Source organism: Coregonus lavaretus, assembly GCF_964263955.1.
Source record: "Coregonus lavaretus genome assembly, chromosome: 11".
NCBI classification, from domain to species: Eukaryota; Metazoa; Chordata; class Actinopteri; order Salmoniformes; family Salmonidae; genus Coregonus; species Coregonus lavaretus.
In genome coordinates, this window is record NC_139998.1 from 43,637,863 (window position 1) to 43,770,323 (window position 132,461).

At 43.7% G+C, this 132,461-nt stretch overlaps 1 protein-coding gene across 1 annotated transcript; it reads right to left on the minus strand.

The window, feature by feature from the left end:
• Positions 1–31,396: 31,396 nt before the first annotated feature.
• LOC311137652 (disintegrin and metalloproteinase domain-containing protein 10) lies at positions 31,397–105,164 on the minus strand. Its single transcript, XM_084172167.1, has 15 exons — positions 105,024–105,164; positions 103,473–103,620; positions 103,231–103,349; positions 102,947–103,102; positions 85,985–86,070; positions 82,603–82,725; positions 72,516–72,608; positions 72,142–72,310; positions 45,155–45,318; positions 37,767–37,938; positions 35,818–35,962; positions 35,323–35,506; positions 33,645–33,744; positions 33,111–33,340; positions 31,397–32,499 (listed from the first exon to the last, which is right to left on the minus strand). The coding sequence occupies exons 1-15, from the start codon at positions 105,082–105,084 to the stop codon at positions 32,395–32,397; spliced, it is 2,055 nt and encodes a 684-aa protein (XP_084028293.1). The 5' UTR covers positions 105,085–105,164; the 3' UTR covers positions 31,397–32,394.
• Between the last annotated feature and the right edge of the window lie 27,297 nt (positions 105,165–132,461).

Sequence of the window (132,461 nt, forward strand, 5' to 3'; positions counted from 1 at the left end):
GGTGGACTTTATTTAATTCATTATGTGACTTCTGAAGGTAGTAATTGGTTGCACCAGATCTTATTTAGGGGCTTCATAGCAAAGGTGGTGAATACATATGCACGCACCACTTTTCCGTTATTAATTTTTTAGAATTTTTTGAAACAAGTTCTTTTTTTCATTTCACTTCACAAATTTGGACTATTTTGTATATGTCCATTCCATGAAATCCAAATAAAAATCCATTTAAATTACAGGTTGTAATGCAACAAAATAGGAAAAACGCCAAGGGGGATGAATAATTTTGCAATGGCGCTGTACATTACCACCTTGTATATAGTGTACAGAAATGTGTTATTACAAATGTGTAAATATTTTAAGTGTTTTTTCTTGAGCACTGCTTTTGTGCCACATCAACTATGATGTGGTGCTAAAGGATAGTGAATGCCATCATCTTTGCTGATTTTCTGGCAACCCCAAAGAGATGGTTCTTATACAAAGTCGTTGGTGCATCTGATTGACGGCGACCCATAGACAGAATGAGAAGAGGCCTCGAGGTACCTGCAGTTAAAACCTAGTGTTTCCTATGTTATGCTTAAACTGACAGAGCATTCACAAATGTCATCCTCAATACTATGTGATTGTAGGATCGGACTCAGTGTGCCTTAAAATAACTTATTGTCAATGAACTTATCTTAACCTACTGCATGTATTTGTTGATACTGTAATTTTTTTTAAATATACATAGCGAGTTGTATCTTTTACATGGTCTTTGAGACAGTAATATTTTGAGGTCCGAAATGCACATAACTTTGTGATTTTAGTCAAGCACTTGAGCAATAATGCAATGACTGCTATTTTTATACAATTATATTAATTTGAGGCCAGTAATTGTGGGGCCTTTGCAGCCGAATACACTACATATCAGTGGGATAACCATTATTTCTTAGTTATTACAATGTTATAAATGTTATTCAATATTATAAACAAATACATTTTTACAACGATTTATACAGAAAGTTACCTCTGTTTCATTGCAAGTGCTTATGTGATGTATTTTGACTGACATATCCATGGTTGCTGCTGAACTATAACCCAATAATGTTCATTTAGCTGTGGATGCCATGTTATAACTGTGAACAGGTAGCTTCACTGAAAGAAGTCAATGAGTTGTTCTTGTAAAGTGAGTCGACATCAACAATAGAAACATGACAGCCTTCCTCAGTAGACTGCACAGTTGACTTTGCATTATAGTTTAAGTAATAATTGCCTGGTAATGAGGATATTAGAAACAATATTATTGTGATATCTAAATGTCAGACTATTTTCAACAGCACTGAGTAGTCTATTTTATAACAAATATGATAATTCTGAGATCAGTATTGTGACTCATTCCATTTCTGCCTGTTCTATTGAGCCTGTATAAAGGGGGGAGATGGAAAACTTTTGCACTGAAAACAGAGAAAATGTTACTAAAGCGGTTACTTGCCAAGTGCACCATGTGTAAATACCATGTTGGCATATACTTCTATGGTACAGAATATTACTATATATTTTTTTGACCTTTTACCTTTGAAAGTATATCTGCACTCTATTTATAACCTGTAAATACTGAATGTGACTATATACACACTTTAATAAATTGTAACTGCTATTTTGAAGTTGAATGAGTGCTTTAATGGAAAGATAGTAAACATGAAAAATTTTCCAGGATCATGCTTAGAAATACTATAAAGTATAGACCCATCCACACATCCATGCAGAGAAAACAGACTATCATTTCAATAATACACAATCTACATTAAATTTAGAACATATAAAAAAGCTTCCAGTCACGTCCCGCTCCTTAATTTTATTCAAGAAGGGGGTGGCAGGTAGCCTAGTGGTAAAGAGCATTGGGCCAGTAACCTGAAAGGTTGCTGATTCGAAATCCCCCCCCCGAGCCAACTAGATGAAAAATCTGTCAATGTGCCCTTGACCAAGGCAATTAACCCTAATTGCTCCTGAAAGTCACTCTGGATAAGAGCGTCTGCTAAATGACTAAATTGTAAAAAGGGGTCATCGCATCTTTTTAGTGGAACTTTCAACAATAGAAACACCGCCCATCCAATGTTCAGAAGGGGGCTTTTTGACGATTTACAGACAAACCAACCATTTCAGGTGGATTGACAATGGAACCCTGTTTAAAGTATCCTCCTTTTTAAATGAAGCCATACAGAGTTGGTTACAATTCCAATTTCATCCTCCAGAAGAGGCAGAACAAATATTACAGCAAATAATATGGCTAAACTCCAAATTGTAAAATGTTTCAATTTAACTTAAGCTCGAGAGATTTGACAACTATGCCGCATAAAATTTAAGATAGTTGGGAAAATATTTTTTATGTCCCAATGCCATAGAATCGGGTTTATGAACTGATATACAAAACAACAATTGACGCATCAATCCGTTCTTTTCAATTTAAACTATTATATGCAATTCTTGCCACAAAAAGAATGCTCAATATATGGGGCATTGAACAGTCAGCCCTGTGCAGACTCTGCCACAAGGAAACAGAATCAATAGATCATCTATTTTGGTGCTGTCCTTCTGTGGCTCGCTTTTGGAGTCAGGTCCAGAAGTGGTTGCTATGTCATAATATCTGTGTTCAGATGGACATACAAACAGTACTGTTAGGAGATCTGAAAAACCATGATCAATCAATGGAAAATATGATTATACTCTTAGGTAAAGTGTTTATTTTTAGCGCAATCTTGGTAGAAATTGTACAAATAGAGAGGTTCAAGACCCTCATAAGACATCACAGTAAAATAGAATGATGTATTGCAAAAGGAAAGAGTAAAATGGTATTGTACTGGGAAAGATCAGTTACTCTAGGGACATCTGCGGGTTGGAATTAAGATTATTGATTGATTGGCCAATACACTTGGAATCGAGTATATATATACACTGAGTGTACAAAACATTAGGAACACCTGCTCTTTCCATGACATAGCCTGACCAGGTGAATCCGGGTGAAAGGTATGATCCTGTCACGATCGTCGTGAGAAACGGACCAAGGCGCAGCGTGATATGCGTACATCTTTTAATGAGTACTTTATACAAACTAACAAAACAACAAATGATACGTGAAGTCTACAGGTTCACCAACACAAACCTATACAGAACAAGATCCCACAAATAACTGTGCAAAACAGGCTGCCTATGTATGGTTCCCAATCAGAGACAACGAGCAACAGCTGCCTCTGATCGGGAACCACCCTGGCCAACATAGATCTAAACGATCTAGAATAAACACATAGAAACTACAACATAGAAACTAACACCCTGGCTCAACATAAAATAGTCCCCAGAGCCAGGGCGTGACAGTAACCCCCCCCAAAGGCGCGGACTGCGACCGCGCCAACTAAACCCAACAGGGGAGGGGCCGGGTGGGCATTCCGCCTCGGAGGCGGATCCGGCTCCGGGCGTGACCACCACTCTCTCTCTCGCCCTCGTGGTCTGGCCCTGCTGGCCGGAGCTGGACTGAACACCGGTGGAGCAGATTGCTCTGGCTCTGGCGTGGAGCAGCTGACCGGTGCCGGACCAGGCACAGGTGGAACAGGCACGGACCGTGCCGGACTGACGACGCGAACCACTGGCTTGGTGCAGGGATCGGGAACGGGCCGGACCGGGCTGACGACGCGCACCACTGGCTTGGTGCGGGGAGCAGGAACGGGCCGGACCGGGCTGACGACGCGCACCACTGGCTTGGTGCAGGGAGCAGGAACAGGCCGAACCGGGTTGGCGCCACTGGTTGGCACCACTGGCTTGGTGCGGGGAGCAGAAACGGGCCGGACCGGGCTGACGACGCGCACCACTGGCTTGGTGCGGGGAGCAGGAACGGGCCGGGCCGGGCTGGCGACGCGCACCACAGGCTTGGTGCGGGGAGCAGGAACAGGCCGAACCGGGCTGGCGACGCGCACCACTGGCTTGGTGCGGGGAGCAGGAATGTGCCGGGCCGGGCTGGCGACGCGCACCACAGACTTGGTGCGAGCGCCAGGAACAGGCCGGGCCGGGCTGGCGACGCGCACCACAGGCTTGGTGCGGGGAGCAGGAACAGGCCGGACCGGGCTGGCGACGCGCACCACAGGCTTGGTGCGAGGGCAGGAACAGGTTGGGCCGGGCTGGCGACACGCACCACAGGCTTGGTGCGAGGGTCAGGAACAGGCCGGGCCGGGCTGGCGACGCTCACCAAAGGCTTGGTGCGGGGAGCAGAAACGGGCCGGACCGGGCTGACGACGCGCACCACTGGCTTGGTGCGGGGAGCAGGAACGGGCCGGGCCGGGCTGGCGACGCGCACCACAGGCTTGGTGCGGGGAGCAGGAACAGGCCGAACCGGGCTGGCGACGCGCACCACTGGCTTGGTGCGGGGAGCAGGAATGTGCCGGGCCGGGCTGGCGACGCGCACCACAGACTTGGTGCGAGCGCCAGGAACAGGCCGGGCCGGGCTGGCGACGCGCACCACAGGCTTGGTGCGGGGAGCAGGAACAGGCCGGACCGGGCTGGCGACGCGCACCACAGGCTTGGTGCGAGGGCAGGAACAGGTTGGGCCGGGCTGGCGACACGCACCACAGGCTTGGTGCGAGGGTCAGGAACAGGCCGGGCCGGGCTGGCGACGCTCACCAAAGGCTTGGTGCGGGGAGCAGGAACAGGCCGGACCGGGCTGGCGACGCGCACCACAGGCTTGGTGCGGGGAGCCGGAACAGGCCGGACCGGGCTGTCGACGCGCACCATTGGCTTGGTGCGGGGAATAGGAACAGGCCGGACCGGGCTGATGACGCGCACCACAGGCTTGGTGCGGGGAGCAGGAACAGGCCGGATCGGGCTGGCGACGCGCACCACAGGCTTGGTGCGGGGAGCAGGAACAGGCCGGACCGGGCTGGCGACGCGCACCACAGGCTTGGTGCGGGGAGCAGGAACAGGCCAGACCGGGCTGGCGACGCGCACCACAGGCTTGGTGCGGGGAGCCGGAACAGGCCGGACCGGGCTGGCGACGCGCACCATTGGCTTGGTGCGGGGAGCAGGAACAGGCCGGACCGGGCTGATGACGCGCACCACAGACTTGGTGCGGGGAGCAGGAACAGGCCGGACCGGGCTGGCGACGCGCACCACAGGCTTGGTGCGAGGGACAGGAACAGGCCGGACCGTACTGGGAACACACACCACAGGCTTGGTGCGGGGAGCAGGAACAGGCCGGACCGGGCTGGCGACGCGCACCACAGGCTTGGTGCGAGGGGCAGGAACAGGCCGGACCGGGCTGGCGACGCGCACCACAGGCTTGGTGCGGGGAGCAGGAACAGGCCGGACCGGGCTGGCGACGCGCACCATTGGCTTGGTGCGGGGAGCAGGAACAGGCCGGACCGGGCTGATGACGCGCACCACAGGCTTGGTGCGGGGAGCAGGAACAGGCCGGACCGGGCTGGCGACGCGCACCACAGGCTTGGTGCGAGGGACAGGAACAGGCCGGACCGTACTGGGAACACACACCACTGGCCTTGTGCGGGGATCAGGAACGGACCGGACCGGACTGGTAACACACCCCAGTACCTCTCGCCGTGCCTCTACACTCTCCTTCCCCCTCATGACCAATGGCCCCCGTAACCTGGTGGCCTCCTCTCCTAGTCCACAAACTCGCCCTGTTGCTGCCTCCAGCAGCCCCGTCTTCCATGCCGTGTGCCCCCCCAAATAAATGTATTGGGGTTGCCTCTCGCCTGTCCGACGACGGCACGGTTGACGCCGTACCTCCTCTCTCGCCAGGGCTTTAACTTTTGCCCATGGCCCTTTGCCCGCGAACACGTCCTCCCAAGACCACCATTCGCCCACCTGGGACATCGCCAACTTCTCCAGTTCCTTTCCCGGTGTCTGCTCCTGAACACGCTGCTTGGTCCTTCTTTGGTGGGATCTTCTGTCACGATCGTCGTGAGAAACGGACCAAGGCGCAGCGTGATATGCGTACATCTTTTAATGAGTACTTTATACAAACTAACAAAACAACAAACGATACGTGAAGTCTACAGGTTCACCAACACAAACCTATACAGAACAAGATCCCACAAATAACTGTGCAAAACAGGCTGCCTAAGTATGGTTCCCAATCAGAGACAACGAGCAACAGCTGCCTCTGATCGGGAACCACCCTGGCCAACATAGATCTAAACGATCTAGAATAAACACATAGAAACTACAACATAGAAACTAACACCCTGGCTCAACATAAAAGAGTCCCCAGAGCCAGGGCGTGAGAGATCCCTTATTGATGTCACCAATCAGTGTAGAGGAAGAGGATGAGACAAGTTAAAGAAAGATTTGTAAGCCTTGAGACAATTGAGACATGGATTGTGTATGTGTGCCATTCAGAGTGTGAATGGGCAAGACAAAATATTTAAGACACAACGTTTTGAGTGTGTCAAGAACTGCAACGCTGCAGAGTTTTTCACGCTAAACAGTTTCCAGTGTGTATCAAGAATGGTCAACCATCCAAATGACATCCAGCCAACTAGGCACAACAGTGGGATGCATTGGAGTCAACATGGGCCAGCATCCCTGTGGAATGCATTCAACACCTTGCTCCGACGAATTGAGGCTGTTCTGACAGCAAAAGGGGGTGCAACTCAATATTAGGAAGGTGTTCCTAATGTTTTGTACACTCACTGTATATTGTGTATATAGATACACTACCGTTCAAAAGTTTGGACAAACCTACTCATTCAAGGGTTTTTCTTTATTTAAAAAAAAAAGTACATTGTAAAATAATAGTGAAGACATCAAAACTATGAAATAACACATACTGAATCATGTAGTAACCAAAAAAGTGTTAAACAAATCAAAATATATTTTATATTTGAGATTCTTCAAATAGCCACCCTTTGAATTGATGACAGCTTTGCACACTCTTGGCATTCTCTCAACCAGGTTCATGAGGTAGTCACCGGGAATGCATTTCAATTAACAGGTGTGCCTTCTTAAAAGTTAATTTTTGGAAATTCTTTCCTTCTTAATGCGTTTGAGCCAATCAGTTGTGTTGTTTTTTTATTTAATTTTTTATTTCACCTTTATTTAACCAGGTAAGCCAGCTGAGAACAAGTTCTCATTTACAACTGTGACCTGGCCAAGATAAAGCAAAGCAGTGCGATAAAAACAACAACACAGAGTTGTGACATGGTAGGTGGGGTATACAGAAGATAGCCCTATTTGGTAAAAGACCAAGTCCATATTATGGCAAGAACAGCTCAAATAAGCAAAGAGAAATGACAGTCCATCATTACTTCAAGACATGAAGGTCAGTCAATCCGGAAAATTGCAGTCGCAAAAACCATCAAGCGCTATGATGAAACTGGCTCTCATGAGGACCGCCACAGGAATGGAAGACCCAGAGTTACCTCTGCTGCAGAGGATAGGTTCATTAGTGTTACCAGCCTCAGAAATCAACTGTTCAGAGGGGACTGTGTGAATCAGGCCTTCATGGTCGAATTGCTGCAAAGAAACCACTACTAAAGGACACCAATAAGAATAAGAGACCTGCTTTGGCCAAGAAACACGAGCAATGGACATTAGACCGATGGAAATGTGTCCTTTGGTGTGGAGTCTAAATTTGAGATTTTTGGTTCCAACCGCCATGTCTTTGTGAGACGCGGTGTGGGTGAACGGATGATCTCCGCATGTGTAGTTCCCACCGTAAAGCATGGAGGAGGAGGTGTTATGGTGTGGGGGTGCTTTACTGGTGACACTGTCTGTGATTTATTTAGAATTCAAGGCACACTTAACCAGCATTGCCACCACAGCATTCTGCAGCGATACGCCATCCCATCTGGTTTGGGCTTAGTGGGACTATCATTTGTTTTTCAACAGGACAATGACCCAACACACCTCCAGGCTGTGTAAGGGCTATTTTACCAAGAAGGAGAGTGATGGAGTGCTGCATCAGATGACCTGGCCTCCACAATCCCCCGACCTCAACCCAATTGAGATGGTTTGGGATGAGTCGGACCGCAGAGTGAAGGAAAAGCAGCCAACAAGTGCTCAGCATATGTGGGAACTCCTTCAAGACTGTTGGAAAAGCATTCCAGGTGAAGCTGGTTGAGAGAATGCCTAGAGTGTGCAAAGCTGTCATCAAGGAAAAGGGTGGCTATTTGAAGAATCTCAAATATAAAATATATATTTGTTTAACACTTTTGTCGTTACTACATGATTCCATATGTGTTATTTCATAGTTTTGATGTCTTCGCTATTATCCTACAATGTAGAAAATAGTAAAAATAAAGAAAAACCCTTGAATGAGTAGGTGTCCAAACTTTTGACTGGTACTGTATATATATACTGTATATATATAAAGGGATTAGAAATGATGCAAGTAATGTTATTTGATCGTCTTAAATTCTATCTACAAATGTTATAACCCCCCCCCCCCCCCCCATAATAAAAATAAACACCCATTGTGTTTTTGATACAAGTTCTAATCCTTCTGCTGCACCCAAATAAACCTGACTGATTCCATTGTTTCCCTGAGTTTCTGACCCCATTCCACTAGGCTGCCCAAGTCAGGGTGACCCCATTGTTTTACGTCAGAGAGCGCACCGATTGCGCCTGCACTGATCAACTGTCGGTTGAGGGATAATCTCCTGTGGGCAGATTCTGCAGTAGACGGAGAGAATCTGCCAGGACTGAATGGGATTTGTGAGATCCCAGTAGCATTAGTTCCAGTTTGGGGGGTATCGTCAAATACTGCAAATACTGCGTCCAAAATAACACCATTTTTTTTCCCCGCAGTAATCTTTTTTTGTAAGGGGACGCAGTTGAACTGCAGTTATACTGCACTCTAAATGCAGTTACACTGCAAAATTACTGCAGGAAAAAAAACTGTGGTTATTTTGGACGCTGTATTTGCCGCATACTGCAGTTATACAGCACTCGACTGCAATCTTTTTTCGTAAACGGATTGGGCGAAGGCGGTGTTTAAACTGCTTAATCTCGAGTGCTTTGCCTGTGTACCCACACAGATCGGAAGGGAAGGACTTTTGAACACTTACTTCATTCCACTGCCTGTTTATTGATTAACTGGTGACTGAAAAAGTTGCCAAGAAAAATGCCCCTCCTAATTTCACTGCAAATAGACTATTAGGCTGGTTGGGTATCATTTGGCTGATGTGCATATTTACATGAGTGGTTAATTAGCCTGGTTAGCCAAGTTACTGACTGACTAGGATTATTGTTATTCATGTTTGTGTTGTTATTGCATTTCAGGTGGAGAGGTCAGTACACAGTAAGTAATACCGTCTGTGTTATTTTATTTTTTTAAATAACCAGGGGGTTACATATTCACGTCACCAAATAACTGATTAAAACATACTGTTTTGCAATGAAGGTCTACAGTATCCTCAACAGCACCCTATAGGGTAGCACCATGGTGTAGCCAGAGGACAGCTATTTTTTTGTCCTCATGGTACATTGACTTCAATTCAAAACTTAGGAGGCTCATGGTTCTCACACCCTTCCATAGACTTACTCAGTAATTATGACGACCTCTGGAGGATGTCCTCCAGAGGTGTGGAGTTGAGTCACATTACTTTTTCTCGAGTCTGACTCGAATTTGATGACTTAAGACTTGACTTGATAGAAAATAAAATGACTTGACTTGGACTTGGAGCCTCAAGACTCGGGACTCGACTTTGACTTGAGACTGATGACTTGAAATTATCCGGCCAGGTTTTGTAACATTTTCTCACTCATTTTGTGGCACGGATGTCTCCATGGATTACTCTCCATGCAGCCAGAGACAGTAGCTGCAGCATGCACTTGTAAAAATAAAACTGCAACAGATTAGCTAGTGAAACGCACTCTGCCCTCTGATTGGACCAGAAAACTGCCAATCAACACAGGTAGGGTGAGCTAGCGCAGTAGTTCTCAAAGTGGGGAGAAGGTTTTGGGGTCACAACTTGTGAATGTTAAACTGAATGTGAAAAATACACTATATATACATAAGTATGTGGACACCCTTTCAAATTAGTGTATTCGGCTATTTCAGCCATACCCGTTGCTGACAGGTGTATAAAATCGAGCACACAGTCATGCAATCTCCATAGACAAATATTGGCAGTAGAATGGCCTTACTGAAGAGCTCAGTGACTTTCAACGTGGCACCGTCATAGGATGCCACCTTTCCAACTAGTCAGTTCGTCAAATTTCTGCCCTGCTAGAGCTGCCCTGGTCAACTGTAAGTGCTGTTATTGTGAAGTGGAAATGTCTAGGAGCAACAACGCTCAGCCACAAAGTGTTAGGCCACACAAGCTCACAGAACGGGACCACCGAGTGCTGAAGAGTGTAGCGCACAAAAATCGTCTGTCCTCAGTTGCAACACTCACTACTGAGTTCCAAACTGCCTCTGGAAGCAACGTCATCACATTAACTGTTTGTCGGAAGCTTCATGAAATGGGTTTCCATGTGCGAGCAGCCGCACACAAGCCTAAGATCACCATGCGCAATGCCAAGCGTTGACTGGAGTGGTGTAAAGCTCACCGCTATTGGACTTTGGAGCAGTGGAAATGCGTTCTCTGGAGTAATTAATCACGCTTCACCATCTGGCAGTCCGACGGACGAATCTGGGTTTGGCGGATGCCAGGAGAACGCTACCTGCCCCAATGCATAGTGCCAACTGTAAAATTTGTTGGAGGACGAATAATGGTCTGGGGCTGTTTTTCATGGTTCGGGCTAGACCCCTTAGTTCCAGTGAAAGGAAATCTTAACACTACAGCATACAATTACTGGGCTCCCGAGTGGCGCAGCGGTCTAAGGCACTGCATCTCAGTGCTTGAAGCGTCACTACAGACCCCCTGGTTCGATTCCAGGCTGTATCACAACCGGCCGTGATTGGGAGTCCCATAGGGCGGCGCACAATTGGCCCAGCGTCGTCCGGGTTTGGCCGGTGTAGGCCGTCATTGTAAATAAGAATTTGTTCTTAACTGACTTGCCTAGTTAAATCAAAAATAAAATACAATTACATTCTAGACAATTCTGTGCTTCCAACTTTGTGGCAACAGTTTGGGGAAGGCCCTTTCCTGTTTCAGCATGACAATGTCCCTGTGCACAAAGCGAGGTCCATACAGAAATGATTTGCCGAGATTGGTGTGGAAGAACTTGACTGGCCTGCACAGAGCCCTGACCTTAGCCCTGACCTGGGATGAATTGGAACGCTGACTGCGAGCCAGGCCTAATCGCCCAACATCAGTGCCAGACTCTTGTGGCTGAATGGAAGCAAGTCCCCACAGCAATGTCTAGTGGAAAGCCTTCCCAGAAGAGTAGAGGCTGTTATAGCAGCAAAGGGGGGATCAATTCCATATTAATGCCCATGATTTTGGAATGAGATGTTCGACGTGCACATACTTTTGGTCATGTAGTTTAGCTGTAACATCGCACTGCCTTCAATATTATGGGATGAAGATTCACATTCTGGCAAATTATTTACAGTACTTGTGAGGAAGAAAGGTGCTACGCAGTTGGCAACGAGCATTCTGCGGGCAGGCAGCCCTCCAAAGTGACAGCATGCGGGTGCAGACAGACCATGCTTTCCATCCGATCCTGAAACCTCCGCTGCATAGGTAGGTAGGTTGTATGATTCTGCTTGCTCTGGACTCCATAGAAGTGACATTACATCCCTACTTGATATATTGGCTGCTAACATGAATGACTTTCAACAAAAAATGCAGTTGTAAAACGCAGTTTATTTCTGTACCTTAAATTTGAAAATGCATTGCTGTTTATGGCTGTAATGACAGGCTACATTTGCCCAGCCATTGTGCATGTGTGTTCGCGTGTATGTGCCTGCGTGTGGGGCCGCAAGCTTTGAAACACTGCTTTTTGGGGGTCGCGGGTCAAAAAGTTTGAGAACCACTGAGCTAGCGAACAGATTGGATTTTCTGTACAGCTATAGGATTGGGTGCAGTGCAAACGTCAAATGGTAGGGAGAGAGGATTTCCATAAATAAATAAATATCTAGCTCCCAAAACATTTTGGTGATCGAGAGTATTAACGGTTTACTTTGCAAGCTCACCAGTAATGGGGCATCAAGCAACAATTACTAGCATAGGCCTACTTGTCTTTTGGTATGTCAAAATTGCTTGAAAGTGATCATTTAAGAATGAAGCTTGCATTTGGAATTTGTTTTTAAAATAAATTATTACATAATCAAAATATGTTGTAGACAAAATAATGAAAAGTGCAGTCTGGTAGCCTCAATAAATAGAAAAAGATTTGTAGTTGAACAAGTCCTTGCATTTATAGATTATTTATTTACTTGACTTGAAAAAAACATGTGACTTTTCTCGACTTGACTTACTTTTAGAACGCACGACTTGGACTCGACTTGAGACTCGAATAATAGTGTCTTGATCCCACCTCTGACGTCCTCCAACCTATCAGAGCTCTTGCAGTATGAACTAACATCTTGTCCATCCAATCAAAGGATCAGAGAATGAATCTAGTACTGGAAGCATGGTGTGCTGAGTAGTTGACTTAAAGAGAAAGACAATAGTTGAACAGTTTTGAATAAATTAATTTATTCAAAAATTAAGAAGAAGCAGCAGAGAGAGAGAGCGAGAGAGAGAGAGAGATTTAGTTGTATTTTTTTTTATTCTTAATTTACACCTTTCACTTACTTAGTTAATGCAGCTGATTTAGCCTACTCAACAACCTGACTCAAACAGAGAAGAATGCTATTTATGTTAGCTAGCTGGCTAAGGCTATCTAACACTGCAACTCTTCCAAGTCAAGGTAAGCTTTGGTTTTATAAATGTATTGCCACCCGGGCCCGCCGGTGTAACTACTAAACTGCTTGCTGTACACTTTACTGTGTAATTGTACACTTGGCTTGGATTGTGGGTTTACTAACGCGTTAGTTCTAGTTTGATGACTATAACGTTAATATGGTGACAACGATGTAGGCTGTGTAGCGGTTAGCAGGTACGAAGGTTTGGCTTGGAGAGATTTTTTGCTCCTGGTCACGGACAGCTGTTGAGTTGTAAGCTGAAGTCCACAAGTGAGGGGAAAAGGTGAGAGGAGGAGAGCGCGTAGATGCGAGAATTAATTACACTACCAGTCAAAGGTTTAGACACACCTACTCATTCAAGGGTTTTTCTTTATTTTCACAATTTTTTACATTGTAGAATAATAGTGAAGACATCAAAACTATGAAATAACACATATGGAATCATGGAGTAACCAAAAAAGTGTTAAACAAATCAAAATAGCCACCCTTTGCCTTGATGACAGCTTTGCACACTCTTGGCATTCTCTCAACCAACTTCATGAGGTAGTCACCTGGAATGCATTTCAATTAACAGGTGTGTCTTCTTAAAAGCTAATTTGTGGAAATTCTTTCCTTCTTAATGCGTTTGAGCCAATCAGATGTGTTGTGACAAGGTAGGGGACAGAAGATAGCCCTATTTGGTAAAAGACCAAGTCCATATTATGGCAAGAACAGCTCAAATAAGCAAAGAGAAACGACATTACTTGAAGACATGAAGGTCAGGCAATATGGAACATTTCAAGAACTTTGAAGTGCAGTCGCAAAAACCATCAAACGCTATGATGAAACTGGCTCTCATGAGGACTGCCACAGGAATGGAAGACCCAGAGTTACCTCTGCTGCAGAGGATAGGTTCATTAGAGTTACCAGCCTCAGAAATTGCAGCCCAAATAAATGCTTCACAGAGTTCAATTCACAGACACATCTCAACATCAACTGTTCAGAGGGGACTGTGTGAATCAGGCCGAATTGCTGCAAAGAAACCACTACTAAAGGACACCAATAAGAAGAAGAGACTGGCTTGGGCCAAGAAACACGAGCAATGGACATTAGACAGGTGGAAATTCTTCCTTTGGTCTGGAGTCCAAATTGGAGATTTTTGGTTCCAACTGCCGTGTCTTTGTGAGATGCGGTGTGGGTGAACGGAGGATCTCCGCATGTGTAGTTCCCACAGTGATGCATGGAGGAGGAGGTGTTATGGTGTGGGAATTCAAGGCACACTTAACCAGCATGGCTACCACAGCATTCTGCAGCGATACACCATCCCATCTGGTTTGGGCTTAGTGGGGCTATAATTTGTTTTTCAATAGGACAATGACCCAACACACCTCCAGGCTGTGTAAGGGCTATTTTACCAAGAAGGAGAGTGATGGAGTGCTGCATCAGATGACCTGGCCTCCACAATCCCCCGACCTCAACGCAATTGAGATGGTTTGGGATGAGTCGGACGGCAGAGTGAAGGAAAAGCAGCCAACAAGTGCTCAGCATATTTGGGAACTCCTTGAAGACTGTTGGAAAAGCATTCCAGGTGAAGCTGGTTGAGAGAATGCCAAGAGTGTGCAAAGCTGTCATAAAGGCAAAGGGTGGCTATTTGAAGAATCTCAAATATAAAATATATATTTGTTTAACACATATGTGTTGTTTCATAGTTTTGATGTCTTCACTATTATTCTACAATGTAGAAAATAGTAAAAATAAAGAAAACCCTTGAATGAGTAGGTGTGTCCAAACTTTTGACTGGTACTGTATACAACGAGCAAAGTGATGATGCTGTATGTTGCTGCTATGAAAGTGAACTATGTGTGCAGGTGATCAGGGGTGTATTCATTCCGCCGGTTCTGTTACAAAACGTTTCTTAAATGGAAGCGAACGGAATGAAATGGGGAGAGACCTACCTGAATTTGTCCAATAGAAACTGTAGTTTTAGTTGCAAAACAAGAGTGTGCAAGGCGGAATTGAATGTGCCACTGTCTGTCACCCTGATTACGTTATAAACTTTAATTTGTTGGCTAGGTTGTAGCAACCTCATGATGGGTATAGGGCAAATTCGAGTACTATGTAGTAGCCTAAGCCTATCGATGTTACTGTAGTGTATTAAGATTATGACTTTGATAATGTTTTCAAGTAGAACAGAGGGAATGGTTTTTAGGGTGACGCCCCATACAAGACAGGGGATTGGACAGTAGAGGGAGCAGCCCATATTTTGGGGAAGATTATATATACTGGATGGAGACAAAGAGGACCAGAGCAGACATTGCAATTTGGGAACCACTGCTCTCCGGATGATATATACATCTGTACACTTATGCTGAAATCTTGTGATATGAATAAAACTTATGATCAGAGCTCAGTATAAGCGGACTCCTTTGTTACAGCATAACTAGCAACATTTGACTCGACGCTACAAAATGGCGTCACGAAAAGGGACGGTCTGCGTCTCTCCTTTGTTCCATTCATGGGCGCCGAGCTGTCTCTCGTTCCGAAGTCATGGCCAGATAAGGGTGAGTTTCCTCACCGCTTTGGGCATTTGTTAGTTCGGGGGCTATTTGGGTGTGCGCTGGAGAGATGTACCGTTGGGGACCGATGTGTGCTTTGTGTTGCTTTTATTGCTGTTGACTATAAGGGGTCTGGCCTAACCATTCTAAACTTGTTTGCACTGGTAGACAGCGCAAAAGGGGGGAGAGAGCCTATAGAGTGTCTATAGAGATATTTGGCTTGAATGAGAGTTCAAGAACAATCGATTAAGTGGAATAAGGAATGCCTAGGCAGATGTGTATGTAACTTAGAGCCGCTGTGGATCATGGACAAGCCCTGGTAGACAGGCGACCTCTATGGTGGGCCAAAAATCCTGATAACGCGTTAGATGTGTTTTAGGTGAGTCCTGAGGACTGGAGACCGTGGTATATTGATAATGTATATTACCGCTCAGCTGGCGGTTGACGAATTGTTTGTTTGATGTGATCTCTCGTATCGATTCCACAGATCTCGTGGTAGCACAAATTTAGCTAACAAATGGAATTTTACGGCACGGCGGAGGGAGAAATGCTAACGTGGCCTGCTAATTATGCTTCATGCTAATGCTAAATGCTAAATGTTAATGCTAATGCTAATTCATGCTATATGCCAATTTTTTATGCAGGGTTATGATTAATATTTCTTCCTTGGTGGTCCATTGGAATGGGACGAGCCACCAGAAATGTGTTTAGTTAGCTTGGGCTTGGTGCCTGGTGTCTTGTGAACTGTTAAGTGTTATTGTTTGTCTATAAAGGGTAAAAGAGAGGAGCTATAGCAGAATGCTAACGTTCTGTTGTCTGGAGCTGCTTCCACGGTGAAATCGTGGTGATGAATGTACTGCGCATGCGTGTGATTTTACGACACTAGATTACGACACGTGTGATTTTACGACACTAGAGTGACGTAGGGGTAAATAGGTCAATCCTCTGTTACACTGTGCAAGAGGGGAGACACAGACGGAGGAACAAAGAATTAGACATTTAGAGTCTAATGGTGTATTCTGGTTGTTACATCGGCTGTTGTTTGAAGATGAAACTGTTTTCTTGAGACTTATTGAATTGATAAATGAGAGAGAGATGTTGACGGATTAAAAATAAAAATAATTAAGTAAATAAATAAAATAAAAATGTTATTGAGCTATTTATGCGATTCCTGAGTTAATTCTTAGAGCGAATGTGAACGGAGGAATATTGAATGGTTGAAGTGGCTCAGTGATTGCATAAACTGCTAAATTCTTGTCTGTTTCTGTGTTCTTTTGTCATATGAGAGACGATAGGACGAGAGGAGAGAGAGAGAAAGAGAGGAGGTGCTGACATGTACATCACGTGACAGATTGTGACGCGACAAGAGTCTGCTGCAACGGATCGAGTCAATATCAGGCTAGTGCTGTTCTGTTTACAAAAAAACCTTCCCCTACAGGATATTTGATGTTATGACAATTTCACAAAGACTTGGCAAAAGATTGATTAAAATAAAATTGCGTATTGGAGTTTCTGTGCATGAGTTGGTTTGATTAGAGTTGTGTTGGGAATCGAGTACTGACATTATTCTGTAAAATTAAGATAATTGGATGCTTATTAAGCAATGGGATTTATGAGTACTGTAGTGTTGCTGGATTATAGGTATTTTCTTTTTGGATTGCTCTGAAGTTGTCTACTTTCCTGTACTTATCCTGATTGAATGTCACGATCGTCTAACAGAGAGGAGGACCAAGGCGCAGCGTGATGAACGAACATACTTTAATTAGTTAAAGTGTAAACACAATACAAAACAAGAAACGACTCGTGAAGTCCACGGTATCAATGACCGAACACGGAACAAAAACCCACAAACACAAAGGGAAAACAGACAGTTTAAATATGGCTCCCAATCAGAGACAACCAGCCAACAGCTGACACTCGTTGCCTCTGATTGGGAGTCACTCAGGCAAACATATAATACAACAAACTAGAATGAACACCACAGAATGAGCACACCCTGGCTCAACATATAGAGTCCCAGAGCCAGGGTGTGACATTGAAGGGGGTAAGATAGCCACTAATTGATAAATTAGTAAAATAGGAAATATTAAAAAAAAAATATTTTTGATTATTCATAAATTTATTGATTAATTGTTTAATTGGGGGGGGGGGGAAATAAAAAATAAAAAATATTTATTTTTGAATATTCATATTTTTTATTGATACATTTTTGTTATTTAGGGTTTATATTTTGGTTTATATTAAAAATTAAAGGGAGGAAGCCATAGGCTATATAGTCTAAAATAAAATAATTCACATTAAAGGAATATAAAAGAGTTGTTACAATGGGGAAAAAGGATATCAGGACTATGAAGGTAATTACACCTGTTGATATAGTACAAAATAGTAATCCTTTAACTAAAGTATTGCGAGGTTATCCAGCAAATGGAACAAACGTTGGCCTGACATTGAACAACCATAGCCAGTGGAAGGGACTCTTAACCCTGACGTCATCAACATGATGAAAGTGGTTGAATAATAGAGAGAGGACAAGCAGAAACGACCATAAAAATGAATCCAAACTCCAGAAGTAAGAAAAAACCGAGATGTCTGGAAACTAAGAGAAGAATGAGGTTTGGAAAGATGAAGACAAAGATGAAGACTTGGAGATTAAAGGTGCTTCATATCCAAGAGGATTTTATCCTACAATGATTAGCAAAGAAGAAATAGAAGAGATATAGACCGATGCGTATCATGCCTGGATAAAGCGAGTAGTTTAGAAGAAGTAACACAACTGGAGGAACAACTCAAGAAGCTGAAGATACAGAAGAAACTGCTGAGAAAAGGATCCCAATAATTGGAGGAGAAGAATACATTGAGGCCAAGGAAAGAGAGAAAAGTAAGAAGATGATGGAAGATGATATTTCGAGGACAGAACTTAGAATATAACCTTTTGAAGAATACTGATATGTCAACAACAAGAAAGAACAGGACCAAGAAACTCTCAGAAAACTCAATCAAATACAGCTGGGGGAGAATAAGAAGGAGAAGAAGCAAGCTTTGGTTATGAAGAATCAGAGTGAACCAAATCAACAATCACTGCTACAGCTTCAACTGAACAAGGTCAAATGCAATTGTATCAGCCACCAATAGCGGTACCAGTTGTTCCATATCCACAGCCAGTTTCTGGACAGACACAGAATTGGAGAGGAAGAGGACGAGAAGGCTTAGAAGGAGGAGGAAGGTTTCAGCCACACTTCCAGCAACTTTCAGAAGAGTGTTATAATTGTGGACAGGTTGGTTACTTTGCCTGTGAGTGCAATGCGCCAGGAGGAAACAACAGAGGAAATTTCTGAGGAAGATAAAGGAGCAAGTGAAGATCACCTGTTCTCCAGGTGAACCCTTAAAGGAGCAAGGATTCTAGAGTGCCTAGAAGATCCGAAGGGGGGTGTCAGATGATAGCACCGATTTAGGGAGAAGAAGAAAAATATCCAACAATTGAAGTGAAAACAAAGGACTATGAGAAGTGATGGTGAATAGAGGAAAAGCTTTTATCTGTGTTGAGCCTAAAGAGGTTAAACATCTCACTATGTAAAATTAACTAATTAGGATAGGGATTTGAGGGAGTAAAACAGCTGATTACTCTTAAGGAACCAATTGAGCTCTGCTATAAAAAAATCAAAGAGAAATTAAAATACACATACTGGTATCAGAACATATACCTATTGCATTGTTGGGAAGAGATGCATTGTGTAAATTGAACTGTACAATAAGATGTACACTAGACGGCTGTCTGGTAGAAGATTTTAAAAGAGTAGGGATTTTGGGAATCATATTTATTTATTTTTATTTTTTTTATTTTTTTGGGGGGGGGGAATGGATCAGCTTAATATTGCAGATAGATTGTATCTTCTATCAATGTAATTGTCTGCATCACTTCCAATCCCGCATGTTTATTTTTATTTTTTATATATATATTCCCCTTTATTACTTTTCAACCCCACCATCCTTTCCCTACTTGGAGTAAATTAGTGAACAACAATGCCCAGGCCTCTACTTCCGGTCTATACTTACTATCTACACCTGAGTTAATTTTACAATAATTATATATATATATATATATATATATATATATATATATATATATTTATTAATTTTTTTGCTCCTGAACTTCTTCTACTCTCAACCTCTCCGATCATTTTCATGATGTCCATCCGGTTTGCTTCTAAATGCCATATCTTTCTAACTGTGCTCTTTCCCAAAAGCTCCCAACATACAACCTACAGTGGGGGAAAAAAGTATTTAGTCAGCCACCAATTGTGCAAGTTCTCCCACTTAAAAAGATGAGAGAGGCCTGTAATTTTCATCATAGGTACACGTCAACTATGACAGACAAATTGAGAAAAGAAAATCTAGAAAATGACATTGTAGGATTTTTTATGAATTTATTTGCAAATTATGGTGGAAAATAAGTATTTGGTTACCTACAAACAAGCAAGATTTCTGGCTTTCACAGACCTGTAACTTCTTCTTTAAGAGGCTCCTCTGTCCTCCACTCGATACCTGTATTAATGGCACCTGTTTGAACTTGTTATCAGTATAAAATACACCTGTCCACAGCCTCAAACAGTCACACTCCAAACTCCACTATGGCCAAGACCAAAGAGCTGTCAAAGGACACCAGAAACAAAATTGTAGACCTGCACCAGGCTGGGAAGACTGAATCTGCAATAGGTAAGCAGCTTGGTTTGAAGAAATCAACTGTGGGAGCAATTATTAGGAAATGGAAGACATACAAGACCACTGATAATCTCCCTCGTTCTGGGGCTCAATGCAATATCTCACCCCGTGGGGTCAAAATGATCACAAGAACGGTGAGCAAAAATCCCAGAACCACACGGGGGGACCTAGTGAATGACCTGCAGAGAGCTGGGACCAAAGTAACAAAGCCTACCATCAGTAACACACTACGCCGCCAGGGACTCAAATCCTGCAGTGCCAGACGTGTCCCCCTGCTTAAGCCAGTACATATCCAGGCCCGTCTGAAGTTTGCTAGAGTGCATTTGGATGATCCAGAAGAGGATTGGGAGAATGTCATATGGTCAGATGAAACCAAAATATAACTTTTTGGTAAAACCTCAACTCGTCGTGTTTGGAGGACAAAGAATGCTGAGTTGCATCCAAAGAACACCATACCTACTGTGAAGCATGGGGATGGAAACATCATGCTTTGGGGCTGTTTTTCTGCAAAGGGACCAGGACGACTGATCCGTGTAAAGGAAAGAATGAATGGGGCCATGAATCGTGAGATTTTGAGTGAAAACCTCCTTCCATCAGCAAGGGCATTGAAGATGAAACGTGGCTGGGTCTTTCAGCATGACAATGATCCCAAACACACCGCCTGGGCAACGAAGGAGTGGCTTCGTAAGAAGCATTTCAAGGTCCTGGAGTGGCCTAGCCAGTCTCCAGATCTCAACCCCATAGAAAATCTTTGGAGGGAGTTGAAAGTCTGTGTTGCCCAGCGACAGCCCAAAACATCACTGCTCTAGAGCAGATCTGCATGGAGGAATGGGCCAAAATACCAGCAACAGTGTGTGAAAACCTTGTGAAGACTTACAGAAAACGTTTGACCTGTGTCATTGCCAACAAAGGGTATATAACAAAGTATTGAGAAACTTTTGTTATTGACCAAATACTTATTTTCCACCATAATTTGCAAATAAATTCATTAAAAATCCTACAATGTGATTTTCGGGATTTTTTTTCTCATTTTGTCTGTCATAGTTGACGTGTACCTATGATGAAAATTACAGGCCTCTCTCATCTTTTTAAGTGGGAGAACTTGCACAATTGGTGGCTGACTAAATACTTTTTTTCCCCACTGTATATACTTATTATGGACACAGTATGCTTACATTATTAGCTATCTTTGTTATTATTTGTTGTTATTTGTTATTAGTCCCATCCTTTTTACGCTGCTGCTACTCTGTTAAGTATTTATGCATAGTCACTTTAACTCTACCCACATGTACATATTACCTCAACTACCTCAACTAGCCGGTGCCCCCGCACATTGACTCTGCAACGGTACCCCCCTGTATATATAGCCTCCCTACTGTCACTTTATTTTACTTCTGCTCTTTTTTTCTCAACACTTTTTTTGTTGTTGTTTTATTCTTACTTTTTTTGTTTAAAATAAATGCAATGTTGGTTAAGGGCTGTAAGTAAGCATTTCACTGTAATCTGCACCTGTTGTATTCGGCGCATGTGACCAATAAAATTTGATTTGATTTGATTTGATATTCAATACCTCCCATCTATCTCTTAACACCATCCATATAGGATTTCTATTTGCCATATATATTTCAACCGTACTGTGATGTTTTACAAAAGTTCTGAACCTTTCTATTCTCATTGCTTCTACAGATTGTGAATTAAAAATAAACATTTTTGCTAAAAGTATTATTATATTATTGATTGATTGACCAGGACTTTTCAGATCACCCAGTAATGCTATCTGCAAGGTTAGTTCCAGGTAAATATTGCAATCCTTTAGCCATTCCTGGACCTGTGTCCAAAAACAAGCTACAAATGGACAGAACCAAAACAAATGATCTAATGATTCTATCTCTTCACAGCAAAATCTGCAGAGCTGGGAAGATTGTATCCCCCATATAAATAACATTCTATTGGTAGCAAGAATTTTATATAATAATTTAAATTGAAAGATTCTAATTTTTGAATCCGGTGTCGTTTTGCGTGTCAGTTCATAAACACTATGCCATGGGATCGGTACGTCAAAGATCTCTTCCCGGGGGGATTGGAGGGACGCCATGTGCGACTGACGTGTTTTCCGTTTGCTCCCGTGGTATTTTTAAAGTTTATGTGAATTTTGCAGCAAAACCGTATTTATTTTCATATATTATTTTGGTGATCCCTTCCCGTAAAAACCAAGACTACTTTACTTCCAAATATCAGCATGTCGACGAAACATAAGGCCAAAAGCATGACTTTGAGAAAACCCGGCCTACAAGACACACTCTCATCACCGCCCTCCCCTGAGCCTGACGACCCGGGGACTGATACTCTACCCGGGGGGGCGGCTTGGCCTGGCGGCGCTGAAGTGAACATTCTCGAGGCCATCAAACTACTACGCTCTGAGATAGTTGAAATGAAAACGGAGGTGGTTGCTACGATTGAGGCCCGAATAAAGGAGGTTTCTGATACTTTAAAAGCAGATCTAACCATCCTGCGGAACGAGACAGTGCCGGCAATCGCATCACTCAAAACAACAATGGAGTCGCACACTACAACGATTGCAGCACTGGAGACCTTCGCTACAAATGTCTCCGACTTAACTACATCCCTGGAGGCTGACGTGAAACGCCTAGCTGCGGACTTGAAAAAGGTGAAGGAGAGCTGTGTAAGTTTGGAGGGATTCTCTCGCCGCAATAACCTGAGACTTGTATCAGTCCCAGAGTCAGCGGAAATGCCTCGCGCCACGGATTTCGTTTCTGGGCTGCTGAAGGATGTTCTAGCCTTGGATGAAAAGCCCCTGATTGATCGTGCCCACCGGTCGCTGCGCCCAAAGCCCAGGGATGGGGAGAGGCCCCGTGACATAATTCTTCGAGTGCACTTTTTCCATGAGAAGATGGAGATTCTCCGACGAGCCCGCAATACCACTCTGAGCTTTCAAGGACAGAACTTCTCCATCTACCAGGACTACTCCCCCACTGTTTCCAGGCAGCGCGCAGCTTTCGGACAGGCCAAACGACTACTTCGGGACCATCCAGGTGTGAAGTACGGACTGCGATTCCCGGCCCGTTTATGGCTATCTCATGATGGTAAAGACTACACATTTGAATCTCCGGATGAGGCTCTCTCTCACATTCAACGTCACATCAAGAAGTCTTGAACTTGCTCATAGCTCAGCAACTGTTGCTAGCGAACGGTGGATAGTAAGTAACCCACCTGTGGTACAACTATGTTTAGCTACAACTAATTTTAAGGCTCAGAGCGTCATTTATGCCCAGCAAGCGTTAAACGTTGCGCACACGTAGTTTTTTGGTCTTGGTTGTAAGCTGTCTCAGCATTCAACTAGACAACTATTATAATAATAATAATTATTATCATTTTTGATTGTCTTACTACGATTTCCTTACTTCAAATTAGGTTTTCGGCTAAGAGCCATTACACATTCTATTTAGTTTCTTTATTTTCTCTCTCAAATGCCTGTTATAAGACTGGGAATATAATTATATACATCTACAAGTGGTGCTTTTGTAATTTCGTCTGCACAAGGGATTCACCTTAATTTCTTTTATTTAAAAAATGATTATCTCTTTTTGCTGTCTGATCCACTAACAAAACACGACTTTAAAGAGCGGGACTGTGGGTTTAGGTTTAAGACCGCACTCTCACAGACATACTGTGCGAAGAGAACATGCTCTATTTAGGCTTGTACCTCGTTTGGGGAGGTACTGTCTGGGATGGGGGGAGGGGGTGGGGGGAGGGGTTGAATTGTTCAGTTCTAATGTTGTCATTCTGTCTTTTTTGTCTTTTTTGTTTTTTTTTCGGTACTTTTTCTCAACATCTACCACCGTACATTATTACTCTGAGACAAGTTATTCTGGGGTTTCTGGGCGCTCATTGCTTTTCCATTCTATGCTCTAATGACGGGGTTGTATAACGGGAATGCCCAGAGGGGCCGAAACAATGCGATCAAATACATTTCGTGGAACACCAAAGGGGTTAATAACCCAGTGAAACGTAAGAGGGTGTTGACACACTTAAAGGGTTTGAATGCAAATGTTGCATTTCTACAAGAGACTCACTTGAGGACTGGTGAGCACGGTAAACTGTTTTCTACCCCTCTTGTTTTGGCTAGTGTTTATGCTCCCAATTGGGATGACACAAGTTTCATTTCTTCCTTTTTGTCTGCTATACCCAATTTAGATTCTCATTTATTGATTTTAGGGGGGGATTTCAACTGCAAAATGTCCCCAGTTCTTGACAAGTCCTCACGAACAACTACAGGCCCATCTAAATGTGCCCTACTTATTCAAGCCTTTCTTCAGAAATATGCCATGTTTGAGGCCTGGCGTTTCCTACATCCTACAGATAGACAGTATTCCTTTTATTCTCATGTTCATCAAACATACTCCCGGATTGATTACTTCTTTTTGGACAAAAAACTTTTGCCTAACCTTCGGCAGTGTACTTACAAGAGTATTGTTATTTCGGACCATTCACCATTAGTGCTTGAACTAGAGTTTCCCCAGCGACCTCCTATGTGTTATCAATGGCGTCTTAACCCCATTTTACTCTCAGATAAGGAGTTTGTCAATTTCATTTCTTCTGAAATCACCTTATTCCTAGAAACTAATTCAACACCAGGTATGTCCTGCTCTACCATATGGGAGTCTCTCAAAGCATACCTACGTGGCCAAATTATTTCTTATACAGCCAACCAAAACAGAGTTCGTTCTCAGCGACTTCGGGACCTGAGCGAATCCATAGCCACATTGGATGAGAAGTATGCCACGGTTCCTTCCTCTGATCTGCATAAAGAGCGCCAACTGCTCCAATCTGAATTTGATGAGCTTTCTACCAGGCAAGCTGAACAGCTACTCTTGCGAGCTCGGTACAGAGTGTATGAACAAGGCGACAAGGCCAGTAAACTCCTTGCACATCAGATCCGTAAATCTGAGGCCTCACGTTTAATCCCACAAATAAGGACCCCGTCTGGTGCCACCACAGTTATACATAAAGAGATCAATGATCAATTCAAACAATTGTATTCTGCGCTATACACCTCTGAATCCCCTCAAGACCCTTTGCTGATTGATTCCTTCTTTAATGGCCTGAATATGCCTTCAATTGATACAGACACCCATGACTATCTAGAAGAAGAATTTACACCTGAGGAGATTGCAACAGCAGTGTCCGCAATGAAAAGCGGTAAATCACCGGGTCCGGATGGTTTTCCAACCGAATTTTACAGGACGTTTTCTGGTCTGCTTTGCCCATTCTTGTCTCGACTATTTGCAGAGTGCCTTAATGCCTCAAAGCTACCGCCTAGTCTTTATCAAGCTTCAATTTCATTACTATTAAAGAAAAACAAAGACCCTCTGGAATGTGGATCCTTTCGCCCAATCTCGCTTTTAAACTGTGATTACAAAATCCTAGCCAAGCTTTTAGCCATCCGTATGGAAGGCTCGCTGCATCAAGTAATACACTCTGACCAGACTGGCTTTATGAGAAATAGGCATTTATTTTTCAATATCAGGCGCCTTATGAATATACTGTACTCCCCTGCGTCGGAGGACCCAGAGGTGGTGGTCTCACTTGATGCAGAAAAAGCGTTTGACCGCGTTGAGTGGGATTACCTAACAGCCACCCTTTATAGATTTGGCTTTGGCCCCAAATTCATTGCGTGGATAAAGATTCTTTATTTTTCCCCCATGGCTTCGGTACGGACTAACAACTTGTCCTCTGACTATTTTCCCTTGCACCGCGGATCCAGACAGGGCTGTCCACTCTCCCCCTTGTTGTTTGCTTTGGCAATCGAACCTCTCGCCATTGCATTACGCTCTAATGATGCCATTCAAGGAATAATCCGGACGGGCTCAGAGCAGAAAGTCTCGCTATATGCGGATGACCTCCTTTTGTTTATCTCTAACCCTGATACCTCATTGCCACGTGCCTTATCTGTTCTTAAAAGGTTTGGATCAATCTCAGGGTACAAGCTGAATCTAGGCAAGAGTGAGCTTTTTCCTGTAAACAAGGCTGCTTTAAAGTGCTCTTTTACAAGCTCTCAGTTTAGGATTGTCCGGGATCAATTCACCTACTTGGGAGTCAAAGTGACAAGGAAATATTCAAATCTGTTTCAGGAAAACTTGGTTGCTCTAGCAGACAGTTTGAAACAATCTTTTGCTTTTTGGAATGCGCTACCTCTTTCTCTTATCGGAAGGATTAATGTCATTAAAATGAGTGTGTTGCCCAAATTTCTATATTTATTTCAATGTCTACCCATTTTTATTCCAAAATCTTTTTTTATTTCACTGGATCAAACATTCATGCATTTTATTTGGGATGGCAAGGTACCACGGATTGGTAGAAAACATTTACAGAAGCCTAAGTCATTGGGGGGTTTAGCTCTACCAAATTTTCAGACATACTATTGGGCTGCAAATTTCAGAGCCCTTCTGTACTGGCTGCAGACTGATCCTACTGGCCCTAGACCAATCTGGGTCCAGATGGAGTCTGAATCGTGTAAACCTGCTGCACTTTCTTCTGTGTTGTGCTCGTCTCTCCCAGTGTCCCTAGGCAAAAGGTGTGTCAACCCAATTGTAAAGCAGTCTCTTAAAATTTGGAATCAGTTCCGCTCAGCCTTTGGCCTCCGAGGCTTTTCTCTATCAGGCCCAATCAATCAGAACATTTTATTTCCTCCATCTTTGAATGATGGGGCTTTTGACATCTGGCACTCACTAGGCCTCTCCTCACTAGCCCAATTATTCTTTGATGATACATTTGCCTCTTTTGCTCAGCTACAGGAAAGGTTCAACCTCCCCCAATCCCACTTTTTCCGCTATCTCCAGACTAGGAACTTTGTCAGAGCTAACACACCTGAATTTCCCCATAGGCCTGTGAATACAGCTATAGAGAGCATCCTGGAGCTGAACAAGCTTCCTAGGGGCGCAATTTCAGATGTATATGCAATCATTCATGACTTACAGAACCCTTCTTTGGTGCCTTTAAAGACTCGATGGGAAAAGGATTTGGGGGAGGAACTTGGGGAAGACACCTGGGAATCTGTGCTGCGCAGGGTGCATTCGTCCTCTTTTAGCACTAGACACAGCCTCATTCAATTCAAGGTGGTTCACCGTATCCACTGGTCTGGGGCCAGACTTGGAAGAATATTCTCTGATTTTGATCCTACCTGTGTCAGATGTAAAATTGAACCGGCCACACTGTTGCATATGTTCTGGGGCTGTCATAAACTGTCAGGTTTCTGGGAATTAATATTTAAATGTTTCTCTGATATATATAACACTGTTATAGATCCCTCTCCTCTTACAGCCCTTTTTGGGGTACTGCCAATAAGCACCCCCCTGTCAAGAATCCAGTCGGACACTGTTGCTTATACAACTCTTTTAGCTAGACGGCTAATACTACAGAACTGGAAGATGGCAGCTCCCCCATCTTATAAATATTGGGTGAGAGATGTGTTGTGCTCTCTGAAACTAGAAAAAATTAAATTCAATTCACGTGGGAACCCCAAACTGTTTAATGAGGCTTGGGCTCCATTCCGGTCTTACTTTAAACAGTCCATCCTCTGATAGCATTCCTATTAAAACCAAAATAAGTCTGTATTTGACCCCCCTGTGACTTAGGGGTTGGATGAGCATTTCTCTGTGTTTTTTTTCTGGGGTGGGGGTGGGGGGCATTAAGGCTGATGTGCTTACTGATTGTGACCTGCGGATGCCCTGTTCATCTCGCCCGGGCAGAGACTAAGGTGTGAGCTTGTTTTTCCCAGATATTTTTATTTTTTTAATTCTGTTCACGCCTACATAAAATTATCAATATTCATTTTTTATTTTAAAGCATTGTAACTTTTTATTTTTGGTCCAGTGGATCATTGGTCTGTGGCCTTGACTGTCTGTGAGTGGTTGCATTTCTCCACCCCATCCCTTAACTGTTTACAGGAACAATGGTGAGGTATTTGCTCTGTCCCTATATTATAGATTGCCCTTTAACCTTTTGTAGCCTTCTGCCTGGTGTGTTTAACTTGTCCAAAGTATGGTATCTTTAAAGTAATTTTTTTTTTTTTAATTCTTTTTTTTTTTTTTTAATATGTATTATTTGTATTTTTGTCTAGTTGAGTATATTATTTATATTGCTTTGTCTTGTCTGTGTGTGTGTAAAACTTAATAAACAGAGTTTTCAAAAAGATCTCTTCCCAACTATTTTGCAATCTATATGGGACGGCTGTCAATCCTTTGGTCCTTAAGTGAAACTGATATACTTTTTTATTTATCACAGTTTTCCTTAACCAATTATGTTCTTTAATGCAAGGCCGACAGACAAGTTCCTTACTTTCTCCCCCTTCAACTTTCCTCTTCCACTTTTGCGGTAAGGCTGCAATTATTTGGTTGTAATTTTGGGTAGAGCAGACATTTCCATATGTTTTTGTTAGCTGCATGTGCGACATAACTCCACCAGTCCTACCGATGATATCATTTACGAAGATTATACCTTTTTTAAACATTCTGTCAAAAAATAAAGGTTTTTTGTCAATTAGTATATTTGAATTTAACCACAATATTTGTTGCATTATTTGTTCTGTCGTTTCTGGAGGATTAAATTGAAATTGCAACCAACTTTCTATGGCTTGTTTTAGAAATAGTGACATTTGGGAGATTATTTCCTTTTCAAATAACTGAAAGTGAGAGGTTGTAATCTGAATAAAGGGAAAAAGGCCTTTCTTGAACAGTGGGTGAGACAATCTTACTAATTTGCTTGAGAACCAGTTCGGATTTAAGTATAACTTTTGGATGACTGAAGATTTTAGTGATAGGTCTAATGCTTTAATATTTAATAATTTCTGTCCTCCGAATTCATATTCATTATATAAATATGCTCTTTTAATTTTGTCTGGCTTGCCGTTCCAAATAAAATTGAATATTTTTTTCTCATATAATTTAAAAAACTGTTTGCTAGGCGTAGGCAAGACCATAAGCAAATAGGTAAACTGGGATAATACTAAAGAGTTAATCAGGGTGATTTTTCCACAAATTGACAGGTATTTTCCTTTCCATGGTAGTAAGATCTTATCTATTTTTGCTAACTTTCTATTAAAATGTATTGAAGTGAGATCATTTATTTCCTTTGGGATATGTATTCCGAGTATATCCACATCACCATCAGACCATTTTATTGGTAAACTACATGGTAATGTAAAAATTGTATTTTTTAGTGATCCAATACGTAATATAGTACATTTGTCATAATTTGGTTTTAATCCAGAGAGGTTAGAAAATGTATCTAGATCCTCTATGAGGCTGTGGAGGGATTCTAGTTGTGGATCTAAAAGAAAACATGAATCATCTGCGTACAATGACACCTTTGTTTTTAAGCCCTGTATTTCTAATCCTCTGATATTATTATTGGATCTGATTTTAATAGCTAACATCTCGATGGCCACAATAAATAGATATGCCGATAGTGGACAACCTTGTTTCACTCCTCTTGACAGTTTAAAACTTTCTGAGAAATAGCCATGATTTACTATTTTACACCTAGGGTTACTATACATGATTTTGACCCATTTTATAAGAGATTCTCCAAAATTGAAATGCTCCAGGCATTTATATATAAATTCCAGTCGAACTTTATCAAATGCCTTTTCGAAGTCTGCTATGAATAGCAGGCCTGGTTTCCCATATTTTTCATAGTGTTCTATTGTTTCTATTGGGAATCATATTTGCTTGAAAAGATAATGTCCTCCTTCCTATGACAATCTATTAGACTGCCTATTAGACAATCTGTCTGAAAAATAAAGTTAAAAGGGGTGACTGTTATTCTTGGTTACATTCCTACACCAAGAGGGGAAAGAGATTTCAAACTAGGCTAAAAGATGTTCGATCGTTTGCCAAGTCTGTGTGTAAAGAAGTCAGAAGCAGGATGGGACTTCCCAATCACATATTCTAAAAAAATGGGTGGTAAAAGGATTTTGTGAATAAATCAGTGGAAACGGTTTTTAAAGGTTAGGAGAAAAGATTAGATTAAAAAAGTTAGGAAAACTAGGGTTGAAGGAACTCTAGGACAGTAAGCTAAGTTTCAATGTTAGTAGGAAGAGAGAGTGAATGTAGTGACACTAGTGGTGATAGATGGAAATACAAGTAAGGAGTTAAAAGTCTTAGGGAGAATGGATGAAGTAACAACAAGGACATCAACACTTCAGTCTATTATAACAACAGTGGGAAGCAATTTAACTCTTTCAACATTGATAGTTATTAAAGCCATAAATATATTGCATTTGATTACAAGGGAGCAGATAGCTCCAGCATCAATTTTAGAGGAATTTCATAGTCAGGGAAGCCTATCATTGGAGGATAAGTCTAAGAGAGAAGTGGGGGATTGTTCCATGGTATGGTGTAAAATTTGGGAAGATCATATTGATAATATTAGCTATACTTTGATTCCAGATAGTTCAGATAATATCACTAGTCTTATAGATGCATTGAAGAATATAAGGGATGCATTTGGTAGATCTGAAGGAGCTGGATGGTCAGTGAAGTCTTGGTTGCAAGATCAGTTAGGCCCAGTGGGAGCAGTGATGGTTCAGATTTAATAGCAGCTTTGATGGCACTGTGTGTGATGTTTTTCTTTTGTAATTTGTTACTGACCTTTGCGAAAGCTATGATATTGAGAGGGGTTGGAGTAGTGATGCCTGGAGACAACACTCAAATGCCGTTGTTGACTGTTCCTGATCTGGATGAAGAGGGACAAGTGGGACTGGATGGAGTAGTGATGGATAAATATCATTTTTGATTATTTGATCATTTTTCAAATGTTTTTCAATATTAGTGTGATTTTAGTATGTTGTTATGAATCAAAGGGGGGAAATGTATGAATGAATCACATTATTCTATCATTTATCTATTGATTCATATATCATTTATATATCATTTTTATATTCTTAGTTGATATTGATGTTTTAATTTGAAAATGTTGTTTTGCAAAAGATACTGTTTGGTCTTTTCTTTTCTTCCAGAAGCATTTGGGGGAATATGTAGAGATTGAAATACTCAAACAAGGACAATATGAAGGGACAATATGAAAGGAGAATATGAAGGGACTGGAGGAGATGGAACAAGGAAGGTGTGGAAATGTTCCAATTCCATCATCGAAGATGCATTGGAAGTCGAGACTACGGAGGGGATGAAGTGTAGTGGACTACATTCCAGTGTCTGCAATGAAATATAGACATATTTGCATATGTAATACATAATTTGTGTCATATTCTTTCTGTATTAATTTTGTAGAATGATATTTGATGTTATTGAATACATGTGGGGATCTTAGATGTTTTTGTTTATTTCGTGGAAGCTTAGGGACATGGAGTCTAGGCAGGGATAGAGATAATCCACCGTAGGGTCCGATGGGTCGACCAGCCTTAGTGTGGATATTTTTGGATAGTATTTTGTTTGCAGGGGATTTCATGTGTATTTAATTGCATCATAGTTTCAAATGCATTGATAAAGATTCATGAATTGATCTGGAGTACCTAGGTGGTTGCCTGGGGCAGAGGGGCCGTGAGAGAATTTTACTGTCTTGATTGATGGATGGATATTTGGAAAGAAGGCTGCCAGACAGGTTTTTCGCTCTCACACTCCATAAAGATGTGTTCATATTTCATAGTAATGTATTCACACTCCATAAAGATTTGTTCATATTTCATAGTAATGTATTCACACTTCATAAAGATTTGTTCATATTTCATAGAAAGGTATTTACACTCCAGAGAAAAGTGTTTTGGGTTTATTGTTATAGATACTCAATAAGAGAAATTGTTACTTGTCATAATCCTATTCTTTTTGTTTTCGAGACTTTTGGTTAGTCTCGAAGGGGGGAAATATGTAGTGTATTAAGATTATGACTTTGATAATGTTTTCAAGTAGAACAGAGGGAATGGTTTTTAGGGTGACGCCCTATACAAGACAGGGGATTGGACAGTAGAGGGAGCAGCCCATATTTTGGGGAAGATTATATATACTGGATGGAGACAAAGAGGACCAGAGCAGACATTGCAATTTGGGAACCACTGCTCTCCGGATGATATATACATCTGTACACTTATGCTGAAATCTTGTGATATGAATAAAACTTATGATCAGAGCTCAGTATAAGCGGACTCCTTTGTTACAGCATAACTAGCAACATTTGACTCGACACTACATTACATTGATCTGAGTGAATGCAATATGAATGACAATCATCCAAGATGCTGTAATAGAAATAAGGCCATGCTCATAAAAAAATAAATAGTTCTCCCTAATCTTGAACGGCACCAACCACCACTGTTGGAGATACAGGTGGTTACTCTGGGTCACCCATGTCCAGGGTACGTCCACACAGGCACACGGTACTGACCATCACGGCAGACAGAGTCATGATGGCCAGGAGAATGGCCCACCAGTGAGTCTGCGGACAACAAGAGCACAACAAGTCAAACACTCACACACTTTAGTTCCAATCTGCTATAGTCAGCTGTTAAATAGTCAAAACACCACTGCAATTTACTTCAATTCACATTGACTTGAGGTGACATGAAGCCATTTGCTACAGGATGTTAGTCAGCTAGCATTCCAAATGTGTCACACTCATTTGGATGGAACCAATGGCATGCATTAGCCGATTCATCTGTGGTATGGAAACACTACTATTGCCATATCACAGCCTAATAAACTTTAGCTGGCATGGCTCCCAAACCAATTGTAGGAGTGTTAAATTTAAGCACTAGTATGTGTCACCGTCTCGCTAACTCAACATGACACACCTGAGCAGCTCTTTTAAATCCCTGTGGGCATTCCTGATTCGTCGCGCTTTCTAGTGAGACCAAAGCTCAAAGCCAACTGAGGCTGGAACATCTGAACGAAGAACATCAAAAGAGGAAGCTTTCCATACACACTCTGAGCTCAATACGCATCTCAACACACCACATCTGCTAGGATCCTCTGGCCTGTTGTAAAATAAATACGTCATAGTGTAGATAGATAGCCAACCCCCTAAAGCACAACAAACATAAAACAAACCTTTATCCACTCAGCCAGGTCGTCAAACTCATCCAGGTCTACCAGGTGGAGGAAGGAGTTCTTCAGCCTGGCGATGGGCCCATCAGCGTCCAGGATGCGACACACCTGGAACATGTCGCAGTAGCCCTGCTTGGCTGAACACGGCGCCCCGGCAACCAAGGCTACACGCTTTCCCTGGAAATGCCTGGTCAAGACAGAGGATGTGGTGCTGGCACAGGTTGCAGGCTTGTCTGAGGTGAATAAATACATGGAGAAATACAGTGAACATTTTGTTATAGGTGAAATGATTGAGTTTACTGAGTGGAAAAACACATGCACACATTTGTAACTAAGCTCCTTATCCTTGTTAAATTGTACTTTTACACAGCACTGCACATCAGATGTGGGTATTCAAACAGAAGAATGTATTATGATGGGAATCTCAAAGTAAATGTACACAGCCTTGTTTGTCCCCCAGTCATAAACACTTTCCCCAGATCTAAGCACAGCTGAGGAAATGAGGGTGAGGGAGGAGAAGAGGGGAATTGTGGTTACCCGGCTGTCGGCAGCACATGTGGCACTTTTCTTTCTTGGACTCTCCCAGACAGTCACACTGCTCCAGGCCGTACCTCACACACAGTGACTTAGCACAATTCTGAGAAATAGAGGGAGAAATGGAGAGAGAAGGATAGGGGAGAGTGAAGGACGGAGCGAGAGAGAGAGATGGAGAAAGGGAAAAGGATAGGGGAGAGTGAAGGACGGAGCGAGAGAGAGAGATGGAGAAAGGGAAAAGGATAGGGGAGAGTGAAGGACGGAGCGAGAGAGAGAGATGGAGAAAGGGAAAAGGATAGGCGAGATTGAAGGACGAAGCGAGAGAGAGAGATGGAGAAAGGGAAAAGGATAGGGGAGAGTGAAGGATGGAGCAAGAGAGAGAGATGGAGAAAGGGAAAAGGATACGGGAGAGTGAAGAACGGAGCGAGAGAGAGAGATGGAGAAAGGGAAAAGGATAGGGGAGAGTGAAGAACGGAGCGAGAGAGAGAGATGGAGAAAGGGAAAAGGATAGGGGAGAGTGAAGGACGGAGCGAGAGAGAGAGATGGAGAAAGGGAAAAGGATAGGGGAGAGTGAAGGATGGAGCGAGAGAGAGAGATGGAGAAAGGGAAAAGGATAGGGGAGAGTGAAGGACAGAGCGAGAGAGGGAGATGGAGAAAGGGAAAAGGATAGGGGAGAGTGAAGGACGGAGCGAGAGAGAGAGAGAGATGGAGAAAGGGAAAAGGATAGGGGAGAGTGAAGGATGAAGCGAGAGAGAGAGATGGAGAAAGGGAAAAGGATAGGGGAGAGTGAAGGACGGAGCGAGAGAGAGAGATGGAGAAAGGGAAAAGGATAGGGGAGAGTGAAGGACGAAGCGAGAGAGAGAGATGGAGAAAGGGAAAAGGATAGGGGAGAGTGAAGGACGGAGCGAGAGAGAGAGATGGAGAAAGGGAAAAGGATAGGAGAGAGTGAAGAACGGAGCGAGAGAGATGGAGAAAGGGAGAAGGATAGGGGAAGAGGAAGGGAAGGATAGAGGGAAAGAGGGAGGGTGAAATAGAGGAGAGAGGGGAGAGGATAGGGGAGAGTGAAAGACGGAGCGAGAGAGAGAGATGGAGAAAGGGAAAAGGATAGGGGAGAGTGAAGAACGGAGCGAGAGAGAGAGATGAAGAAAGGGAAAAGGATAGGGGAAGAGGAAGGGAAGGATAGAGGGAAAGAGGGAGGGTGAAATAGAGGAGAGAGGGGAGAGGGCATAGAGAGAATGAAAGGAGAATAAGAGAGAGGAGAACACTGAAGCCTGGATGAGCACAAGTACATTATGGCCCACAGTGAAGTCTCACAGAAAAACATGCCGGACAGGCCTGCTCATTCCCACAAATCCTTATCATCCGTGTTCAGTTAACTTGTTCCCTGCTCCAGGTTGCGTCACAAATGGGTTCTGGCCCAAATCTTATATTTCAGGATTTATGCCCCCATAGAGAGCCATACATATAGAATTTACATTGAAAAAGTTGAGCAATCTTCACATGCAGAACGACTCTCCAAACTCAGAACCCCATTTATCATCTGAATGGGTGAAAGAATGGAGTAAATGTCCTCAAGTTGGCAACCAAGGACAACAGATCCTGTGAAAGTGGATACTGTTGAGACAGTGGGTGCAATGGGTGAAAATGTTGAGTCATTGTCTGGCCCTCCTGCGGTGCTCACCCCGTTGAGACACACCCGGGTGCCCAGACTGCATTCGGTCATGTTGGCCTTGGCTGCAGGCTTGGGGCAGATGGGGGAGAGGCCAGAGCACACACTCTCCAGCTGACAGTCTGACTCCTCCTCACAGCTGACCCCTAACGGCTTCAAGACACACGCTGGCCCACAGCACAGACCCTGACTGGAACTGAGGGGACAGACAGAAAGACAAACAGATAGACAGACAGACAGACAGAGACAGGTGGGCGGACAGACAAAGAGAGACAATTTCATAATATAGGTGTTGTGGTTTACTGTTTTGTTTTTGAATGGTAAGACAATAGGTAATTATCCTCACAGCCACAACCACAACTCTGCTTTGCCAAAAGTGATGGGTGATGTTCTGTAAACTTTGGATTGAAATTACCCATAGAAACAGATCTAGGATCAGCAAATAGCAAAGGGACAATTTTAATCCTACTACTGATTTTATTTGCTAAACTTTTGAACAGAAATTACCTGCACTTCTTGTCTGGTTTCAGGTGACACTGGATGCCCACAGATTCCTTGGCGCTGTGGCAACAGAGGTCTGTCTCGTTGTGGCCCACGTCACACTCCTCCCCCTCCTCTACAATCTGATTCCCACAGATGGGCTGATCACTGACTGACAGGACAGAACACATATAGCCACACACATCAGCTCATCTCAACACTGCTGACTCGTGTAGATGGAGTATCTTCTTAAATGATTGGAATTAATCAGATTAGAGAAAGAGAGAGAGAGAGAGAGAGAGAGAGAGAGACCCAGAGAGAGACACAGAGACACAGAGAGATAGTGCCTTCAGAAATTATTCATACCACTTGACGTATTCCATATTTTGTTGTGTTACAGCCTGAATTCAAAATGGATTATTATTATTTTTTTAAATATCTCACCCATCTACACACAATACCCCATAATGACAAAGTAAAACATGTTTTTTGACATTTTTGCAAATGTATTGAAAATGAAAATGAAATATCTCATTTACATAAGTATTCACACCCCTGAGTCAATACTTTGTAGTAGTACCTTTGGCAGTGATTACAGCTGTGAGTCTTTCTGGGTAAGTCTCTAAGAGCTTTCCACACCAGGATTGTGCAACATTTGTCCATTTATTATTTTCAAAATTCTTCAAGCTCTGTCAAATTGGTTGTTGATCATTGCTAGACAACCATTTTCAGGTCTTGTAATAGATTTTCAAGTAGATTTAAGTCAAAACTGTAACTCGGCCACTCAGTAACATTCACTGTCTTCTTGGTAAGCAACTTCAGTGTAGATTTGGCCTTGTGTTTTAGGTTATTGTCCTGCTGAAAGGTGAATTCATCTCCCAGTGTCTGGTGGAAAGCAAACTGGACCAGGTTTTCTTCTAGGGTTTTGCCTGTGCTTAGCTACATTCCATTTATTTTTTATTTTAAAAAACTCCCCAGTCCTTAACAATTACAAGCGTAACATCATGCGTTGTATTGGATTTGCCCCAAACATAACACTTTGTATTTAGGACAAAAAGTTAATTGCTTTGCCACATTTTTGCAGTATTACTTTAGTGACTTGTTGCAAACAGGATGCATGTTTTGGAATACTTTTATTCTGTACAGGCTTCCCTCTTTTCAATCTGTCAATTAGGTTAGTATTGTGGGGTAACTACAATGTTGTTGATCCATCCTCAGTTTTCTCCTATCACAGCCATTAAGCTCTGTAACTGTTTTAAAGTCACCACTGGCCTCATGGTGAAATCGCTGAGTGGTTTTCTTCCTCTCCGGCAACTGAGTTAGGAAGGATTCCTGTATCTTTGTAGTGACTGGGTGTATCGATACACCATCCAAAGTGTAATTAATAACTTCACCATGCTCAAAGGGATGTTAAATGTCTGTTTTTTTGTGTTTACTATGTACCAATAGGGGCCCTTATTTGTTAGGCATTGGAAAACCTCCCTTGTCTTTGTGGTTGAATCTGTTTAAAAAGTCACTGCTCGACTGAGGGAGATTACAGATAATTGTATTTGTGGGGTAAAGAGATGAAGTAGTTATTCAAAAATCACTTTAAACACTATTATTGCACACAGTGAGTCCATGCAATTTATTATGTGATTATGTGATCTTTACTACTGAATTTATTTAGGCATGCCATAACAAAGTGCTTGAATACTTATTGCTCAAGACATTTCAGATTTTCATTTTTAATTAATTTGTAAACATTTTGAAAAACATAATTCCACTTTGACATTATCAGGTATTGTGTGTAGGGAAGTGACAAAAAAATCTAAATTTAATCCATTTTAAATTCAGGCTTTAACACAACAAAATGTGGAAAAAGTCAAAGGGTGTGAATACTTTCTGAAGGCATTGTAGAGAGACAGAACACTACATGCTATTGATGTCCTCTTTTCCACAGAGGAGGTCTCGTTTGTTTAGACCTAGCTCCTCACCCACAAAGCAGTCATCCTTCTTGACTTTCAGGACTCGGCTGATATGCTTGATGCTGCAGGGAGAGAATTTATCGTTGTTCTCCCGGACCTCGTTGGTAGCGTGAGGGAACATCAGGAACCTGCCTTTCCCTCCAGAAGAACCCAGGTTCCCACAATCAAAACCTTCATCGTGCTGAGAAGCAAATACAACACAGAACATAAAGGTTCTACTTCACAGTAGAATGACCTCAATAAGTTTTGTCTCCTTCTAGTACAAGATTATGGACATTGGGGCCCTCATATTCAGACATATTTATGTCAAATTCAATCATTTCCACCAGATGAAAATGAAGTTATTACTGAATATCCTTTTTCATTAAAAGTAAGACTATTGGAGAGATTTGTATGGGGTGATTCTGGGAAAGCAACTACTGAAGTCATGGTAAACATTTTTAAAATAAAGAGTTCATTCCCCTCAAGATCCCAGGCTTAAGACTAAAACCAAGTCTCTTTATTGCAAATGCTTGTTAACTTAAATGAAGGTAATTTTAGGTGAGAGACAAAAGTGCTGATGGCCATGATTCTGGAAGAGGAATACAATGTGTTCATAACAAACAACACACCCAGTTCTCTGCTGCCAATGACTGGAACGAACTGCAAAAATCTCTGAAGCTGGAGACTCTTATCTCCCTCACTAACTTTAGGAGTCAGTTGTCAGAGCAGCTTACCGATCACTGCACCTGTACACAGCCCATCTGTAATTAGCCCATCCAACTACCTCATCCCCATATTGTTATTTATTTTGCTAATTTGCACCCCAGTATCTCTATTTGCACATCATCTTTTGCACATCTATCATTCCAGTGTTAATACTAAATTCTAATTATTTTGCACTATGGCCTATTTATTTATTGCCTTACCTCCACCATTTACTACATTTGCACACACTGTATATATATTTTCTGTTGTATTTTTGACTTTATGTTTTGTTTACCCCATATGTAACTCTGTTGTTGTTTTTATCGCACTGCTTTGCTTTATCTTGGCCAGGTCGCAGTTGTAAATGAGAACTTGTTCTCAACTGGCTTACCTGGTTAAATAAAGGTTAAATTAAAATAAATTAAAAAAACACCCAGGACAGCACAGATAGATACAGCCCTGAGGCCTTCTTCTCTGGATCTCTCCAAGACGCACTTTCTCTGATTATCTACCAGAAAAAATTATGTGGTCCAATCGTTCATTTGTTTTAATCCGCTGTTGAGATGTTAATATGGGCTGGTTAATGTAATCACTTAGAACAGTTTAAGTCACTTAGAACAGTTTAAGGGGGAAATAAACTATGTTGAGACAAATGACTGAGACCCCTTTGTTAGGTTCAGGATTATTTTTTTTCCTTCACTGATTCTTCTCTCTGTCTTCTCTCACTTTTCCCTCTCTCTTCCCTCTTTCTCTCAGAGGGCCATGCTGTCACTGAGGATAGCAAGAGGGTTTCCAGACGCTATGGGACTATGTGAGAGAATATCATTACCAAAATAGGCCAAAGGTCAGGGCCCCTCTCTCCCCTCAGACCCCCTACCTCCCCCTTCCCCCTCATCATAAATCTCAGGTGAAGCAGGCCCTCTGATCTCTCTGTGTCCTATCCCATCCTCCATCTGGAAACAATGAGGCATGCCTGTCAGTGGACGCACCACTCAGCCAAGAACCTGCTGGATTTATAAAAGGGTCACAGACCGACATGCTGTAGCAGAACTAATCTGTGCAGGAACGCTTGGGAAGAATCCATTGCTGCCTATGGAAGTGTGAATAACATCTCTGGGGGAGCAGTGTATGGGGGAGGGGTGGTGGTGGAGTGGGGTGGGGTGGGGTGTTGGCATTCTAGGCAGTTGGAGAAAGGTCGTAGATGGTGCTGGTGGTGGATCTAAAAATGTATTGTTCTGCGAAAAACACCTGTGGTGAGGAAAATTGAAAGCCTCCCATTTATGGCAGCCTTTTAAAATAAGTGTGAGCATGTGCCAAGACTCCATAACATACAGTGCCTTCGGAAAGTATTTAGACCCCTTGACTTTTTCCATAGTTTGTTACGTTACAGCCTTATTCTGAAATTGATTAAATTGTTTTCCCCCTCATCAATCTAAACACAATACCCATCATGACAAAGCAAAAACAGGTTTTTAAACATTTTTGCAATGAAAAATAAAAAATGGAAATATCACATTTACATAAGTATTCAGACCCTTTACTCAGTACATTGTTGAAGCACCTTTGGCAGCAATTACAGCCTCGAGTCTTCTTGGGTATGACGCTACAAGCTTGGCGCACCTGTTTTTGGGGAGTTTCTCCCATTCTTCTCTGCAGATCCTCTCAAGCTCTGTCAGGTTGGATGGGGAGCATCGCTGCACAGCTATTTTCAGGTTTCTCCAGAGATGCTCAATCGGGTTCAAGTCCGGGCTCTGGCTGGGCCACTCAAGGACATTCAGAGACTTGTCCCGAAGCCACTCCTGCGTTGTCTTGGCTGTGTGCTTAGGGTCATTGTACTGTTGGAAGGTGAACCTTGGCCCCAGTCTGAGGTCCTGAGCGCTCTGGAGCAGGTTTTCATCAAGGATCTCTCTGTACTTTGCTCCGTTCAGCTTTCCCTCGGTCCTGACTAGTCTCCCAATCCCTGCCGCTGAAAAACATCTTCACAGCATGATGCTGCCACCACCATGCTTCACCGTAGGGATGGGGCCAGGTTCCCGCCAGACATGACGCTTGGCATTCAGGCTAAGGAGTTCAATCTTGGTTTCATCAGACCAGAAAATCTTGTTTCTCATGGTCTGAGAGTCTTTTAGGTGCCTTTTGGCAAACTCCAAGCGGGCTGGCATGTGCCTTTTGCTGAGGAGTGGCTTCCATCTGGCCAATCTACCATAAAGGCCTGATTGGTGGAGTGCTGCAGAGATGGTTGTCCTTCTGGAAGGTTCTCCCATCTCCTCCATCGGGTTTTTGGTCACCTCCCTGACCAAGGTCCTTCTCCCCCGATTGCTCAGTTTGGCCAGGCGGCCAGCTCTAGGAATAGTCTTGGTGGTTCCAAACTTCTTCCATTGAAGAATGATGGAGGCCACTGTGTTCTTGGGGACCTTCAATGCTGCAGACATTTTTTGTACCCTTCCCCAGATCTGTGCGTCGACACAATCCTGTCTCGGAGCTCTACGGACAATTCCTTCGACCTCATGGCTTGGTTTTTGACATGTACTGTGAACTGTGGGACCTTATAAAGACAGGTGTGTGCCTTTCCAAATCATGTCCAATCAATTTAATTTACTACAGGTGGACTCCAATCAAGTTGTAGAAACATCTCAAGGATGATCAATGGAAACAGGATGCTCCTGAGCTCAATTTCGAGTCTCATAGCAAAGGGTCTGAATACTTATGTAAATAAGGTATTTCTGTTTTCTAAAAACCTGTTTTCGCTTCGTCATTATGGGGTATTTTGTGTAGATTGATGAGGGAAAAATTATTTAATCCATTTTAGAATAAGACTGTAATGTAACAAAAATACTGTACATTCGTAGTGCTGAGCAATTAGGGCTTTTTGAGGTAGTTTTTGAGGTAGTTTCTTCGATTAATAAAAACAATCACGGTTTTCGGTTTCGATTGTTTTTTAAAACATTAAATTCACTATGCATTATGTGGGTTGAATGCTGTAACAACACAGAATAAAACAATTAATAAAAGTCCCATGATGGTAGTGACTGCCCATTAATGCTTATCACTTATTACCCATAATTGAATCACATTACTTGTGTATATTACATTTGTTTTATTTGATGACTTTATTATTTAATTCCAAGTCATAATCTCATCTCTATAGAGTTGCTTCCTATGCTGTCTGACAAAATCACAATTTTTGTAGTTCTTCAAAGTAAATAAGGCATTTTATGACTGCTGAATACCAACTATCAATCACTTAAGTCATTTATTTTCAGGTAGAGATACAGTACCTTGGGAAGCAACTGCTCTCTGTCAATCTATCCCTCTACATCGCACATTCTTCTGTCTCTTTTATGTAGCAGGCTGAAAGAATCACAGACTGGACAAGTAGGTATGCAATTGATTATGGTCATTGTAGTTAATTACAACGTTTTCTGCCCTAAACTATGTCGAATATTTGCCTGTTGGAAATTACAACTCCCTACTGCATTGCACAGTAAGGGCTTGAGCTGATTTATCTCTACAGAAACTGTGCAATGTGCGCATATACAGTGGGGGAAAAAAGTATTTAGTCAGCCACCAATTGTGCAAGTTCTCCCACTTAAAGAGATGAGAGAGGCCTGTAATTTTCATCATAGGTACACGTCAACTATGACAGACAAATTGAGAAAAAAGATTCTAGAAAATCACATTGTAGGATTTTTAATGAATTTATTTGCAAATTATGGTGGAAAATAAGTATTTGGTCACCTACAAACAAGCAAGATTTCTGGCTCTCAGACCTGTAGCTTCTTCTTTAAGAGGCTCCTCTGTCCTCCACTCGTTACCTGTATTAATGGCACCTGTTTGAACTTGTTATCAGTATAAAAGACACCTGTCCACAACCTCAAACAGTCACACTCCAAACTCCACTATGGCCAAGACCAAAGAGCTGTCAAAGGACACCAGAAACAAAATTGTAGACCTGCACCAGGCTGGGAAGACTGAATCTGCAATAGGTAAGCAGCTTGGTTTGAAGAAATCATCTGTGGGAGCAATTATTAGGAAATGGAAGACATACAAGACCACTGATAATCTCCCTCGATCTGGGCTCCACACAAGATCTCACCCCGTGGGGTCAAAATGATCACAAGAACGGTGAGCAAAAATCCCAGAACCACACGGGGGGACCTAGTGAATGACCTGCAGAGAGCTGGGACCAAAGTAACAAAGCCTACCATCAGTAACACACTACGCCGCCAGGGTCTCAAATCCTGCAGTGCCAGACGTGTCCCCCTGCTTAAGCCAGTACATGTCCAGGCCCGTCTGAAGTTTGCTAGAGTGCATTTGGATGATCCAGAAGAGGATTGGGAGAATGTCATATGGTCAGATGAAACCAAAATATAACTTTTTGGTAAAAACTCAACTCGTCGTGTTTGGAGGACAAAGAATGCTGAGTTGCATCCAAAGAACACCATACCTACTGTGAAGCATGGGGGTGGAAACATCATGCTTTGGGGCTGTTTTTCTGCAAAGGGACCAGGACGACTGATCCGTGTAAAGGAAAGAATGAATGGGGCCATGTATCGTGAGATCTTGAGTGAAAACCTCCTTCCATCAGCAAGGGCATTGAAGATTAAACGTGGCTGGGTCTTTCAGCATGACAATGATCCCAAACACACCGCCCGGGCAACGAAGGAGTGGCTTCGTAAGAAGCATTTCAAGGTCCTGGAGTGGCCTAGCCAGTCTCCAGATCTCAACCCCATAGAAAATCTTTGGAGGAAGTTGAAAGTCCGTGTTGCCCAGCGACAGCCCCAAAACATCACTGCTCTAGCGGAGATCTGCATGGAGGAATGGGCCAAAATACCAGCAACAGTGTGTGAAAACCTTGTGAAGACTTACAGAAAACGTTTGACCTGTGTCATTGCCAACAAAGGGTATATAACAAAGTATTGAGAAACTTTTGTTATTGACCAAATACTTATTTTCCACCATAATTTGCAAATAAATTCATTAAAAATCTTACAATGTGATTTTCTGGATTTTTTTTCCTCATTTTGTCTGTCATAGTTGACGTGTACCTATGATGAAAATTACAGGCCTCTCTCATCTTTTTAAGTGGGAGAACTTGCACAATTGGTGGCTGACTAAATACTTTTTTTCCCCACTGTAGCTAAAAAATAAAATAATTGAAGTGACATAGGTCAATTACATAGGTAAATTAGTGATTTAAAAACAGAAAAATAACCCAAGTTTCGGTGAATCGCTCTGCATTAGTCAATAAAGATAAACTTTTATAACATCGGCAGCAGTGAAGTGGAACATTTGCAGATTGTTTTGTTCTGGAACAATGCAAACAGACTTGGAGCTTTAAGTGTGCTCAATACGTGGGAAATTAAGAACTGGCGGATCATTGGGATTGGTCATACTACATATACACACTCAAAACAAATCCTGTTTGACCAAAGGCCAGGGAAGGAAGGTCTTCCTCACAAAAACAAAACATGAAAAAATCACGTGAAAAAAAACACTTGGTTTTCGGACACGTGTGAACAAATCACATTTGAAAAATTTCAACAGTGACATTTTCACATGGCTCAGACGGGGCTTTCGGACAAGTGTGAAGTTTCACACGTAAATTTTTTCCCCACACGTTTATTTTCACCACTTCCAGCATGGTCTGCTTTCCTATCCAGGAACTGACCAGGACCTACCCTGCTTAGCTTCAGAGGCAAACCAGCAGTGGGATGTAGGGTGCTATGTTGCTGGAATTAATACACTAAAACTTGCAAATAAAAAAAGGCCAGGGTAACATAACCAAAGATAGGGAAAATTGCAGGAAAGAAGGAGCCGTTTTATTTAATTGCATTATCATAAATTTAAAAAATCACGAACTATTTTTGGCTATCCATTTACAATTCATTTGCTCTCGCATTTAAAAATTATTTTGATGTTCTCAACATCAAAAGTAACTCACTCACTAGAGGATTGCATCATATAATAACACTGTTACTCTAGTAAAGGTGTTTAAAGTTGAGGGATGGGGCTGGAGAAATGCAACCACTCTCAAATCCATAGACTACGCTATCGATGCAAGGAGACTATGCTATGGATGCAAGGACTGACCATCCCTGATATAAAAATTATAGTTTCAACCATGGTTTGTCTACATTTACTTTGTTTACAAACACTGGCGTAAATGTGGAGTTTTTTTGCAAGTTCATATGTGAAAAACAATCACATGTAAAAATCTAATCTGCAGTTTAATACGTGAAAAACTTTCAAGTGACAATGCAACTTACATGTGAACCTACAATTCCACATGTGAAAGTGATATTTTCTTAACGTGAAACAGCATATCCGATTCTCAGATGTAAACGTTTTTAACATGTGAAACTGCAAAAACATGAAGACATATGATTCTCCTCACATGTGAAAAGGTGGTGTTAACATGTGAACTCTACATTTAATACATGTAAAATTTAAGCTCAACATGTGCAAACAGCTATTTCACATACTGTCTGAATTCCAAGAAATAAGAACGCCTTTGCGCACAGGGTTCAATTCCTGCAACAAATTAATTTAGAGAGCTGCAGCATGACCAGTACAACACAATAGGTAATGTAATGAAGTGACATGTCAAACACCAAATATCATTAAGATAACAAGTAAAGGAAAGTGCTAGGACTCCAATGGGGGTAAAACATTAAGGATAGGCAAGTGTGATACTGTCCAGAACTCACAGGGGCACCCAGGCTGTGGCCCAGTTCGTGGGCCAGGGTGAGTTGAACATGTCGGGGGGGCAGGTACTGGCCGTAGTTCTGCAGCGTGATCAGGCCTGTGTTCAGACTGGCGTTGCTACCATCCCGCATGAGCGTGTGTCGTGAACAAATCCCTCCCCAGTTCCCTGAAATATAAGGGAAAGGTAAGGAGAGTAAAGATAAGGTATAAATAGAGACTTGATACTATCATTTAGGTGAAAGGGCAATTTGCTTGGCAGAATGTGTACAGTAGACAATATGTTCAGTGCAGTATAAATAAAGCGTGAGAAACCTCAGATGCACTGGGTTGCTTAACGTCATGAACGCGTTAGTTGTTACTAATGTGCCATTTCTTCTTTAATAGCTGTGTTATGGCTGTCCAGCTGTCCAACAGACATCCCCAGGGACGTTTTTCCACCCTTCACTATATTGTTTGCATTATATTAGGTTGCATACGTGACCTTGACCCTTCTCTTTAACACAACACGGCCGTATTTTTCAGTGTTTTATCAAGGTTGTCCCCAGGCCCCTAAACATCAAAGGAGGTGTGGACAGGCCAGAAGGCAGGCTAAGTTCTCACTGGGGCAGATGAAAGCCTCACGGCCAGTTGGGTCTGTGTATCGGTGACTTGCCTTAACTTGTTGGCTTATATAACGCTCCTGTACTGCAGGCGATCCCACCGCCACCAATTACAAACAGCTGGCCTTTTTCTCACAGAATGCAGTACTGTGACATCATCCTTCAGCTAGCCCACCACTCATTTCAGAGAGGCCCGTTTTGTTACAGTATGTGGATCATAGAAAAACTTTGGTCATGGGCTTTAGGAGTTGGGGGTTTACCTTGGCTCAAGAAAGGGGGGCACCGCCATCCTTTGCCAAGGGGCACAGCCACTAATTGATCAGATGAAGAATGTTTTGAATTCAGGGGTTTTAGGGGGCGGCATGTAGCATGTCTTCTACCTGCCACAGGCAAAGGATATTTGCAGCTTATACAAGCACATATTGAGCGAAGAGAATCAGGCTATACCAATTGAGTTTTTGCACAACACTTCTGTCCAATTCTATTGTTCCCCAGGCAATATAACAACCACTTGTAATACAACTCCCACTATTACTACTACTACTACTACTACTACTACTACTACTACTACTACCACTACTACTACCACACCACTACTACATTACCATTATAGTCACATACACTGAGTGTATAAACATTAGGAACACCTGCTCTTTCCATGACATAGACTGACCAGGTGAATCCAGGTGAAAGCTATGATCCCTTATTGATGTCACCTGTTAAATCCACTTCAATCAGTGTAGATGAAGGAGAGGAGACAGGTTAAAGAAGGGTTTTTAAGCCTTGAGACAATTGAGACATGGATTGTGTACGTGTGCCATTCAGAGGATGAATGGGCAAGACAAAAGATTTAACTGCCTTTAAACGGGGTATTGTAGTAGGTGCTAGGCGTACCGGTTTGAGTATGTCAAGAACTGCAACACTGATGGGTTTTTCATGCTCAACAGTTTCCTGTGTGTATCAAGAATGGTCCACTACCCGAAGGACATCCAGCCAACTTGACACAACTGTGGGAAGCATTGGAGTCAACATGGGCCAGCATCCCTGTGGAATGCTTTCGACACCTTTTAGTCCATGCCCCGATGAATTGAGGCTGTTCCGAGGGCAAAAGGGAGTGCAACTCAATATTAAGGTGTTCCTAATGTTTTGTACACTCAGTATATATTGTCATCGTTATATTCATTATATGATATTATCTTCATCATCACCACCACTACTACTACCACTGTCTATAACTGCCTTAATGTTGCTGGACCCCAGGAAGAGTAGCTGCTGGCGATCCTTAATAAATACAGTTACTAACACCACTATTTTAAACCTTATTTTACCAGGCAAGTTGACTGACAGCACATTCTCATTTAAAGTAACAACCTGGGGAATAGTTACAGGGGAGAGGAAGGAGGATGAATGAGCCAATTAGAAGCTGGGGATGATTAGGTGGCCATGATTGTATGCTAGGACACCGGGGTTAACACCCCTACTCTTACGATAAGTGCCATGGGATCTTTAGTGACCACAGAGAGTCAGGTCACCTGTTTAACATCCCAAAAGACAGCACCCTACACAGGGCAATGTCCCCAATCACTGCCCTGGGACATTGGGATATGTCTTTAGACCAGAGGAAAGAGTGCCTCCTACTGGCCCTCCAACAGCATCTGGTCTCCCATCCAGGGACTGACCAGGACCATCCCTGCTTAGCTTCAGAGGCAAGCCAGCAGTGGGATGCAGGGTGGGTATGCCTGCCCAGTCCAAAGATGCAGCCAGGTATTATTTAGTCAAGTTATTATGTAAGGTTAAGACTAGGGATATGGTAATCTGATCCAAGATCTGTGGGTTAGGGCTACCTCTAATTTAAGCATCTAATCCATGCTGCTTTGTGGATGGAATGTACATTAATCCAAGATTGTTCATCCCTATGGGATTCAACATCACATGTCCTAGAGATTCCCATGGCTTTGAGGCTGATCAAAAGGCAATTAAGGATCACCATCAAAAGGAGCCCCTACTTGAGTGAGCATAGCCAACCCAGCCATGCTTCACTTGGGGAATTCACAACACAGGCCGGGCTGCCTACCCGAACATCTCTAGGCTAATTAAGAATGCTGTACGCATCCCCACTGACTCCCTGAATTAACCCAAACGGGCTATTCAGAGTGCTGAGTTACTTAGAAAGAGCATGGCTTTGGCCCCAGTGTTGTTATGAGCCTAGGTTGTGGTTTGGCGAAGCCAACTGCAATCAGCTCTGTTTATGTTTGTGTCCCCCTCATCCTCTTCTCCTCCTTAGAAAGAGCCCTGATGAATGCCTCCTATTATTAGTTACATAGACTCACACCACATACACACACACGCACGCACGCACGCACACACACACACACACACACACACACACACACACACACACACACACACACACACACACACACACACACACACACACACACACACACACACACACAGGCAAACACACACACACACACAGGCAAACACACACGTGCACACATCCAAGCATGAATACACTGACAAACACAAGCACCCCTTCAAAATCTACACAAGCACACACTCTCTCACAGTCTTGGACAAACACAGTAACACACAACATTAGAGGGAGGGAGGACCTGGCTCTAACGAGGCTCTCCTATGACGATCGGGAAATAGAAAAGTGGAAATGGAGCGTAAACTGACCATGTGCTACTGTAGACTGCACTGTCAAAACAACAACACGCTTACTTCATTTATCAACTTCACATTATAGTTTTTCTCAATCGCATACAAGCAATTTTTGGATCTGTGTTGAAACGTATCTACAGTATAGCAGAATAGCAATGATACAATTCTCAAATACATTTACAGAACTTCTGATCATTTTCTTGCCTTAGTACTAGGGATGTAATGATTCACCTATAAGCATTGTTCCCCGATTCAAATGTTTAAATGAATAGCCCACTGGGTACACCACATAATTTCAACGTGGAGAATTGGGAAATATTTGGTAGACATGTTGATTAATGAGAGTTCAACAATATTTTCACCCAATCAAAAAGACAGCCAAAAGTTTGTTGAATTCCCAATGTGTTATCTCTATGCTGTCAACCATCTAAAAGCACAACCAAATTCCAATGGAAAATATATGTCTGATTTTTGGTTTAGTTGTCACCTACATTTATTATCACTGCGCTTTCAACCATTTAAAAGCACAACAAAGTTCAAATAGGAATACAAGATTGCATTAGATTAGATGAGTCACATGCACAGGGTCACATGCACAGGGTGTAAAATGTCCATAGGGGGAGCAGCAAGGGGGGAATTGAGAATTGAATGAAACAATAATAATATCCTTCCCCTCAGGGACAGGCCGAATTTCTTCAGCCTCCTGAGGTTGAAGAGTAGCTGCCGTGCCTTCTTCACCACAGTGTCCATGTGGTTTGACCATTTCAGCTCATTGGAGATGTCTACCCCGAGCAACTTGGCGTTTTTTACAGTCTCCACGGCGGCCCTGTTGATGAAGATGGGGGCGTGTCCAACCTGGTTCCTCCTAAAGTTCACAATCAGCTCCTTTGTTTTGCTGATGTTGAGGGAGAGGTTGTTTACCTGGCACCACGCTGTCAGAGTGCCTACCTCCTCCCTGTAGGTCGTCTCGTCGTTGTTGGTAATCAGGCCCACTACTGTCGTGTCTTTAGTGAACTTGATGATGGGGTATACAGGGATTACAGGAGGGGACTGAGGACGGACCCTTGTGGGGCCCCCGTGTTGAGAATCAGTGTCGAGGAGGGAATGTTGCCTACCTTCACCACCTGGGGGCGTCCCGTCAGGAAGTCCAGGACCCAGTTGCATAGGGAGGAGTTCAGTCCCAGGGTCGTGAGCTTTGTGATGAGCTTAGAGCAGGGTTCTTCAATTCCGGTCCTGGAGGGCCGAAACACTTCTGTTTTTTATTTCTACCTGGTAGTTAATTGCACTCACCTGGTGTCCCAGGTCTGAATTAGCCCCTGATTAGAAGGAGAGGATGAAAAACAGAGGTGTTTCGGCCCTCCAGGACCGGAATTGAAGAACCCTGGCTTAGAGGGTACTATGGTATTGAAGGCGAAGCTGTAGTCGATGAACAGCATCCTCACATATGCATTCCTTTTTTCCAGGTGGGTGAGGGCTGTGTGCAGTGCAATGGTGATTGCATCGTCCGTGTATCTGTCAGGGCGGTAGGTGAATTGGAGAGGGTAGAGTGTTGGGGAGGGAGGAGGTGATGTGGTCTTTGACTAGACTCTAGAAGCACTTCATGATGACGGAAGTGAGTGCTACGAATCGGTAGTCATTCAGTTCAGTTACTTTCCGTTTCTTGGGCACGGGAATGATAGTGGACATCTTGAAGCAGGTGGGGATAACAGCCTTAGCTAGAGAGATGAAAATGTCCGAAAACATAACAGCTAGCTGGTCTGCACATGCTCGGAGGGTGCGGCTAGGGATACCATCTGGGCCGGCAGCCTTGCGAGGGTTAACATGCTTGACTGACTTACATACTGTACGTCCTCCGTGGAGATCGTAAGCACGTAGCCCTCGTAGTCCTCAGGGGCTCTCCTCGGCAGCTCAGATTCGCTATTCTCGAAGCGGGAGAAAAAGGTGTTTAGCTCGTCCAGTAGGGCGATTTTGTTGTCCGCGACGTGACTGGCTTTCTTTTTGTAATCCGTGATCGTTAGAAGCCCCTACCACATACGCCTCCGACCCGCTGAAATGCTCCTCCACTTTGTCCCTATACTATACAATAACTTAATGTGTTATCGTTGTGCTTCATCTAATAGCACAACCAAATTACCTGAATTTCAGTTGAGATTACATTAAAGTACATGGTGCAACTGATCATTGCCATTTGAGATTCTGTGCAGATTGTTATAGCAATTGTGAATATTTCCACAGGCCTGCAACCCTGAACATGCACACTTTATATGATTACATAAGAAGACATTTACTGTTAAAGTAACCTCAAAATGTGGTCATTGATGTATTACTCATTTTAAGGTTTAACAAATACTGTTAATTAGTTTGTAAAATAGCCTTAAAATGTGGCTATTTACTGTCTTACAAAAGTCATATTGTGTCAAGTTGGCTGGATGTCCTTTGGGTGGTGGACCATTCTTGGTGCACAGCTGGAGGTAAGCAGGAGGTAAGCTTCTCATATGGTGTTGAGTAAAGCTTAACCATGTATTAGATCGTAGGTAGGTAGTTAGCTGTAGTTAGGTATTGTATTTATTATAGGTTAGTATTGTTGTTATTGTAGGTTTCCGTAGGTAATTGTAGGTTAGTATCGAAGCACGAGGCTAGCTAGCTAGCGGGTAGCTACTGGTAACGATTAGCAACGCTGGAGAGCTGGTTCCAATGTTAATGTAGTCCTAGCCAACGTTAAATTTTTTGCTTAACCATGTATTAGATCGTAGGTAGGTAGTTAGCTGTAGTTAGGTATTGTATTTATTATAGGTTAGTATTGTTGTTATTGTAGGTTTCCGTAGGTAATTGTAGGTTAGTATCGAAGCACGAGGCTAGCTAGCTAGCGGGTAGCTACTGGTAACGATTAGCAACGCTGGAGAGCTGGTTCCAATGTTAATGTAGTCCTAGCCAACGTTTAATTTTTTGCTTAACCATGTATTAGATCGTAGGTAGGTAGTTAGCTGTAGTTAGGTATTGTATTTATTATAGGTTAGTATTGTTGTTATTGTAGGTTTCCGTAGGTAATTGTAGGTTAGTATCGAAGCACGAGGCTAGCTAGCTAGCGGGTAGCTACTGGTAACGATTAGCAACGCTGGAGAGCTGTTTCCAATGTTAATGTAGTCCTAGCCAACGTTTAATTTTTTGCTGCGTTATGCGTTATGAAAGGAACTAGACACGGACTTGAATTATCTGTTTAGTGTGCTAACACACTCTTGGCAGTTTGTTGTAACCAAGTATTGATGCTAAATTGTGTGTTAATGGATGCTAGCTTGCAAGTTAGCTACGGCGTCATAGCTAGGCTTCGTGGGTTGTTGTGGGTAGTTACTGTGTCTTGGCAGTGTCCTCGGCCGTGCCGGCTGTAGCACGAAGCTAGCTAGCTAGCCGTTCTTCAAACAAAGTCAACACAGTGGCCATTGCTAGCTCCCCAACACGACCAGCTAGCTGTACTGTAGTAGCTAACTACAATATACTTGTCCTAGCTAGCCAACGTCTAATCATTGCTGCGTCATGAAAGGAACTTGACACAGACACGAATGATCTGTTTAGTGTGTTATCACATTATTGGTGGTTTGTTGTGACCAAGTGTTGGTGCTAAACGGTGTGTTATTGTTATTGGATGCTAGCTTGCTAGTTGGCTATGGTGTCATAGTTGGCTAGCTGAATAAAGTGGGTTGAGTCTATTCCTTTAAACATTGAACCGCTGTGGTTCACAACAATTCTGATTTCTAAAGGCGGAAGTTGGGAGAGTTTTTGTTCGGGTGGTTCAGTGAAACAATTTTAGTTTCTGAGGTAGAAGTTTTTGGTGAGGGAGGCCCTGCTCTCTCCGCTCCCAGATGCTTAGCCCATTTCATTCCGATCTCCTCTGCATTTTTGTAGCCATTTGCTACAGCCTGTCAACTATGCCTCTGCCTATCCCTGTTCTCTCCTCTCTGCACAGGCTACACAAACGCACCACACCGCGTGGCTGCTGCCTCTCTAACCTGGTGGTCCCTGCACGCACCACCCACGTGGAGTTCCAGGTCGCAGGCAGCCTCTGGAACTGCCGTTCTGCTGCCAACAAAGCTGACTTCATCCCAGCCTATGCCAACCTCCAGTCCCTCGACTTCCTGGCGCTGACGGAAACATGGATCACCACTGAAAACACTGCTACTCCTACTGCTCTCTCCTCGTCTGACCATGTGTTCTCGCATACCCCGAGAGCATCTGGTCAGAGGGGTGGTGGTACAGGAATCCTCATCTCTCCCAAGTGGACATTCTCAATTTTTCCCCTAACCCATCTGTCTATCTCCTCATTTGAATTCCATGCTGTCACAGTCACTAGCCCATTTAAGCTTAATATCCTTGTCATCTATCGCCCTCCAGGTTCCCTTGGAGAGTTCATCAATGAGCTTGACGCCTTGATAAGTTCCTTCCCTGAGGATGGCTCACCCCTCACAGTTTTGGGGGATTTCAACCTCCCTATGTCCACATTTGACTCATTTCTCTCTGCCTCCTTCTTTCCACTCCTCTCCTCTTTTGACCTCACCCTCTCACCGTCCCCCCCTACTCACAAGGCAGGCAATACGCTTGACCTCATCTTCACTAGATGCTGCTCCTCTACTAATCTCACTGCAACTCCCCTCCATGTCTCCGACCACTACTTTGTTTCCTTTTCTCTCTCACTCTCCTCCCACACTACTCACTCTGCCCCTACACAGATGGTAATGCGCCGCCGCAACCTTCGCTCTCTCTCTCCCACTACTCTCTCCTCTTCCATCCTATCATCTCTTCCCTCTGCTCAATCCTTCTCCCTCCAATCTCCTGATTCTGCCTCCTCAACCCTCCTCTCCTCCCTTTCTGCATCCTTTGACTCTCTGTGTCCCCTATCCTCCCGGCCGGCTCGGTCCTCCCCTCCAGCTCCGTGGCTTGATGACTCATTGCGAGCTCACAGAACAGAGCTCCGGGCAGCGGAGCGGAAATGGAAGAAAACTAAACTCCCTGCCGACCTGGCATCTTTTCACTCCCTCCTCTCTACATTTTCTTCATCTGTTTCTGCTGCTAAGGCCACCTTCTACCACTCTAAATTCCAAGCATCTGCCTCTAACCCTAGGAAGCTCTTTGCCACATTTTCCTCCCTCCTGAATCCTCCCCCCCCCCCCCCCCCCCCCTCCTCTCTCTCTGTGGATGACTTCGTCAACCACTTTGAAAAGAAGGTTGACGACATCCGATCCTCGTTTGTTAAGTCTAATGACACTGCTGGTCCTGCTCACACTGCCCTACCCTATGCTTTGACTTCTTTCTCCCCTCTCTCTCCAGATAAAATCCTGCGACTTGTGACTGCAGGCCGCCCAACAACCTGCCCGCTTGACCCCATCCCCTCCTCCCTTCTCCAGACCATCTCCGGTGACCTTCTCCCCTACCTCACCTCGCTGATCAACTCATCCTTGACCGCTGGCCATGTCCCTTCCGTCTTCAAGAGAGCGAGAGTTGCTCCCCTTCTCAAAAAACCAACACTCGACCCCACTGATGTCAACAACTACAGACCAGTATCCCTTCTTTCTTTTCTTTCCAAAACTATTGAGCGTGCCGTCTTTAGCCAACTCTCTTGCTATCTCTCTCAGAATGACCTTCTTGATCCAAACCAATCAGGTTTCAGGACTGGTCATTCAACTGAGACTGCTCTTCTCTGTGTCACGGAGACTCTCCGCACTGCTAAAGCTAACTCTCTCTCCTCTGCTCTTGTCCTTCTAGACCTGTCTGCTGCCTTTGATACTGTGAACCATCAGATCCTCCTCTCCACCCTCTCCGAGCTGGGCATCTCCGGCGCGGCTCACTCCTGGATTGCGTCCTACCTGACCGGTCGCTCCTACCAAGTGGCGTGGCGGGAAGCTGTCTCCGCACCACGTGCTCTCACCACTGGTGTCCCCCAGGGCTCGGTTCTAGGCCCTCTCCTTTTCTCCCTATACACCAAGTCACTTGGCTCTGTCATATCCTCACATGGCCTTTCCTATCATTGCTACGCTGACGATACACAACTAATTTTCTCCTTTCCCCCTTCTGATAACCAGGTGGCGAATCGCATCTCTGCATGTCTGGCAGACATATCACTGATGGATGACGGATCACCACCTCAAGCTGAACCCTGGCAAGACGGAGCTGCTCTTCCTCCCGGGGAAGGACTGCCCGTTCCATGATCTCGCCATCACGGTTGACAACTCCGCTGTGTCCTCCTCCCAGAGTGCGAAGAGCCTAGGCGTGACCCTGGACAACACCCTGTCGTTCTCCGCCAACATCAAGGCGGTGACCCGCTCCTGCAGGTTCATGCTCTACAACATTCGGAGAGTGCGACCCTGCCTTACACAGGAAGCGGCGCAGGTCCTGGTCCAGGCACTTGTCATCTCCCGTCTGGACTACTGCAACTCGCTGTTGGCTGGCCTCCCTGCCTGTGCCATTAAACCCCTACAACTCATCCAGAATGCCGCAGCCCGTCTGGTGTTCAACCTTCCCAAGTTCTCTCACGTCACCCCCCTCCTCCGCACACTCCACTGGCTTCCAGTTGAAGCTCGCATCCGCTACAAGACCATGGTGCTTGCCTATGGAGCAGTGAGGGGAACGGCACCTCTGTACCTTCAGGCTCTGATCAGTCCCTACACCCAAACGAGGGCATTGCGTTCATCCACCTCTGGCCTGCTGGCTCCCCTTCCTCTGCGGAAGCATAGCTCCCGCTCAGCCCAGTCAAAACTGTTCGCTGCTCTGGCACCCCAATGGTGGAACAAGCTCCCTCACGACGCCAGGACAGCGGAGTCACTCACCACCTTCCGGAGACATTTGAAACCCCACCTCTTTAAGGAATACCTGGGATAGGATAAAGTATTCCTTCTAACCCCCCCAAATTGTAAAGTGGTTATCCCACTGGCTATAGGGTGAACGCACCAATTTGTGAGTCGCTCTGGCTAAGAGCGTCTGCTAAATGACGTTAATGTGCCCTTGAGCAAGGCACTTAACCCTAATTGCTCCTGTAAGTCGCTCTGGATAAGAGCGTCTGCTAAATGACTAAAATGTAATGTAAATGATATTGATTTGTGTTTGGTTGACAAAGGCAACTAAAGATCAACATTTAAAGGAGATGTTTCTACTGCTTGAATAGTTGGATCTGAACCACTGGCTTAATCCTATTCTTTTATTTCTTTAACTTTTATTTTTGGTTGAGATGGAGAAATTAATCCAACATACAATTTGTTAACTTGTCAACAAGTTAATAGGCTAGGCTATTTACCGTATTGCAAAAGTGATATTGAATTGTGTTTGGTTGTCAACGCAAGCAAATATCAACATTTGAAGGAGATGTTTCTTCTGTTTGGATAGCTCCACCAGTGCAACTGAGTCTGGATTTATTTCCAGTTTGTCTGAAAATTAATAATTCATATGTTGGATTCACGTCTCCATTTCAACCAAAAATCTAAGTTAAAGAATAGTCCTAAATCAAATCAAACTTGAAATGCACTTTAAATCTTATTCTTACAAGCATTTGAAACAACATTGGGTGTGGATACGGTGGGAATATGGGTCTGAGCAAGTGTGATGTCTGAGCATGGGTCTGAGCAACTGTGATGTCATTAATGTTTGTGGAAATGTATGTCTGGAAATGTTAAGCTGTCTATTGTTTTTGTCTATGTATGTTTTTAAATTGTAAAATATATATACAGTACCAGTCAAAAGTTTGGAAACACCTACTCATTCAAGGGTTTTTCTTTATTTGTACTATTTTCTACATTGTAGAATAATAGTGAAGACATCAAAACTATGAAAGAACACATATGGAATCATGTAGTAACCAAAAAAGTGTTAAGCAAATCAAAATATTTTATATTTGAGATTCTTCAAAGTAGCCACCCTTTGCCTTGATGACAGCTTTGCACACTCTTAGCATTCTCTCAACCAGCTTCATGAGGAATGCTTTTCCAACAGTCTTGAAGGAGTTCCCACATATGCTGAGCACTTGTTGGCTGCTTTTCCTTCACTCTGCTGTCCAACTCAAACCATCTCAATTGGGTTGAGGTCGGGTGATTGTGGAGGCCAGGTCATCTGATGCAGCACACTATCACTCTCATTGGTAAAATAGCCCTTACACAGCCTTGAGGTGTGTTTTGGGTCATTGTCCTGTTGAAAAACAAATGATAGTCCCACTAAGCGCAAACCAGATGTGATGGCGTATTGCTGCAGAATGCTGTGGTAACCATTCCTGTTAAGTGTTCCTTGAATTCTAAATAAATCCCTGACAGTGTCACCAGCAAAGCAACCCCACACCATCACAGCTCCTCCTCCATGCATCACGGTGGGAACGACACATGCGGAGATCATCCATTCACCAACTCTGCGTCTCACAAAGCCATGGTGGTTGGAACCAAAAACCTTATATTTGGACTCATCAGACCAAAGGACAGATTTCCACCAGTCTAATGTCCATTGCTCGTGTTTCTTCTTATTGGTGTCCTTTAGTAGTGGTTTCTTTGCAGCAATTGGCCTGATTCACGTGGTCTCCACTGAACAGTTGATGTTGAGATGTGTCTGTGACTTGAACTAGTTTCATCAAAGCGCTTGATGGTTTTTGAGACTGCACCGGATTGACTGACCTTCATGTCTTAAAGTAATGATGGCCTGTCGTTTTTCTTTGCTTATTTGAGCTGTTCTTGCCATAATATGGACTTGGTCTTTTACCAAATAGGGCTAGCATCTGTATACCAACCCTACCTTGTCACAACACAACTGATTGGCTCAAACGCATTAAGAAGGAAAGAAATTCCACAAATTAACTTTTAAGAAGGCACACCTGTTAATTGAAATGCATTCCAGGTGACTACCTCATGAAGCTGGTTGAGAGAATTACAAGAGTGTGGAAAGCTGTTATCAACGCAAAGGGTGGCTACTTTGAAGAATCTCAAATAAAAAATATATATTTGGATTTGTTTAACACTTCTTTGGTTACTACATGATTCCATATGTGTTATTTCATCGTTTTGATGTCTTCCCTATTATTCTACAATGTAGAAAATAGTAAAAATCAAGAAAAACCCTTGAATGAGTAGGTGTGTCCAAACTTTTGACTGGTAATGTATATACAATGCATTTGGAAAGTATTCAGACCCCTTCCCTTTTTCCACATTTTGTTACGTTACAGCCTTATTCTAAAATCGATTAAATTAAAAATATTTCCTCATCAATCTACACACAATACCCCATAATGACAAAGAGAAAACTGGTTTTTAGAAATGTTTGCAAATGTATTTAATTTTTTTTACATAAGTATTCAGACCCTTTGCTATGATACTCGAAATTGAGCTCAGGTGCATCATGTTTTCATTGATAATCCTTGACATGTTTCTACAACTTGATTGGAGTCCACCTGTGGTAAATTCAATTGATTTGATATTATTTGGAAAGGCAAACACCTGTCTACATAAGGTCCCACAGTTGACAATGCATTTCAGAGCAAAAACCAAGCCACGAGGTCGAAGGAATTGTCTGTAGACCTCTGAGACAGGATTGTGGGGAAAGGTACCAAAACATTTTTGTAGCATTGAAGGTCCTCAAGAACATAGTGGCCGCCATCATTCTTAAATGGAAGAAGTTTGGAACCAACAAAACTCTTCCTAGAGCTGGCCACCCGGCCAAACTGAGCAATCGGGGGAGAAAGGCCTTGGTCTAGGAGGTGACAGGTTGAGAGCTTCAAGTTCCTTGGTGTCCACATCACCAGCGAACTATCATGGTCCAAACACACCAAGACAGTCGTGAAGAGGGCACGACAAAGCCTATTCCCCCTCAGGAGACTGAAAAGATTTGGCATGGGTCCTCAGATCCTCAAAAAATTATACAGCTGCACCATCGAGAGCATCCTGACTGGTTGCATCACCGCCTGGTATGGCAACTGCTCGGCCTCCGACCGCAAGGCACTACAGAGGGTAGTGCGTACGGCCCAGTACATCACTGGGGCCAAGCTTCCTGCCATCCAGGACCTCTATACCAGGCGGTGTCAGAGGAAGGCCCTCAAAATTGTCAAAGACTCCAGCCACCCTAATAGACTGTTCTCTCTGCTACCGCATGGCAAGCGGTACCGGAGTGCCAAGTCTAGGTCCAAAAGACTTCTCAACAGCTTCTACCCCCAAGCCATAAGACTCCTGAACAGCTAATCATGGCTACCCGGACTATTTGCACTGCCCCCCCACCCCCACCCCATCTTTTTACGCTGCTGCTACTCATAGTCACTTTAACTCTACCCACATGTACATATTACCTCAACTACCTCAACTAGCCGGTGCCCCCGCACATTGACTCTGCACCGGTACCCCATTGTATAAGCCTCCCTACTGTTATTTTATTTTACTTCTTTTTTGTTGTTGTTTTATTTTACTTTTTTATAAAAAAATAAATGCATTGTTGGTTAAGGGCTGTAAGTAAGCATTTCACTGTAATGTCTACACCTGTTATATTCGGCGCATGTGGCCAATAAAATTGAACCCGATGGTCACTCTGACAGAGCTCCAGAGTTCCTCTGTGGAGATGGGAGAACCTTCCAGAAGGACAACCATCTCTGCAGCGCTCCTCCAATCAGGCCTTTACGGTAGAGTGGTCAGACGGAAGCCACTCCTCAGTTAAAGGCACATGACAGCCCGCTTGGAGTTTGCCAAAAGGAACCTAAAGGACTCTCAGACCATGAGAAACAAGATTCTCTGGTCTGATGAAACCAAGACAGAACTCTTTGGCCTGAATGCCAAGCGTCACGTCTGGAGGAAACCTGGCACCATCCCTACGGTGAAGCATGGTGGTGGCAGCATCATGCTGTGTGGATGATTTTCAGTGGCAGGGACTGTTAGACTAGTCAGGATCGAGGGAAAGATGAATGGAGCAAAGTACAGCGAGATCCTTGATGAAAACCTGCTCCAGAGCGCTGAGGACCTCAGACTGGGTCCAAGGTTCACCTTCCAACAGGACAATCAAATCAAATCAAATCAAATGTTATTTGCCAAAAGCTCTGAATACAACAGGTGTAGACATTACCGTGAAATGCTTACTTACAGCCCTTAACCAACAATGCATTTATTTCTTAATAAAAAAATTAAATAAAACAACAACAACAAAAAAGTGTTGAGAACAAAAGAGCAGAAGTAAAATAAAATAACAGTAGGGAGGCTATATACAGGGGGGTACTGGTGCAGAGTCAATGTGTGGGGGCACCGGCTAGTTGAGGTAATATTTACATGTGGGTAGAGTTAAAGTGACTATGCATAAATAATTAACAGAGTAGCAGCAGCGTAAAAATATGGGGTGGGGGTGCAAACAATCCGGGTAGCCATTATTAGCTGTTCAGGAGTCTTATGGCTTGGTGTAGAAGCTGTTGAGAAGTCTTTTGGACCTAGACTTGGCACTCCGGTACTGCTTGCGAACTTAATGATGGTGTTGGAGTTGTGCCTGGCCCTGCAGTCATGGGTGAACAGGGAGTACAGGAGGGGACTGAGCACGCACCCCTGAGGGGCCCCCGTGTTGAGGATCAGCGTGGCAGATGTGTTGTTACCTACCCTTACCACCTGGGGGCAGCCCGTCAGGAAGTCCAGGATCCAGTTGCAGAGGGAGGTGTTTAGTCCCAGGGTCCTTAGCTTAGTGATGAGCTTTGAGGGCACTATGGTGTTGAACGCTGATCTGTAGTCAATGAATAGCATTCTCACGTAGGTGTTCCTCTTGTCCATGTGGGAAAGGGCAGTGTGGAGTGCAGTAGAGATTGCATCATCTGTGGATCTGTTGGGGCGGTATGCAAATTGGAGTGGGTCTAGGGTTTCTGGGATAATGGTGTTGATGTGAGCCATGACCAGCCTTTCAAAGCACTTCATGGCTACAGATGTCAGTGCTATGGGTCGGTAGTCATTTAGGCAGGTTATCTTAGTGTTCGTGGGTACGGGGACTATGGTGGTCTGCTTGAAACATGTTGGTATTACAGACTCAGTCAGGGACATGTTGAAAATGTTGGTGAAGACACTTGCCAGTTGGTCAGCACATGCTCGGAGTACACGTCCTGGTAATCCGTCTGGCCCTGCGGCCTTCTGAATGTTGACCTGCTTAAAAGTCTTACTCACATCGGCAACGGAGAGCGTGATCACATAGTCATCCGGAACAGCTCGTGCTCTCATGCATGCCGGAACATGTTCTAGTCTGTGCTAGCAAAACAGTCCTGTAGCTTAGCATCTGCGTCATCTGACCACTTTTTTATTAACCGAGTCACTGGTGCTTCCTGCTTTAGTTTTTGCTTATAAGCAGGAATCAGGAGGATAGAGTTATGGTCAGATTTGCCAAATGGAGGGCGAGGGAGAGTTTTGTATGCGTCTCTGTGTGTGGAGTAAAGGTGGTCTAGAGGTTTTTTTCCTCTGGTTGCACATTTAACATGCTGGTAGAAATTAGGTAGAACGGATTTAAGTTTCCCTGCATTAAAGTCCCCGGCCACTAGGAGCGCTGCCTCTGGATGAGCGTTTTCCTGTTTAGTTATGGCCTTATACAGCTCATTGAGTGCAATCTTAATGCCAGCATTGGTTTGTGGTGGTAAATAGACAGCTATGAAAAATAAAGATGAAAACTCTCTTGGTAAAATGTGGTCTACAGCTTATCATAAGGTACTCTACCTCAGGCAAGCAAAACCTCGAGACTTCCTTAGTATTTGATTTTGTGCACCAGCTGTTGTTTACAAATATACACAGAACGCCACCCCTTGTCTTACCGGAGTCAGCCGTTTTATCCTGCCGATGTTGCTTATAGCCCGCTAGCTGTATGTTGTCCATGTCGTCGTTCAGCCACGGCTCGGTGAAACATAAGATATTACAGTTTTTAATGTCCCGTTGGTAGGATAAGCGTAATCGTAGGTCATCTAATTTATTTTCCAATGATTGAAGATTGGCTAATAGGATTGATGGAAGAGGCAGTTTCCTCGCTCGCCGTCGGATCCTTACAAGGCACCCCGACCTACGTCCACGATATCTCTGTCTCTTTCTCCTGTGAATGACGGGGATTTGGGCCTGAAATAACAGGTCCACATTTAGTTAAACTAAAACGATACCCTGTTATGCTTCGTCTGTCACTTTGATTTGCTGCCCAATCAGCATCACTATATGCTACGAGGTTGAGTTTTTCCACCCCCTTTTTGTAACACAACTCCTGATTCATTGTCCCCTTCAAGTACCTCAACACATGTTTAGCTGTTATCCAGTGTTGCTCTTTTGGTTCTGATAGGTATTGTGACAGCTTGCTGACAATCCAACTGATATCCGGTCTTGCACATGTCATCACATATATCAAGCTGCCTATCACTTCACGATACCTTTTTGAATCAATAGGTTCACCATCACCATCAAAGTTTTGTTTTTGTTCACATGGTGTTGACCTTGTTTTACAGTCTGACATACCAAACCTTTTCAGTATCTTGGTTATGTACCTTGTTTGGTTCATCTTTATTTTCCCTTCACTTTGTGTAAAATCAATGCCTAGGAAATGTCTAAGCCTCCCAAGATCTTTCATCTAAAATTTTTCACTTAACATTTCTTTTACACTTGTGAGTGAGTCACTATCACTAGCAGCGATAATTAGATCATCGACCCAAATTATCAAAATGATCCTTTCTGTTGGAGTTTGTTTGTTATAAACACAGTGATCAGCTGGGTTCTGTGTAAAACCATTTTCACTAAGGTGATCATGCAACATTTTGTTCCAGTTCCTTCCTGACTGTTTCAGGCCGTACAGTGACTTGTTCAGTTTGCAGACTAGTTGCTCACCTGTATCTGACCTGACTTCAAAACCCTCTGGTTGCTCCATGTACACTTCACAGTCAATAGGAGCATGTAGATATGCTGTTTTGACATCCATCTGATGTAACTCTAAGTCATACTGAGCTGCTAGCTGCATCAAACAACGTACTGATGTCATATTTGCAGTTGGAGAAAAAGTATCCTTATAGTCTATTCCTGCCACTTGACTATACCCCTTTGCAACATATCTTGCCTTGTATGTCTCAGTCTCATCTGAATTGTTTTTGACTGCATAGACCCACCTGCCCCCCACTGCATTTTTACCCTCTGGCAGTGTAGTCAATGTGAATGTATCATTTTCCCTAAGGGAATCCATCTCCTCCTTCATAGCAGTAGCCCAAATCTCTGATTTTGGTGAAATCCTTGCTTCTTTGAAGGTTTGTGGTGCATTGCACATTACTCTGTAGCAGTAGTCAACACTAGGTGGTATCTGGTCATCACCCTTCACTTTACACTCATAGTCTTTTAAGTACTGGGGTTTCTTCCTCGCTCTGTCTGGATAGCGTGGACTCTGACTATCTGAAGTCTCGATTTGCACATCTTGTGTCTCTTCTGAATTTTGATCTGCCATCTTGGCTTTTGGCATGGGGGATTCAAATCTCTCCCCATGAAGATCATCACTCATTTCCAAATCTGTCTGAGTTTGGCGTTCGACTACACCTTTTGTAACGAACTTGACTAATCTTTTTTTAAGAACTTTTCCAGTGTCTGGGTAGTAGACTAGGTATGCTGGACTATTTTTATCATACCCGACAAAAATACCCTTTTCACATCTTGAGTCCAACTTTTTCTTGTTCTGTCTGTATGCATAGCAAACAGATCCAAATTCTTTCATCTTTGAAAGATCAGGCTTTCTCCCAGTAATCATGTAGTATGGAGTCTGTCCTACACGCTTACTGTAACACCTATTGCGAATTACTGCAGCAGTCATTACAGCATATGTCCACAATTTCTTTGGTAGGTTGCTCTCAAGTAGCATGCATCTTGCCATTTCAAACAGTGTTCTCCAATTTCTCTCAGCGGTCCCATTTTGATGGGGTGAGTAAGGGGCTGAAGTTTCATGTCTTATGGCATTCTTACTGAGCAGTGACTGGAACTCTTTGGCTGTGTACTCTGTGCCATTATCTGACCTGACACACTTTATTTTCCCATAAGGGGCCACATCAGCAATAAACTTCTCAGTAGCTTTTACAGTATCACCCTTTGCTTTTAGGAAATACACAAAAACTGCCCCTGAATAATCATCCGTAAATGCTAGAGTATATCTGAACCCATCTTTTGCCTCTGGCTCAATAGGGCCAGCCAAATCAGTGTGGACAAGTTTCCACAGGACATTTTCTCTGTTAAAGCAGCGACAGCCAACGGAGCTTCAGTCAACTTTCGACAGGGGTGTAACAAGCTCATCCACAAGAACGGTACCACTTTTGACATCGAGGAGTACGATAGACTTTACTATCTTAACACTGTAAGAGATTAAAATGATGATGCATGTCATGGGTGCTATAATATTCACACATGGCACAACATTCTTGGCCACTGTAATTTTGAGGATGTGTCAAAGTTAGAAAATGTGACAGAGGGAATGAAAATCACAGGTAAGATTGACAAATCTACCCTCAACTGTGAAATCGGCACACATTTGCCTTTTCATCAGGCTCTCTGTTTCTGCTCTGAACAAATTTTCCCTGTGTGCAGATTTCACAGTTGAGGGTAGATTTGTCAATCTTACCTGTGATTTTCATTCCCTCTGTCACATTTTCTAACTTTGACACATCCTCAAAATTACAGTGGCCAAGAATTTTGTGCCATGTGTGAATATTATAGCACCCATGACATGCATCATCATTTTCATCTCTTACAGTGTTAAGATAGTAAAGTCTATCGTACTCCTCGATGTCAAAAGTGGTACCGTTCTTGTGGATGAGCTTGTTACACCCCTGTCGAAAGTTGACTGAAGCTCCGTTGGCTGTCGCTGCTTTAACAGAGAAAATGTCCTGTGGAAACGACGGCACGTACAGCGCCTTCGTCAGCGTTGTTTTCACCCGACGACCAGTGTTGTCTCTCAGGTAAACTTCCGCTGCACCTCTCCTCTCCGCGACACCATTCGTTCTTGTTCCGTCAGCCAGCTCCACAGAATGTTTTTCCGGTTTGAAAGTCTCGTCAAACTCCTTAAACTTCCCGATGTCCGTGACTATATGTGACGTTGCTCCCGTATCAACCATCAGCCCTTTTTGTTTCAGTCCACGAACCTGACAGTCACTTATTCTGAATGCAAATGTGTGGCCTTCAGCATCTGTTGCTTGTTTCACATTGTCCCTTCTTTTTCGTCTGCAATTTGCGTCAGTATGTCACGGTTTCGGCCGAGGCTGCCTCTCTCCCTTGTTCGGGCAGGCTTCGGCGTTCGTCGTCTCCGGAATTCTAGCTGCCACCGTTGTATGTTTCATGTTCGTTTGCTTTTGTCTGTTTGTTTTCACACCTGTTTCTAGTTTGGGCGTAATTAGTGTCCTATAAGTTTCTCGTTGTGTTTGTCTAGTGTTGTGTGTAATTGATTTTCGTCAGTCGTGTGTTTCGCTCGGTTGAGCTTCTCTCCACTGCGCTGGAGTATTTTCGCACCTGTTTGTGCGCTGTTACTATTTCGCCTTCGTGCGTATTTTCGCCTTCGGGCCAGTTGTCCTTTTGCCTTGGTTTTGGCTTTAATACAAGTCTTTGGATTATCGTTCTGAGTCCTGCGTTTGATTCCACCACTACACCTACAGCACGCCCTGACAGAATTACACACCTACCATGGAATCAGCAGGAGCCGAAGCAGGACAGACGAGACTGGAGGCCCAGGTTCGGGAACAACAGGACCAAATCCTGCAGATGGGGACCGCCCTGCAGGAGGTGATCACCACCCTCCGAGGCTGGGGTACGCCTCCACCGCCTCCCTCCCTGCCAGCACCATCGGCCAGTCCGCCCATTCCAGCGCCGGAACCTCGAGGAGTCCGACTCTCTCTCCCGAGGGCCTACGACGGAACCGCGGCTGGGTGTCAGGGATTCCTCCTCCAGGTGGAGCTATACCTGGCCACCGTGCACCCGGCACCTTCGGGGCATGAGAGCGTGTCCGCCCTGATCTCCTGCCTGGCCGGGAAGGCGTTGGAATGGGCCAACGCGGAGTGGAGGAAGATCGACGCCGCGACTATTACCTTCCTCCGGCAGGGGAGGAGGAGTGCCCAGGAATTCGCGCTCGAATTCCGGACTCTAGCGGCAGATGCAGGGTGGAATGATCGGGCCCTCGTCGATCTATACAGATGTAGCCTACGAGAGGACGTCCGTCGGGAGCTGGCTTGTAGGGACACCAGCCTCTCTTTCGACCAGCTGGTCGACATGTCCATCAGGCTGGATAACCTACTGGCTACCCGCGGACGTCCTGCGGAGGGTCCGTCCATTTCACCCTCCAGCGCCTCCGAGCCGTGTCCCATGGAGCTCGGGGGCGCTGGCGCTAGAGAGAGGAGGAGTCGGCAGGCTAGGGGGTCCATCCACTGCACCAACTGTGGTCGGGGAGGACACACCGCGGCTAGGTGCTGGGGATGGCCTCCTAGGGGAGATGACGACAGGTTCCGCACTGGGGATTCCCTCCAGGTGAGTAGGCGCCCCACTCACCCAGAGCTCACTGTTGCCCATTTTTGTATGCCTGTGCGTTTTCCACAGGTAGCACCTCATTCCCAGCATAAGGCGCTGGTAGATTCAGGCGCGGCTGGGAATTTTATTGATAAGAAGTTTTGTTTAGCGTTAGGGATTCCCCTTATTCCTGTTGATGTTCCTTTCCCCGTTCATGCCCTAGATAGCCGTCCGTTGGGTACGGGCTTAATCAGGGAGGTCACGGCGCCACTTAGGATGTGTGCGCAGGGGGGTCATCAGGAGATGATTCAGCTGTTCCTGATTGACTCTCCTGCGTATCCGGTGGTGCTGGGCATGCCCTGGTTGAGTACCCATAACCCAGCTATTTCGTGGCAGGAGAGGGCTCTGATGGAGTGGTCTGCTCAGTGTGTGGGTAGATGTTTGGGTGTTTCCGTAGGGGCTACCTCGGTGGAGAGTCCAAACCAGGTGCCCGCATTGCACGTTCCCCCTGAGTATGGGGATTTGGCTATTGCGTTTAGTAAGGCGAGGGCGACGCGGTTGCCACCCCATAGGCAGGGAGATTGTGCGATAGACCTCCAGGCAGGAGCTGCGCTCCCACGGAGCCATGTGTATCCTCTGTCTCAGGAGGAGAAGAAAGCTATGGAGATTTACATAGACGAATCTCTGAGACAAGGATACATACGGCCTTCCACTTCCCCTGCGTCCTCGAGTTTCTTTTTTGTGAAGAAAAAGGATGGTGGTTTGCGCCCGTGCATCGATTACCGTGGTCTCAATCAGATTACGGTGAAGTACAGTTATCCACTCCCGCTGATTGCGACCATGACTGAGTCGTTGCATGGGGCGCGTTTCTTCACAAAATTAGATCTCAGGAGCGCGTACAACTTGGTGCGCATCAGGGAGGGTGATGAATGGAAGACAGCCTTTAGTACCACCTCGGGCCATTACGAGTATCTGGTCATGCCATACGGGTTGATGAACGCTCCGTCAGTCTTCCAATCATTCGTGGATGAGATCTTCAGGGACATGCAGGGGCAGGGGGTGGTTGTGTACATTGATGACATTCTCGTGTACTCGCCTACCCGTGTCGAGCATGTGGCCCTGGTGCGTAGAGTGTTGCGGAGGCTGGTGGAGCACGACCTGTATGTGAAGGCAGAGAAGTGTCTGTTTTTCCAGGAGTCGGTCTCCTTTTTGGGTTATCAGTTGTCTGCGTCAGGGGTGAAGATGGAGGTAGACCGGGTGTCGGCCGTGCGTAATTGGCAAACACCAACCACTGTGAAGGAGGTGCAGCAGTTTTTGGGGTTTGCAAATTACTACAGGAGGTTTATCCGGGGTTTTGGACAGGTGGCAGCTCCCATCACGTCTCTGTTGAAGGGGGGTCCGGTGCGTCTGCAGTGGTCGGCCGAGGCGGACAGGGCGTTTGGGAGGCTGAAGGACCTGTTTACCTCGGCCCCGGTGCTGGCGCATCCGGATCCCTCTTTGCCGTTCCAGGTAGAGGTGGACGCGTCAGAGGCCGGTTTAGGAGCCGTGCTTTCACAACGGTCTGGCGCGCCACCTAAACTCCGCCCCTGTGCTTTTTATTCTAAGAAGCTCAGTCCGGCGGAGCGGAACTATGACGTAGGGGACAGGGAGCTGTTAGCCGTGGTACAGGCTCTAAAGGTGTGGAGGCACTGGCTTGAGGGGGCTCAACACCCTTTCCTCATTTTGACGGACCACCGTAACCTGGAGTACATCCGGGCGGCGAGGAGGCTGAACCCTCGCCAGGCAAGATGGAGTATGTTCTTGACCAGGTTTACTTTTAAAATCACGTACATCCCTGGGTCACAGAATGGCAAGGCAGATGCGCTGTCTCGGCGGTATGACACGGAGGAGAGGTCCGTGGAGCCCACTCCCATACTGCCTGAGTCGTGTCTGGTGGCACCGGTAGTGTGGGAGGTCGATACTGAACTCGAGCGGGCGTTACGCACCGACTCTAGTCCACCACAGTGCCCGGAGGGTCGGAAGTACGTTCCGCTCGAGGTTCGGGATCGATTGATCTATTGGGCTCACACGTCACCCTCCTCTGGACATCCGGGTATCGGCCGGACAGTGCACTGTCTTAGTGCCAAGTACTGGTGGCCCACGTTGGCAAGGGATGTGAGGGTTTATGTTTCCTCCTGCTCGGTGTGCGCCCAGTGTAAGGCGCCTAGACATCTGCCTAGGGGTAAGTTGCTACCCCTGCCCGTTCCACAACGACCATGGTCCCACCTCTCTGTGGACTTTATAACAGACCTTCCCCTCTCCCAAGGGAATACTACTATCCTGGTCGTTGTGGACCGGTTCTCTAAGGCCTGTCGTTTGCTCCCCATGCCGGGTCTTCCTACTGCCCTACAAACTACCGAGGCACTGTTCACCCATGTGTTCCGGCACTACGGGGTACCCGAGGACATTGTGGCTGATCGGGGACCCCAATTCACCTCCAGAGTCTGGAGAGCGTTTATGGAGCGGTTGGGGGTCTCGGTGAGCCTCACCTCGGGGTACCACCCGGAGAGTAATGGGCAGGTGGAACGCGTAAACCAGGATGTGGGTAGGTTTCTCAGAACATACTGCCAGGACCGGCCGGAGGAGTGGTCAAGGTACGTTCCCTGGGCCGAGATGGCCCAGAATTCCCTACGCCATTCCTCCACTAACCTAACTCCATTTCAATGTGTGTTGGGTTACCAGCCGGTTCTGGCACCCTGGCAGCAGAGCCAGATCGAGGCTCCTGCGGTGGATGAGTGGGCGCGGCGCTCGGAGGAGACGTGGAACGCTGCACACGTCCACCTGCAGCGGGCCCTCCGACGTCAGAAGGCGAGCGCTGATCTCCACCGCAGTGAGGGACCGGTGTACGCACCTGGTGATCGAGTCTGGCTCTCTACCAGAAACCTGCCCCTCCGCCTGCCCTGTCGGAAACTGGGTCGGCGGTTTGTAGGGCCATTTAAAGTCCTGAGAAGGTTGAACGAGGTATGTTATAGATTACAGCTACCTGTGGAGTATAAGTGTATTAACCCCTCGTTCCATGTGTCCCTTCTCAGGCCGGTGGTAGCGGGCCCACTCCAAGAAAATGAGATCTTGGAGACTCCTCCGCCCCCGTTGGACATCGAGGGGGCACCGGCGTACTCCGTGAGGTCCATCTTGGATTCGAGACGTCGGATGGGGGGTCTCCAGTATCTAGTGGAGTGGGAGGGGTACGGTCCGGAGGAGCGGTGCTGGGTGCCGAGGAGAGACATTTTGGACCCGTCGCTCCTGACGGAATTCCATCGGGGGCATCCGACGCGCCCTGCTCCGCGTCCTCCTGGTCGTCCCCGAGGCCGGAGTCGGCGCACGTCTGGAGCCGCGCGTCAAGGGGGGGGTACTGTCACGGTTTCGGCCGAGGCTGCCTCTCTCCCTTGTTCGGGCAGGCTTCGGCGTTCGTCGTCTCCGGAATTCTAGCTGCCACCGTTGTATGTTTCATGTTCGTTTGCTTTTGTCTGTTTGTTTTCACACCTGTTTCTAGTTTGGGAGTAATTAGTGTCCTATAAGTTTCTCGTTGTGTTTGTCTAGTGTTGTGTGTAATTGATTTTCGTCAGTCGTGTGTTTCGCTCGGTTGAGCTTCTCTCCACTGCGCTGGAGTATTTTCGCACCTGTTTGTGCGCTGTTACTATTTCGCCTTCGTGCGTATTTTCGCCTTCGGGCCAGTTGTCCTTTTGCCTTGGTTTTGGCTTTAATACAAGTCTTTGGATTATCGTTCTGAGTCCTGCGTTTGATTCCACCACTACACCTACAGCACGCCCTGACACAGTATGAGTGGAGCTCATGCAAAAACTACACCACTGTCTCCGTTCTCTGTGCTCTCCAGTAACGGTACATTCCCGGGCCTTGTGCCCTTTCTGGCCACAGTTGAAGCAGGTTATCTCAGTCCCTTTATCTCTTCCTCTTGGCCAGCTAACTTTAATGTTACTTGCCTTCATCACGTTGTCGTCAGTGGAAATGGCGCTAAACTTCTCGGTGCTTTCATAGCTCCTCAACCTGGTTTTGAACTTGCCATAAGTTGTCGGCTCGTCACTCTGCGTTATGTGGATGGCAAACGGCTTAAATGATTCGGGCAAACCTTTCAGAATCATTGCAATCAACAGCCCGTCACTTAAAGTCTCTTCAGCATTCCTCAGTGCTGTAATAGCCATCTCAGCACGAATGATATAGTCCGTAACACTTTCATCAGCGTCTTTCTGAAGAGAAGTTAGCTCAGTGTAGAGGCTAATCACACGTGGCTTCCCTTTACCTGCATAATGTTCCCTCAATATCTTCAACGCTTTTCTCCCATCATCTGCTGCTTCTCTCATTATCAGGGAAAGACTTTTATCATCCAAAACCTGTATCAATTCGGCGTAGGCTTCTTCATTTTTCTCTCCGTCTTCTTCATCTTCATCCATGCTCAATATGGTGGCCTTTAGCCCTAGCAAACGCAAGTGCCCCAAAATCTTCGTCTCCCATATTTCATAGTTTTTTTCATCTCCGTCGAAACATAATCTATTCCATCGGCTTCCATGTTCCCTTCTGGGCCCATAACCTGTTGGTGCTGTCATATTCAGGACAGGAATACCGGCTTACTTAATGGAGGAATAAACACACATGTTCATCGTTGGTGTTTCAACCAGAACGCGGGAATGCCCTTTCTTTATTTTCGCACATGCACAGTTGTACATCTCTCATAGGGCATGACTGTACCAGTGTAAGAACACAATTTAATAACATATTAGTCTATATGTTAACAACTGAATTGAACTGATCCCAACCTGGTTTTTCAGTAAAACATGAACAGGTAGTTAACCACTACACTACCACAGTTTTAAGGAGTTCTTTAAACAACCTCCTTTATTGTTGCTGCTTCAAAATTACCATCCATTCCTATGCAATCAGCTTGTCACTTTGAAAAGGAATGTTACTTATGTGGGAGTGGAAAGTGGCGCCCCACCCCCCACCACACTGACAAGGTTTTTTCCCCTTTCTTTTTAGAGAAAGACATATGAACACACCCATATTGGGGGCATAAGAGGGCTGGCTGATTGTGTGTGTGGGGGGGGGGACAAAGACACACACACCAGGGTTCAACAGGGTTTATAGCACCATGAAGGGGAGGGGGAGAGGGGAGGTCACATAGGATTCATGAAAGTCACTCGCTCACGCCCCTCTGATCAGCCAATCAAAGGCGGCCCAGCTAACGATGTGATGGAAACACCCAAGGTGCTCCACCCACTGTGGGAACAGGTCCCCCCCCACTTCCTCACCAACAACAATAATAAAACAGAAGGCTTTGTCACCGGCCTGTGAAACCGCGGTGACATTAAGAAATGTCACATTGTCCATAGAATGGCAGCACTGTGTGTTTCATTGATGACATGCCAGAGGTGTTTTGCAAAGATTATTTGTTTCCGTAAAACACTTTACCCACAAAACCTGGGGTATTCAAACAGGTCGAGTTAGGTAAAATAAGATGCATATCAGATGTGGAAAGGTCAGATGTGAATTTCGCTTCTAGAGAAGACATTGGACACGCAACTTTGATTGGAGATGCAGCTGTGATTGGAGCGCAGTCAAAATTCAGGAATATTGATTGGTGAACTCTGTCCATAGGGAGAGAAAACTCACAGGGCATACGCTGTAGTGCCATAATTCAGCACACTTTGGAAACAGGCCAGCAGCAAAAGTATCTATTCTACACGTACCATCTTAAAAATCCACAGTGAGTGTCGACACGGCCTAGTTTATGGACCTGTAAAAGCACTGGGCCTGATAACAGCCATGTTAACTTCCTTTCAAAGTCACATGAAGATGATGCTGTGAAGGTCAAATATCCAATGACCCTATTTATTTAGACTTGGCATGGAAACATTTCCAATGTGGGTGTTGGGAGGGGCCGGGGATGACGGTGGCTGTCAGTGTGGCTATCTGTTATCAACCTTTCACTATATTGTCACATGTCAATGCCAGAAATGGACAAAGGGCAAATACCGATCACTTGGGAAGGTGCTAAGCTAGCTCAACTGTTACTAATAGACGCACTGCTCTCCACAACCCACAGAGAGTGTGGGTTTGTATGTGTGTGTAATGCGGTAGTGTTTAAGAGGTAGTGGGAGGGGGTGGGTCTATTTTTATGTCCATGTTGTGACTGCTGAGGGGATTCTGTTAGATCAGGTCCCATTACAGCAAGAGTGCTTGTGCCCGTGTGTGTGTCTCTATTGCTTTCCAGTCCTTGCCTCTCACCTGTCTTGCCCTCAAAGGCCAGCCCCAGCACTCCACTGTAGTCCCTGTTGGTCAGCAGGTAGGACAGACAGTAGTTTCCCCAGTTACTCTCAGAGAACAGACTGAGTAGCTTCTCTGGGCCGATGAAGGGCCGATTCAGGGGGTTGGTCTCGTCCTCCTCTTTCATGACCTATAGGAGACACATCAGCAGCACCTGAGGATGGTGAATTATGTATATAATAGCTCTTCCCAAAAACCATAAAGGAGCCTTTGAGTCCAAGGAGAAGAGAAAGAAAGGGAAAACATAACTAGTTTGTGAATTGCACATATCAAGTTGCTAGCTTAGCTTGATTAGCTTAGGGGTAATCATACTGTAGTATGAGTGGAGTTCTTACACTGAGGGATTTCACTTTGAAGTTGATTAGCTTGAGTCCGTCAAAGTCGGCCTTGTCATAAATATCATTCACCGCTCTCACGTAGGAGGCAACCTAGGAGAGAAGGACACAGAGACAAAAGAGGGAGAAGATTCTCATAAAACAGCTCACTGTGTTATATACACTGCTTCTCTATAGAGGACATTCTACTTCTCTGCTTGTGGAGAGTCATTGCAGTACAGTGGATATGGCATTAAGACAATTCATAATCTACTCCACAAAGCTATTTAATCCATTGTATTTTCAGCATGGGTGGGAGAACGGTGACATTGTACCTTACACGTGCAAACCAGTCACATGCTAACCAGTTCCTACAGAACATAGTATAGAATCCCTTTTCTTCTGCAAACAACAATGACGCACAGCGTGAACTTTCCATAAATATTTATGCTTCGGAGTGAGGAGACAGCAGCCTCGTCTCTGTCCTGTGAGAATGGGGTCACCAGTGACAACAAGGGCCAAATTTACACGCAGACGACGTCAGTGCATCATTTACAATGCTTGTTTTAAAAATAAAGACTTCCAGTGGCCACAACAAGGTCTTGTCAAGCACCATGGAAAACATAACTCGTCACGAGTGGAAAGAATCTGGCTAGGTCAGCAAAGGTGAGAAGAGAGGAGCAGATGGTGTAGCTGCCATGTGCCATTAAAAGCTGGCAGGGAGATCACATTCACTTACTGAGTGACAGACCTGTGTTCAGAATATTTGCTTTTTAAATACTTTTTTCTGTGTATTTGAATGGTTATTTGTAAAAAACAAATAGTCTACCAAATTGTATTTGCAAGTATTTTCAAATACTTATTTCAAATACTATTTCCAAACACCCGGGTTAAATGCATGGGAGTACTTGTTTTTAAATGTATTGAAAAGTGATTGAAGTGACTGAAATAGTATTTGAACCCAGGTCTGCTGAGTGACCGTCCTATTTCCTCTGGACTAGAATGGTCCTGTGTGACTTCACAGCAGAGGTGGTCAGACTTACGCAATCCCAGTTTACTCCATAGATAAACTACACATAGGCCTAGTAGTTTTTCATACAGTATAGTGCACAGCATCCCAGCAAGTCAGGCAATCAGCGGGTGGACAGGCAGGCTGGTTGGTGGGAGGTCACGGTGAGCCTTTGACCCAATAAGTCCGCCAGTTACGCCAGAATTCACTGCAGGTCTATGGGGCTGGGCCTGTGTCATGGGCATGGTGGCTCAAAGTCACACTACTCACTACTGGTACAAAGACTTGGCTGCAGCCGCCTTGGCAGCCCCTGCTGCCGTAGTAATAGTGCTGGGCATGGCCATGGTGTTACTACATACTGATGGGTGTAGCTGGCACAGAAGAGATAGAAGGCAGCCAAATGGCACTTGAACCTGTGTTGATATGCCCTTAGTATTGGGTTAATTTAGCCATATGGGGTAGCTAGAGCTAACGACTGGCACACCCTCTTGGCACCTATGTCACCCTGACAGCTCTTTCCTAATCCTTCCCAGTGTAATGCCACAGCAGCTGTGTGGTCAGAAGAGGAGAGGGCTTGGCAGTTGGCATAGAGAAGGTGGCTTATTGCACACACTGACTGCATAACCACCACCCATACAGATGACTCTAGCCTTTATGAAAGTTTAACTTAAAAAGCTAATGAATTAACTCATACTGTACATACCAAATGGAATTCCAACATGTTTCCTTAATAATCTGTTTTATCCAGTCATCTGACTGAATAGCAGCATTGAACTGTTGTTTACATTTATATTTTATTCAATCTAACTAATCCTGAATAACATCAAACACTATTAGGATTAGGGCTGTGGCGGTCATGACATTTTGTCAGCCAGTAACTGTCATGCAAATAACTGCCGGTCTCACGGTAATTGACCGTTAATGAACATAAACACGTTTAGCATCTCCAGGCTTCCACACATAGCCTACAAGCCACTGATGTGGACCTTTTGGAACATCTACATTTTTAAAAGTCTAATAAATCCATTTAATATAGCCTACACCTTCACAATAAACCCATTATTTATTTTAGGCAGGTCTAAAGGAACATGATATGAAGAAAATGTATTTCAGAAGAACAGAATAGTGTATTCTGAGTCATCCTTATGTTAGGCCCTGATCTGGCTATGCCATATTGCTGTGGGCTACACTTACCCATTTAGCAGACAAGATTTGATTATAATCCCGTGGCAATATTTTATATTATACAGTTTCTGAGGGAGTGCGCACATGCAGCTATTCTGTGTTGAGCGGTTAACAAAGGTTAACAAAGTGATGAAACAGGTCCTCCTATATGCTTAATTTAGAGTGATTTTTTGCAACTTTAGTTGTGATACAAACCTTAGACTATATGTTTTGATCTCTAATACATTCTAAGGCTGCATGATGCGACTCCTCATGATGATTTGATCATCACCTCTAGCATTTTGCCCCCCCCCCTCCCTCCCTCCCTCCCTCCCCCCCTTTTTAAAGTTAATTGCCTGCAATTCTCAATGGGGTGCTAATGTTGCAGTTTTAAAGCACGTTCTCTGCAGTTCTGCTCATTTTGCCATGGGGCGGAGAGAGAATTTTATAACACATTCCATGCAGTTCTACTGATTTTGCCATGGGGAAGAGATATTGTTTTGCAGTTTTAAAGCAAGTTTTCTTCAGTTCTACACATTTTGCCATGGGGCGGAGATACATTTTAGCAATTTTATAACACTTAATTTTTTTTTCATTCATTTAGCAGACGCTCTTATCCAGAGCGACTTACAGGAGCAATTAGGGTTAAGTGCCTTGCTCAAGGGCACATCGACAGATGTTTCACCTAGTCGGCTCGGGGATTAGAACCAGCGACCTTTCGGTTACTGGCACAACGCTCTTAACCACTAAGCTACCTGCCGCCCCATTTTTTTTTGTGTGCAAATTTCCTGAAATTCTACCCATTTTGCCATGGGGTGGAGAGAAACATTTGCAGTTTTAAAGATAATTTCCTGCAATTATACACATTTTCCCATGACTTATGCCATGTTAATGATATTTGATTGAGAGTGACTAACAGAATCAATGGGGGCACCAGCCCCTGGTCACCTGCCCTGCATGCCCGGTCAGTATTCGGACATGATTACCACAAGTTTAGATAACTGGCTAGGCTAACTTACCAATCATGGTGGGGTGATCCAACATAGGGGAGGATTGTCTAAATTTTGTTTTTGCTTTGGGGAGGGTTGTGTGTTTTTTTTATTGGAGACGGGAGGGTAGTGCGTTTTTTCTCTGGTTTACATTAGCCCTTTTGCAGGTCTTACGATATAATTTCTTCCATCCTAGCCAAATTTCCTCATATGCTTGCATGCACCTCCCATATATCAAGGTGTTTTGGTACTTCCCTTATGCACTACGCTTTACCGTGCGCTAACATTTACTATTCTAACTTTTCGACGTTATTGATCATAAATTGTTATTAAAGAAACTCACTTGCCATCACATGGTTGGAAAGTTATTTATCCAATAGAACCCAGAGAGTGTATTTCAATGGAAGCTTCTCTAACATCAGATATGTACAGTGCGGTGTCCCTCAGAAATGTCAGCATCCTCAAAATGGCTTGACATTAAACAGGTGACCATAAAACCGTTTTATGCGAGTAAAGTACATGTCGATAAAACATTTAATGACACAGTTTCTTAGGCTACAGATCAAATCAATTATGATGAACATCACAGGGTGGTGAAAGTGCACGGTGATGAGCTTGATGCTCCTTTCAATAAATATTGAGGGTCTAATTTTAGTTGTTGGCTTTTTTTTCATAATACTTTTTTTACACCAACTAGGCTACAAACATACACATATGAACAACAACCTACAGCCACACATAAACAACAACTACATCTCCTCTGGCCAGACCCACATGCTCACACCTCCATCCCTAGTGCCTGTATTATTGTTTGCCACATGGCCTGAAACTGCACCATTATGTTTCTCTCCGTAGCCCATGCACTTTCAATATTTCAATAATAAATCATTCGATTTTTCCATTGTGTTAATGATGGCGGATTGATTGATTTCCACGTTTGTAGTATACATTTTGAGTGATGATACAGATGAGTGATGAGAAGAGCATCTCCTGTAATCTCCAGGCCCTCCTGTAGCTCAGTTGGTAGAGCATGGCACTTGCAACGCCAGGGTTGTGGATTCGATTCCCACGGGGGGCCAGTATGTGCTAACTGTAAGTTGCTCTGGATAAGATTGTCTGCTAAAATGTAAATCGTCCAACCCATCAGGTATCTCACTACACCCCCATACGCCATGTTTTTAAACATGCAGACATACTGTATATTAACGTTTGCCAATACTGATAGCTGTTACTTGGGTCCTGTCTAATTCTTTCTGCAAGCGGTTCAATTGCCAGTGCAAACAGGAGGGGGGAGAGGGTACATCCCTGTCTTGTGCCTCTATCTAAAGCAATTTCATCAGATAATGTATTATTTGTATATATTTTTGCTTCAGAACATTTACACACATTTTTTATTAAATGTATTATTTCAGCTGGAAAGTTGAAAGATTCAAAATGTTTCAATAGAAAAGTCCATTCAAGACAGTCGAAAGCCTTTTTGGCATCAACAGACATTATTGATAAATATTCATAATTATCTAGTTTTTTTGCGTATTGTATTAATTTGAAAAGTGTTATTGTATTTGTTTACAAGTCTCTATTTTTAATAAACCCTGTTTGATTGATATGTATCAAGTCTGGTCAGACCTTTGTCATTTTATTGCCATTAAGCTTTGTTATTATTTTATTGTCACAATTTATTAAAGTTATGGGTCTATAATCAGCAGGGAACTCTCCAGATTTTCCTGGTTTTAATATAACTTAAATAACTGTTTGATACATGGAACTAGGAAGCACTGAATTGAGTGACGTGTGTTGTCATTTGTGTAAATAAGGGGGCTATTTTGTCCCAAAATGTTGAATAGAATTCTATGGGAAAGCCATCCATTCCTGGTGCTTTCTCCGTGCAAATGTTTTAACAGTATCTAATATTTATTCTTGGGTGATCTCTGTTTTTAGTGATAATTCTTTTTCTGCTGATAATTGCATCAGAGTTGTTGAGTCTAAGGAGGCTACTTTGAAGAATCTCAAATATAAAATATATTTTGATTTGTTTAACACTTTTTTGGTTACTACATGATTCAATATGTATTATTTCATAGTTTTGATGTCTTCACTATTATTCTACAATGTAGAAAATAGTAAAAAATAAAGAATACCCTTGAATGAGTAGGTGTGTCCAAACTTTTGACTGGTACTGTATATATATTTTAATAGAAGCTTTTGTCATTAATCGAGTTGTTGTTTCTAATTAACGCTTTTGTATCTTTTATCTTTTAAAATTATAACTGGTTTAGCATGTTTTCATTTTGTGAGAGCTGTGAGATGTTTAGCAGGTTTATTTGCAAATAAGTAGTATGCTCTGAGTTTAACCTGTAGTTGTTGGCTTTCTTCAAAAGTAAAAGATCATATTCCTGCTTATGTTCCAAAATATATTTTCTTCTTTACCATGTAAAGAATCTTTATGGGCTTTTTCTAAAATAATGATTTTTTTCCTTTAATTTTCATTTCTAAATCAGATTTCACTTTTGCAGAGTATGAGATTATCATCCCCCTAATGTACGCCTTAATGGCATCCCCAAATTATATTATATATCGATTTTCTCTGTCCTCTATGTCTAAATTTGTGATGGTAAGGGTTTTTATTTTTTCGTATTTAATGTCCTGTAAATCATTTGTAGAGATGACATTTTTCTGCCTCTTTGGAGGCTCCCTAAATGTGCCTTTTTTTATTACTTAAATCTGTCAATCTTATCAAATGTATAATTTAGGTCACCTGCTAAAATAATAGTTCCTGTCTGGATTTTATCGAATAATATTAAAGCCCCTGGTGGGATATACAATGAAATCAGTGTGTATTTTTCACCATGTAAGGTACAATTCAACATTAGAAAACAGCCTTCTTGGTCCATGTGCTGGGAAATTAGGGAAAATTGTGTATGCGTATTTATCAGGATGCCTACATCTCTGCTGTTACTACAGTAGGTGGCAGCATAGGCCTCTCCAACCCAGCTCCTCTTTAAATGTTCAATTTCTCATTTTTTAAAAATGTAACTCTTGCAAGAAAACCACATCTGCTGACAATCTCTTTAAGCGTTCGAGAACCATATGCTTTTTTCCCCATCATGGAGCCCGAGTACTTTCCATGTGATAAATAGGATTTTGTTGGTATAGATTAAAGTTAACCTTAACTGTTCCGTCTATCATTGAAGAACCAGGTAAAACATTTTAGCAAACATGACATATGAGGGCGGTGGGCATTCCATAGAATAGGAGGATCATAGTATAAATACATAGGTATTGTATACATTACATATATAAAGAGTGTGTGGGCATGTGGGATGAGCAGACGTTTAACAAAAAACACACACACAAAAAAAATACATAAAGCAAAGTACGTCTTTGTACTTGAGGCGCTATGCCTTTTTAGGGATTTTTAGTTCCGACTCCTCTCCTAATGTACCAACAAAAAAACTGTATACATACAGTGCATTCGGAAAGTATTCAGACCCCTTGACTTTTTCAAAATGTTGTTACGTTATAGCCTTATTCAAAAATTGATTAAATAAAAAAATTTCCTCATCAATCTACACACAATACCCCATAATGACAAAGCGAAAACAGGTTTTTAGAAATTTTTGCAAATGTAATTTAATTTAAAACAGAAATACCTTATTTACATAAGTATTCAGACCCTTTGCTATGAGACTCGAAATTGAGCTCCCTGTTTCCATTGATCATCCTTGAGATGTTTCTACAACTTGATTGGAGTCCACCTGTGGTAAACTCAATTGATTGGACATGATTTGTAAAGGCACACACCTGTCTATATAAGGTCCCACAGTTGACAATGCATGTCAGAGCAAAAACCAAGCCATGAAGTCGAAGTAATTATCCGTAGAGCTCTGAGACAGGATTGTGTCGAGGCACAGATCTGGGGAAGGGTACCAAAAAATGTCTGCAGCATTGAAGGTCCCCAAGAACACAGTGGCCTACATCATTCTTAAATGGAAGAAGTTTGGAACCACCAAGACTCTTCCTAGAGCTGGCCGCCTGGCCAAACTGAGCATTCGGGGGAGAAGGGCCTTGGTCAGGGAGGTGACCTTGAACCCGATGGTCACTCTGACAGAGCTTTAGAGTTCCTCTGTGGAGATGGGAGAACCTTCCAGAAGGACAACCATCTCTGCAACACCCCACCAATCTGGCCTTTAGAGTAGAGTGTCCAGACGGAAACCACTCCTCAGTAAAAGGCACATGACAGCCCGCTTGGAGTTTGCCAAAAGGCACCTAAAGACTCTCAGACCATGAGAAACAAGATTCTCTGGTCTAATGAAAACAAGATTGAACTCTTTGGCCTGAATGCCAAGCATCATGTCTGGAGGAAACCTGGCACCATCCCTACGGTGAAGCATGGTGGTGGCAGGGACTGGGAGACTAGTCAGGTTTGAGGGAAAGATGAACGGAGCAAAGTACAGAGAGATCCTTGATGAAAACCTTCTCCAGAGTGCTCAGGACCTTAGACTGGGGCCAAGGTTAACCTTCCAACAGGACAATGACCCTAAGCACACAGCCAAGACAACGCAGGAGTGGCTTTGGGACAAGTCTCTGAATGTCCTTGAGTGGCCCAGCCAAAGTCCGTACTTGAACCTGATCTAACATCTCTGAAGAGACCTGAAAATAGCTGTGCAACGATGCTCCCCATCCAACCTGACAGAGTTTGAGAGGATCTGCAGAAAATAATGGGAGAAACTCCCCAAATACAGGTGTGCCAAACTTGTAGCGTCATACCCAAGAAGACTCGAGGCTGTAATCACTGTCAAAGGTGCTTGAACAAACTACTGCGTAAAGGGTCTGAATACTTATGTAAATGTCATGTGTTTTTTTTTCTGCAAAAATTTACAAAAAAACTGTTTTCGCTTTGTCATTATGGGGTATTGTGTATAGATTAATGACGAAAAAACTCAATTTAATCCATTTTAGAATAAGGCTGTAATGTAACAAAATGTAGAAAAAGTCAAGGGGTCTGAATACATTCCGAATGCACTGTACGTTGTACATACATTTGAAGAAAGGCTACCACTTAAGTACTGTGGTTAGTTTGTATTTCCTTATAAATTAAATTAAAGTATAGTCAGAGTCTTATTCTGGTTAAAGTATAGTCAGAGTCTTATGCTTTTTTCCATCTTTACTAACGACATGCCACTGGCTTTGAGTAAAGCCAGTGTGTCTATGTATGCGGATGACTCAACACTATACACGTCAGCTACTACAGCAACTGAAATAACTGCAACACTTAACAAAGAGTTGCAGTTAGTTTCGGAATGGGTGGCAAGGAATAAGTTAGTCCTGAATATTTCCAAAACTAAAAGCATTGTATTTGGGTCAAATCATTCACTAAACCCTACTACATCTCATAATGAATAATGTGGAAATTGAGCAAGTTGAGGTGACTAAACTGCTTGGAGTAACCCTGGACTGTAGACTGTCATGGTCAAAGCATGTTGATACAACAGTAGCTAAGATGGGGAGAGGTATGTCCATAATTAAGCGCTGCTCTGCCTTCTTAAAAACACTATCAACAAGGCAGGTCCTACAGGCCCTAGTTTTGTCGCACCTAGACTACTGTTCAGTAGTGTGGTCAGGTGCCACAAAAAGGGACTTGGGAAAATTGCAATTGTCTCAGAACAGGGCAGCACGGCTGGCCCTTAAAAGTACACAGAGAGCTAACATGAATGACATGCATGTCAGTCTCTCCTGGCTCAGAGTGGAAGAGAGATTGATTTCATCACTGCTTGTTTTTGTAAGAGGTGTTGACAAGCTGAATGTACCGAGCTGTCTGTTTGGAATACTGGCATACAGCTCGGACACCCATGCATACCCCACAAGACATGCCACCAGAGGTCTCTCCACAGTCCCCAAGTCCAGAACAGACTATGGGAGGCGCACAGTACTATTAGAGCCATGACTACATGGAACTCTATTCCACATCAGGTAACTGATGCAAGCAGTAGAATCAGATTTAAAAAAACAGGTAAAAATACACCTTATGGAACAACGGGGACTGTGAAGAGACACACACAAGAGTATAGACACATGCATACGCACACATTGTGATATTGTTGTATGGTGGTATTAAACATATTGTATTGTAGATAGGTAGTGGTGTAATAATGTCATATGATGTACTGTTTTATATTTTGTTTTATATGTAATGTAAGTGCTTTAATATGTTTGGACCCCAGGAAGAGTAGCTGCTGCCTTGGCAGCAGCTAATGGGGATCCCTAATAAATACAAATACAAATACAAAGTTATCGAATTAGAACAATTCAGAGCAATAAGTGACATTTTAAAAATATAATAACATCCTGATAAGGAGTTCTGATAGACAATAAAAAATGCTTGACAATGGTTAACACAAATTACGAAACGGCAAGAGAAAATGACCCAAAACAAGTCAGTGAACTTTTGTCCAGATTTGTCCAATATTCAGTAGTACCTCCAGTTCTGGATGCGACTTCCGAGAACAAAGTTAGTAAATAGAGCAGACGGGATTACTGTGGGAACTGAGGGAAATCCTGATGCCTTATCTCTGGCATACCATTGTTACATAATGACCGCATCTAGCATGCTATGGTTTCAAACGTACTGCATGTTCTCTGGGTCCTGAAACATAGAACAGGTCAGTTTTGGCAGACACCCTGGGCCCGACCCTTCCCATCGAAGGAACTCACAAATGGCACGGAGGTTGGTTATCAATACAATACAATAAAACTCTCCATTCCATAAATGGAAATTTGGAGTACAAACGTAGTATTTGGCCACTGGTCTGAAAGGACAGGCACAAGAAGGCCCCTTACATACCCATAGACATGGATAATCCTAAAAAGATTTTTAAAAAGGCGTCCAACATCATACAGACCATCTATTTGGCCTTTTTTTTGGTTCACATTTCTTACGGCCAATCACCTGAGCCACAACAGCCTCGACACTCTTGAACTTCCTGTAGTAGAAGTGGTCAGCATGGAGATGGAGTAGGCAGCTGGTTTTAGACTGGTCCAATGTTCTCTTCGACCTGGACACTGGAACTTCCTGTGAATGTCACATGAGACGGTAGTCACTAGATAGACATGATCAAAATGACAAAAAAGGAAGCTAATCAAAACCATTCAGGAAGAACACAAGTTATTTAGTTTTACGGCCTTTTGCATTCTCACACCACCACAAATGTGTGGTCATTCACCCCGTTGGGTAAAGCTAAGGTTTGTGGTTAAAATCCAATTTTCGTCCTTTCTAGCATGACCACATAGACAGAGTGTGACCTCAGGGCCAGCCACCTGTGGGAAAGTGTCTGAGGGAGGGTGAACGGGGTCGGCAGGATGGAAAGTTCCTCAGGCAAGAACATCTGCTGGATCCATTTTTATAGCTAATCTCAAAATAAAGGAAATTCTGTATGTTTCCAAACAAGTGACTATAAATAAATAACTTTACATGATGTTGTGTACATGTTCAATTGTCCCTATACCCATTGTTGATCAAGATGTAGGGACCACAAACCAATTAGCCTCACGCCTCAGAGACAATGGCCTGCCTGCCTACAATAGATTGAGGAAATACGTGGAGCTGGCACGCAAAGCCATACAGGCTGTTTATTTAATCAGTTTACAGGGTAGCTTATTATGGCGCTAAAGAACAATATATACTCAACAAAAATATAAACGCAACATGGAACAATTTCAAAGATTTTATTGAGTTACAGTTCATATGAGGAAATCAGTAAATTGAAATTAATTCATCAGGCCCTAATCTATGGATTTCACATGACTGGGTATACAGATATGCATCTGTTGGTCACAGATACAGTACCTTAAAAGAAAAGGCCTCACAACGGGCCTCAGGATCTCGTCACAGTAGTTCTGTGCATTCAAATTGCCATCGATAAAATGCAATTGTGTTCGTTGTCCGTAGTTTATGCATGCCCATACCATAACCCCACCGTCACCATGGGGCACTCTGTTCAACGTTGACATCAGCAAACGTTGACGTCGCCCACAGGACGCCATACACGTGGTCTGCGGTTGTGAGGCCGGTAGGACGTACTGCCAAATTCTCTAAAACGATGTTTGCTGTGGCTTATGGTAGAGAAATTAACATTAAAATCTCTGGCAACAGCTCTGGTGGACATTCCTGCAGTCAGCATGACAATTGCACGCTCCCTCAACTTGAGACATCTGTGGCATTGTCTTATGTGACAAAACTGCACATTTTAGAGTGGCCTTTTATTGTCCCTAGCACAAGGTGCACCTGTGTAATGATAATGATGTTTAATCAGCTTCTTGATATGCCACACCTGTCAGGTGGATGGATTATCTTGGCAAAGGAGAAATGCTCACTAACAGGGATGTTAACACATTTGTGAGAAATAAGCTTTTTGTGTAAATGGAACATTTCTGGGATCTTTTATTTCATCTCATGAAACATGGGACCAACACTTTACATGTTGCGTTTTATATTTTTGTTCAGTGTATGATCTGCAATAGCTACTGTACAGTGAGGGAAAAAAGTATTTGATCCCCTGCTGATTTTGTACGTTTGCCCACTGACAAAGACATGATCAGTCTATCATTTTAATGGTAGGTTTATTTGAACAGTGAGAGACAGAATAACAACAACAAAATCCAGAAAAACGCATGTCAAAAATTTTATAAATTGATTTGCATTTTAATGAGGGAAATAAGTATTTGAACCCTCTGCAAAACATGACTTAGTACTTGGTGGAAAAACCCTTGTTGGCACGCACAGAGGTCAGACGTTTCTTGTAGTTGGCCACCAGATTTGCACACATCTCAGGAGGGATTTTGTCCCACTCCTCTTTGCAGATCTTCTCCAAGTCATTAAGGTTTCGAGGCTGACGTTTGGCAACTCGAACCTTCAGCTCCCTCCACAGATTTTCTATGAGATTAAGGTCTGGAGACTGGCTAGGCCACTCCAGGACCTTAATGTGCTTCTTCTTGAGCCACTCATTTGTTGCCTTGGCTGTGTGTTTTGGGACATTGTCATGCTGGAATACCCATCCACGACCCATTTTCAATGCCCTGGCTGAGGGAAGGAGGTTCTCACCCAAGATTTGATGGTACATGGCCCCGTCCATCGTCCCTTTGATGCGGTGAAGTTGTCCTGTCCCCTTAGCAGAAAAACACCCCCAAAGCATAATGTTTCCACCTCCATGTTTGATGGTGGGGATGGTGTTATTGGGGTCATAGGCAGCATTCTTCCTCCTCCAAACACGGCGAGTTGAGTTGATGCCAAAGAGCTCGATTTTGGTCTCATCTGACCACAACACTTTCACCCAGTTCTCCTCTGAATCATTCAGATGTTCATTGGCAAACTTCAGACGGGCCTGTATATGTGCTTTCTTGAGCAGGGGGACCTTGCGGGCGCTGCATGATTTCAGTCCTTCACGGCGTAGTGTGTTACCAATTGTTTTCTTGGTGACTATGGTCCCAGCTGCCTTGAGATCATTGACAAGATCCTCCTGTGTAGTTCTGGGCTGATTCCTCACCGTTCTCATGATCATTGCAAATCCACGAGGTGAGATCTTGCATGGAGCCCCAGGCTGAGGGAGATTGACAGTTCTTTTGTGTTTCTTCCATTTGCGAATAATCGTACCAACTGTTGTCACCTTCTCACCAAGCTGCTTGGCGATGGTCTTGTAGCCCATTCCAGCCTTGTGTAGGTCTACAATCTTGTCCCTGACATCCTTGGAGAGCTCCTTGGTCTTGGCCATGGTGGAGAGTTTGGAATCTGATTGATTGATTGCTTCTGTGGACAGGTGTCTTTTATACAGGTAACAAGCTGAGATTAGGAGCACTCCCTTTAAGAGTGTGCTCCTAATCTCAGCTCGTTACCTGTATAAAAGACACCTGGGAGCCAGAAATCTTTCTGATTGAGAGGGGTCAGATACTTATTTCCCTCATTAAAATGCAAATCATTTTTTTGTTGTTATTCTGTCTCTCACTGTTCAAATAAACATACTATTAAAATGATAGACTGATCATCTACAGAGGAAAAACAAGCAAATCAATACTACGAATCAAATATTTTCTTTCATCTTTTATCTTACACACCTTTTTCTCATGAGTTCTGTCAAACACTTTGTTGGTTAGTTTTGGTTATCAAAGGGTTCGGAAGCCCATTACAATTATGGTTTCACAGATGTGGAAATGGTGAGAAGGATGGAGGACAATAACAGAAAGTAGGACAGGGAGGTGTCTCTTCTCAGGTGGACTTGGCCTGTGTGTGTGTGTGTTTGTGTTTGTGTGTGTATGAGATGATGTCTGGCCTGACCTACCTGATTGGGTCTGAGGCTTTGGGCAAGGCGCTGCAGACGTTCTGCACCACAAAACCCGTCACGGCTGCTTCCCATGGGAGGAGCATCTGTATGTGGATAAACACACACACACATATGTAAACACACACTGGAAAAGCACACACATAGTATCCTCAGCAAGTATTCACACCCCTTGACTTTTTCTACATTTTGTTGTTACAGCCCGAAAATTTAAAATTAATTAGATTTCGATTTTTTTGTCACCTGACCTACACACAATACCCCATAATGTCAAAGTGGAATTACATTTAAACTCAGTTTATCAAAATTCCTGACATTTAATCCTAGTAAAAATTCCCTGTCTTAGGTCAGTTAGGATCACCACTTTATTTTAAGTGTGAAATGTCAGAATAATAGTAGAGAGAATTATTTCTTTCAGCTTTTATTTCTTTCATCACATTCCCAGTGGGTTAGAAGTTTACATACACTCAATTAGTATTTGGTAGCATTGCCTTTAAATTGTTTAATTTTGGTCAAACGCCTTCCACAAGCTTCCCACAATAAGTTGGGTGAATTTTGGCCCATTCTTTCTGACAGCGCTGGTGTAACTGAGTCAGGTTTGTAGGCCTCCTTGCTCGCACACACTTTTTCAGGTCTGCCCACAAATGTTCTATAGGACTGAGGTCAGGGCTTTGTGATGGCCACTCCAATACCTTGACTCCTTAAGCCATTTTGCCACAACTTTGGAAGTATGCTTTGAGTCATTGTCCATTTGGAAGACCCATTTGCGACCAAGCTTTAACTTCCTGACTGAATTTCTTGAGATGTTAATTCAATATATCCACATAATTTTCCTTCCTCATGATGCCATCTATTTTGTGAAGTGCACCAGTCCCTCCTGCAGCAAAGCACCCCCACAGCATGATGCTGCCACCCCCGTGCTTAAAGGTTGGGATGGTGTTCTTCACCTTGCAAGCAACCCCCTTTTTCCTCCAAACATAACGATGGTCATTATAGCCAAACAGTTCTATTTTTGTTTCATCAGATCAGAGGACATTTCTCCAAAAAGTATGATCTTTGTCCCCATGTGCAGTTGCAAACCGTAGTCTGGCTTGTCTATGGCGGTTTTGGAGCAGTGGCTTCTTCCTTGCTGAGCGGCCTTTCAGGTTATGTTGATATGGGGCTCGTTTTACTGTGGATATAGATACTTTTGTACCTGTTTCCTCAACCATTTTCACAAGGTCCTTTGCTGTTGTTCTGGGATTGAGTTGCACTTTTCGCACAAAAGTATGTTCATCTCTAGGAGACAGAACGCGTCTCCTTCCTGAGCGGTATGACGGCTGCGTGGTCCCATGGTGTTTATACTTGCGTACTATTGTTTGTGCAGATGAACGTGGTACCTTCAGGCATTTGGAAATTGCTCCCAAGGATGAACCAGGTCTACAATTTTTTTTCTGGGGTCTTGGCTGATTTCTTTTGATTTTCCCATGATGTCAAGCAAAGAGGCACTGAGTTTGAAGGTAGGCATTGAAATACATCCACAGGTATACCTCCAATTGACTCAAATGATGTCAATTAGCCTATCAGAAGTTTCTAAAGCCATGACATCATTTTCTGGAATTTTCCAAGCTGTTTAAAGGCACAGTCAACTTAGTGTATGTAAACTTCTGACCCACTGGAATTGTGATACAGTGAATAATAAGTGAAATAATCTGTCTGTAAACAATTGTGGGAAAAATTACTTGTGTCATGCACAAAGTAGATGTCCTAACCGACTTACCAAAACTATAGTTTGTTAACAAGAAATTTGTGGAGTGGTTGAAAAACGAGTTTTAATGACTCCAACCTAAGTGTATGTAAACTTCCGACTTCAACTGTATGTTTTAAATTTTTTCTTCTTCAAATTAATAAAAATGAAAAGCTGAAATGTCTTGAGTCAATAAGTATTAAACAACTGTGTTATGGCAAGCCTAAATATGTTCAGGAGTAAACATTTGCTTAACAAGTCATATAATAAGTTGCATGGACACACTGTGGGCAATAATAGTGTTTAACATGATTTTTGAATGACTAACTCATCTCTGTACCCCACACATACAATTATTTGTAAGGTCCCTCAGTCGAGCAGTGAATTTCAAACACACATTCAACCATAAAGACCAGGGAGGTTTTCTCCTGAACTTCCCGCCTAACCTCCCGAGTGGGGCAGTGGTCTAAGGCACTGCATCGCAGTGCTAGCTGTGCCACTAGAGATACTGGTTCGAATCCAGGTTCTGTCGTAGCCGGCCGCGACTGGGAGACCCATGGGGCGGCGCACAGCGTCGTCCAAGGTAGGGGAGGGAATGGCTGGCAGGGAAGTAGCTCAGTTGGTAGAGCATGGCATTTGCAACGCCAAGGTTGTGCGTTCGATTCCCACGGGGGGCCAGTATGAAAAAAAGAAAAAATAATGTATGCACTCACTAACTGTAAGTCGATCTGGATAAGAGTGTCTGCTAAATGACTAAAATGTAAAACATTTTGAATTCAGGCTGTAACACAACAAAATGTGGAATAAGTCAAGGGTATGAATACTTTCTGAAGGCACTGTACGTTAACATATACTAAGTACTGTATAAATACACACAGTTAAACATTTAAAGAGATTGTGTTCTGCCTTAATTCATCACGGTTCTTGAGGGTATTAAATACAAACATAAATAAAAGCACAAACACATTTACTTTACATTTTAGTCATTTAGCAGACGCTCTTATCCAGAGCGACTTACAGTTAGTGAACACATTTTTTTTTTTAATACTGGCCCCCCGTGGGAAACGAACCCACAACCCTGGCGTTGCAAACGCCATGCTCTATCAACTGAGCTACATCCCTGCCGGCCATTCCCTCCCCTACCCTGGGCCAATTGTGCACCGCCCCATGGGTCTCCCGGTCGCGGCCGGCTGCGACAGAGCCTGGATTCGAACCAGGATCTCTAGTGGCACAGTTTGCACTGCGATGCAGTGCCTTAGACCACTGCGCCACTCAGTGGTCTAAGGCACTTGTTTATCTCTTTCTAATTTGTATACATTTTTGTATAAATTTTTGTATACACCTGAAAAACCAAAACAACATTTTCTCTCTGGCGGGAAGCGGTGAACGTGTTTGTAGTGTTAAAATGCATGTTTGGCATGATGGAAGATCCGTCAACTTCTAGTGAATCTTTGTTTCCATTTTTAAAATGTTTTATTTGTGATGTGGTAGACGCCTTGCTTAAACAAAATCCACTGGGGCTGATTTGCTTGATTCTTTCTTGCTGCAGCTTTCTACTCCCCTGATTGTGGAATCATTGACACATATTTTTACCTGGTGATTATCTTGGGTGCTATCCCTAGGGTTTGGAAGGCTACCCATGTGCTCCACAAAGGTGGTGACCCCTCCTAAATGAATAATTATCACCCAATCTCTAAACTGTCTTGCCTAGCAAAAATCTTACAATCCTTAAATAAGTGAGTGTGAGAGAGAGAGAGAGAGAGACAGAGAGAGAGAGAGAGAGAGAGAGAGAGAGAGAGAGCCTGTGTGGAGAGTGAGCGAGACCCAGGCAGTCAGCTCATTGTAATTTATAGAGCAGTGGCAGAATGTTTGGGAGTGACAAGGTTGACTGTGTAACATACAGAGAATGAATAAACTGCTCTACTCATTCATTTGTAAAACGGACACTTTACCTCTGTTAATGGTCTGTGGAATTTCCAGGGTAGAGGATTAGAGTAAAACCACATTAAGAGCGCTGTGTGTGTTCACCAGTGGTTTGTTTGTGAGCGGCTGGTTAGAATACGTGCAACGTTAATCCGCTCTATTAAATGAGTCATTCTCAGCTTAGATCTTTCCTAAATACAATAATATTTTCTAAGTGCTTATCAGTAGGGTTTCAGGCCAGATCATAGCATTATCTCTGCTGCTTCATTGGTGTTAAATTATATAGTAAAATGGACAAAAGGCAGCATTGTGCTGCCCTTTTCATTGACCTGTTGAAGTCTTACGATACTGTTGACCACTCATTATTCATTTGTAGGTTATCTAAAATTGGCCTGGATCAGGATGCATGCAATTGGTTTGAAAACTACCTGACAGAAAGGACATAATGTGTATCTTCTGATAATGTTAAGTCAGGCTTCTGTGATCTTAATAAAGGTGTCCTGATGATAATTTTTGTCTGTAATAAAGCCCTTTTGTGGCGACAAACTCACTCTGAGTGGGTGGACCTGACTGCCAAGTGGGTGGGCCTATGCCCTCCCAGGCCCACCCATGGCTGCACCCCTGCCCAGTCATGTCAAATCTATAGATGGTCCTCTGTAGCTCAATTGGTAGAGCATGGCGCTTGTAATGCCAGGGTAATGGGTTCGATCCCCGGGACCACCCATAGGTAAAAATGTATGCACACATGACTGTATGTCGCTTTGGATAAAAGTGTCTGCTAAATGGCATATTATTATTATAGATTAGGGCCTAATAAATGTATTTCAATTGACTGATTTCCTTATATGAACTGTATCTTAGTAAAATCTTTGAAATTGTTGCATGTTGCATTTACAATTCTGTTCAGTGTATATATAAACAATATTGGTTTGTTTCTAAGTAATTATAACCTCCACTTGTATGCGTGTATGTATATGTATGTATTCTGTTGACCTTCTGTTGACAAGGCTCTTTCTGAGCTACAATCTGCCTTTCTTGCTTTGCAGAAAGTCTTTGTTGAACTGAAATTGGTACTGTACTTAATGCAGGTAAAACTAAGCATATATTATTTATATAAAACGCTTAAAAATGTATCTGATGATTTATGCATATGTACCTTGGATGGTGCCCACATTGATCGTGTCCCTGCTTATAAATATCTGGGTATCTGGATTGACGAAAAGCTATCTTTCAAAAAGCATTTTGATGAGTTAGTTAAGAAGTGAAGAATTAAAATGGCCTTCCTTTATAGGAATAGGCCATGCCTTTCGTTATATAGCAGAAAACAAATAATTCAGTCGGCATTCATACCATTTATGAGACTATGGTGACACTTTAGTAAGGGCGATAGGTTCAGTACACATCACTGCATTCTGTATCAGAAAGTAGGCTGCCTTCTGAGGTCTCGTAGATCGATGCATTGCACTATTTTTGTTTCTAAAGCCCTCTTACACAAACTTCCACCGTACCTTACTTCATTGTTAACCTACAGACGTACGAGCTACCAGACCTGGTCTCAGGGATGGCTAACTCTGGAGATCCCTTCGATCTCCACTGAGTTACGTAAATCTGCTTTTAGTATTTTTGCACCTTAGTTGTGTAATAATCTCCAAAACTCTCTAAAATGGGATGTTTTGGTGCCTCTAGGGCAATTCAGACAGCTGATTGATGGCCTTTTACTGAAGAATGTGTTTGTTTTCTATCATTGTTCTATCACTGCTTTTTGTAGTGTATTGATGTGTATATTGTTGTGTATACTTTTTTGTAATTACAGGGGTCTTCTGAAAAAAATACCTTGGTCTCAGCATGACTCCCTGTCAAAATAAAAGTTAAATATAATACTTGATTATTTGGCTGTGTGACTTTTTATCATAAAGGACCTAATTACTGGTAACTGGCTTGGTAGATGAGAGCAGTTTTGTTTCTTGATAACAGACTTGATGAAATGGAAAATCCCCAGGTTGTATACAGAGATCTGTAATGTATGTCTCGTGAGTGTATTGCTTACTATTACTAACTACAAAGGTGCATAGGCCAAAAAGATACATACCACACAACCTAATAGATGAGTATGTTTCTGTTTTCTTTGCTCACAGTAGTTTACATGGGCGGAATACTGTTCCAACACTCTACAACACAACCAACTAATATTTCTGTTTTGTGTAACTCTCATACCATTCTATAACTTGCCAGTGCAAACAATGTAGTTGTAGGCCTATCTCAGAGTAGAAAACATGTATTTATCCAATTACCATAAACTGACAGAGTAGCCTTTGGGGTCTTTGTGGTTGTTTTTGTATTAGCCTGTGTAGTTTCCCTGACCGTAACAATTTGTCTGAATTTGTAACACCTCAGGGACCATAAACCCTTGGAACTTGTTGAAATAATTTAGTAATTGCTGTCAAGGGAGGAATTTTAGCTTCCATAAATTGGCACATATGATGCATATGATCCTTGAACAATCCTGTTAAAGGATTAGACAATATACAGTGGCTTGCGAAAGTATTCACCCCCATTGGCATTTTTCCTATTTTGTTGCCTTACAACCTGGAATTAAAATTGATTTTTTGGGGTTTGTATCATTTGATTTACATACAGTGAGGGAAAAAAGTATTTGATCCCCTGCTGATTTTGTACGTTTGCCCACTGACAAAGAAATGATCAGTCTAAAATTTTAATGGTAGGTTTATTTGAAAAGTAAGAGACAGAATAACAACAAAACAATCCAGAAAAACGCATGTCAAAAATGTTATAAATTGATTTGCATTTTATTGAGGGAAATAAGTATTTGACCCCCTCTCAATCAAAAAGATTTTTGGCTCCCAGGTGCCTTTTATACAGGTAACGAGCTGAGATTAGGAGCACACTTAAAGGGAGTGCTCCTAATCTCAGCTTGTTACCTGTATAAAAGACACCTGTCCACAGAAGCAATCAATCAATCAGATTCCAAACTCTCCACCATGGCCAAGACCAAAGAGCTCTCCAAGGATGTCAGGGACAAGGTCCCTCAGTCGAGCAGTGAATTTCAAACACAGATTCAACCACAAAGATAAGGGAGGTTTTCCAATGCCTCGCAAAGAAGGGCATCTGTTGGTAGATGGGTAAGAAAAAGAAAAAAAGCAGACATTGAATATCCCTTTGAACATGGTGAAGTTATTAATTGCACTTTGGATGGTTTGTCTATACACCCAGTCAATACAAAGATACATGCGTCCTTCCTAATGCAGTTGCCGGAGAAGAAGGAAACCACTCAGGGATTTCGTCATAAGGCCAATGGTGACTTTAAAACAGTTACAAAGTTGAATGGCTGTGATAGGAGAAAACTGAGGATGGATCAACAACATTATAGTTGCTCCACAATACTAACCTAACTGACAGAGTGAAAAGAAGGAAGCCTGTATAGAATAAAAATATTCTAAAACATGCAACACGACACTAAAGTAATACTGCAAAAAAATGTGGCAAAGCAATTAACTTTTTGTCCTGAAAACAAAGTGTTAGTGAGTACCACTCCCCATATTTTCAAGCATAGTGGTGGTTGTGTCATGTTATGGTTATGCTTGTAATCGTTAAGGACTGGGGAGTTTTTCAGGATAAAAAAAAAATGGAATGGAGCTAAGCACAGACAAAATCCTAGAGGAAAGCCTGGTTCAGTCTGCTTTCCACCAGACACTGGGAGATGAATTCACCTTTCAGCAGGACAATAAACTAAAACACAAGGCCAAATCTACACTGAAGTTGCTTACCAAGAAGACAACAAATCTATCCCAAGACCTGAAAATGGTTGTCTAGCAATGATCAACAACCAATTTGACACAGCTTGAATAATTTTGACAAGAATAATGGGCACATGTTGCACAATCCAGGTGTGGAAAGCTCTTCGAGACAAATTATTGACTCGGGGGTGTTACTACTTATGTCAATTTGATATTTCTGTATTACATTTTCAAAAGAAGGTATTTCTGTTTTTTATTTGTAATAAATTGCCAACAAATTCAAAAAATCTGTTTTCTCTTTGTCATTATGGGGTATTTTGTGAAGACTGATGATTTTTTTTTTTAAATCCATTTTAGAATAAGGCTGTAAATTAACAAAATGTGGAAAAAGTCAAGGGGTTTGAATACTTTCCAAATGCACTGTATGTATTAACCAAAAGCATATAGACATAGGTTCACATTAGCAAATATTCAAGTGATGATATTGTATCTTCCTACAATATTTACACACAATAGGATCCATTGTGGCACACGGTGGCTTGTAGCTTCCCACAGACCTTTATATCCACACACCAGACACCACAAACATTGTGGAGATGTTGGTGGATATTACCAAAAATCAACAAGGTATTCCCCAATGGCAGTGCAGACCATCATGACCTAATATCTAACCATATGTTTCTTTTTACAGAAAATAATGCCAATGAAGTAATTTCATAACATAGCCTAACATTGCATGCTTTATTACTTCTGTCTCCAACTATAAATCTCAGTATATCCCCAAGCCAAACCAGAGTGTTTGGGGATTATTCAATAGCAAACCCCATGACCTCATCCAAACCCATCAGAGAGAACAGAACCGCTTTAGCTTGAGAGAACTGACTGTTCCAATTAAATCAATGCGTACACATTGGCATCAGCTTCAATATTATAGAACCAACTCAGTGGCCTTGTGGCTAGAGTGAATATTGAATTTTGAAATGGGTTGAGTCATACCAAACACTAAAAGAAATGTACCTGATGCTTCTCTGCTTGGCACCCAGCATTAAAGAGATGGATAGGGGGTAAGGCCCTGCGATAGACTAGCGTCCTGGCCAGGGGTTGTACTTGTAAATTATATCAAGCTGCCCCACACTACAGAATCAGGAGATAGGCTCCTGCCCTATGGGCTGTTCTGGCTCAGACAAGGCTTACTTGTCGAATGCATATTAAATATTATATAATAATGTCACGACATAACGATAATCACTTTCACTTGTGATTTCCTGGAATAAATATACCATGTTACTAAATCAATCAGGTAGTGTTTCTTTGTCTAATTGACAACCCAGATTGGAGGGCTGACAGGGGAAGACTTGATGGTTGAACCGAAGAGGGCAGAGAAAACGCTGCGGTCATGCTGCTGCCTTGGCAGCCCGTTTCTTGATCAAACACTCAGAGAGACAACACGTGATTGGTCACACCATTCTGCTGAGGCACCTACGGCCAATGAGAAACAGACATTTGGCTCTATAGATGTTAGGGGTGGGGGTGTTGGATTTGGGGGAGGGGGAGGGGGAGGGGGGTAAATGCCGGCCGTTGACCCATTGACAGAAATATTTCCAAACCTGTGCCATGTGCTGCTGAGCCTAAGAGCTGGAGAGTTGGGCTCTCTCTTAACTATGCATGCCTGGGGAGACAAAAGTCAGCAATTGCTGCAGACCGTGCAGCCAAACTCTTAAACAAGGGCTAAGTTCATTGCCAACTTAAATAACTAAACCTGATCTGTCTAACTGCAGCAGAGTAAATTTAAATACCCCATACATACAGTGCCTTCGGACAGTATTCAGACCGCTTGAATTTTTTCACATTTTGTTATGTTACAGCCTTATTCTAAATGGATGAAATTGTTTTCCCCCTCATCAATCTACACACAATACCACATAATGCAAAGCAAAAACAGGTTTTTAGACATTTTTGCTTATTCATAAAAAATAAAAAACTGAAATATTACATTTACATACAGTGAGGGAAAAAAGTATTTGATCCCCTGCTGATTTTGTACGTTTGCCCACTGACAAAGAAATGATCAGTCTATAATTTTAAAGATAGATTTATTTGAACAGTGAGAGACAGAATAACAACAAAAAAATCCAGAAAAAACACGTCAAAAATGTTATAAATTGATTTGCATTTTAATGAGGGAAATAAGTATTTGACCCCCTCTCAATCAGAAAGATTTCTGGCTCCCAGGTGTCTTTTATACAGGTAACGAGCTGAGATTAGGAGCACACTCTTAAAGAAAGTGCTCCTAATCTCAGCTTGTTACCTGTATAAAAGACACCTGTCCACAGAAGCAATCAATCAATCAGATTCCAAACTCTCCACCATGGCCAAGACCAAAGAGCTCTCCAAGGATGTCAGGGTCAAGATTGTAGACCTAAACAATGCTGGAATGGGCTACAAGACCATCGCCAAGCAGCTTGGTGCGAAGGTGACAACAGTTGGTGCGATTATTCGCAAATGGAAGAAACACAAAATAACTGTCAATCTCCCTCGGCCTGGGGCTCCATGCAAGATCTCACCTCGTGGATTTGCAATGATCATGAGAACGGTGAGGAATCAGCCCAGAACTACACAGGAGGATCTTGTCAATGATCTCAAGGCAGCTGGGACCATAGTCACCAAGAAAACAATTGGTAACACACTACGCCATGAAGGACTGAAATCCTGCAGTGCCCGCAAGGTCCCCCTGCTCAAGAAAGCACATATACATGCCCGTTTGAAGTTTGCCAATGAACATCTGAATGATTCAGAGGAGAACTGGGTGAAAGTGTTGTGGTCAGATGAGACCAAAATCAAGCTCTTTGGCATCAACTGAACTCGCCGTGTTTGGAGGAGGAGAAATGCTGCCTATGACCCCAAGAACACCATCCCCACCGTCAAACATGAAGGTGGAAACGTTATGCTTTGGGGGTGTTTTTCTGCTAAGGGGACAGGACAACTTCACCGCATCAAAGGGATGATGGACGGGGCCATGTACCATCAAATCTTAGGTGAGAACCTCCTTCCCTCAGCCAGGGCATTGAAAATGGGTCGTGGATGGGTATTCCAGCTTGACAATGACCCAAAACACATGGCCAAGGCAACAAAGGAGTGGCTCAAGAAGAAGCACATTAAGGTCCTGGAGTGGCCTAGCCAGTCTCCAGACCTTAATCCCATAGAAAATCTGTGGAGGGAGCTGAAAGTACAAGTTGCCAAACGTCAGCCTCGAAACCTTAATGACTTGGAGAAGATCTGCAAAGAGGAGTGGGACAAAATCCCTCCTGAGATGTGTGCAAACCTGGTGGCCAACTACAAGAAACGTCTGAACTCTGTGATTGCCAACAAGGGTTTTGCCACCAAGTACTAAGTCATGTTTTGCAGAGGGTTCAAATACTTATTTCCCTCATTAAAATGCAAATCAATTTATAACATTTTTTACATGCATTTTTCAGGATTTTTATGTTGTTATTCTGTCTCTCACTGTTCAAATAAACCTACCATTCAAACTATAGACTGATCATGTCTTTGTCAGTGGGAAAATGTACGAAATCATTAGGGGATCAACTACTTTTTTCCCTCACTGTAAGTAGTCAGACCCTTTACTCAGTACTTTGTTGAAGCACCTTTTTGCAGCAATTACAGCCTTGAGTCTTGTTGGGTATGACGCTACAAGCTTGGCACACCTGTATTTGGGGAGTTTCTCCAATTCTTCTCTGCAGATCCTCTCAAGCTCTGTTAGGTTGGATGGGGAGCATTGCTGCACAGCTATTTTCAGGTCTCTCCAGAGATGTTCGATCAGGTTCAAGTCCGGGCTCTGGCTGGGCCACTCAAGGACATTAAGAGACTTGTCCCGAAGCCACTCCTGCGTTGTCTTGGCTGTGTGCCTAGGTCATTGTCCTGTTGGAAAGTGAACCTTCTCCCCAGTCTGAGGACCTGAGCGCAGGTTTTTTTAAGGATCTCTCTGTACTTTGCTCCGTTCATCTTTGCCTCGTTTCTGACTAGTCTCCCAGTCCCTGTCGCTGAAAAACATCTCCACAGTATGATGCTGCCACCACCATGCTTCACCGTAGGGATGGTGCCAGGTTTCCTCTAGATGTGATGCTTGGCATTCAGGCCAAAGAGTTCAATCTTGGTTTCATCAGACCAGAGAATCTTGTTTCTCATGGTCTGAGAGTCTTTAGGTGCCTTTTACTGAGGAGTGGCTTCCGTCTGGCCAGTCTACCATAAAGGCCTGATTGGTGGAGTGCTGCCAAGATGGTTGTCCTTCTGGGAGGTTCTCCCATCTCCACAGAGGAACTATAGAGCTCTATTAGAGTGAACATCGGGTTCTTGGTCACCTCCCTGACCAAGGCCCTTCTGCCCCGATTGCTCAGTTTGGCCGGGTGGCCAGCTCTAGGAAGAGTCTTGGTGGTTCCAAACGTCTTCCATTTAAGAATGATGGAGGCCACTGTGTTCTTGGGGCCTTCAATGCTGCAGAAATATTTTGGTACCCTTCCCCAGATCTGTGCCTCGACACAATCCTCTCTCGGAGCACTACGGACAATTCCTTCGATCTCATGGCTTGGTTTTTGCTCTGACATGTACTGTCAACTGTGGGACCTTATATAGACAGGTGTGTGCCTTTCCAAATTATGTCCAATCAATTGATTTTACCACAGGTGGACTCCAATCAAGTTGTAGAAACATCTCAAGGATGATCAATGGAAATAGGTGTCACGATCGTCTTCAAAAGGAGTAGTAGACCAAGACGCAGCGTGTGAAAGAAACATGACTTTATTTAATTAAAGTACTAACAAACAAACAAAACACGACTCGTGAAGTCCAACGGTTAACATACCGACACGGAACAAAAACCCACAACACCCAAGAGAAAACACACAGTTTAAATATGGCTCCCAATCAGAGACAACCAGCCGACAGCTGACACTTGTTGCCTCTGATTGGGAGTCACACATGCAAACATAGACATAGACAACCTAGAACAACCCACATAGAAAATGAACACATAGAATGCACACACCCTGGCTCAACATATAGAGTCCCAGAGCCAGGGTGTGACAGTACCCCCCCCTAAAGGCGCGGACTGCGACCGCGTCTTAACAAACCCCAAACAGGGGAGGGCTGGGTGGGCATTCCTCCTCGGAGGCGGCTCCGGCTCCGGCCTTGACCACCACCCCTCCATAATACCCCCGTAGCGCCCCTGGTCCGGTCTGACCCCGCTGGCTGGATCTGGACTGGACATAGACGGAGCGGATAGCTTACGCTCCGTTGTGGAGCAGCTGACCGGTCTTACCAGGCTGACGACTCGCACCCCGGGCTTGGTGCGAGTAGCAGGAACGGGCTGAACCAGGCTGACGACTCGCACCCCTGGCTTGGTGCGAGTGGCAGGAACGGGCTGGACCAGGCTGACGACTCGCACCCCTGGCTTGGTGCGAGTGGCAGGAACGGGCTGGACCAGGCTGACGACTCGCACCCCTGGCTTGGTGCGAGTGGCAGGAACGAGCCGGGCCGGGCTGGCGACGCGCACCGTAGGTTTGGTGCGAGTGGCAGGAACAGGCCGGGCCGGGCTGGCGACGCACACCGTAGGTTTGGTGCGTGGAGCAGGGACAGGCCGGGCTGGGCTGGCGACGCACCCCGTAGGCTTGGTGCGTGGAGCAGGAACAGGCCGGGCCGGGCTGGCGACGCACACCGTAGGTTTGGTGCGTGGAGCAGGGACAGGCCGGGCTGGGCTGGCGACGCACCCCGTAGGCTTGGTGCGTGGAGCAGGGACAGGCCGGGCTGGGCTGGCGACGCACACCGTAGGTTTGGTGCGTGGAGCAGGGACAGGCCGGGCTGGGCTGGCGACGCACCCCGTAGGCTTAGTGCGTTGAGCAGGGACAGGCCGGGCTGGGCTGGCGACGCACACCGTAGGTTTGGTGCGTGGAGCAGGGACAGGCCGGGCTGGGCTGGCGACGCACACCGTAGGCTTAGTGCGTTGAGCAGGGACAGGCCGGGCTGGGCTGGCGACGCACACCGTAGGTTTGGTGCGTGGATCAGGGACAGGCCGGGCTGGGCTGGCGACGCACCCCGTAGGCTTAGTGCGTTGAGCAGGGACAGGCCGGGCTGGGCTGGCGACGCACCCCGTAGGCTTGGTGCGTGGAGCAGGGACAGGCCGAACCGGGCTGTGGAGACGGATAGGAGACCTGGAGTGAAGAGCGGCCACCACCCGTCCTGGCTGAATGCCTACCCTCACACACTCTGTGTGAGGCATCCGCACAGGACGTACAGGGCGGTGTACCCCTGGCCTGGTGGCCTCCTGGATTCGCCCCATCTTTGCCTCCGTCAGCCCCGTCGTCCATGCCGTGTGCCCCCCCCTAAAAATTTCTTGGGGTTGCCTCTCGACCCTCCGACGCTGCTCCCACGTCCAGGTTGCCTGTTCCTGGACACGCTGCTTGGTCCTGGTATGGTGGGTTTTTCTGTCACGATCGTCTTCAAAAGGAGTAGTAGACCAAGGCGCAGCGTGTGAAAGAAACATGACTTTATTTAATTAAAGTACTAACAAACAAACAAAACACGACTCGTGAAGTCCAACGGTTAACATACCGACACGGAACAAAAACCCACAACACCCAAGAGAAAACACACAGTTTAAATATGGCTCCCAATCAGAGACAACCAGCCGACAGCTGACACTCGTTGCCTCTGATTGGGAGTCACACATGCAAACATAGACATAGACAACCTAGAACAACCCACATAGAAAATGAACACATAGAATGCACACACCCTGGCTCAACATATAGAGTCCCAGAGCCAGGGTGTGACAATAGGATGCACCTGAGCTCAATTTCGAGTCTCATAGCAAAGGGTCTGAAAACTTATGTAAACAAGGTAGTTCTGTTTTTTATTTGTAATAAATTGCCAAAAAATTCTTACTAATCTGTTTTCGCTTTATCATTATGGGGTATTGTGTGTAGATTGCTGAGGATTTGATTTGATTTAATCCAATTTGGAATAAGGCTGTAACATAACAAAATGTGGAAAAAGTAAAAGGGTCTGAATACTTTCCGAATGCACTGTAGTTTAAACAGCCAACTACACTTTTTATGTGAAACGTGCACAGTTTAAACGTATAATGGTTCTAACTCTAGCACAAAAACTCTTGAGTTGGTTTACCTGAAGATCAAACCAATTCAGGGCAAAATAAGGATTTCATAAAACTGAAACACTGTGCCATACTCAGCCACAGAGTAGACCAGAACCCTCAGTCACCAGACATATTTTTTAAATTAAAGTTCGATCCTATAGGAGAACTTGGCCACATCCCCTGAATGTGCTGATGGAAAGGTTCTGTCATTTTCACAGAGTAATTTGCTAAAAGTGGTCCTCCTGAGACGTCTTTCCATGGTGGGCTACAAATCATGTCATTAAGCATGGCCAGGAGACAACCCTGGGGTGGTTTCAAGACCTGAAACGTGGTCTCGGGGTATTTCCCAACACGGATTCTTTCTGCAAAATCCTCCATGAAGGGACTGAATTCAGTCTATGAGGCTGGATGGAATTCAACTAGAGAACTGTCCCTTTACAACACACAATGTGAACAACGTTGAAAGCACTGTGTGAGGGCTGCCCATGTTTCGAATAGATCTTAAAACAAAAATGCTTTCACACATCTGGAGTACGTATTCTTCTTCACTGTTTCTCACTTACAATCAGAACTAGAGACTTTGTCATCTGCTTGCTTGCAGGGTGTGGGTTGGGAAGTATGTTTTCATGAGTGAACCTCTTAACTAATCACACCCAGAGCAGAAGGAGCGCCCGCAGGGTGAATGACAGCCCCAGGGAGCATGGGAAAAGCTTGATATTTACCCCTCTCTCTCACCACGGTGGTGTGAGTTCAAAAGAGCGGTCATGTGACCAGGGGTAACCACAGAGCGCTCACAAACAGGCACACTCGGACACTCCTTTCTCTGTTATTGTTTAACCTTGGGTTGTCTGCTTCTCCTCTTTCAGCACTCCATACAGCATGGGGACTTGTCAGTACTAGCCTGCCCCCACCTCTCTATCTCCTCACTGCACTCATACATGCACACACGCACGCACGCACGCACGCACGCACGCACGCACGCACGCACGCACGCACGCACGCACGCACGCACGCACGCACGCACGCACACACACACACACACACACACACACACACACACACACACACACACACACACACACACACACACAGTCTTGTATAACTAACCTTGTGGGGACACACAATTCAGTTCCATTCAAAATCTTATTTTCCCTATCCCTAACCCATACCCTTACCCTAACCTTACCCCTAACCTGAAAACATAACCTTAACCCTAAACCTAACCCTAGCTCCTAACCCTAACCCTAAACCTAATTCTAACCCTAACCCTAAACCCCCTAGAAATAGCATTTGACTGTGGGGACTAACAAAATGTCCCCACATTCTTTGTTTGTTTACTATTCTTATATAGTTAAACACATCCACACAAACACATCCACACACACACACACACACACACACTTCAAGAGGCTACTCTAATCCAAGCCACTGGAGATAATCTCAATGCTTTATGACCCCATGGATTGGTGGTAAAACTTCCTCCGTAGTGTCTTCTTCATTACCTTGTGATGAGCTTGGCCTTCAGTCTGTCTGTTTGTCTGTCTGTCTGGAGGGGTGTGTGTCTTACAGGCCTATTTACAAACAAACCTGGGACGTCCCATGTCTGGGACCAGGAGTCCTTCATCCTTATCCAACCTCAAATTCAGATGACAACCACAGGCAGTTACTGTAGTACAAAATGGCCACATTATCTCTGGCCCACTCACACTGATTGTAGGGGAGAGTGGGCAAAGCTCTAATCAAGGCAAAGGGTGGCTATTTGAAGAATCTCAAATATAACATATATTTTGATTTGTTTAACACATTCTTGGTTACTACATGATTTCATATGTGTTAGTTCATATTTTTGATGTCTTCACTATTATTCTACAATATAGAAAATAGTACAAATAAAGAAAAACCCTTGAATGAGTAGGTGTGTCCAAACTTTTGACTGGTAGTGTACGTCCACACTATGAGGTTGGAATAATACTGTGAAAATTGTGAAAATGATGATAATGCCCTTTTAGTGTAAGAGTTGTTTGAAAGACCACCTGAAATTTCAGCTTGTTTTGCATGAGTGGAGTTTTGGCCTGCCTGGCGACATCACCAGGCGGTATAAGTTAATAGACCATTAACAAAGAGATTTTCAAACATCACTGCCAATAACAGCTAGTTTTCAGGTTACATATCTCTCCCATTAGACTACTCCAATAAGGCCCCTCACTCAGACCACTCCCACAGTCCTAGCAAAATTTTTGCTTGAAAATGTGAATTTTTTAAAACTGTTTTAGTTTAAAATAATCACAGTAAGGTACTTATTTTTTACCCCGAGATGATTTGATATTGAGATAAAAACGGCTGCATTGGACCGTTTTAATATACATTTGAGAAGAACATTCATGAGATGTTCAACAGTCCTCTCTTACCGATGTCGTCTTCATGGTAAATGATGGAGTGGTGTTGTGAGGGCTGGCTGGTGTATCTGTGGACGGGCTCTATGTAATACGTCCCATTGGCTGTGAGGACAGAACCCTCAAACTGGCCCTGGATGACAGAGCCGTGACAGGAAGATCCCCTCTCATCTGGTGAGAGACAGACAGGTGGGAGTTAGCGAGAGATGGAGGGGGAGAGAGACCGATAGGCAGATTGAGGGGAGGCAGGCTACAGTATGTTCCATTATAAAGCCACGAATCCCTGAAGTGTCATATACCTTCAAGTTCCCCAGAATATAGATGGGAGAGGTCTGCTGTACTTGATCTGTTTTCAGAGAAGACTTGAAAAGGCTCTGTTAATCCCGTCGTGTCTCGCCTCAGACGCAACCGGAAGGTCCTAAAGTAAACAATCGTGTGACACACAGCACAAAGAGTGAAACATGTGTTGAAACAAGCGTTTATAATTATATGTTGATCAGAAAGGCAATGAAACAGCATCTCCTGGGCTTGTGTCCAGTACCTGAGAAAAGCTCTGAGGTCCAGCTGCAGTGTCTGGTCCTGAGGCTGTGTCTCTCGTTTGGCGCGCTGGTGTCTCCTGTGTAAGGCCTCACGATCATATGACAAGCCTTCGTAATGCCTTATGAATGGGCTAATACCATTCAGAGCTCCTAGAGAGGTTGACATAGTACAGACACATGAAAGTTTAGATTCAGTGGCTTTATCTTGTCTGGTGTGAGAACCGTGTTAACCTGCTTTGTGACGTAATCAAAAACATTTTCCAGATAACTGCACAAACAATGCTTAAAAGGCTCCTTAACAGCTTCTACCCCCAAGCCATAAGACTGCTGAACAGTTAACAAATGGCTACCCTGACTATTTACATTGAGCCCCTTATTTTATTCCTATTTCTTATTATTTTTTGCACTGACTCTCTTGCACAGGCTCGATGTACACTCACTGGACTAACCTCACACTTACAGAAAACACACACACACACATGTATATTGACGCTCCACACACACACACACACACACACACACACACACACACACACACACACACACACACACACACACACACACACACACACACACACACACACACACACACACACACACACACACACACATTCATTCACATTCCTTCACACTCTTCACATACGTTGCTGCTACTGTCTGTTTATTATCTATGCATAGTCACTTTACCCCAACCTACTGTACATGTACCTGCTACCTCAATTACCTCGACTAACCCGTACCCCTCCACATTGACTCGGTACCGGTACCCCTTGTATATAGCCTCGTTATTGTTATTTTATTGTGTTAAGGTTTTTCCTTTAGTTTATTGAGCACATTTTTCGTACTTTTTATTCTGCATTGTTGGTTAAGTAAGCATTTCACACCTGTTGTATTCGGCGCATGTGACAAATACAAATTTGATTTGATTATATAACAACATTTGAGAGGGGGAAAACAAACAATGTCTATAGATAAATTAGCTACTGTAGGGAAGTGATACACTGAACTGAGGCTTACTTGGGCAGGCATTATGAACATTTCTCATCCATTTCAACTTTGCCATTCAGATTGATTTAGATTGTGTTATAAATATCAGGCATTTCCTTCTTTCTAGTAGGCCTATGGACAGCAGATAAAAGTGACATCATTTCATCATGACTACAACTTCCCCATTAATGTGCTACATTGTTTTCTCCTTTATCAAAGAACATGCCAAACAGATGGTCGAGGGCTTACACACACTGTCCACATAACACTCACACAAAGCTTCAATAGAGAATATCTCATATCATATCTAATCAAACAAAACACAGCATCAACACCACATGGAGGCCTTTGTATCAATGTAGTCCTATGTGTTTGTTGGCCATAGCATTCCACAGAGGACAAGCTCAGGCAGATCCACTGTCTTGTCTGATAGTTCCAAGCTAAGGGTAGGCCACCAAATGTGAACTACAGCGTAAGATCCCCCCCTGCATCGCGTGACTTGTCACACCTCAACACTAACCTAACAATGGTGTCAAGTATCACACAGGAAATAAAAGCCATTCTACCTGCATTGGGTCCACCTGAGTAGATAAGCAACATCAGAAAGCAGTATTGGGGTGTATTCATGATGTCTTCTGTGCTTCTTTCCTTCCTCCCTCTCTCTCTCTCTATAGCTGCTTACCTGTGGTCTCCTCACTGTGGAATGTGACTAGATAGCTGCTCATGCCAGGACTTACCATTGGAAGATAGGAACACACACAGTCCAAGGCAAATTCAGACTTGTTGTTATCCTGGGGCTTAACAGTTAGGGAGTCCTTTGAAATATATGCAAAAAAACACATTTTCAATTCAAATAGGACAGATATAAGCACCCACCAAATTATTATTTATTATTTAAATACAATTAGTGAAGACGAATGTGTATTAGGTAACAGTGGTTTCACAACAATGGTGTTACTGTTTCATAGAGGTAATGATAGAGGTCATAAAGTCAATTGTGGTTGGTACAGTCACCCTAACACAAATTGGGGTGAGAAGTTACCATCATCTTTATTTAGGCTAGTTGTGTTAGAAAATGTTAGCTGGAAACTCCCCTTGGACACAGTGACACCCTGATTAGCCTATCGGCATCTCGTTTAATACTTCCCCCACCCCAAATTAGAAGTGGATACACACAACAGCCGATCTATTTGGAGAATGTTTTATAATAGAAAATGTGTTATATTTTGGGGAGCAATATGGAACAGAAGTCAAGATATTCTGATTGAGTGACTATGTCATCAGACTTATATAAAGGGAAGTAAAAACCAGTAGGTTAAAAGTGGTGCGCTACACTGAGTGTACAAAATATTAAGAACACCTTCCTAATATTGAGTAGCACCTCCTTTTGCCCTCAGAAAAGCCTAAATTCGCCGGGGCATGGACTCTACAAGGTGTCGAAAGCGTTCCACAGGGATGCTGGCCCATGTTGACTCCAATGCTTCCCACAGTTGTGTCAAGTTGGCTGGATGTCCTTTGGGTGGTGGACCATTCTTGATACACACGGGAAACTGTTGAGCGTGAAAAACCCAGGAGCATTGCAGTTCTTGACACACTCAAACCTACTACCATACCCTGTTCAAAGGAACTTCATCTTTTGTCTTGCCCATTCACCCTCGGAATGGCACACATACGATTGTCTCAAGGCTTAAAAATCCTTCTTTAACCTGTCTCCTCCCTTGATCTACACTGATTGAAGTGGATTTAACAGGTGACAATCACTAAGGGATCATAGCTTTCACCTGGATTCACCTGGTCAGTCTGTCATGGAAAGAGCAGGTGTTCCTAATGTTTTGTACACTCAGTGTACAGGGAATAGGGTGTCATTTGGGATGCACGCATGGACATCACCAGTTCTAATAAATGTAACCAGTTGAGTGATTCCTCATGAAACTAGAACAAAAAAAGACCATCTGGGGTTTTCATAGAGCTCCTTTTACTTGGAAATACACTCATTCAATTAACAAATGTGAAGGTTTTCAGTTTAGGAAACTGCAATGGAGACATTCCCATCCCAAACGGAACAAGGCAACCCAATGACTGGACAGAACTATGGTGCACTCTCAGTCTATGCATAAAGTGTCAAAGCCAGGTTCCTATATAAGAGATTACACACAGCAGGATAACATTTGCTTTAAATCATATTTTACTGTAATGTGTTTGTTTTCATTTGGATGTTTTTCAGTAGGCCCTGCAGTGTTGCATGACAAACTGGCTACAGCTGAGAAATGCATCTCCTCCGGCCACAATGTGACGCAAGCCAGACACCAGCACTTCATCTGGTCTGAGGTATGCACATATTACCTCAATATGAAAGGAGAGGTGGAAGAGTGCTAAGACAAGCAATGCATATACGTACCAACAGGGGCCACATAATCAAACTGATCTAAAAATCACAATTAATAAAAGTCATTGTAATTTGTAATAGATAAAGAGCAACTGCTGAACATGACGGTAACTGTTTTCATGCCAGGGACACTGAGAGGAGCTAATCATGGCAGTAAAAATGTGCCTGATCACAATAGTGGCCAGACAATGTCCTGTGTCTGACACTGAAATGAAGACTTAAACTCTAATTCCATTTCTTGTCTGATCTGGTTTACCTCCAGAGAAACACGGTTGTCACGACTAGAGGTGGGCTGAGCTTCGGCCTCTCTCCTCCAAGTAAATATTTTGCTCTTTACGGCTATATATTATAGGGGCATCATACGAAGAAAGCTAGATCTACTCAGGGTTTTCTAAAGCTAACCAGCTTCAGCTTCACATTCCAGCTCAGGCTTCATCCGCACTACGACAGTGGATATTGCTTGCCATTAACTCTAGCAGGCATGTAACTGCGTGTGCATGTCACACGTGGCTAGTCGAACGGCAAACTCTTTATTGAGACAATACTGAAACATCAATCCATGGGCGAGTCAGTGCCCCATTTAAATTTGTGCCAAAATCAAAATGAAGGAAAAGTTATCTTGCAAATTCAACAGGCTATGTTGTGAAATAGGCTTTTAGAAGTGCTGTCTTTACTTATCGTTAATGCCGTCTTTGTTGTGCTTATCAATGCTTGAGCACCTTTTTCCCCGACTCCTATCAATACAATTATTGTATCATAATAATTATTATTATTTAATTTGTCATACAAAAGTTTTACTTTGCGTGAAGTTTCAAGTGCATTCTGTCATTACTAAATAATGTGATAGATATTTTAAGATTTTACTTTTTAGGTGTAACATTTTATTCTTTTTTTTACATAAAAAAACATTTGATTAATAAAATATTTAATCAGTCTTCTTCCTCAAATGAAGGGGATGATGACGCAATCTTTGTGAGAGGGAGGGAATCGTATTTCATTGGTCATCAACTCAAAGCCTAGACACTTCATTCAGGATAAATGGAGTTAGCCCTGAGATAGCCTGTCACGGAGCAGGTTAGTTCTGAATGATTCGTTGCCATAGAAATTTACCTGACTAGTTATCCTGTGCTGAACTCAGAACTGACCAAAGTTTGAGTTAACTCCTCAAACCTGATTCGTAGAATAACCCTTATCTCTCCTGCTGCTGTTCCATACCCTGACCGACACCCCCAAAACATCCTGCCTTAAACCGATTGGCCAGGGTTGAACGGCCTGATCTGAAATATGACATCACACACCCATCCCACCCACAGGTAACCACACTCTACACAAGGTTACTTTAGGACATGGGGGGGGGGGGACGTAACGAGACGTGATCTCAACAGTTCATGAGGTCTCTAAAGTTGTAAATGTACGGCTGTCTAGTCCGGTATGGAGTCTTTAATAGTCAGCCCTAGGACTAGCCCAGATATAGAGCGCTCTTCTCTACGCTCTGTTCCCTGCACACTCAGCCTTTAGCTCTAATCCCATAGGAAGAATACGTTTTTAACACGGGTATCAATGGTTCAAACCAACTTTGTGAGCCTTTTTGGTTGCTAGTGACACTAATTCAAATCATGTCCAAACAATTGAATGTGCCACAGGTGGACTCCAATCAAGTTGTAGTGACATCTCAAGGATGATTAAAGGAAATTGAATGCACCTGAGCTCAATTTGGAGTGTTACAGCAAAGGGGTGTGAATACTTACGTAAATGAGATATTTCTGTATTTCATTTTCAATAAATGTGCACAAATTTCTAAAAACATGTTTTCACTTTGTCATTATGGGGTATTGTTTGTAGATGGGTGAGAGAACATCAATTTAATCAATTTGGAATTCAGGCTGTAACAACAAAATGTGGAATAAGTCATGATGTATGAATACTTTCTGAAGGCACTGTATGTCAGTCTGGGGTCCATGTATGAAAGTCCATAGGGCAGGAGAGCTCAAGTGTGACCAAGGGCCAACATTTTGACCCATTTCTGTCCATTGAAGCCCATTCAGGTTGCAATCATAGAATCATGAAACGTGTTAGACTCTAGACTGGCCACAAATGTCCCATGTGCCGCAGGCTGCTACCCCTGCCATAGTGAACTATTTTCAAGATGCTTCAAAGACTGGGAAAGGTGAAGGTATATGGGTCGTTCCATGAAATGAGTGCCTTTGTGTCCCTTTGATATTTTAAGTAGAAATTGTGCACAAATATTGCATTTTAAAAGCCTGTTATATTAAATGAAGTGCCCTTTAATATAGAGCACTGCATGGAACATTCAATACATCTGATTTTTTATATGAATAAAGAATTGCTAAAGTGCCAGAAATTTGCCTCTGTGACTACTATGAAGATTCTAACTCACTTTAACTCACTCATTATAACTCACCCCAACATTTCTCAAAGTTGTAAAGTCCTACTTATTTTGTTGCTTTGACAGTCATTTCTGGCGATTTATTATTTATTTAATACGATTGGTGATTCATTTGAAGAAAAAGAAAAAAACCTGTCCCTCATTTTAAGGTCAACCCTGTTATGTGAACTGAACTCACGTTTTGGTGAAACTATTCCTTTTGAAATATTTTTTTTTTCATAACATTTTCAATCGTATAGTCAAACCCTAGTGTCAAAGCAGGTTATACTCTTTTTGGCCATTTTCTGGTGTTTTGTGGTGGAAAACTGAGTGGGTTGAGCATAGCACTTCAACCCTGTTACCCATAGATAGGCTAGAACTGTTTTAACAAATGTTTTTTGGGTGAAGCTTGCATTCAATTGCCCCTCCCTGTTGCACACAACAAGCTTCCATCCCCCCTGGGGGATTTATGGCTGATTTAAGATGAAATCGTCAACCCTGTTACTTTACTTGGCACTTAATAGGCACTTACTATAGTCATTTTTTATTTTATTTAACACCTCTTGAGATAGGAAAACATGTTTTTTATTAAGTTGAATGTGCTCTTTGTGACAGAATGTTAAAATTAGGTGAAAACACGTTTTTTACCCCACCAAGTTACACTACTCAAAAGGCACCCACCCAATTGGTGGAACGACCCATATCTTATCACTATTCCCAGCCAGCAGATATGCTCTGTACAAATAGTGAAGTTCTAGAGGGGAGAAAGCCTGATAGACATAATGTGTGTCAATAGACCCACATTCCCAACACTAAAAGAGGATTATCTGTTTGAAAAAGTCCTATCCTCCATGAGACCTTCAGGTGCAATCAATTCTAGACATAACCTTGAGGGGTAATGACAATGGAGAAGTATTAGAATCAAAATGTGGTATTGCATCGTCCCCTGCTGTAAACTTTGGGGAACTAAAGTATCTCTGGTGCAGAAAACACCCTCTGTGAGGCAAGCATGGTATTTGGGAAAGGGCCATCAGTTGCAGCACTGCAGCCAAGAGACCAAAACTTCAACAGACACAAGGACATTCATGCTACAAGCACCCCAAAACAAGAGGCTCGGCAAGGACTTCTAGGTGGCTGTTTGTAGTAAACATTCAGTGGCTATCACTACGGATTAGGCACTGTCCGTGATCAGCTACTTTATATTTGAAACAGCATGTGATAGTCCTCTGAGAATGTAAAACAAAGTACAAATGACATTTCTAGCCTACCTAATTTTTCTGTGTTTTGTTAAATAATGAATCCTTGAATGAAATATGTTTTTCTTAGAGGAGAAAAGCCTAAACACGTCCTTGTGTTACCCTACATGTATGGGTTCCAGGGTATCTGCAGCTGGGTGAAGCTATGACTAATAATAATAACAATATCACTCACACTTCCTATTACAGATTTCATAATACCATAAAACAAGATAAGATTAACGTCTGAGAAGAAAACTCAAGAATGTTGTACGAAAAACATGCCTGAGAAAAATCTAATACAGTAGGCCTATGTCCTGATTAGGGTTGCAAAGTTATCGGTAATTTACTGGAATCTTCAGTAATTTTGGTAATTAACAGAAAATCTATGGCATTCTATCGTAACTTTGGTCATTTATACTTGAATAACCTTTTTTTTTTATGGATTCATATATAGTATTAATGTATTATATCTGTGTTCATATTGTCCATGGGTTTCTAGTAGATAGACCATATGGTTTAAGAGAAAATAGCCTAATTAATGAAAAAAGCATCTAATCAACAATTACTTTTTTTCACAACTACCACCAGTTTGATGCCAAAACATTAACAAATACATATTAACATAGTAAAATAAATAAAGGTTTGTAAAACATATATATAAATTATGTTTCATGTTGAAACCTTCACATTAAACACCAACGGTATTCACTAAGTTAATGGTTTATAATTAGGATAAGACAGCTTTGTCATTCTATTATTATTATTTTTTAATCATATTATTCAGTTATTTCATATACTGTATATTACATGTGATAAGGCCACACAGAGGGCCAGAGATTGTTACAGACACCTGTGATAATCTGAAGTACCCAAAAGGGCCACTAGATGTCTTGTGATACATTACATCAGGGTTGGCCATCCCTGTTCCTGGAGAGCTACCCTCCTGTAGGTTTTCGCTCCAACCCCAGGTGTTAGTGACCTGATTCATCTTATCAACCTGCTAATTATTAGAATCAGGTGTGCTAGATTAGGGTTGGAGCAAAAACCTACAGGACGGCAGCTCTCCAGGAACAGGGTTGGGCAGTCCAGCATTACATAAAATCCTTGAAAAATACACAAATTCTGGTAGTTTACTGGTAAACTTCAAAAGTTTCCAGTAATATACCCTCCTTTGCAACACTAGTGCTTATTTACCTTACACTTGACCTATAGTAGTCAGGGTGAAGTTATATAATGTCCTTCAATTTTTCTGTTAAATCTATCAGTCTGCAGTATTCATCAAATTGCTCACTTCCTCAATACAGGTGGCTGCCATGCCCGATTTGGACAACATGTACCACCACATAAACCAGAGTTAACTTTCATTAACAGGGTTGGATGAACGATAGAAACCTGACAGGAAAATTACATTTTAAAGGACACTTTCCCACTTGTATAGGCCATGCCATGTTTCTTAGCAGTAGCCTTATACATAATCTGGTTGTCCAGTGTAGACATTGAGGGTGCTGTTTCCATTCTTCTTTCTGAATGAAATAGCCATTGTCCTGAAGAAAGACTACAAAGAGGGGGAGTAATGGATAGAGAGGAACTGAACAGAGAACTCCAGAGGAGGAACAATAACCATTGGGCTCAAAGAAGTGAGAAATTAGAAGAATTCCTTCCACGTTTTTGAAATTTACTGATATTTTTTTATTGATATGAGAACACTATTTTTAGAAAATCATAAGTAAGCTCAAATGTATTCCCTGGTAAGTATCTGTTTGGGTATGGCATCTCTGTATTTTTCAATAAGGAGAAATATGAACAATTATTGCAATTTGGTAAAGGATAGATGTAGGGTCAAGGCAACACAATTTGTACAGTACAGTGTACAGGTCGAAGGTCGTCCATCACGCTATCAGCTTTTCATCTTATTTCTTCAAAATTGACTGGTACATTCTGTGCAACATTTCACCCTTGAGGATTCTAGTTGGGCAAATTTCATTAGAGACAGGCAGTCACCCTCTGTCTGCAGTGTTCTTAACTCAGACCAGAGATGTGGCAATGACATTCATTTAACTTGTCATCTTTTGCACATTTTTTGATTTTTTTGCCAAACATTGCACTTGAATGCAGTAGGCTGTAATAAAGAATAAGATCATAGACCATCAAAGATCCAATCATGGAATTAAATTGTGTGAGATTCATTCAACAATTTCAGAATGTAATTTATTATTTGAGGTAAACGGGTAGTACTGTAGTTTGAAAGCCTGTGCTGGTTTAGGAGGGAGCAGAGATTATTCATAAATAGTTTCCCCATTTAGTAAAAGGAGTTTGAGTTTGACTAAATTTGAGACTGAGGCGTACATGCAACTCGTTCAAAACAACAACCCAATTAAGAGACCGTGTCAATAGACCGTAGATTTGGCTTCATAGCATCTTTAGACCTTTAACAACGTTTTCAGTCCTGCTGGCAGATCTATGTCTCTGCACACAAATGTCATGTATGAGAATGTAATCTATTAAATATATCGACAGAACAGAAATCTTGACTAGTGATATCAGACAGAGCTGATTATAAGAAATCACCCCTTCATTCAAACGAGAAGCATCGATTGGTTGATTCTTCATTTAGACAGCAACTGCAAAACCAGAGGAAAACTTCATGTCAGAGTGGGAATACAAGTTAGGCCTAGTTAGGTAAATGCACAACAAATGCAAAAGATAACGTCCATAATCGAATAAAATCACAGTTTTTCACTGTCCCCTTGATTTAAGCCATCTTGCTTGACAGGTCATAGTGAGGGTATGTGTCAGAAACCTGAAATGTGAAGTTGAGTCAGAAAGCCAAATGTGATGGCATGACACAATATTAAAATATACTGTATGTGATCTTTTTTTAAATAACTTTTTTTTATTTATTTTTTTATTTCACCTTTATTTAACCAGGTAAGCCAGTTGAGAACCGGTTCTCATTTACAACTGCGACCTGGCCAAGATAAAGCAAAGTAGTGCAATAAAAACAATACAGAGTTACATATGGGGTAAAAAAACATAAAGTCAGAAATACAACAGAAAATATATATACAGTGTGTGCAAATGTAGCAAGTTATGGAGGTAAGGCAATAAATAGGCTATAGAGCAGAATAATTACAATAGTATTAACACTGGAATGCTAGATGTGCAAGAGATTATGTGCAAATAGAGATACTGGGGTGCAAAAGAGCAAAATAAATAACAATATAGGGATGAGGTAGTTGGGTGGGCTAATTTCAGATGGGCTGTGTACAGGTGCAGTGATCGGTAAGGTGCTCTGACAACTGATGCTTAAAGTTATTGAGGGAGATAAGAGTCTCCAGCTTCAGAGATTTTTGCAATTCGTTCCAGTCATTGGCAGCAGAGAACTGGAAGGAATGGCGGCCAAAGGAGGTGTTGGCTTTGGGAATGACCAGTGAGATATACCTGCTGGAGCGCAGACTACGGGTGGGTGCTGCTATGGTGACCAATGAGCTTAGATAAGGCGGGGATTTGCCTAGCAGTGATTTATAGATGGCCTGGAGCCAGTGGGTTTGACGACGAACATGTAGTGAGGACCAGCCAACAAGAGCGTACAGGTCACAGTGGTGGGTAGTGTATGGGGCTTTGGAGACAAAACGGATGGCACTGTGATAGACTACATCCAATTTGCTGAGTAGAGTGTTGGAGGCTATTTTGTAAATGACATCGCCGAAGTCAAGGATCGGTAGGATAGTCAGTTTTACGAGGGCATGTTTGGCAGCATGAGTGAAGGAGGCTTTGTTGCGAAATAGGAAGCCGATTCTAGATTTAACTTTGGATTGGAGATTCTTTATGTGAGTCTGGAAGTTGAGTTTACAGTCTAACCAGACACCTAGATATTTGTAGTTGTCCACATACTCTAGGTCAGACCCGTCGAGAGTGGTGATTCTAGTCGGGTGGGCGGGTGCTAGCAGCGTTCGATTGAAAAGCATGCATTTAGTTTTACTAGTGTTTAAGAGCAGTTGAAGGCTACTGAAGGATTGTTGTATGGCATTGAAGCTCGTTTGGAGGTTTGTTAACACAGTGTCCAATGAAGGGCCAGATGTATACAAAATGGTGTCGTCTGCGTAGAGGTGGATCTGAGAGTCACCAGCAGCAAGAGCGACATCATTGATATACACGGAGAAAAGTGTCGGCCCAAGAATTGAACCCTGTGGCACCCCCATAGAGACTGCCATAGGTCCAGACAACAGGCCCTCCGATTTGACACACTGAACTCTATCTGAGAAGTAGTTGGTGAACCAGGCGAGGCAGTCATTTGAGAAACCAAGGCTATTTAGTCTGCCAATAAGAATGCGGTGGTTGACAGAGTCGAAAGCCTTGGACAGGTCGATGAAGACGGCTGCACAGTACTGTCTATTATCAATCGTGGTTATAATATCATTTAGGACCTTGAGCGTGGCTGAAGTGCACCCGTGACCAGCTCGGAAACCGGATTGCATAGCGGAAAAGGTACGGTGGTATTCGAAATGGTCGATGATCTGTTTGTTAACTTGGCTTTCGAATACTTTCGAAAGGCAGGGCAGGATGGATATAGGTCTGTAGCAGTTTGGATCTAGAGTGTCACCCCCTTTGAAGAGGGGGATGACCGCGGCAGCTTTCCAATCTCTGGGGATCTCAGACGTTATGAAAGAGAGGTTGAACAGACTAGTAATAGGGGTTGCGACAATTTCGGCGGCTAGTTTTAGAAAGAAAGGGTCCAGATTGTCTAGCCCAGCTGATTTGTAGGGGTCCAGATTTTGCAGCGCTTTCAAAACATCAGCTGTCTGAATTTGTGTGAAGGAGAAGCGGGGGGGGGGGCATGGGCAAGTTGCAGCAGAGGGTGCAGAGTTGGTGGCCGGGTTAGTGGTAGCCAGATGGAAAGCATGGCCAGCTGTAGCAAAATGCTTGTTGAAATTCTCGATTATTGTAGATTTATCGGTGGTGATAGTGTTTCCTAGCCTCAGTGCAGTGGGCAGCTGGGAGGAAGTGCTCTTATTCTCCATGGACTTTACAGTGTCCCAAAACTTTTTGGAGTTAGTGCTACAGGATGCAAATTTCTGTTTGAAAAAGTTAGCCTTTGCTTTCCTGACTGCTTGTGTATATTGGTTCCTAACTTCCCTGAAAAGTTGCATATCGCGGGGGCTATTTGATGCTAATGCTGTACGCCACAGGATGTTTTTGTGCTGGTCAAGGGCAGTCAAGTCTGAGGAGAACCAGGGGCTATATCGGTTCTTAGTTCTGTATTTTTTGAATGGGGCATGTTTATTTAAGATTGAGAGGAAATTACTTTTAAGGAACAACCAGGCATCCTCTACTGACGGAATGAGATCTATATCCATCCAGGATACCTGGGCCAGGTCAATTAGGAAGGCCTCCTCGCTAAAGTGTTTTAGGGAGCGTTTGACAGTGATGAGGGGTGGTCGTTTGACCGCAGACCCGTTACGGACGCAGGCAATAAGGCAGTGATCGCTGAGATCCTGGTTGAAGACAGCTGAGGTGTATTTAGAGGGTATGTTAGTCAGGATGATATCTATGAGGGTACCCATGTTTAAGGATTTAGGGTTGTACCTGGTAGGTTCGTTGATAATTTGCGTGAGGTTGAGGGCATCTAGCTTGGATTGTAGGATGGCTGGGGTATTAAGCATATCCCAATTTAGGTCACCAAGCAGTACAAACTCAGAGGATAAATGGGGGGCAATCAATTCACATATGGTGTCCAGGGCACAGCTGGGGGCTGAGGGGGGTCTGTAGCAAGCGGCAACAGTGAGAGACTTATTTCTGGAAAGGTGGATTTTTAGAAGTAGAAGCTCAAACTGTTTGGGCACAGACCTGGATAGTATGATAGAGCTCTGCAGGCTATCTCTACAGTAGATTGCAACTCCACCCCCTTTGGCAGTTCTATCTAGACGGAAAATGTTATAGTTGGGGATGGAAATTTCAGAATTTTTGGTGGCCTTCCTGAGCCAGGATTCAGACACTGCTAGAACATCAGGGTTGGCAGAGTGTGCTAACGCAGTGAATAACTCAAACTTAGGAAGTAGACTTCTGATATTTATGTGCAAGAAACCAAGACGTTTGCGATTACAGAAGTCATCAAATGATAGCTCCTGGGGAGTAGGAGTGATACTGGGGGCTACAGGGCCTGGGTTAGCCTCTACATCACCAGAGGAACAGAGGAGGACTAGAATAAGGATACGGCTAAAGGCTTTAAGAACTGGTCTTCTAGTGCGTTGGGTACATAGAATAAAGGGGACAGATTTCCGGGTGTTATAGAAAAGATTCAGGGCATTATGTACAGACAAGGATATGGAAGGATATGAGTAAAGTGGAGGTAAACCTAAGCGTTGGGTAACAATGAAAGAGATAGTATCTCTAGAGGCATCAATTGAGTCGGTCTCTGAGTGTATGGGCGGAGGGACAAAGGAGCTAACTAAGGCAGGTTTAGCTAGGCTGGGGGGTCTACAGTGATACAGTACAATTAGAAATAACCGAAACAACAATAAACTAACCATGTTTGGGCTGAGGCTAAACATAAACAGGATGTAGTACCGTAAAAAGGAACAGTCCAGCAGATATCAGCTGTATAGCTGAGTTATCATAAGGTCCGGTGGTGAAGCGCTAGTGAGTAAGAGGCCACGGCTAGCGTGTGCTACGTCCGTTTTGTTGTAGCCAGCTGGTAGCGATGAATCCGGAGTTAAAGGTCCAGTGATTCAGTGATTCCGGCGGAAAAACTGATATGTTCTGGGTCGATAACGCGCTGTGCAGACTGGCCGAATATCCGGTGATCAATGTCCAGTGATTAAAAATTAATCCCGCGGAAAAAAATCCAATATTCTGGGTGCAACACCGCTAGCTGTGGCTAATAGCAAGTAGCTAGTTCAGTAGCTAGTTCAGTTTAGTGAGTAAGAGGCCACGGATAACGTGTGCTAACGGGCCAGGGCTAGCAGATGGATGGAATCTTCGTGGTTAACGTCGTAACCATATCAGACGATTTCGTCGGCAGACCAGTCGTGTAGGATCGGCGGGGCTCCGTGTCAACACTAGGTGGTCCCGTCCGGTTGATAGAGAGGTAGATAGCCGGGAGATGGGCCTAGCTCGGGATGATTAGCCAGACCACAGCGTCCGTTTTGTTGTTGTTGTAGCCAGCTGGTAGCGATGAATCCGGAGTTAAAGGTCCAGTGAATCAGTGATTCCGGCAGAAAAACTGATATGTTCTGGGTCGATAACGCGCTGTGCAGACTGGCCGAATATCCGGTGATCAATGTCCAGTGATTAAAATTAATCCCGCGGAAAAATCCAATGTTCTGGGTGAAACACCGCTAGCTGTGGCTAGTTAGCTGGCTAGCTAGTTTCAACTGGAGATTCTAGATTCTAGATAAAAGGTAAGTCAATAATAGAATCCGTTCCACATTGAGTGAGGCGGGTTGCAGGAAAGTATATTTTGTAGAAGGATGAAAAGTCTGATAGGGAAATATGTACGAAAAATACAAAAAAACAGGGTATTTACAGGCTATTTACAGACACACGACAGAAACAGACACCCCACTCCCTAACTTAAACTCTTTGGCTGCCGATTTAGCTTAGTAATTCATTTTTCCCTTAAGTTTAAATACCTCACATGAGGAAATTTATGAGCATTTTATGAATGAATTCTTCATAAAGACTGAGTACAATGATGACTAACTTTCTTTAAAATGTCCCTCATAGTGACCTCCTCCATGTTGGCTTTGGCCAGCAGTTTCTCCACTGTCCTTTTCAGCTGATCATCAATTGATGGATTTCTGACCATCTTAATCAAGGGCTCATTATCTGCACTGTCATCAGTAACGTCATCATTCAACTCTGATTCTGTTAAAGCACTAAAATCAATAGTGAGGGAAAAAAATGTTTTTTAAATACTTTACCTCAAAAAATATAAATACCACAGGACCTCTTTCTCAAATGTGGGTGACTTTGCAGGACTGCTGGTTTTCATTCTTGTCCTTCAGACCTTGGACATCAGGTTGAATAGAACCAATCCGTGATATTCATATCTCCAGGTGGTCAATATAGCTATCACAGGATGGGATAATGAAACTAAATGGTCAGCTAACAATAATTACCTGTGGCTGAACCAGTTATACACTCTGAGGGAGATGTAGCAAGGCTGGCATTGGAATGGTCATCCCTTGTCTGGGACGGTTTCTTCTCTACCCCAGCATGGACGGCTTGTTCAATAGGGCGATATGGGCGACGCACTGCCAAACGGGAAAAGGAAGGGATTTTTTTTCTAATCAATTATATCACGGCAACAGCAGTTATCAGTGTTCACGTCTGATCTGCCAGCCACTAAATGTCAAATCAGGCTAAAGTCGTGCTTCAAATGGCCCCGCCCGTTTTTTGGGCGATTTCAGTCAGGTTGAAAATCGCCCAGAAGTCTCTCATAGCCTGTCATGTAAAATCTATTTTTTTCACATTTCAAAGCTTTCAATACATTCTCTATGGGTGTCTGTGTGCATGCACTTACGCGCTTTCGTCATACGTGACGTAACGTTGAACGTAACTAAGACAATGGCGGCTACCAGCGTCTATGTTGCGACCTGCAGTGTGGCGTTATTTTATGTTTTTAATTTGTAGACTTAGTTTACAAACATTCTGCAAACATTCTGCTTTGGACTGATCTTCGGTTTTGGACTGATCTTGTTGATCGTGTACATACCCGCTACGAACGGACTAAATAATGAAAACGCTGCTGGCAGCGGAATCCCAATACAGCTGGGAGACTTGACTGGATGACAGAGTCCCGGACAGAGAGGTGGAGCCGGCCACCTTCACCCTGGTCAGAGCGGACCGCGATCCTGGTAAGAGAGCGACTCTGTACCCCGACATTGAACTGCTTTCTGTGTCATTGAACCTTACTATTGTTGATAAAACAAGTTTACTGGAGAACGGAGAAAAAGTAGAGACTTTTGGACAAGGTGGATAATTGTATAATATAAGGCAGTTTATTCAGAGGTAAAGATATCTGGAATCGCGTGCACGGACCCGTTCGTCAAACTCGTAGGGAGTTTATCAGAAGAGCCCCTAAACATTGTGTGCTGACATTTTATACAATAAAATGAAGTAGGTTGAATCTAGTAGTTCTGATCTTCTGATTGGTCCTGATGAGTTGGGCGATGTCACCTCCAGGCTAGTGTCACTGTTGCATTGGCTCTGAGTCGGGTTCTCTGTCTTCAGATGTTCAGCCTAAGAGAAGAGGATTTGTGTGTGTGTGTGTGTGTTTGTTATCAGTGTGTGTGTGTGTGTGTGTGTGTTTGTTATCAGTGATGATGTGTGTGTGTGTGTGTGTGTGTTTATCAGTGATGATGTGTGTGTGTGTGTGTGTGTGTGTGTGTGTGTGTGTGGGTGTGTGTGTGTGTGTCCTCAGGGCAAGAACTCGTGAGTTGGAAGAACTGAGAGACCTATGGCGTGGGTGTTATCCTTAGCCACCTGCTGACAAGGCTGACAAGATAGGACTCTTGTTCATTGTATTGAATACAAAGGCCCAACACAAAATGGGTCATGCACAAGATTTTAGTCAGACCAAGCTATAACATTATATATTTACTACGACAGTACATTCAACCAAAAGCTAATATAACAAAGGCATCAGAGATTATTTATAATCTGTCACAGAAACTGGAATCCATCTCCCCAGATCAGTCAATAAATGCTTCTGGTATTGACTTATATGCTGCCCCTGTCTTCATGTTGTTGCTGGACATATCTTTTTTAAAATGTGTGTAGGTCACCTAAATCATCAGAAAAATTGCCCCTCCTGACAATTTTTTCAGGAGCCGCCACTGTACCCCAGTAATGTCCCTTGCTTTCAGTTGGGATTCGGAATGTGACTTCATGTTTTCACTGTGGCTGTGGGTTGCAGTGGCACTGTTTGCTGCTGTGTTTCCAGTAAAGTCTAATGGCTTCTGCATAAACAAGATATTATCTTGCCTCAATTTGAATTTCATCCACCATTTTCAACCTATTGGTATGATTTGCTCTCCTGGGTTCCTTTTCATCCTAATGGCGGGGGCACAGGTAAACACATCGTCTTTGGTCAGGGGTGACCCTATGTCAGCATGGTATTTACACCAGTGTGCCAGTCCTCTCTCATCTTCCTCTGATAACAGCAGCCATCTTATTCTTAGGCCCACTCCTGCAGCCATGGACGACCATTCCACTCATCCTGTCTGCTAAGGTCTGCCACCCAACCACTGGGCATAGACTTAAATTCAACGTCTATTCCATGTTGGTTTAACATAATTTCATTGAAATTATGTTGAAACGACATTGATTCAAACAGTGTGTGCCCAGTGGGTGGGTACCGTTTTTTTGCATGCCTCCATGGCCTTCTCCATATTGTCAAGACTCAGATAATTGGTATTTGGTGTCGCCTGCTGTTTTATTTGATCTAAAGACAAAATGTATGATCAATTTCAATCAATTCACAATCAATATTGTGCATCAAGATGGTTCGATTCTGGTAAGTCGCCAGCTAGCGAAAAGGAGCTAACGCGACCTTAGTACACCTAGCGCCTTTATCAAGAGATTCGAGCCAGAGACGGTAAAGAAAGCGAGACACCCCACTCCCTAATTTTTTCCGGTCGGGGTGGGGCCACGAAGGTGATTCGTTGAGAGCCCATTATTGCAATAATTAATCGATATCAAATTAAGATTGATTGTTTGAAGAAATGACAAAGTCTCTCTCACTTGATTAGAATTTCCACAACATTCTTGGCGATGAGGAAGGAGATCCCGGCCTTCACCTGCTGACCACTCCTGAGGAACTGGGTTAAACTGTGCACAGGGGTTACATCAAAGTGACTCAAGGAAACTCACACTCCACTGAGGAGAAGCTGATCCATGCCTAAGGTTCAAGGAGAGGGGCATTGGCGGGTGAATACGTGATCTCGAACATCGATAAATAAACGGTGAGACTGACATTTCTTAGAAACAATTGATAAAGAAATCACGGGGTCCTAAGGGGGCTGCTGTGAATCTGTGTGGACCTACGGGGTGCTATCATAGAGAATTATTTGGGGTCCTAAGGGGACGGCCACTTAATTAAAGAAAGACGAAGTCTTACGGAGACTGTCGTTAAGAATCTATGTAGTCCTAAGGTGAGCTGTCATGGATAGTTAGAATAATTGTTTGGGGTTCTAAGGGGACTGCCACTCAATTAAGAAAGATGAAGTCTTACGGAGACTGTCGTTAAGAATGTATTAGAAGGACGAAGTCTTACGGAGACTGTCGTTAAGAACTATGAAGTCCTAAGGGGAGCTGTCATAGATAGAAAGGTAAAAATAATTACTTGGGGTCCTGAGGGGCCTGCCACTTAATTAAAAAAGACGAAGTCTTATGGAGACTGTCGTTAAGAGCTATGAAGTCCTGCAAGGTACTGTGATAGGTGCTTATGATAATTATTTGAAGTCCTGCGTGATACTGTCATTTAATTAACAAAACGGAGTCCTGCATGGTACTGCCATTAAAGGAAAGAAAAACACTATAAGAAATTAGTAGAAATGCATTTAAATTATATGGTATAAAATAGTAACGTGTACCTGTGATATCTATAAACCAAACCCCCTTTTAGAAATAAGAAAATACTTCTGTATAATTGAAGCACACAGCCAACATACAGCCCTAAGAGATCAGTGGACAGGAATAACTGTTTCTCATACAGTTGAAACTAAGTATCATAGCAAAACTGTGTTTTCTTTTTATGTGGGTAAGATACCAATTTGGATTAGCTCTCCAGTGGTTCAACGAGGAATAAGGCAATATTTTAGCAGCCATGCAATTACATGATTTAGGTTGTAGGAACTGATCACTCCTCTATTTTGTGTGTTTGTTTTGAAGAGAGAACCATGACAGATTAGGTGGAAATAGGAGGGCAACTACGTTTTTAAAAAATTGGTTAATTGTGTGTAAAATGAGACTGAGGCTGATGACTGAGTGAAGTGTTTTGTTTTGTTTTCATAGAAAAAAGTAGATAGGATTTAAGTAAGACCTTAAAATAGGTTTGAACAACATTGTTAAAATACTAATAATTACATAAATTGAATGATTGTAAAAGAACTTGAGTAAGAATGGGAGAACGTCGTAGTAAGATAGACAAGAAAAGACGCCGACTTTTCGGTCGAAGAAAAATACTAAAATAATGTATGTACGAAAATGGGAAGGATAACTGAACTCTTAGAACATGAAGCCTGAAGACTACTGGACGAATGGTTGAATGGAAAAATAGTGACATTGATGATATTCGGAAATTGGTTGAAGGACATTCTAAAAGTATGAAGTACTGACATAAATTGTGCCTAAAATAAATCTAAAACTACTCTGGGAGTGGAACGCGCTAAACGAGAAAATAATGTAGACAGTATGGATTTGCCTAAAATATAATTATTTGGGCTAAACTGTTGCATGATGAGCGAGGAAGAGGGCTGGTTAGCTTAATACATGGAAAAGAAGAAACTGCACGGGGTCGCCGGCAGTGGAAGTTGCCGAGAGAAAGATGGACTTTGAATTATAAACGACACAAGGCCATGAGGCTGAAAGCTGAAGACGGATATCTCATTAACTGGGCTTGTGTGTGTATTCTTCCATTTACAATTATAAAATGACAGACTGAATTGGCTGGATTAAGTGAAGTTTAGGAAACGCAAAAAGCGTGTGGGCGTTGTGACCATTCTTCCCCAAGTTCCTACCTGAAATAAGGTATGTAGAAAATTAACATTGACAACTTGGTGCGGTAATGACTGCGATGGGGAAATGAGTTGTGGGTTAAATTAGCGGGTTATAGTTGTTTAAGGTTGCTTTAGATGTGATTTCTTTTGATGATTGTTTTGTAAGGAAAATGTACTGCTTGAAAAGCATTTACTGCTGTTAGCGGGTAATAGTTGTTTTAAGGTTGTTTTAGATTCGTAAGGGAAATGTACTGCTTGAAAAGCATTTACTGCTGTTGTTTTTATTTAAGATTGATGGAGAAAATTTTTTGTTTTGAATTGTTTTGAAATTATACGTTTGAAGACTTAGAAATTTGCGTTGAAATATATGACATTTGTTTAAGGGGAATTAATTTGGTATTGGAATGAATAAGAGTACTGTTGTAACTCAGTGGACTCCTTTAGACCTTCCAACATTTTATAAGATCTACAATTGCGGTAGACTGTAGTTTTACAAAATTATAACTAAGCTACTGACGGAAGGAGTTATGCCTGATTTACAACAATACCATTTTCTGTCTGCCTGCTAGTTGTAGCAGTGTTGTAACCGCTAACCTTTGCTTTCACAGCACTACCGGTGAAGACTTTAGAATTCTACGTTTTAAAAGTTAAATGCTTTGAGTCTTGTGTAGAGAAGGCATGTGTACAGAATTTGAAAAAGGGGTTCTTGATGTAACTGATTCCTGGTTTTCAAGTGAGTTGATACGTATAGTAAGAATACCTGTATTTTCAGGAACTGAATTAAAGTAGTGAGAATTGTGTTGACTGATCTTTGGAATTGATTTTAAGTGAACCAAATTGAATTTAAAATAGGCCTGGAATTAGTTAACTGATTGATCTAAGAGTTGACTGCTGTTAAGAAATGTTGATACCGTTAAAGAACTAACCAAATAAGGAGGGGTACCCCATTAATTAATGTGTGGACGCACACAGTAACAGAATGATTGTGAATGAATGATAGCATTGTAGTCTATCGCGTCGATGCTGGCAATTATTGCTGTCAAACAAAGGAGTCCGCTTATACTGAACTTTGATCACAAGTTTTATTCATATCACAAGTTTTCAGCATAAGTTTACAGACCTGCAGTGTCTGGAGAAACAGTGTCCCAAAATAATCTGTCTGTTTCTAACCCCCTCTTCCTCCAGCATATACTTATAAACAATGCAAAAATATGGGTTGCTCCCTCTGCTGTCCAATCACCTGTCTCCCCTGGGGCGTCGCCCTACAAATGGCTACTTTTGAACTAACATAAACATCTTTTCATTTCTACATGAAAAACATTAACAAAAGACATAATCCTAATACACTACATTCCCCCCTTCGAGACGAACTAAAAGTCTCGAAAACAAACAAAACAGGATTATGACAAGTAACAATTTATCTTATTGAGTATCTTTAACATTAAACCAAAAAACATTTTTCTCTAGAGTGTAAATACCTTTCTATGAAATATGAATAAATCTTTATGGAGTGTGAATACATTACTATGAAATATGAACAAATCTTTATGGAGTGTGAGAGCGAAAAACTGTCTGGCAACCTTCGTTCCAAATCCATCCATCAATCAAGACAGTAAAATTCTCTCACGGTCCCTCTGCCCCAGGCAACCACCTAGGTACTCCCGATGAATTCATAAATCCTTATTAATGCATTTGAAACTATGATGCAATTAAATACACATGTAAGCCCCTGCAAACAAAATACTATCCAAAATGTCCACTCTAAGGCTGGTCAACCCATCGGACCCTACAGTGAATCTCTATCCCTGCCTGGACTCCCTGTCCCTAAGCATTCACAAAATAAACAAAAACATCTAAGTTCCCCACATGTATTCAATAACATCAAATATCATTCTACAAAAATGTATACCTAAGACTATGACACAAATTATGTATTACACATGCAAATATGTCTATATTTCATTGCAGACACTGGAATGTAGTCCACTACACTTCATCTCCCCCGTAGTCTCGACTTCCAATGCATCGTTGATGATGGAATGGGAACCTTTCCACACCTTCCTTGTTCCATCTCCTCCAGTCATTCTCCTTTCATATTGTCCTTGTTTGAGTATTTCAATCTTTACATTTTCCCCCAAACGCTTCTGGAAGAAAATAAAAGACCAAACAGTATCTCTTGCAAAACAAAACAAACACTTTCAAATTAAAACATCAATATCAACTAAGAATATAAAACTGATATATAAATGATGTATGAATCAATATAAATGATAGAATAATGAAATAGGATAATGTGATTCATTCATACACTTCCCCCCTTTGATTCATAAAATCATACTAAAATCACACTAATATTGAAAAAAAATTGAAAAATGATCAAATAATCAAAAAGGATATTTATCCATCCAGTCCCACTTGTCCATCTTCATCCAGATCAGGAACAGTCAACAACGGCATCTGAGTGTTGTCTCCAGGCATCACTACTCCAACCTATCTCAATATCATAGCTTTCTCAAAGGTCAGTAACAAATCACAAACATCACACACAGTGCTATCAAAGCTGCCATTAAAATCTAATCCATCACTGCTCCTACTGGGCCTAACTGATCTTGCAACCAAGTCTTCGCTGACCATCCAGCTCGTTCAGATCTACCAAACGCATCCCTTATATTCTTCAACGCATAGTGATACTATCTGAACTATCTGGAATCAAAGTATAGCTAATATTATCAATATGATCTGCCAAAAATGTTACACCATACCATGGAAAAAGTCCCCCTTCTCTCTTAGACTTATCCTCCAATGATAGGCTTCAAGACTATGAAATGTCGCCATGTCCCTTTTCACCCTATTTCCAAACCTAGATTCAGATTTATCTGTGTCCGGTGCTACCCCTCTTTTAATGGTAAAAGCCTCATATGGAAGCGTCAACGTTGACATGTAACAACATCCTGTCCATCCATAGGGTAAGAATATATACGCTTTATCACCACAAACCCTCCAAATATCTATAAAATTCCCGACAGTCACATTGTCAGGCAAAAGCTAATCTTTTAACCATCAAAGTCCTGCTCTTCTTACTAACTGGAACATAAAAAGTAACATTATATTTCTCATTACTACCCTTAAGGTCATGCATACCCAAAGTTATCATATAATCATCACAATCTGATATTCCCATAAACATACCCCTTACATCATATGTTTTATTAGAACAAAAACAACTTTTAGCCCTCAATGGTTTCACCTCCAATGCATCAGGGTTCGCTGTTACCTGATTTTCCTTCCCATCTAACAAATTCACACAAGTTAATTCACTTAACCCAATAACACTTAAACCTAGGCGTAAACAAATGTTTTGACAACGACATTATTTTATCTGTTAATGATTGTTGCTGATATAACAGTCATGACAAAGCATAAGATTGACACATACTCGATAGAGGTTGAGCGACCGTCTCTAAAATGTTTGGTGCTGGAATTCTCAACAGACATGGACCCTCAAGATTCCTCACTGATCTTACAGAATGAGCTAGCTGCTGGAACCAAAGATTCCTACCTGCCCATCCATCTTTAATTTTCACAACAGAAGAATCAAACCCATCCATTTAGTTTCTCTCTTCCCTAACGAGCGGTACTGATCAGATACAGTGGGGGAAAAAAGTATTTAGTCAGCCACCAATTGTGCAAGTTCTCCCACTTAAAAAGATGAGAGAGGCCTGTCATTTTCATCATAGGTACACGTCAACTATGACAGACAAATTGAGAATTTTTTTTCCAGAAAATCACATTGTAGTATTTTTAATGAATTTATTTGCAAATTATGGTGGAAAATAAGTATTTGGTCACCTACAAACAAGCAAGATTTCTGGCTCTCACAGACCTGTAACTTCTTCTTTAAGAAGCTCCTCTGTCCTCCACTCGTTACCTGTATTAATGGCACCTGTTTGAACTTGTTATCAGTATAAAAGACACCTGTCCACAACCTCAAACAGTCACACTCCAAACTCCACTATGGCCAAGACCAAAGAGCTGTCAAAGGACACCAGAAACAAAATTGTAGATCTGCACCAGGCTGGGAAGACTGAATCTGCAATAGGTAAGCAGCTTGGTTTGAAGAAATCAACTGTGGGAGCAATTATTAGGAAATGGAAGACATACAAGACCACTGATAATCTCCCTTGATCTGGGGCTCCACGCAAGATCTCACCCCGTGGGGTCAAAATGATCACAAGAACGGTGAGCAAAAATCCCAGAACCACACGGGGGGACCTAGTGAATGACCTGCAGAGAGCTGTGACCAAAGTTACAAAGTATCGGGGCGTGTTGTAGGTGTAGTGTAGGAATCAAACGCAGGACGCAGACTGAATGTTCCAAAGGCTGTAATACTGGCCCAACACAGGCAACAGGACAACTAAGCCCGACAGCAAAAACACGCACGAAGGCGAAAGGTAAATGCGCACTAACAGGTGCGACAAAATGTAACGGAGCACACACAGGTGCAAATAAGCTCCAGCACAGTGGAGAATTACGCTCAACCGAGCAAAACACAACACTGACGGAAACAATCACACACAACACTAGACAAACACAACGAGAAACTTATAGGACACTAATTACGTCAAAACAGAAACAGGTGTGGAAACAAACAGACAAAAGCAAACGAACATGAAACATATAGCGGTGGCAGCTAGAATTCCGGAGACGACGAACGCCGAAGCCTGCCCGAACAAGGGAGAGAGGCAGCCTCGGCCGAAACCGTGACAGTACCCCCCCCTTGACGCGCGGCTCCAGACGTGCGGCGACTCCGGCCTCGGGGACGACCAGGAGGACGTGGCGCAGGGCGCGTCGGATGCCTCCGATGGAACTCCGTCAGGAGCGACGGGTCCAACACGTCTCTCCTCGGCACCCAGCACCGCTCCTCCGGACCGTACCCCTCCCACTCCACTAGATACTGGAGACCCCCCATCCGACGTCTCGAATCCAAGATGGATCTCACGGAGTACGCCGGTGCCCCCTCGATGTCCAACGGGGGCGGAGGAGTCTCCAAGATCTCATCTTCTTGGAGTGGGCCCGCTACCACCGGCCTGAGAAGGGACACATGGAACGAGGGGTTAATACACTTATACTCCACAGGTAGCTGTAATCTATAACATACCTCGTTCAACCTTCTCAGGACTTTAAATGGCCCTACAAACCGCCGACCCAGTTTCCGACAGGGCAGGCGGAGGGGCAGGTTTCTGGTAGAGAGCCAGACTCGATCACCAGGTGCGTACACCGGTGCCTCACTGCGGTGGAGATCAGCGCTCGCCTTCTGACGTCGGAGGGCCCGCTGCAGGTGGACGTGTGCAGCGTTCCAAGTCTCCTCCGAGCGCCGCGCCCACTCATCCACCGCAGGAGCCTCGATCTGGCTCTGCTGCCAGGGTGCCAGAACCGGCTGGTAACCTAACACACATTGAAATGGAGTTAGGTTAGTGGAGGAATGGCGTAGGGAATTCTGGGCCATCTCGGCCCAGGGAACGTACCTTGACCACTCCTCCGGCCGGTCCTGGCAGTATGTTCTGAGAAACCTACCCACATCCTGGTTTACGCGTTCCACCTGCCCATTGCTCTCCGGGTGGTAACCCGAGGTGAGGCTCACCGAGACCCCCAACCGCTCCATAAACACTCTCCAGACTCTGGAGGTGAATTGGGGACCCCGATCAGCCACAATGTCCTCGGGTACCCCGTAGTGCCGGAACACATGGGTAAACAGTGCCTCGGCAGTTTGCAGGGCCGTAGGAAGACCCGGCATGGGGAGCAAACGACAGGCCTTAGAGAACCGGTCCACAACGACCAGGATGGTAGTATTCCCTTGGGAGAGGGGAAGGTCTGTTATAAAGTCCACTGAGAGGTGGGACCATGGCCGTTGTGGAACGGGCAGGGGTAGCAACTTACCCCTAGGTAGATGTCTAGGCGCCTTACACTGGGCGCACACCGAGCAGGAGGAAACATAAACCCTCACATCCCTTGCCAACGTGGGCCACCAGTACTTGGCACTAAGACAGTGCACCGTCCGGCCGATACCCGGATGTCCAGAGGAGGGTGACGTGTGAGCCCAATAGATCAATCGATCCCGAACCTCGAGCGGAACGTACTTCCGACCCTCCGGGCACTGTGGTGGACTAGGGTCGGTGCGTAACGCCCGCTCGAGTTCAGCATCGACCTCCCACACTACCGGTGCCACCAGACACGACTCAGGCAGTATGGGAGTGGGCTCCACGGACCTCTCCTCCGCGTCATACCGCCGAGACAGCGCATCTGCCTTGCCATTCTGTGACCCAGGGATGTACGTGATCTTAAAAGTAAACCTGGTCAAGAACATACTCCATCTTGCCTGGCGAGGGTTCAGCCTCCTCGCCGCCCGGATGTACTCCAGGTTACGGTGGTCCGTCAAAATGAGGAAAGGGTGTTGAGCCCCCTCAAGCCAGTGCCTCCACACCTTTAGAGCCTGTACCACGGCTAACAGCTCCCTGTCCCCTACGTCATAGTTCCGCTCCGCCGGACTGAGCTTCTTAGAATAAAAAGCACAGGGGCGGAGTTTAGGTGGCGCGCCAGACCGTTGTGAAAGCACGGCTCCTAAACCGGCCTCCGACGCGTCCACCTCTACTTGGAACGGCAAAGAGGGATCCGGATGCGCCAGCACCGGGGCCGAGGTAAACAGGTCCTTCAGCCTCCCAAACGCCCTGTCCGCCTCGGCCGACCACTGCAGACGCACCGGACCCCCCTTCAACAGAGACGTGATGGGAGCTGCCACCTGTCCAAAACCCCGGATACACATGGCTCCGTGGGAGCGCAGCTCCTGCCTGGAGGTTTATCGCACAATCCCCCTGCCTATGGGGTGGCAACCGCATCGCCCTCGCCTTACTAAACGCAATAGCCAAATCCCCATACTCAGGTGGAACGTGCAATGCGGGCACCTGGTTTGGACTCTCCACCGAGGTAGCCCCTACGGAAACGCCCAAACATCTACCCACACACTGAGCAGACCACTCCATCAGAGCCCTCTCCTGCCACGAAATCGCTGGGTTATGGGTACTCAACCAGGGCATGCCCAGCACCACCGGATACGCAGGAGAGTCAATCAGGAACAGCTGAATCATCTCCTGATGATCCCCCTGCGCACACATCCTAAGTGGCGCCGTGACCTCCCTGATTAAGCCCGTACCCAACGGACGACTATCTAGGGCGTGAACGGGAAAAGGAACATCAACAGGAATGAGGGGAATCCCTAACGCTAAACAAAACTTTTTATCAATAAAATTCCCAGCCGCGCCTGAATCTACCAGCGCCTTATGCTGGGAATGAGGTGCTACCTGTGGAAAACGTACAGGCATACAAAAATGGGCAACAGTGAGCTCTGGGTGAGTGGGGCGCCTACTCACCTGGAGGGAATCCCCAGTGCGGGACCTGTCGTCATCTCCCCTAGGAGGCCATCCCCAGCACCTAGCCGCGGTGTGTCCTCCCCGACCACAGTTGGTGCAGTGGATGGACCCCCTAGCCTGCCGACTCCTCCTCTCTCTAGCGCCAGCGCCCCCGAGCTCCATAGGACACGGCTCGGAGGCGCTGGAGGGTGGAATGGACGGACCCTCCGCAGGACGTCCGCGGGTAGCCAGCAGGGTATCCAGCCTGATGGACATATCAACCAGCTGGTCGAAAGTGAGGCTGGTGTCCCTACAAGCCAGCTCCCGACGGACGTCCTCTCGTAGGCTACATCGGTATAGATCGATGAGGGCCCGATCATTCCACCCTGCATCTGCCGCTAGAGTACGGAATTCGAGCGCGAATTCCTGGGCACTTCTCCTCCCCTGCCGGAGGAAGACCAGACGCTCCCCCGCCGCTTTCCCCTCCGGGGGATGGTCAAACACCGCCCTGAAGCGGCGGGAGAACTCAGTGTACGTAATCGTTGTGGCGTCGATCTTCCTCCACTCCGCGTTGGCCCACTCCAACGCTTTTCCGGCCAGGCAGGAGATCAGGGCGGACACGCTCTCATGCCCTGAAGGTGCCGGGTGCACTGTGGCCAGGTATGGCTCTACCTGGAGCAGGAATCCCTGACACCCAGCCGCGGTCCCGTCGTAGGCCCTCGGGAGAGATAGTCGGACTCCTCGAGGTTCCGGCGCTGGAATGGGCGGGCTGGCCGATGGTGCTGGCAGGGCGGGCGGCGGTGGAGGCGAACCCCAGCCTCGGAGTGTGGTAATCACCTCCTGCAGGGCGGTCCCCATCTGCAGGAGCTGCTCTTGCTGGTCCCGAACCTGGGCTTCCAGTCTTGTCTGGGCTGCTTCGGCTCCTGCTGATTCCATTGGGGGTGTGTGATTCTGTCAGGGCGTGTTGTAGGTGTAGTGTAGGAATCAAACGCAGGACGCAGACTGAATGTTCCAAAGGCTGTAATACTGGCCCAACACAGGCAACAGGACAACTAAGCCCGACAGCAAAAACACGCACGAAGGCGAAAGGTAAATGCGCACTAACAGGTGCGACAAAATGTAACGGAGCACACACAGGTGCAAATAAGCTCCAGCACAGTGGAGAATTACGCTCAACCGAGCAAAACACAACACTGACGGAAACAATCACACACAACACTAGACAAACACAACGAGAAACTTATAGGACACTAATTACGTCAAAACAGAAACAGGTGTGGAAACAAACAGACAAAAGCAAACGAACATGAAACATATAGCGGTGGCAGCTAGAATTCCGGAGACGACGAACGCCGAAGCCTGCCCGAACAAGGGAGAGAGGCAGCCTCGGCCGAAACCGTGACACAAAGCCTACCATCAGTAACACACTACGCCGCCAGGGACTCAAATCCTGCAGTGCAAGACGTGTCCCCCTGCTTAAGCCAGTACATGTCCAGGCCCGTCTGAAGTTTGCTAGAGTGCATTTGGATGATCCAGAAGAGGATTGGGAGAATGTCATATGGTCAGATGAAACCAAAATATAACTTTTTGGTAAAAACTCAACTCGTCGTGTTTGGAGGACAAAGAATGCTGAGTTGCATCCAAAGAACACCATACCTACTGTGAAGCATGGGGGTGGAAACATCATGCTTTGGGGCTGTTTTTCTGCAAAGGGACCAGGACAACTGATCCGTGTAAAGGAAAGAATGAACGGGGCCATGTATCGTGAGATTTTGAGTGAAAACCTCCTTCCATCAGCAAGGGCATTGAAGATGAAACGTGGCTGGGTCTTTCAGCATGACAATGATCCCAAACACACCGCCCGGGCAA

What these genes read in the sequence shown, in the direction of transcription:
- LOC311137652 (XM_084172167.1), bottom strand. Translation starts at nt 105,084, where the DNA reads ATGAATACACCCCAATACTGCTTTCTGATGTTGCTTATCTACTCAGGT. An exon ending in AAAGCCTCAGACCCAATCAG is followed by an intron (nt 82,726 to 85,984) that starts GTAGGTCAGGCC and finishes TGACATTCACAG; the next exon opens with GAAGTTCCAGTGTCCAGGTC. An exon ending in AAACCAGACAAGAAGTGCAG is followed by an intron (nt 35,507 to 35,817) that starts GTAATTTCTGTT and finishes CTGTCCCCTCAG; the next exon opens with TTCCAGTCAGGGTCTGTGCT.